The sequence below is a fragment of the Stenella coeruleoalba genome, assembly GCF_951394435.1.
Source record: "Stenella coeruleoalba genome assembly, chromosome: 11".
In the NCBI taxonomy this organism is placed as follows: domain Eukaryota; kingdom Metazoa; phylum Chordata; class Mammalia; order Artiodactyla; family Delphinidae; genus Stenella; species Stenella coeruleoalba.
In genome coordinates this window covers 42704362-42815007 of record NC_137157.1, presented here as the reverse complement: position 1 = coordinate 42815007, position 110646 = coordinate 42704362, and the positions used below count along the sequence as shown (strand labels likewise).

The 110646-nt window shown below is 37.5% G+C and overlaps 2 protein-coding genes across 2 annotated transcripts; one reads left to right on the top strand and one right to left on the bottom strand.

Annotated features, from left to right (window-relative positions):
* Window positions 1–22709: 22709 nt before the first annotated feature.
* On the bottom strand, window positions 22710–54392 carry CAPS2 (calcyphosine 2; the record flags this gene model as incomplete). The annotated part of the gene is given in 8 exon segments (XM_079937484.1): window positions 22710–22924; window positions 31989–31998; window positions 32002–32085; window positions 34047–34123; window positions 34126–34165; window positions 37251–37281; window positions 37454–37583; window positions 54314–54392. Coding segments are annotated over 8 exon segments (627 nt in total). The 3' UTR covers window positions 22710–22748.
* Window positions 54393–54992: 600 nt separating this feature from the next.
* GLIPR1L2 (GLIPR1 like 2) lies at window positions 54993–86243 on the top strand (the record flags this gene model as incomplete). Its single annotated transcript, XM_079937483.1, has 6 exons — window positions 54993–55350; window positions 62648–62893; window positions 64704–64807; window positions 83718–83803; window positions 85713–85739; window positions 85822–86243. The coding sequence occupies exons 1-6, from the start codon at window positions 55117–55119 to the stop codon at window positions 86241–86243; spliced, it is 1119 nt and encodes a 372-aa protein (XP_079793609.1). The 5' UTR covers window positions 54993–55116.
* Between the last annotated feature and the right edge of the window lie 24403 nt (window positions 86244–110646).

Here is a 110646-nt window from a genome sequence, read left to right as displayed (position 1 = left end):
GGCGGTGCTCTGAGTACCCCCCTCCTCACGCACCCCAAAACAATGGTCTCTTCCCTCTTAGGCAGCTCCAGACGTTTTCCTGGACTCCCTCCCGGCTAGCTGTGGCACACTAGCCCCCTTCAGGCTGTGTTCACACAGCCAACCCCAGTCCACTCCCTGGGATCCGGCCTCCGTATTCCGAACCTCAGCTCCCAGCCCCCACCTGTCCCGACGGGTGAGCAGACAAGCCTCTCGGGCTGGTGAGTGCTGGTCAGCACCGGTCCTCCGTGCGGGAATCTCTCCGCTTTGGCTGCACTCTCCTACGTGACTCCGAAGCTTCCCCCAACCCCCACCCCCTGTTTCCACCAGTGAAGGCGCTTCCTAGCATGTGGAAACTCTTCCTCCTTCACAGCTCCCTCCCAGAGGTGCAGGTCCTGTCCCTCTTCTTTTGTCTTTGTTCTTTTTTCTTTTGCCCTATCCAGGTACATGGGTAGTTTCTTGCCTTTTGTGAAGTCTGAGGTCCTCTGCCAGCGTTCAGTAGGTGTTCTGTAGGAGTTGTTCCACATGTAGATGTATTTTTTAATGTATTTGTGGAGAGGAAGGTGATCTCCACATCTTACTCCTCCACCATCTTGAAGGTCCTCCCACTACATGGCCTTTTAAATGAATGAGATAGACTTTTATGTACTTGTACAAACCCTCAGCCCAACTCTATAAAAATGGAAGTTACAAGATACAAACACTAAAGGTCAAAGTATCCATTTCCATCTAATAGAAATCCCAGAAAGAAAAAAATAAATAAGAAAATGGAGAGGAGGGGCTCCCCTGGTGGCGCAGTGGTTAAGAATCCGCCTGCCAATGCAGGGGACCCAGGTTCGAGCCCTGGTCTGGGAAGATCCTGTATGCCGCAGAGCAACTAAGCCTGTGTGCCACAACTACTGAGTCCACGCGCCACAACTACTGAAGCCTGTGCACCTAGAGCCCATGCTCCAAACAAGAGAAGCCACCACAATGAGAACCCCACTCACCGCAGTGAAGAGTAGTCCCCACTCACCACAACTAGAGAAAGCCCACACACAGCAACGAAGACCCAACGCAGCCAAAAATTTAAAAAAGGAAAAGATAATGGAGAGGAAAAACTAAAGATATAATAGTCATGAAATCTTCATAACTAAAGAAAAATACATGCCCTCAGGTGAGAAGCCACAGAGTACAAAGCAGACCAGAAAAGACAAAATAATACATATTTATAAATAGTACAGAAATATTTAAAAACATTAAACACAAAGAGAAATTCTCAACATTTGTAGGGTAAAATGGTAATGTTAAATTTGAATCATTGAGCTGAGGTTCCCAAAGAGCAACATTGGATGTAAAATGATAAAAGACTAAAGTACTATATAGAGGATAAAGTATGGATTATTTTGTGAATGATGTTGAAATAATTGGTTCACTATACTATGTAAAACACAAAGGAATTATGACTCTTCACAGAAAAAAAGCTCCATGGATCGAAGACATATTGTGAAAGAAAAGCAGAATTAGTGGAAAGTGTACTCTAACATCTTTTCTCTCTCTATGGAGAATGACTTTAAAATAAGACCAAAAGGCATTAATGAGGTAAAGAAAAATCATGTATAACATTACATCCAAAAAATAAAGATTTCCTCAGACAAGGGCCCCTCAGATAACGTTAGCAGTAAGAGGGTATTTGCAACATCCAAAAGTGACAAAAGGATTAAGATCTGGAATATCAAGGAAGTCTTAAAAATTATCAAGAAAAAAGGAAACCAGTAATAACTTATAATGTAAAATAATATGAAAAAAATTATATATCTGGATCACTTTGCTGTACTTCTGAGACTCACACAATATTGTAAGTCAACTATACTTCAATTTTTTAAAAAAGACTAAAAAAGAATAAGGAAACCACAAAAAATTGAGAAAGGATAGGAATAGGCAATTTATAGACACAAACACCATTAAATATACAAAAAGAAAACCAACTTCAGTAGTAATCACAGAAGTGCAAGTAAAAGTAACAATGGCTACACTGCATGTTCATCATATTGGCAAAACTTCAAATAATATTAAGTATTGTTGCAGGTTCAGGGAAGCAAAAACCCTGATGCACTATTTTTGGATGTAATCAGTAGCATTCATTTTGGAAATAAAATCTGTTAGTTCAATAAGGGTATGTACATCTCCTAGAATCAAAAACAAGCTCTAGAGAAACTCTTGTTCAGGTACACAAATAGGCATGAATAAAAATGCTCATTGAAGTACAACAGTAGAAAAACATTGGAAGCAATCTAGGTATCAGTCAATAGAAGACTAGATAACCTAGGTGAGTACTAAAAGAGGATAATTCCAATATATTTATTTTTTAATCCAGTTCCATATGGGCTGAATGAAAAAAGTAAGAAATGTAATGCAACACATGTAGTAATATATGAATCTAATATTTATATGAAACTTATGTAATTTATATATAATATATAAGTATATATGCATTATATGAAGCAATACTGTATATTTTACCTTGACACATGTAAAGACATTTATGGAAGTATGAATTGGCAGGACAAAAATTAAGCACAAAAGGAAAGAAAGCATAATGGGATGGGATCGTGCTGGGAGATGAAGGGTATAAAAATACAAAATAAAAATTTGTCATATACTGACTGATAATATACCAAGGAATATACCTCAATTTAGTTGGATGCACTTGAGATCCTCCTTCTCAAATTATAACATTCCACATGGGCAAGGTCATAGTGAAACAAGCACTCACATATACTGCTATTAGATGGTACTTTTCAGGACATAAACTCTAATCTGTGTTTTTTTGGAATGTATAATAAACTAGTCAATTTCTAAGTCTATATTATTTTACAGGAGCAATTTCACCGCTCTTGACTATCAAGGCCACGTTTAACCACCCCAGTCTTAGCCTTTATCTAGTTTGTAAGATATTTCTCTTTTATTCATTCAACAGATGTTTACCAAACTCCAATTACATTCCACAAACTCTCTTAAAACTCATCCCTGTCCTTTATTGGTTCCCCTTCCACTTCTGATTGCTCTATTATTTTATTTTTTATAATTTTGATCTACCTCTAAATCTGAAAATCTCTAAAATTAAACCATATTTTTGCCTAAAATACTCTTTAGACTAATCTTCTATTCTTGTACTTCTCTATATTGTCAATTTCCAAATCCAAATCTATTTTTTCATCTGGATATTTACGCTTTCATAACATTCTACTACCTCAAACTCAACATAAATCAGTTGACTCTCATTATCTTCTACCCCGAAACATCTCCCATTGCCAATTATGGTTGGCTTCTCTGGATGCATTGTTATCCCAATTGACCACTTAAATTTAAAAAAAACAAAAAAAGATTCATATATTTGTTTTTCTCTTTTCCTTCCCTGATCAATCACATCAACTCCCATAAACTCATATCTGTATTGATTTCCTATTGCTGTTGTAACATATTACTACAAACTTAGTGGCTTAAAACAACTTAAAACAGCAATCAATTATCTTACAGCTTTAGAGGACAAAAGTCTGAAATGGGCTAAAATCAATGTGTCAGTGGGACTGCATTCCTTATGAGAGTTCTAGGGAAGAATTCTTTTTTTTTTTTTTTTGCCTTTTCCATCTTCTAGAGGCTACCCACCTTCCTTGGCTCATGGCCTCCTCCCATCTTCAAAGCCTGCAATGACTAGTTGAATCTTTTTTGTGCTGCCATTTCTCTGGTTCTATTTTTTCTGTCTCCTTCTTCCTCGATGACCCTTTGGATTACACTGAACCCACCTGCATAATCCAGAATAATTTCCTGCATTAGCTGATTAGCAATCTTAATTCCAATCTCAACCTTAATTTCCCCCTCACCATGTAACATTCACAGTCTCTGAGGATTAGGATTTGGACATCTTTGTGGAGCCATTATTCTATCTATCACATCATCTAATCCAAATCAGTTGAAATATCACCTCCCCCATCCTTTTTTTTTTTTTTTTTTGCTTTTTTCCCCCTTATTTCATAATTTAGGACAAATCCTATGCAAAATTCTTTTCCTTCCAAGCACTTCTGGGAGTTCCACCAGGTACCTCGCATGTACTTAAACCAAGTCATATTTTTTTAAAGTTTCACCTGTACTGTTATCCCTCTTTTCTTCCTTAGCCTTGTTCATTAAATACAAGCATGTCTTCTGGTTAGTGATGTAGCCTTGGAGGATCACGATCACTGTTCCTAGCCTTGCCCATCATTTCTGCTGATGCTGCAATAGTGGCACTCAAATCCCAGAAGCATCAAATTTTTGAATTGGAGGAAAATGCTTCTTTCCACTTTTTGTGTTATGTTCTACTAACGGGTAACACAGCCAAGTTGCTTGTTCCCATCTTAGAGACTTTTTTAAAAAACTTAGTTTTTACTTTAAAATATAGATCCATAGAGGAGACAAATCTAACTGGCAAAAATGATGTGTACTCAGCATCACTATTCCCCAAGGATGAAAAATGCCTGGTTTTGGTTTGAATATCTACAGATTGAGTCATTGACTCCCTCTTCTCTGAGGTCAAGTTTTCATCCAAGAAGCCTCCTCAGTTAGGCAGGATAGACTCTGGTAGACCTAATCACCATCACACAGACCACATCTATCTTAAACCAATGGTGGAAACAGCTTGCTTAAATGCAATCAGCTACAACCACAGCCTCTCACACCTATTCCTTCTTTACTTTTCCATAATCACTGCTTGCCCTGCAAGGGAGGTTCACGTAGTATTTATGTAATTGCAATAGCCACCACCGTCACCCTATTGTCTATATAATCCTCGCCCATCCAACATGACATCATTGATTAAGATTCCTAAATCAGTGCTACTTTTCTATTTGGGGATGTATAGTATTTTTCTGTGACCATTCGAAAAAAATACAAACAATCTATCATTCAAATAGCTTTCTAATATTTATAATATGACTTCCATTGTTTTGTTTTTAGCTATTGCCTTTCTTCATCCTAGTCCTTATGTCACACACTTTCTTTTTCAAATTATCAAAGTCACATCATCTTTAAACATCCATCACAAATCCCCACTACCTCTCAATACAGTTGGGAAATTTTCTAGGACAATTTTAAGTCTTTTTAAAAATTCAGTAAATCAGTTGATGCTTAAATGACTGAGTAAGTATGGATTTTGTTTAATAGATGTCAGCTGTTGCTTTATTGTACCTAGGTGAGAAGAGTATCTCTTAAAAATAAAAATTAAACAATTTATGCTAGGGTTAGCATTACTTTGTTATTACCCTCTTGGGCTAGCAGACCATTGATAACAGCCCCAGGTGTTACTCTGTTCTTTCTCGCTAGACTTAAACTCAATAATTCCAGGTTAAGTCTCATCCTGATATCCTCAAAAACCCAATTTGGCAATTCTATTATTTCCTGTCTGTACCCAGTACCGTTAGCAAGTCTCCTTTCTTGAGGCCACTGCCTGCCTTTTTAGAAAAATTCCCTTTTATCAGTGGCTCCAAACTCACAATATTTTTCAGCTGACTTGCCTTCACTCCTTCTGGAAATGACTGCCGCTCTTTCAGGCTAGATCAAAAATATACGTCTTTAAATTCCAGAGTTTCTCATAAAAAGTCTAGTTCACCATTCATAGCCATACCAGGTCAAATTACTGCCATATGATATTAATAAATCATGAAATTAGTTTATCTGAAGATAATGTGATCACTTTCACTGACAGGGAAAACAGGGACTATAATTCAATACCCAAAAACATTTGAGGAAGGAAGTATTCTTCACGAAGCTTTCTGGTTGAAAAATGCTGCATAATTTCAAAATAGCAGAATCATTTGGGCAACAGAGGAAAAGAGCTTCAAGGGTTCTGAGGTTATGTCTTTACTCTGATGCATTTTTAGAGATCTCTCATGAGGACAAAATAACCCTTAAGGAGCAAAAAAATACCAGTGTTGCTGTAATTTTTGATAAAAGCAAATAGTTCCAACAAAAGAACCGGGATTTAAGACACTGTGTGAGCAGAAGGCCAAAAGATCAGATACTTGGGCACTTAACAAGTTAAACGTGCTGAGAAACTCATTGTTAGCAGCTTGCATGCATTTATTGTCTCTCCTAAGGAGGTTGAAGAGACAAGCATTATGAAAACCAATTTTTTCAAAAAGTGAAATCGTGTCTTGGGGTCTTCATTGGTTATCTCTGACCTGACAGAAAAGAGTTACTGAGCTAAAGTTAAGTCATCTCATCACCATTTCAATTAATTATAAGATACGTGGAGGGTTATGAGGAAGGAACTTAAACTAATGACTCTCTGCTTCTAACACCATGAAAAACCCTGGGTTTATCAGCACTCTTAACACTGGCTGAAATCTCCTCACATATAGTCCTTACCACATGCCTAAGACAAGCAGGGTACAGTACTTCCCACACAAAAATGACTTGTGCAAAAGTTAGAATGGAAAATATCTGAGAACAATCACCTGTGAACAATCTTCATTCCTGTTTTTCTTAATCACTGAACAATTGCAGCATCCTACACTTTCTCCTCTTTTCTTTCCCTGGGCACCTGCACTCTTACTGTTTTCAAATGTCTCTTCCTGATCTTTCTCTCTATTAAACAACACAACCTCCACCTTATTCGTTGCCATGCAAGAGTCCTTTCTGTGGATAATGAACTGCCTTGTGTCCTTCTCTTTCAGGACCGCTTCCCCTCCCCTTACCTGCTAGATAATTCTAAAGTTTTCCACATACGTGACAGTGAAAAGAGAGTCTTTGGAAGGAACCATAGGACTAGCCCAAAGCAGCATTTCATAAGTGTAAATTTTCTTTGTCATTTGCTGTTTTATCATTAATGTACATAAATTTAGCATCCTACTTCAAAATGCATCTGAGTTTCTATTAATCTGAGATGTATGAAATTGTTTGCCAAGCATGGAAATGGATGCTACAGGAAGACAGACCTTGATTAATTGTGACTTTTAGTACTCCCGTAAGCCTCTCTACTGAAAGCTATTCTTTTTCCGATGTCCACAGGAAAGTGGATATATGGAGAGATAGTGGAGGTGACATTCTCCTGATTCCCTCATTCTTCTTCCTGACTTTTACTCTTCCATCTGCCTGTAAAAGTCCATCCTCATTTAAGGCTATTTATTGTACATCATCCCTGTTAAGCTCATTTCATTGAATGTAGACCTTCAGACCTGGCTCACAGTATTTTTCTGCCATACTTCTGCCGTAATTCTAGGAGATTTTAGCATTCATGTAGACAAAGGATGGCATCCTAGTTTCAAATTCCCTAGACCTCTTTCACCTTACCCTTTCCTCCTCTGCATTACAGCGCTCCTCTAAAGAACACATTTTAATAGCTCACTCAGAAATTTCAAAGTTTCATATTCTATACTTTGTAAACAAATTTTTGTTTTTTCACCTCTCTCCTACTATCCTTCCCACCAAATCTGCACAACAATTTCCACAAACCCTCTAGTCCCTGGATTCCCCATTTTCTTTGGATTTATCGGTTCCATCCTAGGCTAACTTCCTTCCTTACTGAGCTTGGACCTCAGAAGTTCAGCAACTGCAAAACCCAAATCCTGGAGCAGTAACAGTTAACCTTTTTTGTTTCTACGTTTTGATAGTTGAGAATACTGGATAAAAATCTTCCAATTCTTTGATTTTGCACTACTATAAATTCATGATTTTCAGCCCTGGCTAGGACGTCAGCATCAACCTCAGTACTCTTACTTTCCTTGATTAGTTCCCTCCAACCTTCCCCTCAAAACACATTCAGAACTTGCACCACTCCCCTCCCTCAAACCTCATCTTCACTCAGACTCGACTCTTTTATTCTCAGCAGATATCAAAGTCTTCTGCTTTATAGTTCATCATGGGGAAAAAAAAGGTTCTCTCTTTACCTCCCTACATCCTTACCAGCAAAATATATTATCCATATGGAAAAGTAGCTAAAAATTATTTTATTCAAAGAAAAAACTACAGTGCAAAATTTAAATCATTTTCAATCATTTGAGAGGTCCTAACCCATTTGATAGCTTAGAATATGAAAATAAACCAGATCTGATCTGAATAATTATAGACAGCAGGTGTTCCAGTCTTTGTATTCCTACCTAGATAGGGGCTGGACCAAAAACTACCTACTTCCCCATTTATTGCTTATAAACTATATGTATACTTTAAATTCTGACACAATGTAATTAGATTTCTAAAATGGAAAACACAGAGAGTGTGCCACTTTTGAGTCGAAAAAGATAGTGCATCTTTGATCACTGAGATGGCGGGAGAACTGCTGAGACTTCATTCTCTAAAACTCACATCCACAAGGGATTCACTTTCACTTTCATCAAGACAGCAATCTTCTGGTATTGTTGACAACTCAGGAACACCAAAGTTGCTGTCTTGGAGGGTCTGGGCTCTTGCCTATAGACAATCCAAACCAACTTCTTGCAACATTCAAGAGAAAATATCCAGCTAGTCATTTAGAAACTATTTACTTACCTCCAGTAAAAGGACTCAGTATCATTAATCTTTGAATACTTTATAACAAGCTGGAGAAACTGCGATAACTTAATGAATTACGTTTCTACTTCCAGATTGAGAAGACACAAAGTTAATACGGATGGCTTTGCTTTTGCAAAGACTAGTAGAAAATTGCAAGCTTTCAGCTGAGCTTCCAGTTTATCAAGGCTCAATATTTCTTTCCTTTCCGAAATATGAAGAAGTATAATAGTCTTGTGTAAGAAAAAAAAAGTTTAATACAGCAGCATGTTCCATTTCATAGTTCTAATTTTTCTTCCAAAGTTATTTTTTTCCTTCATTTTCTGTCAGAAGCAGTGCATTTACATTGACTAATCCAGACTACTTCATGAGAAGATGAATCATTGCATTCTTCTTCAACTCTTCTGGCAGCCAGCAAAAACAACAGACTCCAGTGCAAGACAAATTTTAGGTTTCACCTTCATAAAAGCCAAGGATCTGTCCAAAATATTGACAACCAGGATAAAAGTTTATGTGCAAGACTGAAAATAAAAAAGTTGGTTAAATCCCTTAAATCTTGACCTGTCTCTGTCTTTAACACACAATGTTATTGTTCTCAGGGGAAGCCTTCGTCAAGCTCAGTCCTTTTTTGTGGTTGGAATTTCTGTTCCTATTCCAAGTAGAGTTTCAGTAGCTCAGAGAGTTGAACTTATTCCAGCCTGCCAAGACCTATGCCCCCAGATCCTTCACTAGGTGGGAGAGGCAGCATCTGGCCTGGGGAGAGCTGAGCACAGAAGAACACGATGGACTCTTCCCTGGGTCAGTGACCCACCAGCTCAACAGTGTCCCCAACAAGCATCCAACCCTCCACTGCCTCTGCCACCTCCTCCGCAGCCTCAGAGCCCAGCTTCACACCGCTGCCCATGCCCACCCTCCTACTGACAGCATCTCCTCCTGCAGACTCTGGTCTCCCAGCAGCTCTCGCGCCATGCCATGCCATCAGCAGAAGCTGAAGCAAACCTGTTCTTGTTCATCATATTCTTAATTTCCAAAGTTAAAAATTGTTCTTCGATTTTCCCTTTTCTATAAGATCCCGTTTTGGCTTCATAAACAGATAATCTTTTCTTCTATCTTTGATTATATTAACTATGAATTTTTTTGGTTCTCTGTTCCATTGATTGTTTTTGTCCAAGTTTTTTTTTGTTTGTTTTTGTCTCTGCCTCTTGAGTTGTCTTTTCTCAAATGTCCAGTGATTATTGGCATTCCCTTTATATGTAAAAATGAGAAGCTGATTGGAATAAGTGCATTGGTGTGTGTTGGTGGAGGGTAGCAACCTGGCTGTCTAGGATTCTAGGAGCAAAGCAGGAGAAGCAGCCTGCTAGTCCAGTATTTCAATACATAGATGTTTACATAATTCCAATATTCTTAGCTCCAACACTCACCCCTATCTTACCCTGTGTCTGTTGTCTCTGAATCCAGAGCTCCTGAGCTTAGTTTCTCCAGACTAAACCTGTTGCTGCATACGATGGAGGTGGGTAGAGTCGTTCTCTGACTGCTCAGGGAAGTGCAGGGGAGCAGGCAAGTTCAACCAGTTGATGTACAGATATTAAACCAATCATGTTGCCAATCACACCTCAGCCCATGTTCTAGGCATTCTTCAAGGCAAATTAGATAAATTCTTATAGGTACCCCACCTCTTGCAGGTATTTGGATTTCTACTTCTTCTAGTCTGGTAAGTTCATTAAATCTCCTCCATCAGTTTGCTGTCTAAACATTTTTTGAAATCTTTCATCCATGGTTTTCCCTTATGTTGAATTTACCCTTGTGGTTAATACTTTTTTGTTTCTTCACTGATATTTTAATGAAGTTTTTGGAGGGAGAGCTGATGGGCAAGGGTGGTCAATCTGCCAAACTTAACGGGAAGGGTTCAGTAGTTAACTGTTGCTATTTCTAAAACATTGGACAACATCATAAGTGTACATATGGGTGGTTTGGGGGGCAACAGGTAATGCCATATACCATTTGCAACATTAGAATATCCTTTTGACTCTATCTTCAAAGTATGATCAGAATTTGAACTCCCCAATAGCTGTCATCCTAGTCCAGTGATATCATTTTATACCAGGACACTACCATCTGTCATGTGGATTGAGATAATGTAGCAAATGAGAAAAGCCAATCTGGATTTATCCTGATGCCTGAAATCTGCCCAATAGCTGACTTCATTCCCATACTATGCCTGCTAGCATTTGGAGGAGAGGTCCTAACTAATGCTTATACTGTTCAATGAGTAGATGCCTAGCAGTCATTTCAAGGAATAGGCTTTCAGTTTCCCCCCAGATTTAAATCTAACCTGACATTCATTTGCCACCTTAATATGTGCTCACCAGCCCCTTAACTCCCATTCATGGCTGCCCTCTGTAGAAGGGGTATAGACCACTGACAACCATGTATTCTATGTCAAGAGAAGGGGGGTGTAGAATATAAAATGGATAAGCCTCTTTAATACAAGAAAAGATCTTTAATACATGAACCTCCAATGACAAGAACAATCTTGGTTGATGTTTTGTAGTTTTGTCAAAATAAGAGTAGTAAACTTTCATTGAGTAATCAGCCTCCTTGTGCTTATTATGTACATGCAGTTCCTATTTTGGCTTTCAGCAAACCCATAAGAAAAATGTGAACCACATGGTCCTGAGAGGAGGTAGCCGATCCAGTACTAAGACTAGGAACTTATCCTTGAACCATAAGCTCAGTTAATGCAGCTGGCAGAATGGTCCTGGGAGCATATGAAATACCACTTTCAAGCCTCCCAGAATAACTTGGGAAAACTTCAAAGTGAGCTTTTTCTGAATAGCCACTGGACACAAGTGAAAATGCACGCCTCCTTATCTCTACCCCAATTTTTCTAACCACAAGAGAGGACTGCCAACAATTAGGTTACACCCATTCTCAACCATCTGCACTATTCTTTCCCAAGAATCTTAAAGTTCATCATGTGTACCCTTGACCCCATCTTGTCCCAAGCTACCTAGTACTCCATCAGTACCTCATATTTTTTAATCTTCCCTTTTATCTTCTTATTATTCTTAAGTAGTGCCCTTGCTTTATTCTCATAAATGCTTTTTGCCTTACATTGTTTTGTCCAATATTAGTTTAGCTAGATCAACTTTCTTTTGGTTTTTTTTTTTTGCGGTACGCGGGCCTCTCACTGTTGTGGCCTCTCCCGTTGCGGAGCACAAGCTCCGGACGCGCAGGCTCAGCGGCCATGGCTTACGGGCCCAGCCGCTTCGCGGCATGTGGGATCTTCCCGGACCGGGGCACGAACCCGTGTCCCCTGCATCGGCAGGCGGACTCTCAACCACTGCGCCGCCAGGGAAGCCCTCTTTTGGTTATTTTTTGAATGGTATATATTTCCTTATCCATTTCTGTGTGGTTTTGATTTAGGTAATTAATTATTTAACTTGGGTGTCCCTTATAAGTAGTATGTGGCTAAAAGTTTTATTCTTTTTATTCAATGTGTTAAAATCTGCCTGGTGAAATTAGCCCAATTGTATTTATTATGGTTACTAGTATATTAGGATTTTATTACAATCCTATTTTGTGGTTTCTGTTTATCCAAAGTTTTTCTTAGATTCCTTCCCTACTTACCTTCCATTTGATAAATATTTTTATGTTTTCTTTTATCTATGATGATTTTAAAACTGTAGATGACATTTTTATTCTTTTTGGTGACTTCTGCTAAAATTTTGATATGAATACTTAACTATAATTTTTAGCAAAATGTAACAGTATTTCTACCTCTACCCCTAGCCAATCATATCATCTTTCACAATCTCTTCCTGCACAATGTTATTGTTGTTTACAGTTTTCGTTTTATTCTTTATTTTAAATGCGCACACAAAATAACATTTTATTGTCAGTTAATTTCATTTAATATTTTGTCATTTGCTTGTATTTGGAGCAGAAGATATGAAGTGTCTTGAGTGCAAGCCCTTTAATCTATGAACATGTGTAAGTCTCCCCCCACTGTTCTGGAGAGGTTCCAGTGCTGTCAACAGATTCTCAAAGGGGAACATTATCCAAAGATTAAGAACCACTCACCTTCAGCATAAAATCCAAGTCCCTTTATAAGGCATACAAGGCTCTCCAGGACCTGCTCTCCAGGACCTACTCTGGGCTTCTGCCACTCCTTGTTGGACTAGTCAAATTCCAGCAAAACTAAACTGTATGGGAGCACGCACACACACACATACACACACACACCTCATGTACTATACTGGTCCTTACTTTTGTGCATTTGCTCATGCCTTTCTCTTCCACACTTCTCCCATCTCCATCCCTGGTATTCACTAAATAACCCCTCCTCGTCCTTTAAGAAGTATCTCTGGTTTCAATTCCTGTAAGAACTTTTCTCTGATTAGCCACCACCATTACATTACTGGGACTTCCTTAGTTCCTGATATTTTATAATTTGGCTTATATTTGTATAACATAGCTGTTTCCCATATGAGACAGTCACACAAGTGTAGTAACTATGTGGTTTGTGTTTGTATACTCTCCGTGCCTGGCACAGTGCCTGACATATATAGTAAGTATTCAGTATATATTTGCTGAAGGAAATAACAAAGGAGAAGTACTATGGGCCTGCTTAAGGGTAAAAAACAATTAGGCTAAATACTTTCAATTAAGATCAGTGTTTATCTATAGCTTCAGAATTAGCCAACAATAAGGAACACCAGTGAGACTCTTAATGAAGAAACTACAATTCAGTGATTTAATTGGAAAATAATACTGAACAGGGATTGTACAAAATAAATGTGTGTGTACACATACACACATGCATACACGTATTTTTGTTTCACTTTTCTAAAAGATAACTTCTTCTTACTGAGTTCTGAGGAAAAGCTGGCTCAGGAGATGCAATTGATAGGTCCTAACTTGGGGATGGGACGGGAGAGCTTGCAAGGTAACAGGAAAACCAGAAAACACTAATCTGACTCCACTGTGAAAGAAAGAACTTTAATACAAGAAAAGGCTATAATGACATATAAACTTGGACCTTTAATACAGAAAAAGGATATAGTGACATATGAACGTGCCGTTTATAAAATAGAAGATAGTCAAGAAAATATGGAAAACAGCAAACATTTAAGAAATATGGATATGGATATTACAACATTGCAATCCAACCTTAAAATATGCAAAGAAAATAATAGAGCAAAATTGATAATCCACATTATAATGTAAAAATTCTGAAAAATAACTAAGGTGAGAAATGGAAAAATTAGAAAATATGTCTGGTGTTAAATGAACAAGCTGAAATCAACACTAGGATATATCCTAATAAAAGCCTTAAATTTCAAGAAAAAAGAATTCACTAAACTTCAAAAGCAGAAGGAGAGTGAACACATTACCACCAGGAAACCAAATTTAAGAGTGCTTCAGACTACCAAAGACAGTGGAGTGACGTCTCCAAAAGCCTGAAAGAGAAAGCAGGTGATCTAAGACTAATCTCAAGTTGTCCCTACTGCATGGCGGCTATAGGAGCCATACTAAGAAAGGCCAATTTCCAACATCTTTTCCACTCATACATCTTTCTTCAGAGGACAATAGAGTATAGCACTTAGAACATCAATAACTAAAAGGTTACAGGAAAACTCAAAAAAAGTCTTTGGATGTTTTATAAACTACTTTATTGATTCATAAATAATAAAAAGAAGATAAAAGTGATCATTTAAAAGGGTAAAATACAAACATTTATAAGAAGTTGGTGTGGAATTTAAATAACTCCAGTAACTTTTGAACATAACTTTCAAAAATATCAGTTCTTCATACAGAAATCATAAAGAATATGACAGGATAGACAAGATAAACAACATAAAATATATGATATAAAAATGATCCAAAAGTAGTGGGATTGTTGAGGTAGATACAATTTTATGTATTATGTCAGTGGACAAATATTTATTTTCTATTTATGTGCCAGACACAAAACCAGGAACTGCACTAGACTATGAGAATACAGTGATGAACAGTTAAAAATGTCAACTGCCCTCTCAAGGAAGGCAGTGATACAACAGATAAAGAGAATGTTGTGGAGGGTATAAAAAAGGAGTCCTAGTATTTCTGGCATTACAGATGAAACCTGAAAGTGGGTTTTAAATTGTTCACAAGAAATTTCAGAAATAGAATAGTTACCTTCTAAGTGATACTGAAATACAAAAGAAAAACATAAGTAGGAAATACATCAAAATCTTACCCTCCCTCTGCCTTCCAGCCTTCATTGCCTTAGGTAGCTCCATTTAAACTTGCTTACATATCATCTTCTTTGTCTCTTCCCCCATTGTCATGACACATATACAAATGCACATGTGCTCACCTAGAGTATTATTTCTATATCTATGTTGTCAATCGCTTGTCACACTTATTATAATCATTGACTTCTGGATCTGCAGTCTCCAGGACCGATAAGCCTTCTTGAGGACAGAAAGCATCTTTTATTCTACTTTGTTATCATGAAGATCTAGCATAGGAAAACCCTTTCCTTCTCTGTCCCAGTAGAAACTCAAATTTTACTCTTCCACTCCAGGTGGACCCATATCCATTATAATCTACTTAAACTCCCTCCAATACACACACACACACACACACACACACACACACACACACACACACTCTCTCTCAAGATAGGTGAGGTTCAGATCCTGATTTGAGTTCTTGGCATTTCTGCTTCAGACCTTGGAACAATAAAAGCAAAAGCTTGCCTGTCTTCTTGGAATAGGACTGGAGGGATCTCTTTTATTCTTTTCTGTATCTTATAGGAATAAAAACCAAACATAAATTATTATCTCTACAAATTATCTTGCCATATTTATTTGAGTCATTGGTGAAACTGTTAGAGGAAATAAGCAAATGTTTTCAGCAAGAAAATTATATGATACTTAATCTAAGACTGGCAAATAAATAAGTAAACTATTTGCCAGAACTAATATAATATAAAGAGTAACTGCTGCAGTGGTAAAGTAACATGTTCTGCAAGGTTTTGATTTTACATTACGATTCAATTTGGTTTCTCTTTCATAAAGTATGACCTTTTGGATTTTGTGTATTACACATTCCATCAGATAACTTTCTACCGTACAACTGAAATCATATAGACTTATCATGTCTATTTTTTCCTTTAGTGTCTCAAAAGAATTTTATAAACTGTTGCCATATAAATTAAATCCCCTGAATATTTGACAAAATGTTTTTAATATCCTTGCTTTATTCAAAGTTTAAGGATTTGTTTAACTATTTTTATATAAAAATTAACTCCAAAACTTAGCAGGTATTTTGCTCACAAGTTTATGGATCAATTATATCTCAATAAATCTGAAATTAAAAATAAAGAATATGGAAGGGCTAAGGGTTCAGCTGGGTGGTTCTCACTTGGGGTCTGTCATGTAACTATAGTGAGATGTTGGCTGGGACTGGAATTAACCCAAAATGACTCACTTACCTGTCAAACAATTGATACTAGTTACTAGCTGTGAGTGCAGATTTGGCTATTGATAGAGCACCTGCATATAACCTCTGCAGTTTGGCAGTCCCACGTGGCTCAAGCATCAACAAATGCGGCAAAAACTAGGTGGATTTTTCTTGCCTAGTCTGAAAAGTAACACAGCATCACTGTAGCCATAATCCATTGTTACAAAGAAGTAACAAGTTATCCACAACCAAGCAAAGGGGAAATAGACCCCATTTCTTGATGTGAAGCCAAATTCACTATGTAAGAACACTACATGGGATGGGATAATGTTGCAGCCATCTTTGGAAAACAATCTCTTACAGAATTCCAGGCAGTCTATTGTCCTACTGTAACACACCAAAGATATTAGAAGTGTCACCTAAAGTCTGTATAGATATAAAATTAGTCTTCCATATGTATCATCTTTCAATTAATTTCAATAACAACAAGTTTTATTACTAATCACTAAAGAATTGATAGCCTTAATACAAGATTTTGAATTTCCTTCATGGGCTCTGTTGAAGGAAGAGAATTGATAATAATGAGAAGTTTATTAGATGCAGGAGTAAATAGTGACATACAAATTATTTCTACCCATAATATATATCCCTTTAAAAGAACAGCTCTACAGCCGCATAGCACAGGGAGATCAGCTCGCTGCTTTGTGCCCACCTAGAGGGGTGGGATAGGGAGAGTGGGAGGGAGACGCAAGAGGGAGGAGATATGGGGATGTATGTATATCTGATTCATTTTGTTATAAAGCAGAAACTAACACACCATTGTAAAGCAATTATACTCCAATAAAGATGTTAAAAAAAAAAAGTAGCTCTTACGATTGCCATTTGGGATTAATCAGAAAAAAATAAGGAAAACGTTGATTATTTTATTTCAAGCAAGAAAACAAAGGAACTAAATGTATACTGAGTTACATCTGTCTACTAGATTGTGCTAAGTACTGTATCTGGATATGTATTTACGCTTAACATCTTTAAGTATATCCATTTTTATATCTATATTCAACCCTCATTTCAACCTTCAGATGCAAAAGTAGAGACTAAGTGATACTAAGTTGCTTTCCAAAGTCATATAGCTGATTTGCAGCAGAGCTCAGGTTTGAAAGCAGTATTCAGTGACTTTAAAGCTTGTGCTCTTTCCACAACATCATTTACATTAAAATATTACTATAAGCACATACTTTTCCTTGATGTGGTGGTCATCTGAATACTTCCCCCAAATTACTTTTCCTTGACAACTTAAAAGTTCTGTAGGGCTTCCCTGGTGGCGCAGTGGTTGAGAGTCCACCTGCCGATGCAGGGAACACGGGTTCGTGCCCCGGTCTGGGAAGATCCCACATGCCGCGGAGCGGCTGGGCCCCGTGAGCCATGGCCGCTGAGCCTGCGCGTCCGGAGCCTGTGCTCCGCAACGGGAGAGGCCGCAAGGGTGAGAGGCCCGCGTACCGCAAAAAAAAAAAAAAAAAGTTCTGTAAGAATCTCTTCAACTACTTTATAAGTGTGCAACTTTGATAAGTGACACACAATGATTTCCTTGAATTACAGTCATTTGTTTCATACTGACTTTCTCATCATCTGAAAATCGCAGAAAACTCAACATACAGTTGCAAAGGTGAGGAATCTTTTCGTTTATATCTAAACTTATTCAGCCATGGCTCCGAAATCCCATTCTAACTTGATAAAAAGAATACTTAAACACAACAGGGACCATGATTGTTTTCTCTTGGCATAAAATTTGTCACCAGAGAGGTAATTTTTATTCAAATCCTTCCAAATAATTTTGCCTTGCTTGGATATCCAAAAACTATACAAATCAGCTTACGCAGGTTATTAAAGAGAGAAATCTGAAAATGTGTATCCACTAATACATTTCTAAAATCTCCATGATCAAATCTCCAAAATCTTCTGTTTCAGCTTATATATATCAATAGAACCTTTTAATTGCCATCTCAATAATACCTTAATAAATCGAATATTTTCAGAATGGTGTGTTATTATTGTTCCCTGGGATGACACAGACAGCCCTTCCATGCTCCACTGTGCCTAGTTTATGCCTGTGTTACAGCAATCATGAATTAGGTTTTGGAATTTTTAACTACCTTAGGCATTGTGCCATGCCATATTTGGGTCCGTGATGCCTACTGTAGTGTCTGACGGAGAACTGCAGCTGTGACCTGACAACTAACTTAGGAGTAGTTAATTTAGTTGTACACAAGTAACACGTTCTTTATGGTAGTTAACTGTGACTTCCCCACCCTCCCTAAAATCTTTGAGGTAGGTGAGAATTAGCTATTCCTCTTATCCTCACTACCCAGTTATAACGAAATAAATTTCAGAGTAAATTCTGCCAGACATACAGACGTTTATTAAACAAGCGCGTCTTAGCAAGGAGACACGGAGAGATTACCAAACCTCTTCTGTAAACTCAGTGAAATCCCAGCAGTCTGTCCTTTTGGGAACTCCAATCAACGCTATGCTGAAATGCTCACCAGAGGAAGAAGCCGTCACACTCCAGGGGAGGGATCTGGTTACTGCATTGTTATAGTTGGTCGGCCAGAAGTCGTTCTAATCCATAGATAGACACAAGACCATTTAGGACTCTAACAAGACACTGTTTTCATGGATAAAACCCATTGCGTTTAGGAGGCTAATTACCTAGGCATCCGATAATGACTGAGTCCCAGCTAACTGAAGTGAATATAGTAGCCCCTGAGCCATGAGGCCTTGTTGATGAAGTGCAGTCTGTGCATTCTTTATTAGGGAAACTTACTGCCCCTGTAGTTGAAGTTTGCACTAAAGTGCACATTCATACTATTTACATGGTCTATGCTAAAATGTTTTAATGCAAAATTGTTCGTATGTAAGAACCATTAACAATCGCTGCTCAGTAAATCACACGTGTATCCTGTCAACAAATTTTGATTTAACACCTACCACAGGTCAGACACAATGCTAGACACCATAACGTTAAATAAGATATGGTTCTTATCCTCAAGAAGCTTACAATCTAGTTGGAGAAACATAAGCAAAATAATCACTATAGTATGAAGTGATAAATGCTGGATTAAGGGCACATCCAAGGTGCCAAGAGGATCCCAAAGAAGGGCAACTACATCAGACTCAAGAGTTTGTCTGATGTAGCTTTCTAAAAGACATGGTTCTTGAAGTAGTATCAGAACACAACTATGAATTAAGTTAGATGCACTAAGTGGAAGAAATAATTTTGGACAAAAGTAGCAGAGCAATTCTGAAGGCAGAGAAGTTTGAAACCTCACAATCCATTTTCAAAATTGTAAGCAGTTCAGAATGGCTGGGGGATCAAGGAGAGTGAGCTGAGTGGAGAGAGAGGAGCTTAGGGAGACCAGATCATTCAGGTTTACAAGTTACGGTAAGCAGTTTGAACTTTTCTAAAAGATATGGTATACCAAGGGAAGATTTTAATCATGGAAGAAGTGTACATTTTAGAAAGATCATTCCAACAGCAATATGTAGGATGGGTTGAAGCAGGACTGGGGAAGAGACAGAGTTGACGAGGGGGTATGTGGTAAAACCTTGAGCAAAGGCATAAGCAATCGAGAATAGTGAAAGAAACAGATTCAAAAGAAAGAAACCAAAGGACTTGAGACTGAGTGGATATACAGAGTGTGAGAAAAATTTAGAATACCTCTGCCTTGGGCAATTGTATGGATAGTGCTACGCAATAGGTGTAAATGACTGAATGAATGAAGTAATGATCAAATGAACAGTGGCTCCAATATGGAGTATTTATTCTTTACTATATGAAGATATCCAATACGTAAGTTGTCCTTAGAAGTTTGTATAACCATAAAACAAAAGTAGGAGGCAATGACACAAGCTTCGTCTCTTATCAGTTTCTAATAATCCCTGTCAACCCATTGGATTCTCTTCTCTTGCTTGGCTTCTGTTATACAGGCTCAGTCCCTTCTACTTCTTTAAGCACTTTCACTGTAGATGTTTTTTTCTTGCTGGTCAACCTAGTAGTGATTACAGTTTATCACAGTACATATTTTATTTTGCAAGCACTATAGCATAAACTGTAATCTCACAAATGCATGTTAATTAATCTGCAGTAAGCACAGCTTACTTTATACAATTCTCTCCTGAAGTAACTGACAACTTAGATTGACTAGAAATCCAAAGTAATTAATAAACTAAGATGTGTTTTACAGCTGCATCTACATTATGAATTATCCTAAGTGACTCTCCCTGTGCAGAATCACTGGCTTATTAAGTACCTATGTTCATATACCATAAAATTTAAAACAGGAACATATACTTTTATCTATACTATAGTTGTTCCATCATACAAATGTATATTCTTTCCTAATTAAAATATAGCTAAAAGTTCCTAAATAATATTCCTTTTCTAATTAAATATAAATTTTCCCTGAAAATCTGTAAAACTTTATTTATAAGAATAGAAACAGTAAAGTCAATATATAGAATTCAATAAACAGTATGGTTAACTGGAAAAGCAATTCTATACCACAAACAAACAACTACCTTTTAGAGATCTAGAGAACAATGAAATACTCTTAACCATAAACTTCATGTAACATCGTTACAACATATAACAATATTTTAAAGCTAATCAAGAGATTTTTAGAATATGAAGACTATATTTTTAATATAATTTCAAAAGTCAATTATTATGTTGTGGATGTTTGAAAATGTAACTTCTATTAAATGCTCTCCTATTAAATTGAATACTAAACAATAGATTTTTACTATACCAAAGAAGAATGCAGACAGTGAGGCAAAAGCAGAATGATTTATTGTGCCACGAATTATAATTTAACAAACTATGCCAAATAACATATTGAACATGGATTATCTAGCTCTACATGGAAATAACAGTGTAAAATAATAAGAAATTAACTACAAGAAGTTACATCTCCTAAACAGAGAAAATTCCTGCAAATAATCACATGAATATTTATATTCAGAGGGTGGAGGTTTATTGAAGAATATGCTGTTATATTAATATGTTAAATCCTGGAAGAATCTCCCCGCCACCCTTTTTTTTTTTCCAATATGACAGCCTATACATTTTCTGATTATATTCACAGGAAAATATGACATAACTATATTAAGAATAGATTTGTTAAGGAGAACTAAATAAAAATTTACCAACGAAAAATATTACATGCATATTGAACACCCAGAGTTATTAGTCATTTTAATGTAAAAACAATTTGTAGGGTTTAAAATGACTATAGTTGGATAAATGTTTCCAAGAAAAAGAATGTGACTCAGAAATACTGTTATAGACTTATTTCTGTCAAAACATCTTCCAGCATATTGTTTTAATTACAATAACCTAATTGAAGAAGGAATAAAGAATTTAGCTAGAGAAAATAGCACTAAAATGTCCATGTATACTTTGTTTCTGATATTTCAGTAGAAAGTTTTAGTACCTCCTCGAATCTTGAAAAAGTACTACTTCAAATTTATGGGGCTCACGCACATCACATTTCTGATAATGTTGTCAAAATATGAAGTTGTATGCCAAAATTCATATTCTACACAGTATGTATTTTCATTTTTGAACCACTTATTTTGCTTGACACTATTTTTTATAGTTTGTTTTATCTTAATACATAAAATTTTAAATCATAAACTTGAAAATAACTCTATAAAGTTTTTTCTTTCTCTCTGCATTTCCAAAGAGATGTGAGGAACATAGAAGAATTTATAAAGAATTATTACATCTAACTGTTAAATAAGATCTATTTTGAAAAAAATGTTTCAGTTGTTTAGTATACCAAAAAGAGGTGTTATTTAGGATAGCATGCGTTCATTTTAGGACACAGATGAACTTTTTACATTTTGGTTAAGAATTACTAAATTATCCCTTAGTCCATACAAGTGATAACATACTTTTTGAGTTCTTTATTTAATATTCTAAGAAAATATTTCTCTTCCCATTTTGTATTGTTTCTAGTTAAATAATAATTCTGTGCAGGTAATAGGAATTGCAGTTAAAAACAGAATAAAATAACAAATAGAACTGGTCACCAGAATAATTACATTGTGCTCTATTGAACAAGCAATAGTACATGATTTGGAAGACAAGAATTCACAAGTCAGTGTTTAAATAAGCATTTGAGGGGTAAGCCTCCACCATTCTAAATATTTATGTACAGAAAACATCTATAATCACACTGCATGGAAAGTTTCTTTTGCATATCCTTTAATTCATTTAACATTTTCAGATGTTTGAAGCAAGCTGAACTATTTCAGTCTCATAGGCTTTGGGTCCAAGTCTAGTTCATCAAATTGGGAATGGTGGCAATTATATTTTGGGGAATGGGTAGCAAAAAAAATCAATGGACAAGAAACGTGGTTACTGTATAGCTGCTCACCTATTGTTTGATACAGATGTTACTTTTCTATGAAGGCTAATAAAATATGACCTACTAAAATAACTTGAATAATTACTTATTCAAGATAAGTAATAAATCAGAAAGACAGATCTTTATAAACTTATAAGCAGGCGAGCACTCGTATATGTGTGTGAGTATACACATACCCTTACATCTATCTTTCTGAATACCTCTCTTTCCAGGTTCAACTTTTTTGAGAAAACAACAAACAAACAGAATAATGAGAGCCCTAGAAAAATACATTCCAGTGTTTGATACTTTAAATTCAATTCATCTCTCCTTTAAAATGCTTAGTACTGATGATATACTCATTTTAAAAAACTAGATCCCCCATGGAGTATGTAAGATATTAAGAAAATCTTCATCATCTACTATCCCTATACTTAGACCTTCATAGTGATCTTCAAATTCACCATATGACACTTCATCAGACTTACTGCAGGCATCTTTCAGTGTTTCTAGAAAAGACGTTTTGATTTCTTCCTCTGTGGAATGTCCTGTAAAATAGTACTGACTATGAAACAATGTCCTTAAAAGTTCAGTGAAATGGCTGATGATAATAAAGAAATACTTAAGTCACCTGATGAAATCTTTCCAACAATTTGAAGTCTTATGTCAAACTACCCTGCAATTTATTTAAACATTTTCTTGCATGAACTAGAATTTAATGGTGAGGACTTCAACACACATTTGAAGCATCTTTTAAAAGCGTCTGACAGGATGTGTCCTTATGTATAGGCAAAATAACAGTTACTACTGTAGATATTCTTGTATTTGTTAATGTTTTAGAGAACTCGGTTTCATTCCCATTAGAAATGAGGAAAGAAGAAAACAAGTAAATAGTTTCATGATTTATAGGCTGATAACACAGTAATGCAATGTGTTAAAGGCATTAGTTACTTTATGAAGCAGTTACTCATAACTGCAGCTAGAAAATATTACTGCAAACACAGGATTCAGAGGCCTATGAAAATCTTTGCTGGAAGAAATTTTACTTGATTAACTCATTCTATTTTTAATCTCTGACATTAAGTAGGCTATTTCCACTGGTCGGTTATACTAAATATGATTAAATTTTACCCATAGGAAGATGCTATTGAGAATCACATATGTAACAAAAAAAGTTGAATAGTTTGTTATTTAAAGTGAGAACATAAAATATCTGATTCATCCTTTTTTAAAAATTCATTTGATTTTTTAATTTAGAAAAAGAACAATAAGCTATTTAAATAATACCTTTGATTATATTATGGCCAGCTAAAGGAAAGAGTGATCTCAGCTTAAATACTTTTTCCTTAGGGAGGAAATATTAGGATATTTTCTGTACCTTCAAATTTTAATAGACATATTTATGTTCATTATATGATAGCTCCATCCCTAGAGAAAGCCATTTCCTTATTCTGCCTTAAATCTTGAAGCATAAGCAGTTACAGTAAAACTAATTCAGAGAACTTGCACATGTAATTATGTATCCTCTAAATCTATTCTGTTCTAACTCAATTTCATCACTATCTCCTCAACAGGAAATAAAAGTTAATCTCAATTATAAACATAAAAGAAAAAAATAAGTACAGATAATAGACCTCAGAACTTTTAAATTAAGCAGCTCTCCAGTTGCTGCTAACGTGTTTAAGAAGAAAGAGCTCCATGGCCGACCACTTACAGGAAAGAACTCATAGGGCTAAATAACTCATCCAGTATCACACAGACAGTAAATGGTTAAGCAGTGAATTACATGGATCTCTCTGATTGGAACTCCCACATTTTTCCCATTAAACTTTGCAGTATCTCAGGAAGGGCCTCAGCCGTTTATAGTAAAAGAACATACTAAAGTTTACTGTTTGCCTTCAAGATGGCGGAAGAGTAAGACGCGGAGCTCACCTTCCTGCCAACAAAAACATCAGAAATACATCTACATGTGGAACAACTCCTACAGAACACCTATTGAACGCTGGCAGAAGACCTCTGACCCCCCCAAAAGGCAAGAAACTCCCCTCGTACCTGGGTAGGGCAAAAGAAAAAACAGAGACAAAGAATAGGAACGGGACCTGCACCAGTGGGAGGGAGCTGTGAAGGAGGAAAGATTTCCACACAGTAGGAAGGCCCTTCGCTGGCGGAGACTGCGGGTGGCAGAGGGGGAAAGCTTAGGAGCCGAGGAGGAGAGCACAGCAACAGGGGTGCGGAGGGCAAAGCGGAGAGATTCCCGCACAGAGGATCAGGGCCGACCGGCACTCACCAGCCGGAGAGGCTTGTCTGCTCACCCGCCGGAGCGGGTGGGGGCCGGGAGCTGAGGCTCGTGCTTCGGTCGTATCGCAGGGAGAGGACTGGGGTTGGCTGCATGAACACACCCTGAAGGGGGCTAGTGCGCCACAGCTAGCCGGGAGGGAGTCCGGGAAAAAGTCTGGAGCTACCGAAGCGGCAAGAGACTTTTTCTTGCCTCTTTTGTTTCCTGGTGCGCGAGGAGAGGGGATTAAGAGCGCCGCTTAAAGGAGCTCCAGAGACGGGCGCGAGCCGCGGCTAAAAGCGCGGACCCCAGAGACGGGCATGAGACGCTAAGGCTGCTACTGCAGCCACCAAGAAGCCTGTGTGTGAGAATAGGTCACTCTCCACACCTGCCCTCCCGAGAGCCTGTGCAGCTCGCCACTGCCAGGGCCCCGTGATCCAGGGAAAACTTCCCCGGGAGAACGCACGGCGCGCCTCAGGCTAGTGCAACGTCACGCCGGCCTCTGCCTCAGCAGGCTCGCACCGCATCCGTACACCTTCCTCCCTCCAGCCTGAGGGAGCCAGAGCCCCCGAAGCAGCTGCTCCTTTAACCCAGTCCTGTCTGAGCGAAGAACAGATGCCCTCAGGCGACCTACACGCAGAGGCGGGGCCAAATCTAAAGCTGAGCCCCGGGAGCTGTGGGAACAAAGAAGAGAAAGGGAAATCTCTCCCAGCAGCCTCAGGAGCAGCAGATTAAACCTCCACAATCAACTTGATGTGCCCTGCATCTGTGGAATACCTGAAGAGACAACGAATCATCGCAAATTGAGGAGGTAGAGTTTGGGAGCAATGATATATATATATATGTTTCCCCTTTTTCTCTTTTTGTGAGTGTGTATGTGTATGCTTCTGTGTGTGATTTTGTCTGTATAGCTTTGCTTTTACCATTTGTCCTAGGGTTCTCTCTGTCCGTTTTTTTTTTTTTTTTTTACTTAAAAAAATTGTTTTGCTTGATATTTATTTTTTATTTTAATAAATTTATTTTATTTTATTTTATCTTCTTCTTTCTTTCTTTTCTCCCTTTTATTCTGAGCCATGTGGAGGACAGGCTCTTAGTGCTCCAGCTAGGCACCAGGGCTGTGCCACTGAGGTGGGAGAGCCAAGTTCAGGACACTGGTCCACAAGAGACCTCCCAGCTCACGTAATATCAAACGGCGAAAATCTCCCAGAGATCTCAATCTCAACGCCAAGACCCACCTCCACTCAACGACCAGCAAGCTACAGTGCAGGATACCCTATGCCAAACAACTAGCAAGACAGGAACACAACCCCATCCATTAGCACAGAGGCTGCCTGAAATCATAATAAGGCCACAGACACCCCAAAACACACCAGCAGACGTGGACCTGCCCACCAGATGGACAAAATCCAGCCTCCTCCACCAGAACACAGGCACCAGTCCCCTCCACCAGGAAGCCTACACGACCCACTGAACCAACCTTAGCCACTGGGAACAGACACCAAAAACAACAGAAACTACGAACCTGCAGCCTGCGAACAGGAGACCCCAAACACAGTAAGTTAAGCAAAATGAGAAGACAGAGATACACACAGCAGATGAAGGAGCAAGTCAAAAACCCACCAGACCTAAAAAATGAAGAGGAAATAGGCAGTCTACCTGAAAAAGAATTCAGAATAATGATAGTAAAGATGATCCACAATCTTGGAATAGAATGGAGAAAATAAAAGAAACGTTTAACAAGGACCTAGAAGAACTAAAGAGCAAACAAACAGAGATGAAAAACACAATAAATGAAATTAAAAATTCTCTAGAAGGGATCAATAGCAGAATAACAGAGGCAGAAGAACGGGTAAGTGACCTGGAAGATAAAATAGTGGAAATAACTACTGCAGAGCAGAATAAAGAAAAAAGAATGAAAAGAATTGAGGACAGTCTCAGAGACCTCTGGGACAACATTAAACGCACCAACATTCGAATTATAGGGGTCCCAGAAGAAGAAGAGAAAAAGAAATGGACTGAGAAAATATTTGAAGAGATTATAGTTGAAAACTTCTCTAATATGGGAAGGGAAATAGTTAATCAAGTCCAGGAAGAACAGAGAATCCCATACAGGATAAATGCAAGGAGAAACACGCCAAGACATATTAATGAAACTATCAAAAATTAAATACAACAAATATTAAAAGCAGCAAGGGAAAAACAGCAAGTAACACATAAAGGAATCCCCATAAGGTTAACAGCTGAAAGGGAAAAACAGCAAATAACACGTAAGGGAATCCCCATAAGGATAACAGCTGATCTTTCAGCAGACACTCTGCAAGCCAGAAGGGAGTGGCAGGACATATTTAAAATGATGAAAGAGAAAAACCTACAACCAAGATTACTCTACCCAGCAAGGATCTCATTCAGATTTGATGGAGAAATTAAATGTTTTACAGAAAAGCAAAAGCTAAGAGAATTCACCACCAAACCAGCTTTACAACAAATGCTAAAGGAAGTTCTCTAGGCAGGAAACAAAAGAGAAGGAAAAGACCTACAATAGCAAACCCAAAACAATTAAGAAAATGGTCATAGGAACATACATATCAATAATTACCTTAAATGTAAATGGATTAAATGCTCCAACCAAAAGGCATAGACTGGCTGAATGGGTACAAAAACAAGACCCGTATATATGCTGTCTACAAGAGAACCACTTCAGACCTAGGGATACATACAGACTGAAAATGAGGGGATGGAAAAAGATATTTCATGCAAATGGAAATCAAAAGAAAGATGGAGTAGCAATTCTCATATCAGACAAAATAGACTTTAAAACAAAGACTATTACAAGAGACAAAGAAGGACACTACATAATGATCAAGAGATCAATCCAAGAAGAAGAAATAGCAATTGTAAATACTTATGCACCCAACATAGGAGCACTTCAACATATAAGAAAAATACTAAGAGCCATAAAAGGGGAAATCGACAGTAACACAATCATGGTAGGGGACTTTAACACCCCAGTTTCACCAATGGACAGATCATCCAAGATGAAAATAAATAAGGAAACACAAGCTTTAAATGACACATTAAACAAGATGGACTTAATTGATATTTATAGGACATTCCATCCCAAAACAACAGAATACACATTCTTCTCAAGTGCTCATGGAACATTCTCCAGGATAGATCATATCTTGGGTCACAAACCAAGCCTTGGTAAGTTGAAGAAAATTGAAATCGTATCAAGTATCTTTTCTGACCACAATGCCATGTGACTAGATATCAATTACAGCAAAAAATCTGTAGGAAATACAAACACATGGAGGCTAAACAACACACTACTTAAGAACCAAGAGATCACTGAAGAAATCACAAGAGTAAATCAAAAAATACCTAGAAACAAATGACAATGAAAACACAATAACCAAAAACCTATGGGATGCAGCAAGAGCAGTTCTAAGAGGGAAGTTCATAGCTATACAAGCCTACCTTGAGAAACAAGAAACATCTCAAATAAATAACCTAATCTTACACCCAAAGCAATTAGAGAAAGAAGAACAAAAAAAGTCCAAAGTTAGCAGAAGGAAAGAAATCATAAAGATCAGATCAGAAATAAATGAAAAAGAAATGAAGGAAATGGTAGCAAAGATCAATAAAACTAAAAGCTGATTCTCTGAGAAGATAAAATCATAAATCATTAGTCAGACTTATCAAGAAAAAAAGGAAGAAGACTCAAATCAATAGAATTAGAAATGAAAAAGGAGAAGTAACAACTGACACTGCAGAAATACAAGGGATCATGAGAGATTACTAAAAGGAACTATATGCCAATAAAATGGACAACCTGGAAGAAATGGACAAATTCTCAGAAATTCACAACCTTCGGAGAATGAACCAAGAAGAAATAGAAAATATGAACAGACCAATCACAAGCACTGAAATTGAAACTGTGATTAAAAATCTTCCAACAAACAAAAGCCCAGGACCAGATGGCTTCACAGGAGCAATCTATCAAACATTTAGAGAAGAGCTAACACCTATCCTTCTCAAACTCTTCCAAAATATAGCAGAGGGAGGAACATGCCCAAACTCATTCTACGAGGCCACCATCACTCTGATATCAAAACCAGAAAAAGATGTCACAAAGAAAGAAAACTACAGGCCAATATCACTTATGAACATAGATGCAGAAATCCTCAACAAAATACTAGTAAACAGAATCCAACAGCACATTAAAAGGATCATACATTATGATCAAGTGGGGTTTATCCCAGGAATGCAAGGATTCTTCAATATTTGCAAATCAATCAACGTGATACACCATATTAACAAGTTGAAGGAGAAAAACCATATTATCATCTCAATAGATGCAGAGAAAGCTTTTCACAAAATTCAACACCCATTTATGATAAAAACCCTCCAGAAAGCAGGCATAGAGGGAACTTTCCTCAACATAATAAAGGCCATATATGACAAACCCACAGCCAACATCATCCTCAATGGTGAAAAACTGAAAGCATTTCCACTAAGATCAGGAATGCCCACTCTCACCACTATTATTCAACATAGTTTTGGAAGTTTTAGTCACAGCAATCAGAGAAGAAAAAGATATAAAAGGAATCCAAATTGGAAAAGAAGAAATAAAGCTGTCACTGTTTGCAGATGACATGATACTATACATAGAGAATCCTAAAGATGCTACTAGAAAACTACTAGAGCTAATCAACGAAGTTGGTACAGTAGCAGGATACAAAAGTAATGCACAGGGCTTCCCTGGTGGCGCAGTGGTTGAGAGTCCACCTGCTGATGCAGGGGACACGGGTTCTTGCCCCAGTCCAGGAAGATCCCACATGCCATGGAACGGCTGGGCCTGTGAGCCATGGCTGCTGAGCCTGCGCATCCAGAGCCTGTGCTCCGCAACGGGAGAGGCCACAACAGTGACAGGCCCGCGTACTGCAAAAGAAAAAAAAAAAGCACAGAAATCTCTTGCATTCCTATACACCAATGGAGGAAAATATAAAAGTGAAAGTAATAAAACACTCCCATTTACCATTGCAACAAAAAGAATAAAATATCTAGGAATAAACCTACCTAAGGAGACAAAAGACCCGTATACAGAAAATTATACAACACAGATGAAAGAAATTAAAGATGATACAAATAGATGGAGAGATATACCATATTCTTGGATTGGAAGAATCAACATTGTGAAAATGACTCTACTACCCAAAGCAATCTACAGGTTCAATGCAATCCCTATCAAACTACCACTGGCATTTTTCACAGAACTAGAAGAGAAAATTTCACACTTTGTATGTTAACACAAAAGACCCCGAATAGACAAAGCAATCTTGAGAAAGAAAAACGCAGGTGGAGGAATCAGGCTCCCTTACTTCCGACTATACTACAAAGCTACAGTAATCAAGACAGTATGGTACTGGCACAAAAACAGAAATATAGATCAATGGAACAGGATGGAAAGCACAGAGATAAACCCATGCACATATGGTCACCTTATCTTTGATAAAGGAGGCAAGAATATACAGTGGAGAAAAGACAGCCTCTTCAATAAGTGATGCTGTGAGAACTGCTCGGACAGCTACATGGAAAATAATGAAATTAGAACACTCCCTAACACCATACACAAAAATAAACTGAAAATGGATTAAAGACCTAAATGTAAGGCCAGACACTATCAAACTCTTAGAGGAAAACATAGGCAGGGGCTTCCCTGGTGGCGCACTGGTTGAGAGTCCGCCTGCCGATGCAGGGGACACAGGTTCGTGCCCCGGTCTGGGAAGATCCCACATGCCGCAGAGCGGTGGGCCCGTGAACCATGGCCACTGAGCCTGCACGTCCGGAGCCTGTGCTCCGCAACGGGAGAGGCCACAACAGTGAGAGGCCCACGTACAAAAAAAAAAAAGTAGAAAAAAACCAAAAACATAGGCAGAACACTCTATGATGTAAATCACAGCGAGATTCTTTTTGACCCACCTCCTGGAGAAATGGAAATAAAAACAAAAATAAACAAATGGGACCTAATGAAACTTAAAAGCTTTTGCACAGCAAAGGAAACCATGAACAAGACCAAAAGACAACCCTCAGAATGGGAGAAAATATTTGCAAATGAAGCAACCGACAAAGGATTTATCTCCAAAATTTGCAAGCAGCTCATATAGCTCAATATCAAAAAAACAACCCAAACCAAAAATGGGCAGAAGACCTAAATAGACATTTCTCCAAAGAAGATATACAGATTGCCAACACACACATGAAAGAATGCTCAACATCATTAATCATTAGAGAAATGCAAATCAAAACTAAAATGAGATATCATCTCACACCCGTCAGAATGGCCATCATCCAAAAATCTAGAAACAATAAATGCTGGAGAGGTTATGGAGAAAAGGGAACCCTCTTGCACTGTTGGTGGGAATGTAAATTGATACAGCCACTATGGAGACCAGTATGGAGGTTCCTTAAAAAACTAAAAATAGAACTACCATACGTCCCAGCAATCCCACTACTGGGCATATACCCTAAGAAAACCATAACTGAAAAAGAGTCATGTACCAAAATGGTCATTGCAGCTCTATTTACAATAGCCAGGACATGGAAACAACCTACGTGTCCACCAACAGATGAATGGATAAAGAAGATGTGACACATATATACAATGGAATAGTACTCAGCCATAAAATGGAACGAAACTGAGTTATTTGTAGTGAGGTGGATGGACCTAGAGTCTGTCATACAGAGTGAAGTAAGTCAGAAAGAGAAAAACAAATACCATATGCTAACACAGATATATGGACTCTAAAAAAAAAAAAGAAAAGAAAATGGTCAGAAGAACCTAGGGGCAAGAGGAGAATAAAGATGCAGACCTACTAGAGAATGGACTTGAGGATACGGGGAGGGGGAAGGGTAAGCTGGGACAAAGTGAGAGAGTGGCATGGACATGTATACACTACCAAATGTAAAGTAGCTAGCTAATGGGAAGCAGCCACATAGCACAGGGAGATCAGCTCGGTGCTTTGTGACCACCTAGAGGGGTGGGATAGGGAGGGTGGGAGGGAGACGCGAGAGGGAAGAGATATGGGGACATATGTTTATGTATAACTGATTCACTTTGTTATAAAGCAGAAACTGACACGCAATTGTAAAGCAATTATACTCTAATAAACATGTTAAAAAAAAAAGAAGCTCTCACATTTCTGGTTTAAAAAATAATTATTTATTTCCTCACTTAATGGCCTCAAGTCCATGCTATGAATTAATATAATTTAAAGATATTACTTTGATTAACTCACATTTTAGAAATCTAATGTATTTTCACTTGTAATGATTACCTGAAATTACTTAAGGATGCTTCTTTGCACAATAACATTTTCTTATGTCTATAACAGACACACTGCCTGTTTTGTTAAAATCCATTTTCATAAAGGCCTAAATAAAGAGAGAAGTGTTATTTTTTTCTGTGAAATCATTAGAACCTAATTTTCTATTCTGCAGTAGGTTATTTTTTACCTCTAAACAAGACAGTTTAAAGTACTAAACTGGTATATGAAGGAAGCATCATGAAAACAGGGAGAAAGATATTGGAGCAAGATATTAGGTAACCTGCACTTAAGGTGCACTACCACTTTCTAGCACCCTGACCTTGGGAAAGTAACTTAACCTCTGTTACCCTGGCTTTCCTCTTCTGCACACTGAGGAGTTGGGTAAAAGACCTCTCCGGTAACTTTCAGCTCTACGAATCACATGAAATTGATAAATGGCCAAGACAAATGACCAGGAGTATTTTGAGTCAAAAAGTAAACCTGCAAATATTCCATTACTAAAATCAATGAGAAAGTTAAATAATTCTTAAATGGGTTTTGTTACTCTATTTCCTGAAATTTAACACTACCTTTTGAAATGCTAGTTGTTTTATCACTCCTCTAATTCAATGCAATTCTGAGGATCATAAAATATATTTTATTGAGAAGAGGAGTGTGTCCATAGAAACATACAACTGACCAAAAGCACCATCCTACATTTGCAGATGAGTCAAAACTAGAATCAAGTTTGTTTATTCACAATAATGTCACAGGTATGTGGTACCTGTTATGGGCTGAATTGCATCCTCCCCAAAATTCATATGTTGAAGCCCTAACCCCCAGTACCTCAGTGTGTGACTACAGAAAAAGATAGAGCCTTTAAAGAGGTGATTAAGGTAAAGTGAAATCATTAGGGTGGGCCCTAATCCAATATGACTGGTATCCTCATAAGAAGAGGAGATTAGGACACAGACAACACAGACTGAGGGATGCCCATGAGAACACAGGGAGAAGACAGCCAGTTAATTACAAGCCAAGGAAAGCAGCCTCAGGAGAAACCAAACCTAATGACACCTTGATCTTGGACTTCTAGCCTCCAGAATTGTGAGACAACAAATTTCTGTCATGTAAGTCACCCAGTCTATGGTATTTGTGATGGTAGCCCTAGCAAACTAAGTCTACTTTTGTCCTCTATTCCCAGGACCAAGACTTATGAAAGAGACAACCCTCCAGTTTCTACTCCTGATACTCACGCCTATCACTAGGACATGTAAGGTAAAAATATATGCAAATTTATAAATATTATGTGGTGAATTTGTTTAACATAAGGTTTTTATTTTGTCTTTTGGCCAGTAAAGATAAAGATTTTGACATTTTCTATTGGAGATTTGTACCCGATGTAATTGTTCATACTACCTTATTCACAATAGCTTTGTTTCAGTATTAGATAAATATACATTTTATATTAGGTACATATACAAAAGAAAAAGGAAACTACATTGCTCAAAAGCATGCTCTAAAAATGGCTGCCAGAACCTAAGTAATATCTTCTCTCCTACATAAGTCAGAGCTCCTGTTTTTAATTTACAATTTAACATGATCATTTTAATTTTCATTTTAACATTTAGCATGCATATTTAAAAAGTAGACAAACGTGTTTTAGTCATCATCCTAAGATAATGTGCATTGAGCCTTGACACTGGGACAGCTATAATGCTCATAATTTTACATGTAATACCTTAGACCAGTTCTGTGAGATAAGAAACTGAGGCTTGGAAATATTTTATAATAGATATAGACATATAGCTATATGGAGCCAGCAATTTATGGAATTAGTAATTTGTGAACTGAAATTTAATTTCAGATTTTATTTTCCTTTTACAATATTTTCCTAAAACATAGGCATAAGTTATGTCGCTTTATACTGGGTAGATTTGTATGTGTATGTGTGTGTTTGTGTTTTACTAAACCCAAAATACATTACAGGGAAAGGAATTTAAAACATTTTCAAAGGTAATTCATTAAAGATTTAAAAGAAAGAACCTAAAAATCTATTGAAAGTAACCGTTTGAAAGATTACTTCGTTTCCTTTTGAACAAATGATTTTCTGTATTCATTCATTTCACCTATAACGGTATGCTTGAATTCTCTGTAATCAACCTTACATTGCCATAACCATTTAGAATTAGCCACAAAGACTCAAAATCCTAGAAATAATCACACAGAGACCACTGTTACACCTTTAAGTTATATATGGCTACAACAATAATCATCATAATAGCATTTTGTTACATCTGTTGTAGCCCTAGACAAGGTAGTGGACTTAATAAGAAAATTCCAAAAAGTTACATATAAATCCAATCAAAGGCACTAAAAAAGCTTATTTAGAGGAACTCTGTAGTGGACAGTTCCATAAAGTTAAGAAATATTTAAGAGTGGCAATAAATCACAAATGTATCTTTTTTTTTTTTTTTTTTTTTTTTGTGGTACGCGGGCCTCTCACTGTTGTGGCCTCTCCCGTTGCGGAGCACAGGCTCCAGACGCGCAGGCTCAGCGACCATGGCTCATGGGCCCAGCCGCTCCGCGGCATGTGGGATCTTCCTGGACCGGGGCACGAACCCGTGTCCCCTGCATCAGCAGGCGGACTCTCAACCACTGCGCCACCAGGGAAGCCCCAAATGTATCTTTTTAAATTTATTTTTTTTCAATAAAAAATGCTTACCATTCACTTGAATTTGACCATTTCATTATCTTTAATGTATTATATCAGTGACAATTAAGAAGTCACTTCACTTACTGGAATGCCTCCAAAAGGCATTAGGATACTGACTGTACTTCTGCTAGTCTTCATACTTGAAAGTATAAGAGATTTGAATGACTCTAACAATTATTCCATGATTTACACTGAAAGGTGCTGTTTTGAGTAGATCCCTTATGCCAATTTATTCATTTCACCATTGCCACTTACTTCTTTGGCAAATGCACTATTTAATAGAATATTCTATTCATAAAGTTCCTAACAACAACAACAAAAATACAGTATGAGATTTTCTTAAACTCAGGTAAATAGATTTTCAATATTTCAGTCAAGTTGTTAGCTTTAAATGAGAATATAAATAAAACGTCTAGCAAGGTGACTGACAAATAATGGTTACCCCCAAAATATTCTCTTCCATTTCCTTCTAATTTTTTCAATTAAAATTTTAATAAGGAAACTTAAGACGCCCTGCCCCACCCCACCCCCCACAGTTCTCAACAACCCATACATTTTTTTTGGTCTGTTGTAATGCCCTGTACATGAAAAGCCTTTAAGGTCTATAAAATGAGCTTTTAAGAGTGAAATTGAGCTTAATCTTTAAAATCATACGTAATATGGATAGAAGATGAATTTGCTCACCCAACTCAAGGGATACTAGAATTAAAAGATAATGCTAGAAGCTTAAAAGAAACATTTTTCAAGAATTGAATAATTTACCAAAAGTTGCAACAAATTTATATAACTCTTTCTAAAATATGGTGCAGGATGGAAAATGATAATTCAGTTGAAACAAAACTAAGGTATATTTATTGATAGTATCTCTATATAAATTAGGCTATTTAGGGGGCATACCAATTTTTTAAAATTTCAAATTAGTAAGAATGACATTGCCTTCCCCCAAACTAGTGCCAGAATTAGACCCAGGTTGGTGATTCTTATGTTCTTGTTTTTGCTTCTCATTGCATGGGCAGTCTCCAGTGATATTATAGAGGAAAAGAAAAAACAGGGTATAAGACACCACATCTTTCTAATTTTCTATTGCTATTTTATTACTATTATTATTATTATTAATGCAAGGAAGAGATGAAGTTAGATAATCCCTAGTGTGTGTCACTAGGTGGGCCATAAGGTTAAACATTGTAAAAAACACAAGACAGGTATGGCACAGCAATGATAAGCAATACCATACTAGCACAGAAGTTTACAATTGATAAAGCATGTAATTTTCTCATTTGAGTTTCAAAGCAACTCTGACTATAATTATTATCTCTGGATTGCTCCAGCAGAGTCTGTCTGTCAGAAAAGTGAAAAGGCCTATTTAAGATCACACATTTCAAATGTTAAGGCTAGAACTTGAACCTTGATCTCATAAATTCAATTTCCAGTGTTCCTCCCACAAAATGTACTATATCTTGTGACAAGACGATTTGAAGCAAAAGAGAACAATGCAAGAGAATGCCTTATCTAAAACCCTTGAGGTAGACATGTTTCAAATTCATATACACTCAGGAGAAAATCCAAACTTCTGAGCATAGCGTGCAAAGCTTTAATGTAATGGACCCTGCTAGGCTTATTTCTCTCCATTCTTCTCCTTTCCTTCCTTCCACCTATCTATCTATTTCAACTCATGCATCGTCTATTTATTCAGCACCTGCCAAACGCCAGGTTCTATTCGAGGTATTAGAAATAGAGCAGGAAACAAGAAGCACCTTGGTCTCTGCCCTGATGGAACTTCCATTCTACTGCAGGCAGAGCCAGAGAATATCTACAAAGTGGTATAAAGAAAACAAAATAGATAAATGGTATGGAGAGGATCAGGGATCAGTTGGGATGCTCCTTTAGATGGAGGTGTCAGTGTAGTGTTCTTAACAGAGAAAACCTGAATGATGAGAAAATTCAGCCATGCAAAGGTCTGGTGGAAGATTACTCACAGCAGAGGGAAAGGTAGGGGTGAAACCTCTGGGGCAATTCCTGGAACCTGCCGCATTCCCTCTCCCCTGGAAGCCTTCACATGAGCTTCTCCCTTTCCTGAAGTAGCTATTGTCGGATCCACGCTCCTCCTACCCTCTTGTCTGCTTCATTCCTCCTCATCCTTCAAAACTCAGCTCTGACACATACCCACCTCCAGGAATCCTATGAACTTCCTTCTCCCAGAAATCCTATGAACTTCCTTCTCCTTAACCTGGCTTGCAATTTATCTCACATGTTCTGAAAGCATTCTCTATTTAACACTTATCATGTTGTTTTGTAATCATTTATATTTTTCTTTCCTTTACTTATGAAGACCTTAAGAGTACAGAATATGTCTTCTCAGAGTTTAGAACAATGCCCACTTATTAGGCTCTTAATAAGTATATGAGGGAGGGATAAATGTTGACATTTAAAAAATCAGCAGGACTTGCCTGATGGCTTAACACTGATAACGAGGCATAAAGAAGGAGACAAATGAACTACTAAAATTTCAGTAGAAAAGTGAGTAAGACCACTGAAGAATATTATGTCATTCACTGCAGAGAATTATCTGTGGTACATACATTTTTGGACACTTCTAAGTGAAATACTTTTTTTGTTTTGTTTTACATCTTTATTGGAGTATAATTGCTTTACAATAGTGTGTTAGTTTCTGCTTTATAACAAAGTGAATCAGTTATACATATACATATGTTCCCATATCTCTTCCCTCTTGCGTCTCCCTCTCGTCCTCCCTATCCCACCCCTCCAGGTGGTCACAAAGCACCGAGCTGATCTCCCTGTGAAATCTGCCTTATCTAAAAGTCCATTTCCTTCCTTGTCCAATTGTTGAAGGTATTTTCTCAATCCAGTCAAAATATGAACACCTCTTTTACATAGCTGTTCTTTTAGCACATCTGTTTAAGAAGAAGAGAGATGGAAACTAATTATTCCTATGCACAAATGTATCAAGTTGCGATTGTCTTTCCGGTAAGAAAATTAAAGTTGATATAACTGACATAAGGGATGTGACTATGCAACCAGATCATAAGTATGACTGACAAAAGGCTTTCAAAAATAGAATGCTCTTAGTAAAGGGGGTTATATACAAAATCACATGTAAAATGTACCAGAACAATAGCACCACTGTGTGGTGAAAGTGTTGCATTTTATACATAGGAAAATAATGGTTCACTTTATCAGCATGAAAATAACCTAAATGTTACAAATAAAATCTTAGTTTTTTAAAATTTCCCAGGTTTCCTCTTTATCTGTCAAGCCCATATCTTTAATCTCCTTCCTCTTTCTTTGTAATTACCAACTGAATTACAAACTTTTGAGTGATCTGCCTGACATCAATTCATCAGTTCAAAATTTCTAAAATAGTTTGAAATCTTCAAACTGTAGGTTATATATTAAATAGCATCAAGGCTTTGGAATGCTATCCTATCCTTATACATTTAAAGTAACCCTTTCCAGGGCTTCCCTGGTGGCGCAGTGGTAGAGAGTCCGCCTGCGGATGCAGGGGACACGGGTTCGTGCCCCTGGTCTGAGAGGATTCCACATGCCGCGGAGCGGCTAGGCCAGTGAGCCATGGCCGCTGAGCCTGTGCGTACAGAGCCTGTGCTCCGCAAGAGGAGAGGCCACAACAGTGAGAGGCCTGCGTACCGCAAAAAAAAAAAAAAAATGTTCTTCCTTATCCCTCATTCTCCTTGGACCAGTCTGAAGGGGGCCTTGGGAAATACGCCATCTTTGAGGGCTACACAGCCTTCTCAGACTGCTTTCTGCCCACAGAAGTTTAAGGTCTAAGAGTCATTAAAATATCTTGCATTCATTGCTTTTTCATAACAGGTTTACAGTATCTTTGGGAATACACCTCTCTCCAAAACTCTGAAGGTCTTTCAGCTATATGCCTCCGGTCAGTTCCAAGTACCAATACCCATGCTTAAAGTATAGTTTGGAGAAATTTTCAAATCTTTATTTCTTTGTTTTCTCACCCTGGCGCTTTTCTTTTTCATCTTAATGCCAGTTACCTTGAAACATGAATTTTGGAGAAATGGGTACAGTCTTAATCTGTTCCATTTGCTGAGGCAATTTTTAATCAATTAAGAGGATTTCCTTGGAATCACATACTTCATCTTCTCTTTGCCCTGAGGCTTTTAATCACATGAAAGTTTTACAACATTGGTCTCTCAAAGCCTTTTATATAGAAGCAGCTCCTTTTCCATTTCTCAAAAGCCCCACATTTCTTGATTCTCTCTTTCTGCTTCCAAACTGGCCAGTGTTTTAAATACTTTTATAATATCTTCTTGAACCCACACTACAACCTACAAATACTATTAATTATCTGTTTTCCAACCTCTGCTTAGAGCTTCAAGTTCAATGGACTCATGATCTGCCTCCTGAGTAATAGATCACATTTTTTCAGATATTTTGGCTCTGAATCACATGGATTGCCATCACTACTCTGACATAAGTTTCCTCACTGCTCGCCAACTAACTGGTAAACTCTACCACATAGCTAAGGCAAGCTTGCCACTAACATTTGTGGGCTAGAAGAAGTAAAAAAAATGGAAGCTCACATATAGTCTCATTGTTGGCTCAGTAGATTTTTATTTAGTAAAGAATATGTGGGGCTTCCCTGGTGGCGCAGTGGTTGGGAGTCCGCCTGCCGATGCAGGGGACACGGGTTCATGCCCTGGTCCAGGAAGATCCCACGTGCCGCAGAGTGGCTAGGCCTGTGAGCCATGGCCGCTGAGCCTGCGCGTCCGGAGCCTGTGCTCCGCAACAGGAGAGGCCACAGCAGTGAGAGGCCCGCGTACTGCAAAAAAGAAAAAAAAAAAAGAATATGTGGTTTCAGGGATTTCATCTAATCTGCTCAGATTTGGATTCGGTCAGGATAATTTTGCTCATTTTCATTGATGTTATTAACTAAATTTCCATTTCTTCTAAAATAATCAAAACTGTCCATTAAAATTATAGCTATAATTTTATAGTTATAACTATAACTACAGGGTTAGGGTTAGGGTTAAAGTTATAATGAATGGTCATCAATTTTAGTATTTTAAATATTTTTTTAAGTTTTTGGAAAATTTAATTGTCTTCTTAAATATTTTTATAAGTATAAGATTATTTGCTATTCTAGTGCTCATATCCATCTACTGGCCAATGTGAAGAACTGATGTCATGCTTCACTTAGGTGACATAAACAACTACATTTATCCCTACTTAACAGTAATAGAAACTTGTTACCATTGCAAAAAGTCTCCTTATCCCTGAAATGGGAATATGAAGAGAGAAGTGAGGAAACAGATCTTCAGTAGTACTTCTAAATAATGTTATATTATGCATGAATCTACTGCTTTCATGCTGAAATGAAAGATTTGACAAGTTGAGCTTTTCTCTTAACCTAAGAGCTTCCATGGTTCAAATCTTTCTTGGACTCTGAAGCAGTGTCTGTCTCCAGTGTCATCAGCAACAATATTCGCAATCCTTTTTACCATTCAGATACAGATGCCTTTTGCTTTAAAAACATGTGGCAAAAGATGCAGACATTCAGTGTTGCGGGTCTCATTGAACCCGTGCTAAGGTTATAATGAGGAGACTCCTTCTCCTCATTTTAAAATAAAGTGTGTGTGTGTGTGTGTGTGTGTGTGTGTGTGTGTTTGTAATATGTGATGTTCTATATAGTCTGGACCCAGAGCAGGGATCCTTCCTACCTAGGTCTCAAGAGGTATGAGCTTGGATTTTTATTATGGCTGCACTGCACTTCCAGCAATAAGTTTTACAAGAGGCTAGGCTGAGCCCTGGTATGAAATAAACCCTGAAATCTCAGTGGCTTAATGAAACAAAGTTTAATTTCATACTTAACACAGGTTGTAGAGAAAATGAGTTAGGATTCAGCCTCTCTGGCTGGGGCAAAGGAGTGCCCCCAAACTCAGCTAGCTCAGTGACAGGCAGTATAACAAGAGCTCCCAAGGTCATTCATTGGATAATTGCTTTACCAATGTGAAGAATAGGAGGGTATCTACTGATCCTCTTGCTATTCTAATGTAAAAGGTTTAGCATCCTTTTGCTTTCTTTTCATCCCCATTTTTTATTAAATTAATGACTCATTCAGATTGTTGTTATTCTTAACTGCAAATGTTTGTTATGCTGGTGGTAACTAATTATAACACAAATAAATTTTAAGGTAAGTTTTGGTGAGGTTGTGGAGAAATTGGAACCATGGTACACTGTTAGTGGGAATGTAAAATTGTGCTGCAGCTATGGAAAAAAGTATGGAGCTTCCTCAAGAAATTAAAAAATAGAACTATGATATGATCCAGAAATCCCACTTCTGGGTATCTATCCAAAAAAAATTGAAAACTCAGGATCTTGAAGAGATATCTGCACTTCCACGTTCATTGCACCACTATTTGCATTAGCCAAGATATAGGAACAACCCAAGGGTCCATCAAAAGAAGACTGGATAAAGAAAATGTTGTATATACATTACAATGGAATATTATTCAGCCTTAAAAAAAGAAGGAAATCCTGCCATTTGTGGCAACATGGAAGAATCTGAAGGACATTATGCTAAGTGAAATAAACCAGTCACAGAATGACAAATACTGTATGATTCCAGCTATTGGATGCATCTAAAATAGTCAAACTCATAGAAGCAAAGAATACAGTAGTGGTTGCCAGGGTCTTGGAGGTGGAAAAATCGGGGAATTGTTATTCAAAGGGTACAAAGTTTCAGTTACATTAGATGAATAAGTTCTAGAGATCTGCCAAATAGCATGGTGCCAATTGTTAACAATAAGATATGGTGCACTTCAAAATTTGTGAAGAAGGTAGATCTCATTTGTTAAGTGTTTTTACCATAAAAACAAACAAAACACAAAGGGAGGGACTTCTCTGGTGGCACAGTGGTTGAGAGTCCTCCTGCCAATGCAGGGGATGTGGGTTCGAGCCCTGGTCTGGGAAGATCCCACATGCCACGGAGCAACTAAGCCAGTGTGCCACAACTACTGAGCCTGGGCTCCAGAGCCTGTGAGCCACAACTACTGAAGCCCGCGTGCCTAGAGCCGTGCTCCGCAAAAAGAGAAGCCACCACAGAGAGAAGCCCATGCACCGCAACAAAGAGTAGCCCCCGCTCACTGCAACTAGAGAAAGCCCACGCGCAGCAACAAAGACCCAAAGCAGCCAAATGGCGCAGTGGTTGAGAGTCCGCCTGCCGATGCAGGGGACACGGGTTCGTGCCCGGGTCCGGGAAGATCCCACATGCCGCGGAACGGCTGGGCCTGTGAGTCATGGCCGCTGAGCCTGCGCGTCCGGAGCCTGTGCTCCGCAACGGGAGAGGCCACAACAGTGACAGGCCCGCGTACTGCAAAAACAAACAAACAAACAAAAACAAATAGAAAATAAATAAATTAATTTAAAAAAAGCACACACACACAAAGGGATACAAGTAAATACTGGGAAGTGTTGATTATGTCTGTTACCTTGATTGTGGTGATGGTATCATGAGTGTTTGCATATGTCCAAACTCATCAAATTGTACACATTTAATATGCACAGTTTTTTTCTATATTAATTATACCTCAATAAATCCATTTTAAAGTATTATTTTTGTCATTTGCATTATTTAGTATATTCCTTTCAGGAATTTTGAATAGTGACTATTATGCTATATATTTTTATTGCTGAACATTTTTTTTATCCTCTCTGTATATAGAATAAATTCTTCAGTAGCATATGATACATCCCAACATCCTCCTGCTCTCAACCCTATGCACAATATAATGTTTCTTGCCACAGCATAAGCAGAAGCATCATGATTATCTGAGCATATCCTTAAAAAGTAGTGTGTGGGGGGCTTCCCTGGTGGCGCAGTGGTTGAGAGTCCACCTGCCGATGCAGGGGACGCGGGTTCGTGCCCCGGTCTGGGAAGATCCCACATGCCGCGGAGCGGCTGGGCCCGTGAGCCATGGTCGCTGAGCCTGTGCGTCCGGAGCCTGTGCTCTGCAACGGGAGAGGCCACAACAGTGCCAGGCCCGCGTACCGCAAAAAAAAAATAAATAAATAAACAAAAGTAGTGTGGGAACTCTCCATCAGATGAAACTATTATAAATATCTTTGTATTTAGTTTCTATTTTGAAGAATTTCTTGGTAGGTTTTTTTCTTCTTCCTTCTGTAGAGAAACTTGTTATATAGATGTCATTCATAATATGAGTGTTTGTGATTACAAGAGCTTCTAGAATGTACTTGAATTATTAGTTACTAGGCATAAGACAAGTGATTAGGCTTTTTAAAGAGATTTATGTCTATAAGTAAGTCAACTTCTTCCATTTACAAGTTAAGCCAGAATACTGCTCAATAAAAATTTTCCCTTAGGGCCAGAGACTTAATAGCAATTACGTTTTAAGTGAAAGCATTGCCAGATCTGAGAGGTCGTTAAATTTTTTTTCTAAAAAAATTTTTAATTACATTGTTCAATCAAAACAAATGAGCTATAATTATAGACTCCTTGGGAATTTTAAAATGCAAATATATGTTTTTAGTTATACATACATCTAGGGAATTATAATTTGTACATCTTGTGTATGTTTGAACTGGCTTGAAATACATGTTTTGAATAAATATAATTCCTTAGCCATCAGATATTAATTCTTACTTTTTCAAGACCATAGTCTTTACCATTTGGATAGTAATAATTCTAGATCTTAATTAGAATGACAGAATAGTTTTCTTTTGTACCATGCTTTGGATAGAGGATGACTTGGTACAAGCTATTTCATGGTAGAACTGTACTTTAATTTATATTTTTTCTTTTAAAATATATACCAGATTAAAGCTAATCATTTTTCCTTTTTAAAGCAGAGAAATCTCCCAATGATCCAGGCAAAAGACTAGGATTCTCACAGGCTTAATGGGAGGTAAAGTTTTCTAGAGACTATAGCTATGCTGAGATACCTTGGAAAAGAAATGAATTGCATAAAAACTATAGCTAGGAATATATTAGGTGAAAAGAACTGGTTGAAAACATTTCTTTGCTGTTGTTGATTTCTTGGTTTGGTTCTGAATTGTATCTGTGAGAAAAAAATGGAGGCTCTGTCTTTCTGGTATTTTACCTGTTTCAAGTTCATATAATTTTTGGTGGAGGTTGGTATATCAGAACTCATCACGCAGTCTATTCATTTTTCAGAAGAGTAAATTATGTACCATCCTCTGAAAACTACTGAAGTCTCTCTTGGATACTGAAAACAAAATTTTTGATACGACAATTTTTGCAGTTTGAAAGAAAATTAGTTATTAAAATGACAAAAAAAGAATATAGGAAATTAACCAATGAGGTTAATAGCATGAATTTAAACCTACAATCCTAAAATGGAAACATAATGGCATTTATTTGTTTTCATTAAATCAACTTCAGTGTAATTTTTAGTCCTCACATTGAAAAGGGAGTTAAAAATGCTATCTTTAACACTTTTGGACTTATCTTCCCCCATTGTTACACACACACACAAAATCTGAAGTCTTTGTTCCAAAAGATAAAGGAAGCATCTTTAGGAATCAAGTCAATGATCATTATTATCCTTCCAAACTAGTGACCACTGGGATGCCAGTGACATTGTCCTTCCAGGTTGGACATGCTACTGCTTCCATGGTAGTCCTATGCCACAGAAATCATGACAAAGGCTGGAAGAACAATATTAGATACACTACCTTCCGAGTCCAATGTCCTACCATTCCCTCTGAGATCTTTTTGTATGCTCAAGGCTACGATTCCGATACTGGTAGCAGCCTTTATTTTTAGCTGCTCAAGCTTTCTGCCAGGCCAAAATTCTTGAGTCAAGGGATTATAGGGAATCTATCTATCTATTAGGAATGCCTTCTTTTAGAGTTGTGGAGATAGGAATGGGAAATACAATGAGCAAAAACTTTAAAAAAATTACCTTCCCAACAAGATGGAGTAGATCCATTTGCCCTACTCCCCCCATTAAGTATAGCTAAAAACCTTGGATATTCTATATAAAACAAATATCAGAAGACTTAAAGTTGGAGAAAAGGAAGCAGACATCCTCTAGAGACTCCAAGACTCAAGGAATGACACAAGGTGAGTTCCCTGGATTTCCTTTTTGACTCTTGTAAATCTTGGACTGGGTACTAAAGAAGCCTGAAATCCAGAAATGTCAATGGATGACGGAAACAAAAGCCTCAAGAAAAGCCTGCCCTCTCTTGCCAGAGAATAAGGAAAGGGACAGCCTAGTAAGGCAGAAATGTTTTTTGTTTGTTTTATTTTTTACAGTAAACATCCTCTTCTGGACAAACAACATGAGGAAAAAACAAGCCTCTTATCCTTTTCAACAAAGGCCAAGTGGAGGACTTAGACCATCATCCTTGCCTGACACTTATGAAGCACCCCTCCCATCACCTCTCCACCAGTGATGTGTCAGAGGAGAGTGAGGAGACTTCCAGCCCCCACCAGGCAGTAATGAGGTGCCCCTCGCCCTCCCAGCCAGGGTGGTGTCAGAGGAGGCCAAGCATGGAGCATACATGTTCACTACCACCCAGCAGTAATGAAGTGCACCTCACAACAACCCCTCCCCCCCAACAGTGTCAATGGAGGCCATATGGGGAAACAGGACTTCCAGCCTCATCTGAGGCAATAGATACCCCTTCCTCACCTGAGGTGTCAGCAGAGGTCAAGTGGGGAGCTTAGACTTTCATTCTCGCCTGGTCATAACAAGGTACCCCTTTCTCTCCCCATAAGATGATGTCAGCAGAAGCAAAGGGGGAGCCTGGATGTCCATCTCCTTCCAGTGGTAACAAGATAACCCTCCCCACAGCAGGGTTAATAAAAGTGAATAGGGATCCTGGACTTTTGCCCACCAACCAGTGATAAGTAGGACTGACCCCCACTGGAGCAATGTCAGTGAAGACCTGCTAAAACTGGAAGATTGACTAAGATCTAGAATCTCATAATATAATATGCAAAATGTCAAGGATACAATTTAAAAAATCAGTCACATACCAAGAACCAGGAAAATCTCGATGTGAATGAGAAAAGGCAACAGATGTCAACACCCAAATGGCACAGATGTTAGGATTATCTGACAAGGATTTTAAAGTAGACATCATAAAAAGAATATATACATACACATATATAACTTTGCTGTACACCTGAAACAGTGTAATCAACTATGCTTCAATTAAAAAAAGATATCAAAAAAATCATAAAAATGCTTCAAGGAGCTATTACAAAAATGCTTAAGAGAAATGAAAAAAAATAAAGTCTCAGCTAGGAAATGGAAGTTACAGATTCAAATGGAAACTTTAGAACTAAAATATAGACAAACCAATATTAAAAATTCACTGGATGAGCAATGAAAATGGGAAAGGAAAAGACCGGTGAACTTGAAAATAGAACAGTAGGAATTACCAAATCTGAACAACAGAGAGAAAATGGACTGAAAAGAAAAATGAACAGAACATCAGGGATCTATGAGACAATAACAAAATATTATATCTAATATTCATGTCATTGGAGTCCCAGAAGGAATTGAGAAAGATGGGGAGGGCCAGAAAAAATATTCTAAGAAATAGTGGCTGAGAACTTCCAAAATTTAGATAAAGATATAAACAATTCTGAGTAAAAGCCGAATATGATAACCCCAAAGAAATTCATGCCAACATACATCATAATCAAACTTCAGAGACCCTAAGACAAAAAAGCTTAAAAGTAACTGGAGAGAAACAATACATTACCTATAGGAGAACAACAATTTCAGTGTCATCAAATTTCTCAACCAAATCCAAGGATGCCAGAGAAAGTGGCACAACATTTTCAACTTTAATTTCAATTTCAAAAAAGAGTCAACTAAGAATACTACATAGAGAAAATATGCTTTAGGAATGAAGATTGAAATTAAGACATTCTCAGATTCAGAAAAACTAAGATGATTTGTCATAATCAGACCCACTCTAAAAGAATAGCTAAACAAAGATCTTAAAATAGTAAGATAATGATAAATCAAGGATTCTTGGAACATCAGGAATGAAGAAAACACAAGGCAAAGAGTAAAACTATGAGTAAACATAAAAAACTATTCCCTTTTCTTTTCTAAATTATGTTTGAGAGTTAAAGCAAAAATTATAACATAGGTTATGGTTATATTGGTTATATTATATTGGTTATGGAACATATATAGGTTCTTGATATAGAAGAAATATTTAAGACAATTGTATTATTGGTGGAGTGAGTGGCAAAGGGACCTAAATGGAAGTAATATTTCTACACTTCATTCAAACTGGTAAAATGCTGACACCAATAGTTTGTAATAAGTTACACTTATATATTATATAATACCTATAGCAACCACTAAAACATCTATATAAAGATATATACTTCGATAGCCTCATCCACCAGAGGGCAGACAGCAGAAGCAAGAAGAACTACAATCCTGCAGCCTGTGGAACAAAAACCACATTCACAGAAAGACAGACAAGATGAAAAGGCAGAGGGCTATGTACCAGATGAAGGAACAAGATAAAACCCCAGAAAAACAACTAAATGAAATGGAGACAGGCAATCTTCCAGAAAAAGAATTCAGAAAAATGATAGTGAAGATGATCCAGGACCTCAGAAAAAGAATGGAGGCAAAGATCAAGAAAATGCAAGAAATGTTTAACAAAGATCTAGAAGAATTGAAGAACAAACAAACAGAGATGAACAATACAATAACTAAAATGAAAAATACACTAGAAGGAATCAATAGCAGAATAACTGAGGCAGAAGAACAGATAAGTGACCTGGAAGACAGAGTGGTGGAATTCACTGCTGCGGAACAGAATACAGAAAAAAGAATGAAAAGAAATGAAGACAGCCTAAGAGACCTCTGGGACAACATTAAGCGCAACAACATTCGCATTACAGGGGTCCCAGAAGGAGAAGAGAGAGAGAAAGGACCCAGAAAATATCTGAAGAGATTATGGTCAAAAACTTCCCTAACATGGGAAAGGAAATAGCCATCCAAGTCCAGGAAGCACAGCAAGTCCCATGCAGGATAAACCCAAGGAGAAACACACTGAGACACATAGTAATCAAATTGGCAAAAATTAAAGACAAAGAAAAATTATTGAAAGCAACAAGGGAAAAATGACAAGTAACACAAGGGAACTCCCATAAGATTAACAGCTGATTTCTCAGCAGAAACTCTACAAGCCAGAAGGGAGTGGCATAATATACTTAAAGTGATGAAAGGGAAGAACCTACAACCAAGGTTACTCTACCCGGCAAGGATCTCATTCAGATTTGATGGAGAAATCAAAAGTTTTACAGACAAACAAAAGCTAAGAGAATTCAGCACCACCAAACCAGCTCTACAACAAATGCTAACGGAACTTCTCTAAGTGGGAAACACAACAGAGAAAAGGACTTACAAAAACAAACCCAAAACAATTAAGAAAATGGTCATAGGAACATACATATCGATAATTACCTTAAATGTGAATGGATTAAATGCTCCAACCAAAAGACACAGGCTTGCTGAATGGATACAAAAACAAGACCCATATATATGCTGTCTACAAGAGACCCACTTCAGACCTAGAGACACATACAGACTGAAAGTGAGGAGATGGAAAAAGATATTCCATGCAAATGGAAATCAAAAGAAAGCTGGAGTAGCAATACTCATATCAGATAAAATAGACTTTAAAATAAAGAATGTTACAAGATACAAGGAAGGACACTACATAATGATAAAGGGATCGATCCAAGAAGAAGATATAACAATTATAAATATATATGCACCCAACATAGGAGCACCTCAATACATAAGGCAACTGCTAACAGCTCTAAAAGAGGAAATTGACAGTAACACAATACTAGTGGGGGACTTTAACACCTCACTTACACCAATGGACAGATCATCCAAACAGAAAATTAATAAGGAAACACACGCTTTAAATGAAACAATAGACCAGATAGATTTAATTGATATTTGTAGGACATTCCATCCAAAAACAGCAGATTACACTTTCTTCTCAAGTGAGCATGGAACATTCTCCAGGATAGATCACATCTTGGGTCACAATTCAAGCCTCAGTAAATATAAGAAAATTGAAATCGTATCAAGCATCTTTTCTGACCACAACGCTATGAGATTAGAAATCAATTACAGGGAAAAGAACGTAAAAAACACAAACACATGGAGGCTAAACAATACGTTACTAAATAACCAAGAGATCACTAAAAAAATCAAAGAGGAAATAAAAAAATACCGAGAGACAAATGACAATGAAAACATGATGATCCAAAACCTATGGGATGCAGCAAAAGCAATTCTAAGAGGGAAGTTTACAGCTATACAAGCCTACCTCAAGAAACAAGAAAAATCTCAAATAAACAATCTAACGTTACACCTAAAGGAACTAGAGAAAGAAGAACAAACAAAACCCAAAGTTAGCAGAAGGAAAGAAATCATAAAGACCAGAGCAGAAATAAATGAAATAGAAAGTAAGAAAACAATAGCAAAGATCAATAAAACTAAAAGATGGTTCTTTGAGAAGATAAACAAAATTGACAAACCATTAGCCAGACTCATCAAGAAAAAGAGGGAGACAACTCAAATCAATAAACTTAGAAAGGAAAAAGGAGAAGTTACAACAGACACCGCAGAGATACAAAGCATCCTAAGAGACTACTACAAGCAACTCTATGCCAATAAAATGGACAACCTGGAAGAAATGGACAAATTCTTAGAAAGAAAGAAACCTTCCAAGATTGAACCAGAAAGAAATAGAAAATATGAACAGACCAGTCACAAGTAATGAAATTGAAACTGTGGTTAAAAGTCTTGCAACAAACAAAAGTCCAGGACCAGATGGCTTCACAGGTGAACTCTATCAAACATTTAGAGAAGAGCTAACACCCATCCCTCTCAAACTCTTCCAAAAAATTGCAGAGGAAGGAACACTCCAAAACTCATTCTACGAGGCCACCATCACCCTGATACCAAAACCAGACAAAGACACTACAAAAAAAAGAAACTTACAGACCAATATCACTGATGAATATAGATGCAAAAATCCTCAACAAAATACTAGCAAACAGACTCCAACAACACATTAAATGGATCATACACCATGATCAAGTGGGGTTTATCCCAGTGATGCAAGGATTCTTCAATATACGCAAATCAATCAATGTGATACACCATACTAACAAATTGAAGACGAAAAACCATATGATCATCTCAATAGATGCAGAAAAAGCTTTTGACAAAATTCAACATTCATTTATGATAAAAACCCTCCATAAATTAGGCATAGAGGGAACTTACCTCAACATAATAAAGGCCATATATGACAAACCCACAGCAAACATCGTTCTCAATGGTGAAAAACTGAAAGCATTTCCTCTAAGATCAGGAACGAGACAAGGATGTCCGCTTTCACCACTATTATTCAACGTAGTTTTAGAAGTTTTAGCCACAGCAATCAGAGAAGAAAAAGAAATAAAAGGAATACAAATTGGGAAAGAAGAAGAAAACTGTCACTGTTTGCCAATGACATGATACTATACATAGAGAACCCTAAAGATGCCACCAGAAAACTACTAGAGCTAATCAATGAATTTGGTAAAGTTTCAGGATACAAAATTAATGCACAGAAATGTCTTTCATTCCTATACACTAATGATGAAAAATCTGAAAGAGAAATTAAGGAAACACTCCCATTTATCATTGCAACAAACAGAATAAAATACCTAGGAATAAACCTACCTAGGGAGACAAAAGACCTGTATGCAGAAAACTATAAGACACTTATGAAAGAAATTAAAGATGATACAAACAGATGGAGAGATGTACCATGTTCTTGAATTGGAAGAATCAATATTATGAAAATGACCTTACTACCCAAAGCAATCTACAGATTGAATCCAATCCCTATCAAATTACCAGTGGCATTTTTTACAGAACTAGAATAAAAAATGTTAAAATTTGTATGGAGACACAAAAGACCCCAAATAGCCAAAGCAGTCTTGAGGGAAAAAAACAGAGCTGGAGGAATCAGACTCCCTGACTTCAGACTATACTACAAAGCTACAGTAATCAAGACAATATGGTACTGGCACAAAAACAGAAATATAGATCAATGGAACAGGATAGAGAGCCCAGAGATAAACCCACGCACATATGGTCAACTAATCTATGACAAAGGAGGCAAGGATATACAATGGAGAAAAGAGAGTCTTTTCAATAAGTGGTGCTGGGAAAACTGGACAGCTACATGTAAAAGAATGAAATTAGAATACTCCCTAACACCATACACAAAATAAACTCAAAACATTTTAAAGACCTAAATATAAGGCCAGACACTATAAAACTCAAGGAGGAACACTCTTTGACATAAATCACAGCAAGATCCTTTTTGGCCCATCTCCTAGAGAAATGGAAATAAAAACAAAAATAAACAAATGGGACCTAATGAAACTTAAAAGCTTTTGCATAGTAAAGGAAACCATAAACCAGATGAAAAGACAACCCTCAGAACAGGAGAAAATAGTTGCAAATGAAGCAACTGACAAAAGTTTAATCTCCAAAATATACAAGCAGCTCCTGCAGGTCAATGTCAATAAAACAGCCCAATCCAAAAATGGGCAGAAGACCTAAATAGACATTTCTCCAAAGAAGATATACAGACTGCCAACAAACACATGAAAGAATGCTCAACATCAGTAATCATTACAGAAATGCAAATCAAAACTACAATAGGGTATCACCTCACACTAGTCAGAATGGCTTTCATTAAAAAAATCTAGAAACAATAAATACTGGAGAGGGTGTGGAGAAAAGGGAAGCCTCTTGCACTGTTGGTGGGAATGTACATTGATACAGCCACTATGGAGAACAGTATGGAGGTTCCTTAAAAAACTACAAATAGAACTACCATATGACCCAGCAATCCCACTACTGGGCATACACACTGCGTAAACCGTAATTCCAAAAGAGTCATGTACCACAATGTTTATTACAGCCCTATTTACAGTAGCCAGGTTATGGAAGCAACCTTAGTGTCCATCAACAGATGAATGGATAAAGAAGATGTGGCGCATATATACAATGGAATATTACTCATCCAAAAAAGAAATGAAATTGAGTTATTTGTAGTGAGGTGGATGGACCTAGAGTCTGTCATACAGAGTGAAGTAAGTCAGAAAGAGAGAGACAAATACCGTATGCTAACACCTATATATGGAATTTAAGAAAAAAAAAAACTGTCATGAAGAACCTAGCCCTATTTTTTGTATGAAGTACATGATGTCAGCCAACTAATTCACTGACAGATCTGAAAGGTTGAACGTTTTCAAAACATCTTCAGCAAGCTTGGCCTCTTTCTACACAAACCAAACTAGACGTCTTCATCTCCTGTTCCTGTGTACTCCTGTATTAGTCACCTGAGTTTGAAAACCAGCTCTAACACCTACTGGCTGGGTGACTTTAGACAAATTACTTTACTTTGCTTTTTCTTAGCTTTTCCATCTGTATAATGGAGATAATAATAATATCTGTTTCTTAACAATGAGGTACCATCTCACACCAGTCAGAATGGCCATCATTATAATAATAATTGTCTACAAATAATAAATGCTAGAGAGGGTGTGGAGAAAGGGAACCTTCTTACACTGTTGGTGGTAATGTATATTGGTGCAGCCACTATGGAAAACAGTATGGAGATTCCTCAAAAACTAAAAATAGAGTAGCCATATTATCCAGCAGTCCCACTCCTGGACATATATCCAGATAAAACTCTAATTTGAAAAGATACATGCACCCTATGTTTATAGCAGCACTATTTACAAGAGCCAGGACATGGAAACAACCTAATTGTCCATCAACAGATGAATGGATAAAGAAGATGTGGTATATATATACAATGGAATATAACTCAGCCATTAGAAAGAATGAAATAAAGCCATTTGCAGCAACATGGATGGACCTAGAGATTATCATACTAAGCAAAGTAAGTCAGAAAGAGAAAGACAAATACCATATGATATTACTTATATGTGGAATGTGAAATACGACGCAAATGAACATATCTATGAAACAGAAACAGACTCACAGATATAGAGAACAGACTTGTGGTTGCCAAGGGGATGGAGAGGTGTGGGAGAAGAGGATTGGGAGTTTGGGATTAGCAGAGGCAAACATATATAGGATGGATAAACAACAAGGTCCTACTGTATAGCACAGAGAATTATATTTAATATCCTGTAATAAACCATGATGGAAAAGAACATGAAAAAGAATATTTATATATAAATATAACTGAGTCACTTTGCTGAACAGCAGAAATTAAACACAACATTGTAAATCAACTATACTTCAATAAAAATTTTAAACATAATATCTGTTTCTTAAGGGTTTTATGATTTAAATGAGTTGATATTTTCCAAACATTTAAAATCTCACCTGATAGTTCTGGAAACAACACAGTGAATGTAATTGACACTGAATTTTCCACTAAAAATGGTTAAAATGGTAAATTTTATGTATATTTTACCACAATAGAAAACAAACAAAATAGCTCCTGACACACAGCAAGAATTTTTTAAATTTTAAAATAGCACTTATTACTCTGTATTATAGTTATTTGATGATTTGTATCACCTTTAACTAAAAGCTTCATGTGGATAGACTACGAATCTAATTTGCTGAAAATCTGTAGCTCTAACACCTAGCATGGGTCTGACACATAGAGGTCCTAAAGAAATACTTATTAAATTAATGAGTAAGATGTCCAGCAATGGAATGGGCTGCCTAAGAGATAGTGACTTCCCTGCTAACATAATTATTTAAGCAGAGGATATGGTGATCACCTGTCAGTGATGTGTCAGATATGTCTAATACAGTGGGATGAATAAAAGGCTAAAATTTCTTCCTAATCTAAGTCTGGATTATTGTATTTATCTTGTGCTTTAATATAGCAGTTTTCATAGTCTAACAACAGTACCAACATAATAAAGGAATTCCATCTTTCAGCACTTGCCACCTTGACCCCCCGCAATACGCTCTGGTCATACTAAAGCACTTTTAGCCTTTTTTGATCTCCTAGCATACTACATGCTTTTTTCTTTGTTTAGAATGCACTCTTTAACTTGTGTGCTTCACTTTCTCGATGTCACACTCCCCAAACAGGCCTACGTGGTCCTCAGAAAGGGTGTTAGTTGCCCCACACATTATGCCATAACACTTTGGCTTTATATTTATCCATGGTATAAAGTCACCGATTTGCTAGTTCTCTAGACTGTAAGCTACTTGGAAGCAGGGTTTGTGTCTTGTCCACTGGCCTTTCTCATCCACCTAACACACTACCTGGTAATACATATTTATTAAAAGAATTAAGGCATGAATGAAACCATCTTATGAGGTCTACTGCTTTCAATTGTGTACACCATAGATAATCTTTAAAAGCACATTTATTTTTAGATTTTTTTTGGTCAAGCAGTTGCAATGCTCTCTTTGTGGCAAAATTCTGTTCCTGTGTCAATGATTCTGAATATCTCCTTAATGCTATCCAGCACAATATGTGATATGCAAATATGTACCCCAAAACGAATATGTGTTTTTATTTTGTGCCTACAGCTTACATTCTTCAAAGCAAGTTTTCTTGAGCCAAATACTTGAAGCTAAAGAAACCAGGCCAAAATCTTCTAGGATACTAGCCATTTTTGTCTGAAAGAAATGAAAACCAAAAAAAAAAAAATGAGTTCTTACCTACTGTTAACATGACAATTTGTCAGAGAAGATGAATATTGATATTCCAGACATGCTGGTGAAAGAAAAAAATGAAAATATTTTAACTTTATGAGAATTTGATGATCCCTAGTCTACCCCCTACCTGCTGAGCTTTCCACTTTTCCCATTTATCCTGCGGTTTCCCACAAATGATCATTAAAACATTGAGAAAATCTCAGTGAGGAAGTTGGCCTAAAAGAGGATATTCTTCTGTCCAGGAGGAAAATAAAAGGAAGATCTTGCATTAAACTCCCAACTTAACAAGTAAGGATTTTTTTTTTGGTTGAATTTTCATCGGTGTCACAGAAGAATTAGAAGGTTCCTCAGACATGTTACTTATTCAGCAATTGGCATTTACTGGGCAGTTGACACATTAATAAACGATGACACATCATCTGGTGTCAGAAATCGACTCTGGATATTTAACTACATTAGTTTAGTGAAAAGCTTGCACTCATTTAACTCAAGCCTCTGTTGTGGTTTGTTCTGCAGACAGCTTTCACGAGCCTTCCCTCACTCTGGTTTCCCTTCATCCTTTTCTCTCCGTTCGCGGGGAGGCGGGGCCAGACGTGCCTGCACCGCCCCTCCCCGTTGATTGGCAGTTCGCTGGGGCGGGCCGGCGCGTGCGCACTGGCCTGGCCACGGCCAGTGAACGATGGAGACCCCGAGGCGCTTCGCCCGGGAGTGGTGCGCCCAAAGGCTTCGTCTGGCGCAGACGGTTGTTTGGGAGGTGTGGCTTTGTGAGTTCTGGCTACTACTGCTGGGTTCCGGTTTAAACGCGCATTCTTTGCCACACGAAGAGGACGTAACGTTTATCAATGAGTACGTGAACCTCCACAATGAGCTCCGGGGCAGCGTCATCCCCCGAGGGGCTAACTTGCGCTTCATGGTGAGGCCCTAAGGCGGTTGCCCAAACCTCCAACAGCCCCTGTCAGGACCTCCCCCTCGGCCGCGGAGAGTCTGGGTCTCTGAGCCTTAAGGATCGCGGACAACCGCGCTTAGAGTTTGGGTTTTAAAATACACGTGAAGTTTATACGTTCAAGAAATAAAAACCACTGTCACTCAAACGCATAGTTATTACCAAGGGTTTGCACAGGGCTTGGACTAGGGTGAGTAGAGGTACTCACCAGAGGTGCAAAATTTAAGGGAGCTTTAATTCGAGAAAATGATAGTTTAATGTAATTTTTTAAATTTAAAAATCAATGCAAAAGTATTATTGATGAAACAAAATCACTTTAAACAAAGACAGGATCTTTGAGCTTGAATTTGGGAGAGGCAAGTGAGGCACTCTCAGGATAATGCAAATAAAAGGTCAGATTCTGTTCTTATTTAAAATTTTGAATTTTTATCATGGATGTTTTCACACTAATTTTGCCTTTTTAAAATATTTTTTATCTTGATTATTGAGTTTTTTGGTATCCAGCCTAAATTTTGCTCCCTAGAGGGTGTTTCATTCACCTCGTCCTAGACCCGGCCCTGATTTTGCATTCCCTTACAAAATAGTTCTTGCTTCTTTCCCATTTTTTCCCCCGTATTTCTTTGTAATGTCTCGTTAGCTGTTCCCCTGGTGCTATAGAGTCTTCATGATTGTCATTAAAAATGAATGCAAAATGTATCGGGCAATTAGGACCTTCCAATTTATGTTGTAAATATTGCAAGGACTGTCTCCCTAGATATGTCTTTTCTTCCTTCTGGATTAGTTCCTTAGGAAAAATTCCAGAAATGTGACAAATAAAGTATGTGATTTTTTTATTTATACGATACGTAGCAATTGCTATACTGAAGGACTGTGCCAAATTAAGCAAATATCAGCAGTGTAGAAGTACAGTAAGTCCCCTACATACGAACGAGTTCAGTTCCTAGAGTGCGTTCTTAAGTCCAATTTGTTCCAAAGTCCAACAAAGTTAGCCTAGGTACCCGACTAACACAAGCGGCTATATAGTACTATACTGTAATAGGTTTATAATACTTTTCACACAAATAATACATAAAACACAAAAAATAAAACTTTTTTTTTAAGATGTTGGGGGTAGGAGTTTATTAATTAATTTATTTTTGCTCTGTTGGGTCTTTGTTTCTGCACAAGGGCTTTCTCTAGTTGTGGCAAGCGGGGGCCACTCTTCTTCGCGGTGCGCAGGCCTCTCATTATCGCGGCCTCTCTTGTTGCGGAGCACAGGCTCCAGATGCGCAGGCTCAGTAGTTATGTCTCACGGGCCTAGTTGCTCCACGGCATGTGGGATCATCCCAGACCAGAGCTCGAACCCGTGTCCCCTGCATTAGCAGGCAGATTCTCAACCACTGCACCACCAGGGAAGCCCCCAAATAAAACATTTTTAACCTTACTGTATAGTACCTTGAAAAGCACAGTAGTACGGTACAATAGCTGGCATACAGGGGCTGGCATCCAGTGAACAGGCAAGAAGAGTTACTGACTGGAGGGGGGAGAGGAGGTGGGAGATGACAGAGCTGAAGGATTGTCAGCAATAGGAGATGGAGGGCAAGCTGCAATTTCACTAACACCTGTAGTTGATGGCACAGGTTCTGGTTCCTTGCTGGATTCAATTCTATCTACCCTCTTGAAAAAGCAATCCAGTGATGTCTGGGTAGTAGCTCTTTTTTTCTTGTCATAGATGACATGGTAGCACTGGATTGCATTCTGAATGGCTGCTGCAACCTTTGTGTACCATACTACGTTCAGGTCCTGTGCCTTAGAAACGAACAGTGCCTCCTCAAATAAAGAAAATCCCCTTGCCATTTCCTGCGTCTTGAATCTCTTCTGTTCTTCAGTTACTTCTTCTTCCTCTAGTCTCTCTTTGTCCATTCTCTGGGCCTCAATTCCATCAGGTCTTCATTAGTAAGCTACACAAAGCACAACCACTTGTAGAGGATGCATGCACATGACAATGTACGCCAGACACGTGAACTAATTTACTGGACTGCACATGTGACATACCATACATACATGTGACTGGACATACCACATCTGACTGGCTTGGGTATTTTCAGTCACTTGCTAAACTAATAAATTATAAAAGGGAACTTTGCTTTAATGTTAATTTTAAAATGTTATTTTGATTGGACATATTTTGTACGTATTTTGTTCATTTTCTTTACCTTTTGAATTCTCAGTAAGTTTCCTCTTCTGTTTATATATTTTCTTATAGAAATATACCAATACTAGCATTGTATTTGCTGAAGATAGTTTTATCCAAGCCAATTTTAATCTTTTGAGTTTAATTAGAATTTGAGGATATTTGAGAGTTATATCTATGTATTTCCCACCCTTTGTGATTAATTCTATTTCTTCCAAGTTTGAAGATTAGCGTTCCTCCTGATAATGAGTAAACACAAAATATTTTTAATTCAACTTTTTATAGGTTTTGTATTCCTAATGTCTAAAATTTTTATTTCAAACATAAAGCGTAGAGAATAATATAAAGCATAATATTGTGTCCCCTCAATATATATCTTAATATGTGAACATTTTTGAAGGAATAATGTTTTGGGTACAGTTTAAAGCTGCACTCTAACTTTTATCCTTCTCTTCTTTCTAAAAATTTGTATATATTTTTCCCATGGATTTTACTAAGATGTAAATAATAACTGTAAATAGTATAGTCTATCATAATAGTATGGTCTACTTAGAACTTTTCCTTGACAGGTTTGGAAATCATTTTATCTTTATTATTTACTGGTTATGCTTAACATTTTAATGTATATACTTTACAAAGTCCAAAGTTAATCAACATCTATAACCTCCTTCTAAATATTAAAAAGATATTACAACACATAAATTGTTTGTCTTCTGCCCATGTCCATGCTGTTGTTGTCGTCACCTAGTATTTTTGTTCTACCTTGTTTTTAAACTCAAAACAATTTTTAAACTAAAAAATTTATTGGGTTTTTTTATTGTAAAATAAACATAACATAAAATTTACCATTTTAACCATCTTTAAGTGTACAGTTCTATGACATTAAATACATTCACATTGTTGTGCAATCATCACCACCATTCATCTCCAGAACATTTTCATCCTACCCAATAGAAACTCTGCACCCATTAAACACTAACTCCCCATTCCCTTCTTTCTGCTGGCTACTACCATTCTACTTTCGGTCTCATAAATTTGACTACTCCAGGTACATCATATAAGAATCATAAGTGTTTCTCTTTGTGACTGGATTGTTTCACTTAGCATGATGTCTTCAAGGTTTCATTCTGGGACTTCCTTGATGGTGCAGTGGTTAAGAATCCACCTGCCAACACAGGGAATATGGGTTCGAGCCCTGGTCCAGGAAGATCCCACATGCCATGGAGCAACTAAGCCCATGTGCCACAACTACTGAGCCTGCACGCCTAGAGCCTGTGCTCCGCAACAAGAGAAGCCACTGCGATGAGAAGCCTGTGTACTGCATGAAGAGTAGCCCCTGCTCTCCACAACTAGAGAAAGCCCGCACAGCAAAAAAGACGCAGTACAGCCAAAAAAAAATTAATTTTAAAAAATGTTTTAAAAAAGAATTTCCATCCTCTTAAAGGCTGAATAATATTCCACTTTATGTATATACCACATTTTGTTTATCCATTTATCTCTCCATGGATGGTTGAGTTTCTTCCACATTTTGGTTATCGTGAATAATGCTGCTGTGGACATAGGTACGTGAATAAATATCTGTTCGATTCCCTGCTTTCACCTTTACTAGGTATATACCCAGAAATGGAATTGCAAAAACATGTACAAATTCTATGCTTAATTTTTTGAAGAACTGACATTCTGTTTCCCATAGTGGCTGCACATTTCGCATTCCTACCAGCAATGCACAGGGTTTCAATTTCTCCACATCCTTGCCAACACTTGTTTTAATGGGTGTGAAGTGGTATGTCATTATGGTTTTGATTTTCATTTCCCTAATGATTAGTTATGTTGAGCATATTTTCAGGTGTTTATTGGCCATTTGTATGTCTTCTTTGTAGAAATGTTTGCACAAGTTCTTTGGTCATTTTTTGGTCAGGTGGTTAGGGTCTTTTGGTTAGCTGAGTTGAAGGAATTCTTTATATATTCTGGGTAAAATCCCTTGTCAAATATATGATCTTCAGATGTTTTCTCCCCTCCATAGGTTGCCTTTCATTCTGTTAATAGTGTCCTTTGATACACAAAAGTTTTTAATTGTAATTAAGTCTAATTATCTATTTTTTTATCTTGTTGCCTGTGCTTTTGGTGACATATCTAAGAAATTATCACCAAATCCAATGTCATGAAGCTTTTCCCCTTTGTTTCTTGTAAGAATTTTATAGCTTTAGCCAACAGGTACATAAAAAGGTGCTCAACATGACTAATCATCTGGGAAATGCAAATTAAAACCACAATAAGGTATCACTTCACACCCATTAGAATGTCTATCACCAAAAAAGACAGGAGAAAACAAACATTGGTGAAGATATAGAGAAAAGGGAAGATTTGTGCATTGTTGTTGGGAATGTATATTCGTACAACCACTATGGAAATCAGTGTGGAGGATTCCTTAAAAAATTTAAAAAAGAACTACCATATGATCCAGCAATTCCACTCTTAGGTATAAAAACAAAGGAAATGACAACAGGATATCACAGAGATGTCTGCACTCCTGTGTTCACTGCAGCATTATTCACAATAGCCAAGATATGGAAGCAACCTAAGTGCCCATCGATGGACGAATGGACAAAGAGGAAGTGGTGTGTATATATACAATGGAATATTGTTCAGCCATGAGAAAAGAAGGAAATCCTGCTATTTGCAACAACTGGGATGGAACTTGAAGGCATTGTGCTAAGTGAAATAATCCAGACAAAGATAAATATTGCATGGTATCACTTACATGTGGAATCTGAAAAAAAAAGTCAAACTCATAGAAACAAGGGAGTATACATTCCAGTGGCAGCAATTCCACTTCTGGGTATTTTTCCAAAAGAAAAAAAACAAAAAAAACACTAATTCAAAAAGGTATCTGCACTATATATACAATGGGTTATTACTCAGCCATAAAAAGGAATGAAATCTTGCTATTTGCAACAACATGGATGGACCTAGAAGGTATTATGCTAAGTGAAATAAGTCAGACAGAGAAAGACAAATACCATATGATTTCACTTATATATGGAGTCCAGAAAACAACAAACATAATCAAACAGAAACAGAGTCATAGATAAAGAGAACAAACAGGTGATTGCCAGAGGGGAGTGGGAGGGGGGATGAGTGAAATAGGTGAGGGAAATTAAGAGGTACAAACTTCCAGTTACAAAATAAGTGAGCCAGGGGAATGAAATTTGGGAAGTACAGTCAACAATAATGTAATATCTTTGTATGGAGACAAATGGTAACTAAACCTGTTGTGCTGATTATTTTGTAATGTATGGAAATATTGAATCACTATGTTGTTCATCAGGAACTAACATAGTAGTGTTGTAGGTCAATTAGACTTCAAAAAACCGAAAACAAAAATACTCATAGAAAAAGAGATCAGATTTGTGGTTATGAGGGTGGGGGCAGGGGGGGATTGGATGAAGGTGGTTAAAAGGTACAAACTTCCAGTTATAAGATAAGTACTAGGGATGATGTCCAAATGATTAATATTACACTACTGCTGTATGTTATATCTGAAATTGTTAAGAGAGTAAATCTTGAGTTCTTATCACAAGGGAAAAATTTTGTTTTTATATCTATATGAGATAATGGATGTTCACTAAACTAATTGTGTTAATCATTTCATGATGTATTATGCTGTACACCTGAAACTTACACAGTGCTGTGTGTCAATTATATCTCAATAAAAATGGAAGGAAAAAAACCCACTTAGAATAGTGACATGGTGCATTGTAAGCATGTGGTGTGTAAACAATATGCAAAATTAGGCAGTAGAAAGATGGTCCATGGAGCATAGTTTGCAAATGGCAAAGAATCTGAAGGGCCATTAATAGTGGAACGGTAACCTTTATTACATGCTGCTAGCCATACTATGGAATACTATAAAAAGTTTGCAAAAAATTAGGTAGATCTAGTTGTGCTAATATGGAACAATCTCTCTAAGTGAAAACTGCAAGTTACGGGCCAATAATATTGTGTATGGTATGATTAAAACCGTGCAAAGACAAAAATCACAAAATACTCATCTAAAACACCCTAACATATCTTATATATGAATGTGTGTATATGGAGCTAGAGAAATTTATACATAAACAATTTTTTAAAAAATGATTACCTCTGGGGAGGGAAATAGTGTGAGGAGGGAGGGGATATGCTGAAGTTTTCTATAATATATTTTCTGTATTGTACTTCTTTATAATCTATGAAATTAACCAAGAAAACTCTAAGGAAATCTTAGTATTGTTTTTCAGAAATGTTTATTTTCAGATTTACTGTAACGTATATATATTTAGCATGTTGGTTTTACAAATATTTTGTTGATTTTTCTATTTGTGTTATTTTTGTTCTTGTCCTTAACTAAACAATGAATTTATGAGGCTCTAAATATGTCAGAAGTACACATTTCTGGATATTTCCATAAATGGAGGGGAGCAGCATCTTGTGATATTTTCTTACATTTCTGGGAACATCCATAAAACTTTACATGTGCCTCTTTTATAACATTTACCAACTACCACTATGTGTTAAAATATATATATATAAATATATATATATATGTATTTGTATATATATGTATATGTATGTATATATTATCCCAGGTTTTTCTCCTAACAACAGTAAGCAACTAGAGGACAAAATTTATGTTGACTTCATATTTTATTCCTCACAGTACAATAATTTGCATATAATCAGTGCTCAATAAATAGTTCTTAAATATTTTAAATTATTGTATTATTACATATAAAAGGCATGAGATTAAAAATACACATTTTCTGAATAGACTACATGTAAGAGTATTATAACCATTTGCATCATCTAACAATCTGATTTTTTACTTAAAAATATATGCATAAGCCTTCATCTCAGGAAATAGTTGTTTCATTTATAATTGTCTCAAAACACTTTTTCTCCTACGTAAATTCCATAAACCAGACTCATAAGCACAAAATAACAATTGTTTTCCTTACATATAATTATGAAAACTCAAGGAAAATAATTTAGAGCACAAAAAAAAATAACTCATTGTTGTTATTTTTTCTTCTTTACTTTTTGCATTTTTTTTTTCAGACTTGGGATGTAGCTTTGTCACGGACTGCTAGAGCATGGGGGAAAAAATGTGTGTTTGAACGTAATATTCATTTAGAAAAACGAAAAATGGCCCATCCTAGATTTAATGGTATTGGTGAAAATATGTGGGTCGGCCCTGAAAATGAATTTACTGCAAGTATCGCTATCAGAAGTTGGTTCGCACAGAGGAAAAAGTACAATTTTGAAAAGAACAGTTGCTCTGATAACTGTTCTAATTATCTACAGGTATCTAATTTTATATTATTAATTCAATAGACTCCTTAATTGCTTTACTACTACGTTGTTATTGTGTTTCAATTTTATAAATAAACTCAAATGGCAAAATTATTACCTCTAATAGAATCAAAATTCTAATCAGTCCTAGATCTTCTGAATGTTCATAATTTCTTCTATTATTTGAACCATGCAATTAAAACATTCCTTTAAATATAGTAAGTCTAATCTCCATAGCCAAAGATGAAAGGTACCTTTCTAAAATAATGTACACTGGAAAAGAAAGAAACTAGCAAATAAAAATTAGTTTTAGTTTATTGACTATAAACATAAGTAAAAGATGATTTTTTTTGCACAGATCAGCACACATACTACTATATAACTGATTAAAATGTTTTAAATGCAAATACATATAATTATTTTCCTACCTCATGTCTAACAATTCACTCTTACACTTTGTACTCCAAGAACACTGAACCACTTTTTATTTCCTGTACAAACATTTATTTTTTCACATATTACATTGTTTTATAATCATCTGTTTATATATCTAATACTACACTAAGGGCAGGGACCTTGTCTTCTTATCCATGTATTCTCAGCACAGCAACATGACATTATTTAGGTCTTCAATAAATATTTGTATCAAGTATCAAGAAACTATTGAATTAACTTCCAAGCTCATTTAAAAGATTATTTTTCAGTCAATAAACTCTAATGTAGAACTTAAAATCTTGGAATTTTTTCATGTTGAACTCATGTCTTCCTGTTCCATCAAATGATTTATGTTTCAAAAAATGTTTAATCAATTTTTTCTCCTAGAAAGTTAGAGTGGTTCTCTACTGTCTTACTCATGTCAAAGCTAGACTCCTTAATATGACTTCAATACTCTGAGTAAAAGTCTACTCCCTGACCTACTCCTCTGTATTTTTTCCTCCTTAAGTCTAGTTTCCTAGACATTTTCATTTCCTGCATTTGACCTGTTTAACTTCAACTGTTACAGACATTCTATTCTCTATTCTTTTAATGCATCACTCTATTTCTTTTGGAATCACTAAGACTTCAGCTATAGAGAAAAGGAAAACAAATTGTTTCTCCCTCTCCCACAGAGGTTAACAAAACAATTTTTTGTTGTCATTCACTTGTAAGTATTAGGAATATTAAAGCCATTCAGGAATTTCTGGAATATCTTTAATTATTCTCATATTTTCACTCCAAGACCTATTTTGCAAGAAATTATTTTATAGGAACCAGCTCTTTTACTCATTTTTTAAATGAAAGGTCCAGACTTCATTTTATTTTGTAATGGAATTTCCTCAATAAAAGAAAAGAAAAATGCTGATAACATTCAATTACTTTCCACTCTTGTATTTCTTTTCCTTCCCTTCTATAATCTTCCTGTCCCCTCTTTTTTTCCTTTTTATTCACAACTTCCATTCTGCCAAAACTTTGTGTCTTCACATTTCCCTCTTCCTCTTTGCCAATAACCTAGAACTCTCAGAGTCAACAAGAGGTCGAAAATTGATTCAGCAGGTGTCTTCCTTTCGCTCTAATACATTACTCTGGATCAGTTTTTCTCAGACTCTTTATCCTAAGAATACAGTATTGGTAGAACCTATTAAAGTGTTTCTCTAAATACAGTTTTGGAAATGCTTCCCTAAATCCATGATAATTCTCTACCTGCATCCAAATGAAGAATTGTTCATATTCCTGAATTGCTTTGTTAAAGGTCCTATGTGTATTGAATATACTATTGTTTATACTATGGCAGAGTAAATGTTTAGAATTAAATTTTATGTTTTCTTTGAAAATTTTATTTTAGCTTGTTTGGGACCAGTCTTACAAAGTTGGTTGTGCTGTTACTCCATGTTCAAGAATTGGACATATTAAACATGCAGCACTTTTCATATGCAACTATGCACCAGGGTAAGTTCCTTTAAATTTTTTAAATAATATAAAAATAAATTGGGGATTTTTCAAGGTTAAGTTTTCCTAACTTTCAACATATTCTTCTAAATGTCTTTGCAAGCTATAAAAGAATTAAGTATGAGATAGCAATTAAAGACTTTATATTGAAATATTTTAAATTTAATAATAAAATAAGTCAATTTAGGCATACTGATTTTATGTATAGACTAGCCAAATATTACTTCCTGAGAGAATTTTAACTTTAGTATTATTTCATAGTACCTAGCCTTATTAACATAGGATTTAAATTATTTTCCAAAATTGTTTATCTCCATATTTATTTTTAAAAAGTCAAAAGAAAATAAGGTTAAGTGTGTTGAAATGTATGTTGTAAGAATTGTTTCAAGAGTACATCAGTTTTATAACATGAAGGACACTTTTAGTTGACTATCCTCTGGAGAGTGTATTATTAATTGGGGCTAGTCTCATACATATAAGGAATCATAATAACTCAGAGGTGCAAAAGTACCTCACAAGTCTTCTAGTTATGCTATGCATATGAAACTTGAATTCTTAACACTTACTTATCATGTGGTTACTTACCTGTACCTAAAAACTTTCCAATGATGGGAAAAAACTACCTTCCAAAATAGCCTCCATCTCTGGAGAGCTTTGTTGGAAAATCTCAAGTTTTCTTACAGGTCGATATGATACTATAAGTAATACTGTTAAAACGTCTAACTGAAGTGAGAAAATATCCTAATCAACATGCCAAGAAAAATTGACTACATGCTAGGATTGAGAAGGAATTTCTTAAAAATAAAATGCTTCTGGGGCTAAACCAAAAAGAGAAAGAAAAAAAAACACATTGATTACTAATTAATGATTGTATTCCCCTAGATAGGGAAAACAACAGAACTATGATGTAAGTTGAATTAGATTCAGAAACCCCTTCTTAAATGGAAGCTTTGCTGACTTTGAACATAGGCATGCAAAACAAGTTTGGAATGTAGAGTAATTGCAAAACTTTTTTGGCCTCTTTCAGTCCTACAGACTAGAAGTACTGGGGTGATATCTATTACATGGAGAAACTTTTGAAAGTTAACTACTGATTGGTATTGAAAATTCAAACAGACCACTGGGCATGGGTGGTGGGGAAGGAAGAGGTTCCTCTGGGGTACTAGTCTTCATTTTACATGCTCAGCAATTACATACAAGGCTCTGATCTGTCTACTGACAAACCAATAAAGACTGACCATACTTAGTTTGTAGTCTTGGAAGAGAGACAAACAATAAATAAGTGAACATAGAAATAAATGATATTTAATTAAATAATAAAATATGCCATAGAAACAAAGCACAGTAAGCAAATAGGGAGTAACTAGCATAGAATATGGATAGGATAGCTGCAAAAGGAGGTGGCATTTAAACCGAAAGCCAAAAGATGAGGAGACGGCTAAAGAATATTTCAGGTAGAAGTGAGAGCACATGTAAAATCTCTGAGCTTGGAATAAGTTTAGCATGTTTGAAAAATGAATAACTGTGGTTAGAGGTAGGAGACGAGGTAGAGAGTTAGGTGACAACTAAATCAAATAGAATACCATAGGCCAGGTTAAGGATTTGGGGGTTTATTCTACATAATAGCAAAGTCATTGGAAAGTAATAAGCAAGTAAGTGGCATGATCTCATCTATGTTTTTTTTTCTCCCTGTTCTTTGTTTTTTAAAAAAATTTATTTATTTGTTTGTTTTTGGCTGCATTGAGTCTGTGTTGCTGCACGTGGGCTTTCTGTAGTTGCGGCGAGCAGGGGCTACTCTTCGTTGTGGTGCACAAGCTTCTCATTGCAGTGGCTTCTCTTGTTGTGGAGCATGAGCTCTAGGCACGTGGGCTTCAGCAGTTCTGGCGCTCGGGCTCAGTAGTTGTGGCTCACGGGCTCCAGAGCACAGGCTCAGTAGTTGTGGCGCACGGGCTTAGTTGCTCCACGGCATGTGGGATCTTCCCGGACAAGGGATCGAACCCACGTCCCCTGCACTGGCAGGAGGATTATTAACTACTGCGCCACCAGGGAAGTCCCTCATCTATGTTTTGAAAAGAAAACTTAGCAATAAAAGATTGCTCTTGCTGTTGTGTCAATAATGGAGTATAGGAAAACAAGGGTACAAAGAGAAACAAGCACAATTAGGAGATTGTTTCTGTAGTGCAGGCTATAGACTGGTATCTTGGATTAGGATTTTAGCACGTGGATTGGTTTTCTATTGCTGCATAATAAACCACAAACTTAGTGACTTAAAACAGCAGCCATTTATTATTAAACAGTTCTGTAAGTTATAAGTCCAGGCACAGTATAGCTGGATTCTCTGCTCAGGGTCTCAAAGGCCAAAATCAAGGTGTTGACTGAGTTCTTATCTGGAGGCTCTGGGGAAGAGTCTGCTTTTAAGCTCCTTCAGGTTGTTAGCAGAATTCAATGCCTTGTGGTTATAGGACTTGGGTCCCCATTTTCTTGCTGGTTCTAAGCCAGTGGTTGCTCTCGTCTTCTAGAGGTTGCCCACATTCCTTGATGCGTGGCTCCCACCATCTTTACGTCCACAAAGGCACATCAGGTCCTTCCCACGATCCAAATCTCTGACTTCTTTTCTGTGACCAGCCAGAGAAAACTCTCTGCTTTTAAAGTGCCCAAGTGATTGGGTCAGGATATTTTCCTGGATAATTTCCCTATTTGATGGTCAGCTGTGCCAAATAACATAATTTAATCATGGAAGTAAATTCCATTACATTCACTTTCCTCAGAATTATGCAAGGCATGTGTAGCAGGGGTAGGGGAGCTTGTGCTCCATTTTAGAATTCTGCTTACTATACCATGGAAATTGTGAAAAAAGGTCAGTTTCTGGATATATTATGAAGGTAGAGCTAAAAATACCAGTTGATGGATTTAACTTTAGGGATAAGAGGTATAGAATAAACTGTGGCGATACCCATGCTTTTAGTCTGAACAACTGGATAAGTGATGATACCATTAACTAAGACAAGGAAGAACATCAGATGTGTTTTATGTTTGGACACATTAGGTAGAAATGTAAATGTGGAAAATGTAAATGAATCATGAGAAGGAACTAGCTGTATGAGGGTCTGGGATAGGTTTTGAAGTAAAGGAAACTGCTACTATAAAGGCCCTGACGTAGAAATGAGTCACAGTCCTGAACAAGACCCCCTTATGAAAGAGTGAGTATGGAGACTTAATTCAAGGATTAAGTCCTAGATCACTACAGTATTTCAACTTCAGGCAAAAGAGATAACAAAGGAGAGTGAAGAGGCTAACAAGATAAGAAGGAAACCCAAACAATGCTGGTAGGGTACTTGGAAATCAAGTGAAGAACGTGAGTCATGATGCCCAAAGTGGTTAACTGTATGAGATGCTCCTGAAAGAATGAAAAAAAAAAAAATGAGGAAGGAAAGATGACATTTCCGTTTGATAAGATGAAGGTATTTGGTGACCTTAATAGCAGTAGTGACTGCAGGGGTATCCCATGACTATAGTGATAAGATGAACCTACTAGTCGTTAGGATTACTCTTCTTTCCACTCACCTGTCCCATAGGCTTCTTTGTCTTGAAATTTCTATCAACCATTATTTCCTTGATACAAACTTTGGAAAGTCCATTTGTGAAGGATCTAGGTTGGCACATATATTATGTGAGTCAACTCAATTATGAGTTGACTGAGTCAACTCAGTCCAAGTTATTTGCTATGTACTCAAAATAGGCAGTCATAGGTATCTTTCTTAAGAATCATTGTAGAAAAATTAATTCATCACAGTCTTATAAACTACTTCATAGAAATGAAAATAAGAAAGCCAGATTGGGGACTTCCCTGGTGGTGCAGTGATTAAGAATCCACCTGCCAATGCAGGGAACATGGGTTGGAGCCCTGGTCTGGGAAGATCCCACAAGCCACAGAGCAACTAAGCCCGTGCGCCACAACTACTGAAGCCTGCGTGCTCCAGGGCCCACGTGCTGCAACTACTGAAGCCTGTGTGCCTAGAGCCCATGCTCTGCAATGAGAAGCCACTGCAATGAGAAGCTCATGCACCGCAGCAAAGAGTAGCCCCCGGCTCGCCACAGCAACTAGAGAAAGCCCACGCGCAGCAACAAAGACCCAACACAGCAAAAAAAAAAAAAAAGAAAACCAAATTGAAAAGTAGAATGTGTAATGGACTGAATGGTGGCCCCCATCAAAGGATGTATCTAGTTCCTAATTCACAGAACCTGTGAATATTAAGTTACATGTCAAGAGTAAATATTGCCTTATATGGCAAAAGACACGTTTAAGATAAGGATCTTCAGAGGAAGCGCTTATTTTAGATTATTCAGGTGGGACCTAAATGTAATTACTTGTGTCCTCATAAGAGAGAGGGAGGAGATTTCAGCACTAGACACACAGAAGAGAAGGAGGCAATGTGACTGTGGAGGGAGAGGTTGGAGTGATATATTCACAAACCAAGGAACTTCTGGAGCCACCAGAAGCTGGAAGAGTCAAGGAATTCCCTCTCTGAGCCTTTGGAGGGAGCATAGCCCTGCCAACACCTTGATTTTGGAGTTCAGGCCTCCAGAACTGAGAAAATAAATTTCTGTTTTTATAAACCACCAAGTTTGTGGCATTGTTAAAGTAGCCACAGCAAGCTAGTACAGAATGGAAGAATAAAACAGATTTGGCAATAGGGAAAATATGAGTCAACCACAATCTTGAAAAATTTCAGAACACGAAGATGTACAATAGAAGTAAAAATATATATGGAAAAAGAAAGGAACCCTGTAGGGTGATAAATCTATAAATTATTGCTCCTAAAGAACAGAGAATAAATGGAACAGAAATAATAATCAAAGAAAAGAAAAGAATAAGCAAAAGAAAAGAATCTGTATAGATACCTATATAAAGGTTAAGATAGCTTATAATGTATCAGGAAAAGTGAACTGCAACAATATTTACATATGTCATTTTCTAGTGGTTATTTTTCAATTTCAAAGATAAAAACTTATACATTCCTGGGAATTCCCTTGCAGTCTAGTGGTTGGACTCCGTGCCTTCACTGCCGAGGGCATGGGTTCAATCTGGTCGAGGAACTAAGATCCCACAAGCTACGTGGTACAGTCAAAAATAATAATAATAATAAAATAAAATAAAATAAAAAACATACATTTCTACGAAAAATAAGACAAAGTAAAATAAAACAGTATTAATTAGATTAGCCTTGAATTTCGGTATTGAAGGGGGTACAATCAAAGATGAGCATTAGAATTTAAGCTTAAATGATAAATAATTTTATTAACTGAGTTAGGAAAAGATGTAGGGTGGAAGAAAAAAGGATTTGTTTATTTTTAGACATGTTGCATCTGCAGGTTCCTGCAGGATCTTTTACTTATTTAAATATGTTTATAGTAGGTACATTTAAACAATAACTAAGCAATAGAACTCCACATTTTTTACATGGTATTCATCCTGAAAACACTTATAGACTGTTGGGAAAGAAATTTAAAAAAAAAAACACAACGTTAACCAAATACATACAACATCTGTATTTTAAATAGAAAAGATCTGTTGTAAAAGCAGGTATGAAATCATAGAAGCAGTTAGCCAGGATACAGATTCAGAAGTAGTTAAGTTTGATGCATAGAGGTGTATTAGAAGGGAAACGAGGCCAGTGGAGGAGGTAAGAGTTCTGAGATTGAAGAAAATGACTTGAATCTAAAGCTGGACCTTTAAAAGAAGTAAATTATAGTGTCCAAAGGTATTTAGTAAAGAACATTTTCTTTATTTAAAAATTAAGGACCGCGGAGCAACTAAGCCCGTGCACCACAACTACTGAGCCTGCGCTCTAGAGCCCGCAAGCCACAAAAAAAATAAATAAATAAATAAGGAAATGCAATCTGGCAGGTGGTGCCATTTTCTTTACGTCATGAACAGACAGCTAGAATATGTTTCCCAGCCTCCCTAGAATTTCGGTTGGGCCATGTGGCTAAGCTTTGGCCAGTGGAATTTAGGCCACTTCCAGGCCTGGCCTTTGAAAACTTCCTACATGATCCTTCACACTCTTGGTCTTCCCTCATCTACTGGTTGGATACAGAGGATCTGGTGGAGGATTAAGATGTCCTAAAGAGTGGCAGAGCCACAAGATGAAATGAGCCAGTGCCCCAGAATCACTGCATGGAGGAAAGCTCCTCTACACTGCCAAAACCCATACTGTACCATGACATGGATTCTGCCTACAGAACATGCAAATAGTGAGGAAAGGTCAGATTCGGGATATAATTTGAAGATGGAGCTTAACAACACCTGCTGACAGATTTAACTTTAGGGGTGAATGGAATAGAATAATCAAGAATGACACCTATGCCTTTAGTCTCAGCAACTGGATGAACATTGGTGCCATTAGACAGATAGGGAAGACTTGTGGAGGAGCAGAGCTTGAGAGAAGATCAAGTGTTTTGGTTCACATACATTTGGTGGAGTAATAAATGTGAGAAATGTGAATGAATCAAATGAGGGAGCTAGTCAGATGAAGGTCTAGGATGGGTTTTTAAGTAGTGGGAACTGCAGATATAAAGGCCCTGAGGCAGAAACGAGTCACAGTCCTGAAAGAAATCACCTTGTGAGAAAATAGGTGTGGAAAACGGGACAGAAGAGACTAAGGACTAAACCCTACATCACTACAGTATTTCAACTTCAGGCAAAGGAGCTAGCAAAGGAGTATAGAAAGAGACTAGTAAGGTAAGAGGGAAACTAGAACTGTACTGGTAGATTTTTAAAATAACATTTAGACTTATTTTCTCATCAGTCTCTATTATATATGAGGTGGCTCTCTTTCCATGATTTTCTGCATGCATAATAATTTATGATTCAATGATATATTATTGTGATCATTTTAGACATTTTGAATAGCAATTTAAATACGTAAAATGCAAACAATGCATATAACCCATTTCAAGTATGACAGTATGAAAAGCTATGACAAGTTCGCAATGTGCAGTGACAACCATATCATGTTCACTGCCTGGTCAACTGTGATTTTAAGATGCCATCAATGTTAAGATGCATCTCAATTTCAGAGGTGCTAAAATAAGAAAAGATGTACATCTTAGAATTATGAGGCACAGTACATTACTGAAAGAAAAGATTTACAGAACAATGTGTATCCTTACTATGAATGATAAAATAAGAACATGTTATCAATATATGAAATAGTATATTATTCACAGTTAAGTACAGCTTTCTAGTCTGTCTCATATTTTAAAATATTGGATGTGAACTGTGAAGCACTAAATTTGATTTCATGACCTAGTAATAGCTCATAACTTGCAGTTTGAAAAATAGTAATGCCAATTTAGAATATTCTATATAGATATTTGGCAACAAAGAAAAGGAAGGTGTGTAGGTGTGTAGAGTTGAGTGAAAGTTTTTGTTTTATGACTTTGGTTTCTAATGTATTTTTATAAGCTAAAGAAAGCCATCATAAATAGAGAGTGATAGAATATATTAGAACATATAAGAGATGGGGGAAGAATTGAAAAAGAAAGTTCTATCTGGAAAAAAAACAGGAGGAGAGAAGTATAAGAAGAGAAAATTAGAGAAATTCTTAATAGTAAATATTTTTCTTTCTTGCTCATGAGGGTTTAATCTATTTTATTGATCTCTCGAAAGAAAAGATTTAAGGGGTTATTTATCCTTTCTCATTCCTTTGTTTTGAGATATTTAATCTTCCAGGTACTTTTTAGGGAGAGGGGCTGTTATATGTTGCTGTTTTTATCAAAATATACTACATTCATTTATCTTTAATCCTACTTAATAGTGAAGATATTTACAGTTATATATTTTCCTTTGATTACAATTTTTACTAGACCTTAGGATCTCGTATGACATAGTCTCTTTCTCATTGCTTTCTATGTATTGTAATTTTAGGTCATTTAATAAATCATGTTTAGTACTTGATACATATTCATGATGGAAAAATCTATCCAAGGAGAAAATAATGTTCCCATCCTTGCCTTTCAGTTACTCTCTCCAAAATTTTATCCTAAAAGATATATTCTGTGCATACAGAAAAGTATATCTATCTTTGTGTATGTGTGTCTGGGTGCACAAATGTGTGCATTTCCATAATTCAAACAGGAGCGCACTACATTTCTTGTGATGTTCTTTAATTTTTTTACTTGATATGGACTGGAAGTCTTTCCATTTGAGTACGTGAAGAGTTTCCAAATTCTTTTTAAGAATTTCACAGTTTTTTTTTTTTAGTGGATGGACAAAAATTAATTTGAATAATCCTCTCCTTCTGATGGACGTTTAGGCTATTTTATTAATTTTATTTCAAGCAGTAATTATTCAGTTAGACATGTAATTCTGACATGAGTTAGTAGCTATAATATAAACGTATAGTCATGGAAACCCTAGGCCAAAGAGAATGTGTACTTTTAATTTGCATATATATTACTAAATATCTATTCATCATAGTCACGCCATTTTTTCTATTACAACTTTTTTTTATGTCGGCATATAAGAGGGGCTATATTTAAACTCCCTTGCTAAGATAATATATTTTCAAATATTTTTCTATTTACTACTATGAGTTATGTATATGTTTAATTTTCATCTTCTATTTTTCATGAGTTTAAGTATATTTTTTTATATTTTAGAATATGTGGATTTCATTTACTGGGACCTGAGGGTTCCTATACATTTACTGTTTTTCTCTTAAGTTGTTGGACTTTTTTTGTTTTTTAACTTGGAGGAGTGTCTTATGTACAAGAAAATTAGCTCTTTTATGTAATATAATTTACAAATATTTTCTAGTTTTATGTTTAACTTTTGACTTTATTTATAATGCAATTTATTTTTGCCAATAGAATTATTTTGTTTCATTGTAGAAAAAAATGTATCAGTACTTTTTTCATGGGTTTTGAGGTTTGTATCATACTTAGACAAGCCTTCCCCAAATATTATTATCTCACATTTTCTTCTAATGGTTCTTTATTTTTTTTTAACTTTTAAATTAATTTGATCCACTTTGATTCTGGACATTATGTAAGCTGGTATAAGAATTAGCCTCCTGCTTAAAGTAACTATAAAGACTGGGCAAAACATATAAAATAACTGTTTTTAGTCATTAGAAAACAACCAGTACAGTGCTATGATCCTTGCAAATAGAAAAGAGTACAGTGGGAACCCTATATGTGCCTTGGTTTTCTCTCTGTGAGCATCCTATTGTACAAACCATAGCCAAAGCAAGCAAAGATTGTGTATTTTCTGGGCAAAGGAGATATCAGTGTTGATTGATGTTAAGTAGTCTAGGATTTAGGACAGGATCCCAAAGAGGAGGGGGCTGCAGAGAAGGACCCCCAAACATCTGTGTACAATTTCTCTGCAAGTCCTTGGGCAGCTCCTAAGCTGCACTCCTCAAAGCGAGATTCTGGAAGGATTAGATAGGAACAGTTACTTGCAGGCTGAAGACCTGCACAGAGATTTCAGAAGCTGCACAGTGCTGAGAAGACAAAGCTGCAGTTTGGGCCTAGCCAAAATGGAGAGGTATTGACGAAAAGTCTGACCGAGCAGAACATTAAAATCCAAAAAATATGTACCTAATTTTATAAAAATTTCAAACTAATTAATGACTAAAGAAATACTATAGATAATAGCCAAAGAAAAATTGATATACTGGAAAATGTATGTGTGGAATATATGGCAGAGACAGTCCCCTTAATTTACAAAGAATTCATACAAATCAAAAAGAAAAAGAGAAACAACCCAAGAGAATAACGTGCAGAAGATATGAAGAAGTCATTTACCAAAAAGAAAAGAAAATGGTCATGAATCATATGAAAATGTATTCAGTCTCACTCATAATTGAAGCAATTCAGGTAAAAACAAAAATAAATGTTCACTTTCCACTCATCCATTTGAGAATATAGAAAAGCTTAACTGATACTCTGCGTTTGCAATAGGGCAATAAATTGATACAGTCTTTCTGGGTTCGGCAGTGTAACAAAATTTAAAATTATACTTACCATTTGATCTTGTAATCTCCTTATCAGGATTTTATCTTAGTAATATCTTCATGAAAGTTGGCCAAGATATACATACAAGGATACACATTGGAGCATGTTTTAATAGCATGAAACTGAAATTTAAAAAACCAACGACTCCAGTAATAGGGGACTAAGCAATTAATTTACTGCACATTATTGTGTAACCATTGGAAAAACTGGTGTACTTTTCTATGTACCAGTATGGAAAGGTCTCACTCGTTAGGTGAAAAAGTAAGATAAAAAACAATAATAAGTAAGAACAGGTCTTTTTGTTATAACAGTTACTATTACCAAAAAATGTAGTGATTCAAGATAAAAGTGGGAAATTTCAGTTTGGTGGGTACTGTGCTCCATTAGTCATTCAAAGACCCAGGTTTCTCCTATTTTGTTTCTTCACCATCCCCTGGGGCAGTGTCTTTGTCCACATGATCAAATCCAGGCCACAGACATAAGCTAGCTCAAGCTCATAGTAAGGGAAAAGAAACATGCTGGCAGCATGAGTACCAGGTGGGGAGTGGTGCACATCACTGCTACTGCCATTCCATTGGATATAAAATTAATCTCATGGCCACATCTAAGTTGCAGGAGAGGTTGGGAAATGTACTGAGACTAGCCATTAATATGCCAAGCTAAAATACTGTTATTTCAGTATTTCAAGAGATATTTAGATTGACAGCTAGCAGTCTCTATCACAAGCATGTAAGTACTGAGAATTTTTATGAAAAACTTTCTTCTGGAAGGAATCATAAGAAGTTGTTAACAGATGTTATCTCTGGAGAGACAGATGGAAAGTGGAAGATGGAGACATTTTTTCCCCTTTAAAGGTGCCCTTTTCTGCTTCCTCCTTTCTGTCATATACTTATAAATAATATATATGTATTACTTTTGTTTATCTTTTACATCAACAAGGGATGTCTGGATTGATATTGGAGACATATTTAAGACATTTCCAGAAGGTATAAATAACAAGATTTGCAGGTCATTGTATTAAGTAATCAGAGAGAGGAAGTAGTCAAGGAAGATTTTCAAATTTATGATCAGGCATGAATGGTATTGGCATTAACTGCAAAGGGGAACACTGAACATTTTGGGAGGGAAGATAATGAGTTCCACTTTGTACATAATGAATTGGAGTTGGCTGCGAAATACTCACTTCGAGATGTTTAGTAAGCAGGTTGTTATTTAGGTCAGAAGCTCATGAGTGAGGAATGACATAGAAGAAACATTTGGAGTGCCAGGAAACATAGGGTAATTTAAATCATGGGAATAGATGAGATTGCTTAGCAAGAGAGTATGGAATGAGAAGAGAATAGGACCTGTGGAATGTCATGCCAACATTTAAGGGCAGTTAGTGGAAGATAAGTGGGAGACCTAAGAAGAGTGGCCAGACAGGTAGAAGAAAAAGCAGAAGAGTATGGTATCAGGGAAGGTGTGGGGAAAGAATATTTTTAAAAGGAAAAACTCGTCCAAACTTTCAAATTCCAAGACGTCAAGCAAAGTCAGGACTTAAAAATATCAGATCTAAAGAGAAGTTCATTAATAAACATAGGAAAACTGCTTCTATGGAGTAGAGGAAACTGATGCCAGGTTGGAATGAATTGAGAACTGTTTTGTTGTTGTTTTTATTTTGTTTTGTTTTTAAAATGGGGAAGATGTGAGCATATTTAAATATTGACATGAAGAATCTAATACAAAATAAAAGTAATTCTTTATAAAGTATAAAGGCAGGGTATATGTAAAGATACAAGTCCCTGAGAAAACAGAAGGCTTTAAAAGAGAAAAAGGAAGGGTTTAAAAGAGATTAGGGCTAAAAAAAACTATACTTAAAAAAAAAAGCAGACAGAACCATAGGACAAATGGTAAAAGCAAAGCTATACAGACAAAATCACACAAAGAAGCATACACATACACACTCACAAATAGAGAAAAAGGAAAAAAAATATATAGATATATATATATATCATTGCTCCCAAAGTCCACCTCCTCAATTTGGGATAATTCGTTTTCTATTCATGTATTCCACAGATGCAGGGCACATCAAGTTGATTGTGGAGCTTTAATCCGCTGCTCCTGAGGCTACTGGGAGAGATTTCCCTTTCTCTTTGTTCGCACAGCTCCTGGGGCTCAGCTTTGGATTTGGCCCCGCCTCTGCCTGTAGGTCGCCTGAGGGCGTCTGTTCTTCGCTCAGACAGGACAGGGTTAAAGGAGCAGCTGATTCGGGGGCTCTGGCTCACTCAGGCCCGGGGGAGGGAGGGGCACGGAGTGCGGGGCGGGCCTGCGGCGGCAGAGGCCGACGTGACTTTGCACCAGCCTGAGGCGCGCCGTGCGTTCTTCCGGGGAAGTGGTCACTGAATCATGGGGTCCTGGCTGCACAGGCTCCCGGGAGGGGAGGTGTGGAGAGTGACCTGTGCTTGCACACAGGCTTCTTGGTGGCGGCAGCAGCAGCCTTAGCGTCTCATGCCCGTCTCTGGGGTCCGCGCTGATAACCGCGCCTCGCGCCCGTCTCTGGAGCTTGTTTAGGCGGTGCTCTTAATCCCCTCTCCTCGCGCACCAGGAAACAATGGTCTCTTGCCTCTTCGGCAGGTGCAGACTTTTCCCCGGACTCCCTCCCGGCTAGCTGTGGCGCACTAGACCCCTTCAGGCTGTGTTCACGCAGCCAACCCCAGTCCTCTCCCTGGGATCCGACCTCCGAAGTCCGAGCCTCAGCTCCCAGCCCGCCCGCCCCGGCGGGTGAACAGACAAGCCGCTCAGGCTGGTGGGTGCTGGTCGGCACCGATCCTCTGTGCGGGAATCTCACCGCTTTGCCCTCTGCACCTCTGTTGCTGCGCTCTTCTCCGTGGCTCCGAAGCTCCGCCGCTGCCTACCCCCCTCCCCACCCCGCCACCGTCTCCTCCAGTGAAGGGTCTTCCTAGTGTGTGGAAACCTTTCCTCCTTCTCAGCTCCCTCCCAGTGGTGCAGGGCCCATCCCTATTTTGTCTGTTTTTTCTTTTTTTCTTTTGCCCTACCCAGGTACGTGGGGAGTTTCTTGCCTTTTGGGAGGTCTGAGGTCTTCTTCCAGCGTTCAGCAGGTGTTCTGTAGGAGTTGTTCCACATGTAGATGTATTTCTGATGTATTTGTGGGGAGGAAGGGGAGCTCTACGGCTTACTCCTCTGCCATCTTGAAGGTCCCCCCAATGGAACAGGATAGAGAGCTCAGAGATAAACCCACGCACATATGGTCACCTTTCTTTGATAAAGGAGGCAAAAATATACAATGGAGAAAAGACAGCCTCTTCTATAAGTGGTGCTGGGAAAACTGGACAGCTACATGTAAATGAATGAAACTAGAACATTCCCTAACACCATACACAAAAATAAACTCAAAATGGATTAAAGACCTAAATGTAAGGCCAGACACTATAAAACTCTTGGAGGAAAACATAGGCAGAACACTCTATGACATAAATCACAGCAAGATCCTTTTTGACCCACCTTCTAGAGAAATGGAAACAAAAGCAAAAATAAACAAATGGAACCTAATCAAATTTAAAATCTTTTGAACAGAAAAGGAAACCATAAACAAGATGAAAAGACAACCCTCAGAATGGGAGAAAATATTTGCAAACAAAGCAACTGAGAAAGGATTAATCTCCAAAATATACAAATGGTTCATGCAGCTCAATATCAAAAAAACAAACAACCCAATCCAAAAATGGGCAGAAGACCTAAATAGACATTTCTCCAAAGAAGATATACAGATTGCCAACAAATACATGAAAGGATGCTCAACATCACGAATCATTAGAGAAATGCAAATCAAAACTACAGTGAGGTATCACCTCACACCAGTCAGAATGGCCATCATCAAAAAATCTACAAAGAATAAATGCTGGAGAGGGTGTGGAGAAAAGGGAACCCTCTTGCACTGTTGGTGGGAATGTAAATTGATACAGCCACTATGGAGACCAGTATGGAGGTTCCTTAAAAAACTAAAAATAGAACTACCATACGACCCAGCAATCCCACTACTGGGCATATACCATGAGAAAACCATAACTCAAAAAGACTCATGTACCACAGTATTCATTGCAGCTCTATTTACAATAGCCAGGACATGGAAGCAACCTAAGTGCCCATTGACATATGAATAGATAAAGAAGATGTGGCACATATATACAATGGAATATTACTCAGCCATAAAAAGAAATGAAATTGAGTTATTTGTAGTGAGGTGGATGGACCTAGACTCTGTCATACAGAGTGAAGTGAGTCAGAAAGAGAAAAAAAATACAATATGCTAACACATATATATGGAATCCAAAAAAAAAGAAAAAATGGTTCTCAAGAACCTAGGGGCAGGACAGGAATAAAGACTCAGATGGAGAGAATGGACTTGAGGATGCGGGGAGGGGGAAGGGTAAGCTGGGACGAAGTGAGAGTGGCATGGACATATATACACTACCAAATGTAAAATAGATAGCTAGTGGGAAGCAGCCGCATAGCACAGGGAGATCAGTTCGGTGCTTTGTGACCACCCAGAGTGGTGGGATAGGGAGGGTGGGAGGGAGACATAAGAGGGAGGAGATATGGGGATATATGTATACGTAGAGCTGATTCACTTTGTTATACAGCAGAAACTAATACAACACTGTAAAGCCATTATACTCCAATAAAGATGCTAAAAGAAAATGTAGGACCAACAACAACAACAAAAAAGTGCAAACAATTAATTATATGACTTTTGAACTTAAAAAAAAAGAGAGAGATTAGCCTTAGAAAGAATGAGGAGCAGTTCTTCAGTTGTATTAGAAAGGAAAGCGTAGGTATATTTGTCATATTTAGTGACAGAAAATTTCTCGAGTTCCAGTCTAATAGCTGTTATGATTCTCTGTGAAGTAGAATAGATCATGTCCTGAGAATAAAGGGAGAGACAGTGAAGCTGGAAGTTTGAGGACTGGGAAGATATGAAATAGTTATTATGGAACATGAGAGCGGAAGCTGAATAGAGAGAATGATAGAGATATTCTCTACCTAGTTTAATGATTTTCCTCCAGCAGCACCCAGCAGCCCTGAAGCAGGCATGGGACATGCAGACAGTAAGATTCCTTCACTTTTTCCTACACAGCGGTTTTGTCAGGTGGATGTAAAGGAAAATAGTGCAAGCGAGTTTCAAGGTTTTAGGTAGAGAACATGCAAAGTGATGGACCTAAGCTAGATTGAGAAAAGACAACACGATGGATAGGGAGAAAAATAGGAGAGAAAGTACACTGTGGAAACAGTGAAATTAATGGACAAGTGTGATGGGAGTGAATGAGTTAGGAACCTGGAAGGACAGGAGGTTGCAGTCAATGAGTGGAATGTGTGATTTGTGAGTTCAGAAGTAGAGCAGATTTAGGAGATAATAAGATGCAGAATGTGGCTACAAAAGTGACAGTTATGTAGCATTAGGAAGTTTTATGATGGTGAAGACATCCAATAACATAGAGACCAAGTTATTGGATGAATTATCCATTAGCATATTGTAATCCTCTAGGTCCCAAATTTGTAGACAATCGCACAATTTTGACTAAAAAGCAAAATGGTGAGCCAGATACCAAAGTGAATAAGGAGGCATAATCAGAAGGTAGATGGTATCTTGGGGAGGATTAGAGGATGGTACAACTACATAATATCAGCCTCAAGGAGCTTTATAGGTGTTTAACTGTGTTCCCTGGTCCTTTAGGTGCAAGATGTGGAAGTGAAGGGAGGAGATATGACCAACTGATTTTCACAGAAAGTGATATAAAGTGAGGTAGCTTTGCATATACAGGGATAATTTGAGGCAGAAAACAACAGGATCCATACCTTCCTTGACCTTGAATAGGTCCAAGAAGTAGTCATGGAGTTTTGGGCAAAGACAAATATATTAGATGAATCAGAAGAAGAGCCAGATAGAATCTCTAAAAGATAATCTTTGCTGCTTATTGCATGTATTTTTCTCTAGCTTATTGGGATAGATTCTTTAAGTCTACTTGGGAAATCTATAGATGTTTGGATATGAACCAGAAGCCAGCACTGTGATATTTCTCAGTGCCATATGGATGTAGTAAAAGTGAAAAGAGTTACTGTAGGTGGCCTAGTTATTCTGGTTGTATAATATGGAAAAATCAATATCTATTTGATGTACTCTGGCCATTGTTCCATGGACAATATACAGATTATATGAGTCTGCACATGGAGAATTTTGAAGAGAAGAATCTATCTACAAATTGTAATTCCTAGATTGTCAATCCATGGAGCTGGATTATCTCCTTCATGAACAAAGTGGCAGGCAATAAAAGTTTCCATCACCACCAGAATTGTGTTCTCATTCTGGAACAATGTAGATCTATTATAAAATTTGAATAATGGTTTTCTAATGGACTTTGGGTTGGGCATGGGAGTAGTTTACCCATTGGGCTACCCAGGTGACATGTCCTTATCTAGGGCCTGGACACATATCCTATAGGTGGCAATATAATGAAGATATGGCCAGATGCAAGTCTAAGAAAAGTTCCCGAGGACTATGTTCAGAGTCAGGACTTGGTCTCAGCGAACCCTTGGGCTGCTTCTCGGAAAAGGCAAATGCCTAAAGACAGAGAATATCATTTATTTCTTCAGGCACCACCAGGGCAGCTATGAAATTTCAAAGGACTTTGCTAGTTGTAGATACTTATCTGTTGTTTTCTCCTAATCCAGCCCAATAATTTCCAATTGCAGTTGTGGACTTGTACTGTAGATTCAGACTCAAGTTGCTTTAGGTTAAACTTTTTAGAAACTCAGAACAACAGGAAGATTAACATGGGAGAGTATTAGCTTGCCATTTCTGGCTACCTAATATAAACAGTTTTATAATGTTCATATCTTTGAAAAGGAGGGCCTGTTGTATTCTAGCACAATGTGAATTTATTTATTTTGATTAATTAATTCATGTATTTATTTATATATTTATTTGCCTTTCCAGAGTTATTCCAGGCCATGGTTATCAGACATTATGGTCATGGGATGATTAGCCTATGCTCCAGGTTTTTTTTTTCACATCTTTATTGGAGTATAAATGCTTTACAATGTTGTGTTAGTTTCTGCTGTACAGCAAAGTGAATCAGCTATATGTATACATATATCCTCATATCCCCTCCCTCTTGAGCCTCGCTCCCACCCTCCCTATCCCATCCCTCTAGGTTGTCACAAAGTACCAAGCCGATCTCCCCATGCTATGCAGCAGCTTCCCAGTAGCCATCCATTTTACATTTGGTAGTGTATATACGTCAATGCTACTCTCTCACTTCATCCCAGCTTCCCCTTCACCCCTGTGCCCTCAGGTCTGTTCTCTATGTCTGCGCCTTTATTCCTGCCCTGCCACTAGGTTCATCAGTACTGCATTTTAAAATTCCATATATATGCGTTAACATATGGTATTTGTTTTTCTCTTTCTGACTTACTTCATTCTGTATGACAGATTCTAGGTCCATCCACCTCACTGCAAATAACTCAATTTTGTTCCTTTCTATGGCTGAGTAATATTCCATTGTATATATGTGCCACATCTTCTTTATACAGTCATCTGTTGATGGACATTTAGGTTGCTTGCTCCAGGTTTTAAAGGCAGTCTGTATAGTGAGTAGCTTTCTGCATAGGTACAAGAACAGAGGTCCCCCACCCCAGGGATTTTAGAACAGTATAAGCTCTGCTTTTGAGTTGGAGGCATCTGTTTCAGTGATAAAGAATTAAGGCAGTAAAAGTAGACTACGGTATTAGGTAAAGGTGACTGGTTCAATTCTTGGATTTCTTGACGGCTAGTATTCTGGCTGGGATCCAAACAAAATTCATTTCCTTCTTGAAATGGTTTGATTGTGGAACAGTGAAATTAGAGAACGATATATGATCTGCAAATAACAATAGGTATCTGTATATCCTTGATGTACTTGAAAGCTTGCCATTTGAGGGTATCAGATACCTTATTGGGTATCATCAGAAACTTCTCATAAGATACAACTCAGAAATTTGATATTCACATTTTTGAATATGTATTTCTAAGGTTTGGCCATTCTTCTAGATGGCCCAGAGTGGCCTAACCAGGGACCTAAATGCCTAATGTTTGTTTTTATAGCTTGCAACTATACACTGAGTAAATAAGCAATCATGTTTAAATAACCACAATTAATGACCCTCTTCTCACTCAAAAATATATTTTCCCTATCTATCTTCTCTATCTTTCTTATTCAGATATTTTAAAATACGCTTCCCAATTCATATCTATTTTTGGGCCTCTTTTCCTAACTTACCTCTGGGCAATTGATGTAACAATTTTTAACTTCTCCCCTGTGCTCTGTACGATAGATTAAAACAACTTTGTAAAATCCCATTTACATTTATTTGCTTGTTTATATACTTATGTGTTTTTCATGTAGACCTCAAAATAATCCATGCAGCTGGGTATTTGTGCCAATAGGCATTTCAGGATTTTGCAAATGTTTCAGAAAACTAATATATCATTTATATATAGCTTTTTATATGTATGTGCCAATCAGGAAGCAATTAGTTGTAAAACATTCTATAACATCCATTTTTAAAGGAAATTTTTTATACAAAGTAAAATGAAAGAAGCTTTAAAACTCCCTCATATTTAAATTACAATACTTTAAAATTAATGGGAATTAGTTTCAGAAGAGAGTATTTCTGGGGGGAAAAAAGAGGGGGAAGATTACATCTGCAATTTAAGTACTTTTAAGTACTCCCTTAAGTCCATTTTTTAAATTAAATCGCCGTTATAAATTAATTAAAAATTGGTTAACCATATTATTTAAATAACATAAAATTTGAGACTTTTTCTAACAAAATGTTTTCTGCTTTTTTGTAGAGGATCTCTGTCAAGAAGTCCTTATCAACGAGGATTAATGTGTTCCCGATGTAGCATCTATGACAGATGCACAGATTTTCTATGCAGTAAGATAAAGAAAATAACTGAAACATGAAAAAAAATCCATAATGCATTGGATGACAAGAAAAAGAAGTGGTGAACACTAGTCTTTCATTGTCATGTTAATATTGTTCCTTTGTTCAGGATGGTATTGTTATATTATCAAAGGTGGTATCAAACAGTATCATCTTTAGATTTTTTTAAACTACACAACCTCTTCTGCCCTCTCTTACTATTATTCCTGCCCCTTAGTACATACTAGAATCTGAAAGAAGGAAAGAGAACTAACAATTATGCCCTGAAAAAGCTTCTCAGTTAATTCCTGAAATAGCGGCCTGTTTGAGAGTGGCTACTCGAAAGGATAGGATATTCCAAAACATTCAGAAAGAGGAAAGAAGTAAAGTAGCAAATATTTAATAGCCTTTTATTTTCATTTTTCCCCTAAACATCCAAAAGATAAAAGTAGAAAATATGTTTTATTAAATTTTTCTTTTAGTTTTTCTAAACATGAGAGCATATAATCCAAAAGTATAACTATGGCTGGAATATATGATGCTTAGAGGAATGTGGTAGGGGATAAAGTCAGACAGTGAGTAAGGGGCATATTAGGCTTTTATGTTAAAGAAACTAGTGAATAATTTCATTATAATGCCACTGCTGGAGTGACTCCACCGTAACATTTCTTCCCTTGCTTCATTTGAATCAAGATGCAAAACCTTGCTCTTCCTCTTCGCCTTTTCTTTCTCTTCCTGAAAATATCCAGACCTAAAGCCATTGGGTAGGTCAGAAAGAGGTAGGCATCCACACAGAGGGCATCCAGATGTGCCATGTTAGAACCTAAGCAAGAAGACAAGGGATTCATACATGATGTGGTAGGCATGGGGAAAGAGCCTAAGTAGGGTGAGAACAGTGTCCACATGGTATGGCCTTGTATGGGAAGTTAGAGCTCTCATGGAATGAGGTGAGTGTACCCGCATGAGGTCAGGCTTGGGGTATAAGATCAGGGTAAAGGGATGTCCATGCGGGAGTGGCTCACTATTTGGTGTCAGAGTCCAAGCAAAGTGAGGATAGAATCCACATGGGGTGGGAAGGAGAAGCCTGACATAGCGTAACACTTAAAATAATGTCAAAGATCCACCAGAAGTTCAGTTCATCTCCAAGGTGCCTGAGGAGTGATTTCTAAATTTTCCTCTAAGTGTACCATCATTGCAAGACAAAGCCCTGGTTGACATTGGGCTCTCTGTGGGTGAGACTGCATTTATTCTCCCACTCTCCTTTCTAGTGGAATCTGGGAATGATTGTTTGACCTTCTCTGCCCAGGTGAGCAGAGGAAGGGAAATTTATTTCCTGAAAAGTATTATGATAGCATTGGGCTAGATAGCAAAAACGAGGAATAGCAGGCTCTGTAGTCAACCTTGCCATCTAGGAAATGAAGAGCAACTGAAAGCTTCTGAAAATAAGAATTAAATGAATAAAGTGAGTAGATTCAGAAAATTAATTTTGAATGATCTTGGGGGGAAGTGGGGAGAAGAGAGATAAAAATAAGAGATGTTCTAACAGGACATTGCAAATTAACTATACTTCAATTTTTTAAAAAGAGAGATGTAGAATTCTAGAATGTCGAAGATGGAACAATCTTTGAAAGGCAGGAGTGGAGTGGCTTATATAAGTTGTCAGGATTTAGAGACAGAATTAGTACTAGAATCCACACCTCTTCCTCCTGTACTTCTGTGCTCTCTCTGGTAGACCAGGAGGACTTTTACTAAAAGAAAATATGTTGTACTTTACAATTGGCTACTGGTTGAAGGGGAGACATCAAAGATGAGAGCATGGTGCCTGAAAACTAGGAGAATGATATTATTATTGTTGAGAAACATATATTCTAGAAAAAGAAGAAATTCTATGTAACTTTATGAACTTTCTTTTTCTTTCTAGGTAATGCAGGTCGTGACCAAGCCATATGTATGTATTTTTGTCCTTTATTTCTTGAATGATTTTACTACTTTATGTGAAATCCAGCTTTCAATTACTTCTTTATTTACAGATTACCGATTTTGGTATCCAAGATGGGAAGTACCCCGGCCAATTGTGTGTGATCCACTGTGCATGCTTATTTTATTTCTCAGAATGCTGTGTTTTTCACTAAGTGCCGCAATTGTTTTGATAATACAGTCTTATTTTCCAAATATATTATTGGAAGAAGAGATAGTTTTTATCCCTGAGGTAACTGGGCCAGCAAAGGAGGAGGAAAACATAGAGAAAGAGGAAGAGGAGGAGGAGGAGGAGGAGGAGGAGGAGGAGGAGGAGGGGGAAGGGGAGGAGAAGGAGGAGGAGGAGGGGGAGGAGGAGGAGGGGGAGGAGGAGGATGAGAAGGAGGAGGAGGAGGAGGAGGAGGAGGAGGAGGAGGGGGAGGAGGAGGAGGGGGAGGAGGAGGAGGGGGAGGAGGAGAAGGAGGAGGAGGAGTAGGAGGGGGAGGAGGAGGGGAAGGAGGAGGGGAAGGAGGAGGGGAAGGAGGAGGGGGAGGGGGAGGAGGAGAAGAAGGACAGGAAAAAAGAGGAAGAGGAAGAGGAAGAGGAAAAGGTGGAAGAGGAGGTGAAGGGGTGAGATTTACCACTATCATAGGACAAAAATGTAATACAAAAAAGGCAAAAAAAATAAAATAATAAACACTGAAAAAAAACCCCACTGAGCTTTAACAAAAAAGAATATGCACAAACCACAACTGCAACACCTTTTATTTCCTTCTCTTCCCCATATTTATTCAACAAATTTAAATTTGAAAAACAAAGAAACAAACAAAAAGCATGTATTTTATAGTAAGTACTGTAAGGCAAGTTCTTGGACACTAAGAACAAATAAAGATGCGATGACAGAAATACTAAAAAAAGATTTGACCAGTCTAATTAATCTTAAGATTTCACTGTTATTCTGATAAAGAATGAAATTTCCACTTTCTAAACATGTTTCTATCTCTATGTTTTAAGTATTTTTAAATGGGTTAAAAAAACTCTTGAGTATTAAATAAGATTATACATGTAAGGTGCTTAGGACCATTCCAAGTTCAGGACAACCATTTGATAACTTTTGATTTTGTTGTTTTTATCATTCCTATCACAGTTGTTATTGGTGGTGATGATGGTGGTGATATTTTCCATGTGTTATCAAGGCTTCTAATACCATTATTTATCTTTGTAGTATATGTGTTTTGGAATGGCTTAAGTGGTATTTGTACATGCTGTTAGGAGACAAATTTATTATTTCTACTTCATGTTCAATATTTCATTAAAGCCTTGCTGTAATTCTTTACTAGGCTATACAATTTGTTGACACCAAGGGCTAATAAATGTCAAAAGTTTAATTATTTGTGATTGAGCAATATGGCTGCTTCCAAATTTATGTTATAAAATAAAATAAAAATTTTTAAATAGTTATTTACTTATAGTTATTCAATATCTATAGTAAAAGTTCATAAATTAGTAATATAAATTAACTACTTACCACTTGTAGTACTAATAAATGAACTGAGTAAAAATGAGTAACATAAGCAAAATACATCAAATGGTATAAACTTGATGTTTATTAACTGTATTATATCAAAAGTCTGTTCTTAAATGGGACAACATGATAATTATATAAAAAAGCAATGAACTATCCTCTTGTATTTGATAGTTTCTGGTTTTTTGTTTGTTTGTTTTCATTTGCTTTGTTTTGTTTTTCAAGAGCTCTGAGATAGATAGATATAGATATAGATATATAAAATTTCCATGAAGTCGGCCTCTTTTCTACCCAGCCTCCTGAGAAACAGCCTGAGGTAGAGAAAAGGGCTGGTGATTTTATTTATTATTATTATCTTATATTTGTGTGTCATTTCATAGCTTCTGAAGTGCTTTCACATAATTATTTAATACTCAAAGCCACTCTGTGGAGTTGGTATTGCTTCCACTTTTAAACTGAGAAAACTGATTTTGCATTTGCAAAGTGGTTCAATCTAGGACTGAGAACAAATTACTTTCTGAACATTCTGATGCATTTATAAGCATAAATTCCTCACCATACCATGTTCTATTCCCACTGCGACAAACCTTGCTCTGTATCTATAATCTGATTCCTACTCCTCTACATCTACTCTTCGCCATGTTCTCTGGTGATTTCATGGAATATGATTGCTACAGGCCAGTGGTTCTTAACTGGGGGCAATTTTGCCACCTCTCCACCAATGACATATGGCAGTGTTTGGGAACATTTTTGATTGCCACAACCAGGAAGGTGCTGCTGTTGTCTAGTGGGTAGAGGTCAGAAATGCTGCTAAACATCCTGAAGTACACAGGACAGCCCTCACAACAAAGAATGATCTGGTCCAAAATGCCAATAGTGTCACTTTGTTTTTGTGATTCTGTCTCCCTAGTTTGGGTGATGGTCCACTGACCACAGCTGGGCCCAGTCATGGTGTTTGGTTTGGGGATCCAGACAGACATTCGAGGCATGTCCTCCTTGGTGGCTAAAATTTTAATATGTGAAGCTCTGAGGCTATGTAGCATACCACATGGAAAGAAAGAATGAAGTCCAAACACAGAGAGAAGCAGTGAAAGACTGTTTGTTGTCTCTGATACCTAGTTTCATCCCAACGTTTCACATGAACTGTTTTGTTTTGTTTTTTCAGAATATATCCTAATTCTATCCAGTAAGTTTACCTCTTTTCTTATGTTATTTTGAATTCAATTCCTCTGATTCAACTGAAGGACATTCGTACTACAAATTTATTTTAATTAAAATTTTCATTATTCGAAACAGCATGAACAAAAACTCAATTTATAGATGTTCTTCATATCATCATGTGGTCAAAGGAACAGTTTCTTCTTAAGTTTTATTTCCCAAATCTTTGTTTTTGGTATCATCTCTAGCTCTCCTAGAACCACACACCCTATGTGCTTAGAATACTTGTTTTTATCCTTATTACACGAGTCACAGGTGGACTCCTTCAGCTAGATCAAGGGATTATTTGTATGAATCCCAGAGGTGTCTGGGAAAGTTTTTCCATGGCTCTGAGTTCAGGAATGTACTTTAACCAGGATATGCTAGCATAGATAGGCTGGGGTGATAGATGAGCATTTGCTTGATTCCTTAAAGTACTGTGTATTCTATTCTGCATTATATAACTGAGAATATAGAAATGCTCCTAGCCCTGGTAAGGTAATCTCCAGAAAGTGTCTATACTACATTATGTGCAGGTTCGCCCCAGTATATGACTAGGCCAGAAGAAGACAGTTATGCTTCTAGGCCTTCAGTCATTTACATCTTAACCTCTGCAACCATACATCTGCTGATGAGGTATAGTACTAGGAAGTTTGCACTCTTTGGTGCTGGAGAATGTTGCTACTCTCTGCTATATATCCTGACATCCTTTTGTGTCCTTTACATGAGTAAAAACTGTTTGATGTTCTCAAGTGTTTGTGCCTTGTTTATCCATCAATACTTTTACATTGTTATTGTAGCAGTTGTGCAGAATGGAAATGACACAAAGACTCCATATCCGGGCTTCCCTGGTGGTGCAGTGGTTGAGAGTCCATCTGCCGATGCAGGGAACACGGGTTCGTGCCCCGGTCCAGGAAGATCCCACATGCCGCGGAGCGGCTGGGCCCGTGAGCCATGGCTGCCGAGCCTGCGCGTCCGGAGCCTGTGCTCCACGTTGGGAGAGGCCACAACAGTGAGAGGCCCGCGTACCGCAAAAAAAAAAAAAGACTCCATATCCAATATGGATAAATCTCTGTAGGGAAAACTTTCGGATAATAAAGGGGACAGAGATGATACCATGTGGTACCATGTTGGTTTTCTATTTGCCTTTGATTTAGCTAAGGGCTGGAAAAAATAGTGTGAAAGAATCAGTATACTTTGTCAATAAATTTTGACAAAATGTTAGTGATCCAATGCTATCTTGAGTCCTCCATTTAAATGGTCAAAGATCATGTTTGTTATTCCTTAAAACCAGATAAAAGTGAAGATAGTTGGTTTTGCTATAGGTTCCTCAGTTTCCCTTAGCAATGGACTACAGTGCTGTGTGGTAATAGACACTACACAAAGGGAGTCTGGGAAAGAGCAGAACGTTTACAAGGAACAGCACACAGCAATGGGGGGAGGAACTACAGTCACAGGGCTTGATGAATCTAGAGGTGGTAGGACCCGCAATTATTTATTATAACCATGAACTCTCTTCTAGATCATTCAACACAATGTTGCCGGGAAACCAGGTTAGTCAGCTGCAGGGGACTGGGATGGAGTGAGGGGGCACTGGACAGTAAGTACCTTTCTTTGCCTTCCTTAGCAGAAATTCAACAGTTTTGTCCTGAAAGAGGAAATTGCCAAAAGCACATGCCCACTTAAATTCAAAGTACCACCTGAGTGAAGGAAATATGATTATGGGCACCTAAAAATATCTAAAATCTAGGACTTCCCTGGTGGTCCAGTGGTTAAGATGCTACACTCCCAATGCAGGGGGCATGGGTTCAATCGCTGGTCAGGGAACTAAGATCCCGCATGCCGCACAACACAGCCAAAATGATAATAATAAAATAAAAATATTTAAAATCTGAGGAGTACTAATGATATTCCCCTCATTAAACAGACTTTATAGACCTTATCATTAGCGAAAACTATAATCACTAACCTTCTGACTCACTCAAGTTGGGACAGCGTAGTGTGGTGACAAACCTGTACAATGAAAACAAACAAACAAAAAAAACTAGCCAGCTATAACTTATAGTTTAAAGGAGCCCAAAGCCTGAAGAGCACAAAGTCACCCAATGGGTCCTTGGGAGTGAGGGTAACAGGGCCGCTCTAGCTTCCACCCCCTGATTCCTGGTCCCACGTAGTCTTCCTATTGGCAGCATATCCTTGCAGAATATTGCCTCTAACCTGGCATGTTAGCTGCACCTTCAAAAGACCATCCCAATGCTTTATCAGGCCAGAAGTTTTTGCATGGAGTGATATGTCAAATAATCAGTGGATTCCATAGTCAGTGTCCCCCTCCTGAAAATCCTCCATTGTGAAGTGAGACCTCTGATGGGATGCTAGCTTGTGTGGTATTCTCTTCCTGTGGATCAGGCACTCTGGAAGTCCACACATGGTGGTACTGGCTAAGACTCTGAGAGCAGGAAAGTCAAACCCATACCCAGAAAAAATGTCAGAATGGGTGTCTGTTCCAATGAGAATGAACCACTGGCTTTTCCAGAATGGAAGGAATCCAGTGTAGTCAACTTGCCACCAAGTGCCAATTGGTCTCCTCAAACAATAGTGCCATGATGGGGACACAACATTCCTCTCCACTGTTGGTAGATCGTACGTAGAGAGATACCTAGGTCAGCATTGATAAGTGAAAGTCCGTGCATTTGAACCAATGTGTGGCATACATGCCTTTTATTTGTCCATCGTGCTAATTCTGGGTGCACAAAAAACAAAGCCTGGCTAATGTCAACTGATTGAGCCAATTTGTCTACTTGGTTATTCAATGCCTCTGGTGGGCATTAACCTGTAAAAAGTCTCACACACCATTCCCACTCCACTCCCATATCTCCATTCACATTCCTTTGCCCCAGACCCTCTTATTTCTGATCTTTCAACCCTTTTTCTTCTAAACCCCTAACCTCTGGTCAGGCCTTTTCTACTGTCCATGTATCCATATTAATTCCCATCTCAGGCCACTCATGTTTCCATACAAAGTGGTGACCAGGTAAACCACTCAGAACTCCACCTTCAAGATCTTCCCTTACCACTGTCTTTCAAGGCCACCCCTGAGTATGGCTGTAATGTAGCCATTGTACATTTTCAGCTTGCACTCACGTGCCAAGTCAACCAATTGATAAGCTAAGATTTGGCTTTTTTCCTTACCTTTACCTAGAGATACAAGACCCCCCACTCAATATAGTCATAGGTGTGAGTTGAGAGAGGGGTTTTGGTGTAACTGTGGTGAGTGAAATGGACGTCTAAGTTGCCCGCTCATGTAGCTTATTCATGTCCTCTGGTCCTGCTTGGATCAGTAACAGAGCTTTCATGGATTTCTGGATACAGTACTTGTCTCAGTGTACAATATAACACAGATCCTAGGGCAAGGACCATACATCAATAGTGAGGAGAGAGAAGGATGCAGTGGTGAAAGAGTAAAAGGTGTTAGACTAACAAATCAGTAACAAATTCTATCATGAGGAATACCAGAGTCTATGGATGGTATGAGTGAGTAGGTAACTCTGCTGCTGCATTAGGAGAGAGTAAGGAAGGGTTCATTGAATGGAAACCTTGGAGTAGTCAAAGCTGAAAGACACAGGAAAGTTTTAACAATACAGACTTCCTTGGGGCACAATAGGAAATTGTACTTCTGGCTGAAAGCAGGGAGAGTGCTACAGGAAAGAACATTGGACTTTGAGACCAAACCATCCTTGATCCAGCTACTCACCGTTTTCCCTTTGAAGTACAATCATAGACATTCTACAGAGCACACTCAAGACTACAGTTGACCCGTGTATAACACAGGTTTGAACTGCCCTGGTCCACGTATCTGTGGATATTTTTCAGTAATAAATAATACAGTACTACATGGTCCATGTTTGGTTGAATCCGCTGATGCAGAGCCATGGATACACATGGCTGACTATAAATTATACACGGATTAACCCCCATGTTGTCATGTAAGCTACTAATGAGGGACTCCAATAATTTTAAGATCAAAGATTCCAAGAAGAACCTGGGCATTGTCAGAAAAGCATTTAAACAACAACAACAAAAAAACACAAGCAGCTCATCAAAGCGAATTGATTAAATGGAAATGATAGATTCAGAAACCTGTCTACAAATAAGAGGAAGTCACTTTCCAGGGGCCAAGACTGTCCTTGTGAGAGGATTTACTTCTGACATTGAAGGCTTATACTACACCGTGTGAGTTTCTGTATTCAGAAAAAAAAAAAAAAAGTGAGGGAACTTAGTTTATGGATGACAATGCTTGGTTAATGGAGAGGATTTGTGTCTGAAAGAATACCAGCTAACTGAAAATTTCTAGTAAAAGAAAAAAAGATGGGGTATATCAGCAAAATGGACAGAGATATATGCTGTGTGGCTAGCATAAACCCCTTCTGAGATAGCTAGATGAGATGGATAGATAGATAGATAGTGATAGACAGATATATTTATGTATACATATAATGACTCAGTCAATGACCAGTGGTCTAACTACTTGTTTTGGCAAGTGGGATACAGGGAACCAGACTTTAAAATAACCTCATTTGGATGCTGGACTTAAAAAGAAAAAGCCATGAGCTTTACCTAAAAATACAGGTTAGTCATGTTGATGCCCATCAGTCACATTCAGAGGAGAAATCTGCTCGTGATTGAGATAAGATATATATGTTCATGTAAGCTTTGGCAGTGTTAGTTTCCTGAGATGGGTGTGCTCAGGGCTGTAAGCTATGTTTCAGTGGACACATCTCCAGAAATTGCTCTTCTTCCTTGGGATTGTCCAGCTTCTAAACAGCCAAAGACATGTTTATATTTCAGTCAGTAAACAGGTCCCAAGGTTACGTGGTTTATCACCCATGGGAGCAACAAGTTATAAATAGGTTTTCTCTGGTATTGACAATATTTTTGGTTTTGACTTTGTGACTGAGGCCTTGACAAAGACAAAAAAGGCTAAAAGACAAGACTATCCACAAATACAGACCCAAACTTAGATATCATCAGATCAGGAAGTAGCATTTTATAGCACAAACAGTATAAGAAAGGAAGGACAGGGAGTTTCCTGGTGGCCTAGTGGCTAGGATTTGGCACTTTCACTGCAGAGGCCCAGGTTTGATCCCTGGTCAGAAAACTATCTGACATGCTGCATGACATGGCCAAAAATATAAAAAGAAAAAAAAAAAGAGGAAGGAAGGACAAGGAAATACAATGGTGAAGTAATCCTCTCAACAATTCATATCAAACACAAAGCGGAGGAATAAGTAAAAATTTAAATGGGCACTTTAAGCAATTACTAGCCAAAATAGGAGGAGTGATAGAGCATTAAGTAATGTTCCAGATTAAAAGAATGTGTTTCAATTCACGTTGAAGGATGATAAAGGTAGATCACCAGTTGAATTGTTTCTAAGAGTTGGAGTTGACAACGAGGGGACAGAGATGAAAGATGTAACTCATAATTACCCAGGTAAGTTTTTAGACAATTGTTATTCCAGTCATTATATTAAGAGCAGAGATTCAGTTATATGTCTCCAAGATAGAAACATTAGAATTCCAGTAATCTGTGACTTGTTATACAAATGTGACTACTAGGATTTCATTAATAAGAGTAATAGGCTGGATCAGCCCTGTCTCTTGTAACTAAGGTAGATATCATGCTCACAGAGTCTCCCTACCTAGGGGAAGGGAAACTCCATGGAGTTTGGAACGTAGGTTGGAATGAAGAGAGGAGAGAGTTTGGTCATACCATATTTGCTGTTCACCATTTGGAGTATTTCTCAAATATATCTCCTCCAATAGGGCAAAGGAAAGATGCAGATAGAGAATCAGGCAACAGTAAATTGGCATTTTAAAGAAGTAGAGAAGAAGAGAATGTGCCCTAAGCATTCTTACTCTGTATGTCCACAACCCTTAAGGAAGGATCTTGAGAGAAGCCTCCAGCACTGATTCAATAACTCTGAGTCTATTGCTATGGACTTGGACAAAAGGCAATCCCTGTATGGGCAATAATGAGTGAACATTGTGAATGTGTCAATTCCTAGTGCAATAGTGTAATTTGGAAATAGAAGTGGGAATAATAGGTTATTTAATCAGTGTTGAGATTTTTCCCCTAAGAACCCAGGGGGAAAATTCCCTGACAAAATAGCCAGCCAGGCCATGAACAGAAATGCAAAGCAGATACCATGTTTTAGAATCCATCAAGGTATTGAAATGTATGCCAAGTTCCTAGATACAATGGCAAGGATTAGAAAGTGGCTTACATTATATAAATGACTACATTTTGTGCATAAAGCAAAATAACATTGCTTTTGTAGATGGTTTCTAAATCCTATATAAAAAGTATAGTCTTGGCATAACACGGTGCAATCATAATTGGTTTAGAGGCCATGAATCAGAATAAAAAAGAAAACTGATTTTTTATGAATCAGAGATATAATAAAGAAGAAAAACAGTAAAATGGGGGCCCATGAAGAGTTTCTGTTTCTGGATCTTGGTCAAGAGTTAGAGCTGCAGAAGCTTTGTGAACATGGACAATCTAAACTTAGAAAGTTTTCAGACAGTAGGGTTATGGACAGCTAACCCCTTTAGATAGTCGGAAGAACTATTGATAATACCAGGAGATCAAATGTCCATAGCTGGGGACAATGGCTGGGGATTCTGGGATCACAATTTAAGGGAGAACAAATCCTGACTCACTTTGGGTCAACAGTGACATAGCAGGCCATTAGTGGACCTTGTAAAGTGAGATATACCCCAAGAGAACGGTTCTCAGGCCCATCCTATTTTCCCACTGGTGAGACTAGGCTTACTGCCTGATAATGCCCCTATTGGGAGACAAGTCTCAATGTACCACGTGTTCTTGTCTCATATTAATAAGATATATCTAAATACTTTTTAATGGCTACAAAAATGTCTACTATGTGAATGCTCTCTACATCACCTGCCTCCTTTTATTGCATGTTTGTGTTCTTTCTAACACATTACACGAACAACAGAGGCTATTGATTTTCCTGCTCCAAAGGAGATTCCCTACTACTTGAGTTCAGTTCTATCTTGATGGGGACATGGGAGAAATTTCTTCCTTTATGCCCCATCTCCACATAAGTCCTGTAAAGAGGGGATAACAAAGTCCAGGACTGTCAACTGTAAGTTTTCTACAAGTGACCAGTTGATAGGAAAAGAGAGCAGGGACAACGGGTCCTAAGTCCCTTCTGCTTTGCTCACTGATCTCCTCCAGATCTTCCCTCAACTCTGTTTTGTTTTGAGTTGGCACCCTGGCTATTCCCCTCTCTAACCCAGGGCTTATATCTAGGGCTGACTTAGCCAGTAGGCACAGTAGGCAAGGGCCTAGGGCCAATTACACTTTCAGGGACCCATGAAAATATTTTAATTTATTTTAAAATCAGAAGAAAATTGATATGATAAAAATAATAAACATAATGACACATCCAGCCTAGATTATATTCACCTTTATACCAACACAGTTATAAAATATAATTTTCAATATTTTTTATGATGGAGGGCCTATGAAAGTAAAAGAGCCTAGGGACCAGCCCTGCTTAGATCTAGCACTGAGGCTGGTAATTTCTTTGAGTCTTTGGTGTGAGTTTGGGACATAAAATTATCCCTTGAGATAAATGTGAGAGAAAGTAGGGAGAAACAATTAGATGAATATTTTGAGATCAAGCCCTGCCACAAACACACATATCTGAGCACTTGTCCAATTATTTCCTTGGGATAAATTAACTGGGATATCGAGAAATACAAATGCTGAAGATATTTGATTTGTTTTACCACAGTAACGGTTCACAAAATGTTAACAATTTATACTCCTATAATTAATGGCTGAGATTACCTGTTTTCCACCTCTCGTCCAATGTAGAATGCTATCATTGTTTTTACTGTCTGTAAATCTGATTGATTACAAATGCTATCTTCATATTTTAATTTATTTTTTTAATACTACTGAGGTAGTACTTTTTTTTCCCTTAGGCTTATTGACCATTTCAGTTTTTCTATTGTTTGTCTGGATTTCTTACCCATTCCTCAGTTGGAGCTTTTATTGTTTTCTCATTGATAAATAAGACCATATTTAAGGATGATAACCATGCTATATCACATGGGTAGCAATATCTGTCCACAGTTTGTTACTTGTCTTTATATTTGTCTATGGTGCTGTTTTAAATCTCACTGTCAATAACCCCAGGCCTATATTCTTATATCTCACAAAGAAAGAGGGGCAATCTGCCTTACCAGCTCCAGCCCAAAACTCAAGAAGTACTGATTGGCTTAGCTTGGACCATGTTCTCATTCCTGAACCAATCACCATACCCAGAGAATGCAGAGAGAGACCAAGCAAGACTCTGATTGGCCCAATCTAGGCTCTGTGCATATTCCAGTACATGGAGATGGAGGAACAGGGCATCATGATAGACAGCCAAACCCTGGCTACACAGAGGTAATAGATGGGAGGGTTCTGTATACAGAAACCAGAAACACCATAGTTACTACAGTTAATTGCAGCAATGTGCCACTGCAGTTTTTGCCAAATTGATTGTTGCCTTGAAATCACTTCTTGAATAGTCAGTTAATCCCCAGATATGTTAGGCACATACCAAGACCAAAACAAATTTGCACTGCAATTCTGGCCAAATACAATGTTGAATTCGAAATTTCTGCAGTTGAAAATGCTGTATTTAAAAAGTTAAACAGACTTCTTTACTAGATACTACACGAATTCTCAGAGACTTTGATAGGCTAAATGTGAATTAGGAATCTCTAAAGTGTGTGTAGAAGTAGAAAATAACACAACATTGTAAAGCAACTATACTCCAATAAAAATTCTTTAAAAATAACACATCATTTAAAAAATAAATAAATAAAGTGTGTTTAGAATATGAAGAGCTTTTCACCCTTCTTATCGTTAAGTACTTTCTCACATATCTGCTCTGTTTTCAAGAGAATATAGTTTGATAAAATGCTACCATATATTAAATTCTTATAAACACTTGCATTTGTTTTTGAACTTTTTTATTTTATTCTACTGATCTGTCTAGTTAGGTTGATGATAAGAAATGGATTATACTGAGGTGATGGTCTCCCGCCCTCAGACATCAGCACTCCAGGTGCTTAGGCCTTCAGACTCAGATTCGGACTTAACACCATTGGCTCCCCTAGTTCTCAGGCCTTCAGGTTTGAACTAAGACTGTACTGCCAGCTTTCCTGGGTCTCCAGCTTGCAGATGGCAAATCATGAGACTTCTCAACCTCTTTAATCATATGAGCCTATCCCTCATAATGGATCCCTTTCTACATATCTATATATGTCCTGTTGGTTGTGTTTCTCTGGAGAAGCATAATACAACTGAGATGCTGTTAACCAAGAGACCTAGTAGTATCATGGCTATCTCACTTCCCTCCATTCCTCAACACACACTCTCTAGCTGAGTGAGAATTATGCAAGGCAATGTAACTCTTTACTGTTAGCAAAGATTTTGTCCCCAAGCTCCCACTAAAGAACCATAGTGAGCTTGATTAAGCTATGTCCAACTATGGCCTGTGCACTCTCTCTCCCCAATACCTATCCCTGGATCTCAGGATTTAGCATTGAGTAGAACTGAAAGCCATACCAGAGGAAACAGAGCAAATGAATTTAGCACATGTATATCCCAGACATATCTTAAGTGAGTAAAGACAGAAGTACTACAGACTCCAGAAGGAGATGTCCCCAAGCATGGAAGAAAAATAGTGAAGAGATCACACCCATGTTTTTTATTACTTTTTTTTCCTTTGAATGCTCCATTCCAAATAACATGGCCCAGCCAGTGCAATGACACATGACTAATGAAGTTTATTTTTTTCTGATTTTTATTGGAGTATAGTTGCTTTACAATGTTGTATTAATTTCTGCTGTACAGCAAAGTGAATCAGCTATACATATACATATATCCCCTCTTTTTTGGATTTCCTTCCCATTTAGATCACCACAGAGCATTGAGTAGAGTTCCCTGTGCTATATAGTAGGTTCTCATTGGTTATCTATTTTATACATTGTATCAATAGTGTGTATATGTGAATCCCAATCTCCCAATTTATCCCATCCCCCTTTCCCCCTTGGTATTCATATGTTTGTTCTCTATGTCAGTGTCTCTATTTCTGCTTTGTAAATAAGATCATCTATACCAATTTTTTCAGATTCCACATATATGCATTAATATACAATATTTGTTTTCCTCTTCCTACTTACTCCAGTATGACAATATTACTCAGTATGACAATCTCTAGGTCCATCCATGTCTCTACAAATGACCCACTTTCATTCCTTTTTATGGCTGAGTAATATTCCATTGTATATATGTACCACATCTTCTTTATCCATTCTTCTGTTAATGGACATTTAGGTTGTTTCCATGTCCTGGCTATTGTAAATAGTGCTGCAATGAACATTGGGGTGCATGTGTCTTTTTGAATTATGGTTTTCTTTGGGTATATGCCCAGTAGTGGTATTGCTGGGTCACATGTTAGTTCTATTTTTAGTTTTTTAAGTCACCTCCATACTGTTCTCCATAGTGGCTGTATCAATTGACATTCCCACCAACAGTGTAAGAGGGTTCCCTTTTCTCCAACATTTATTGTTTGTAGGTTTTTTGATGATGGCCATTCTGACCGGTGTGAGGTGATACTTCATTGTAGTCTGGATTTACATTTCTCTGATAATTAGTGATGTTGAGCATCTTTTTCATGTTGTTTGTTGGCCATCTGTATGTCTTCTTTGGAGAAATGTCTGTTTAGGTCTTCTGCCCATTTTTTGATGGGGTTTTTTGTTTTTTAAATTTTTTTAACACCTTTATTGGAGTATAATTGCTTTACAATGGTGTGTTAGTTTCTGCTTTATAACAAAGTGAATCAGATATACATATACATATATCCCCATATCTCCTCCCTCTTGCATCTCCCTCCCACCCTCCTTCTCTCACCCCTCTAAGTGGTCACAAGGCACTGAGCTGATCACCCTGTGCCATGCAGCTGCTTCCCACTAGCTATCTATTTTACATTTGGTAGTGTATATAAGTCCATGCCACTCTCTCACTTCGTCCCAGCTTACCCTTCCCCCTCCCCATGTCCTCAAGTCCATTCTCTATGTCTACGTCTTTATTCCTGTCCTGGCCCTAGGTTCTTCATAAACTTTTTTTTTTTTTAGATTCCATATATGTGTGTTAGCATATGGTATTTGTTTTTCTCTTTCTGACTTACTTCACTCTGTATGACAGACTCTAGGTCCATCCACCTCACTACAAATAACTCAATTTTGTTTCTTTTTATGGCTGAGTAATATTCCATTGTATATATGTGCCACATCTTCTTTATCCATTCATCTGTCGATGGACACTTAGGTTGCTTCCATGTCCTGGCTATTGTAAATAGATCTGCAATGAACATTGTGGTACATGACTCTTTTTGAATTATGGTTTCTCATGGTATATGCCCAGTAGTGGGAGTGCTGGGTCATATGGTATTTCTTTTTTTAGTTTTTTAAGGAACCTCCATACTGTTCTCCATAGTGGCTGTATCAATTTACATTCCCACCAACAGTGCAAGAGGGTTGCCTTTTCTCCTCACCCTCTCCAGCATTTATTGTTTGTAGATTTTTTGATGATGGCCATTCTGACCGGTGTGAGGTGATAGCTCATTGTAGTTTTGACTTGCATTTCTCTAATGATTAGTGATGTTGAGCATTCTTTCATGTGTTTGTTGGCCATCTGTATGTCTTCTTTGGAGAAATGTCTATTTAGGTCTTCTGCCCATTTTTGGATTGGGTTGTTTGTTTTTTTGATATTGAGCTGCATGAGCTGTTTGTATATTTTGGAAATTAGTCCTTTGTCAGTTGCTTCATTTGCAAACAGTTGGAGAGATATACTATGTTCTTGGATTGGAAGAATCAATATTGTGAAAATGACTATACTACCCAAAGCAATCTACAGATTCAATGCAATCGCTATCAAATTACCAATGGTATTTCTCACAGAACTAGAACAAAAAGTTTTACAATTTGTATGGAAACACAAAAGACCTCGAATGGCAAAAGCAATCTTGAGAAAAAAAAAAAAAACAGAGCTGGAGGAATCAGGCTTCCTGACTTCAGACTATACTACAAAGGTACAGTAGTCAAGATAGTATGGTACTGGCACAAAAACAGAAATATAACCAGTGGTACAGGATAGAAAGCCCAGAGATAAACCCACATACCTATGGTCACCTAATCTATGACAAAGGAGGCCAGAATATATGATAGAGCAAAGACAGCCTCTTCAATAAGTGGTGCTGGGAAAACTGGACAGCTACATGTAAAAGAATGAAATTAGAACACTCCCTAAAACCATACACAAAAATAAACTCAAAATGAATTAAAGACCTAAATGTAAGGCCAGACACTATAAAACTCTTAGAGGAAAACTTAGGCAGAACACTGACATAAATAGCAGCAAGATCTTTTTTGACCCACCTCCTAGAGTAATGAGAATAAAAATGAAAATAAACAAATGAGACCTAATTAAACTTAAAAGCTATTGCACAGTAAAGGAAACCATAAACAAGATGAAAAGACAGCCCTCAGAATGGGAGAAAATATTTGCAAATGATTAATGAAGTTTAATAGTCCTGCTTGGGGTGGAGTAAAAGGACTAGAATGAATTTGAGAAGTTTGAGGCCAATTTGTTCATTCTTACACTAGTAAGATTCTTCTTATTATTATTATAGTAATCTAGTACATTTTCTCATCTTTCTCAGAGGAATCTCTCCTTATCCTTTCCTTTTTCAAAATTTTTTTGCTATTCCCAGTCTTCTGAATTGGGATTATTTTGTCAAATCATTAGTATCTTTCATTGGGATTATTATAATTGTGATTGTATTCAATTTATATTATACATTAGTGAAACTGACACTTCTCAATGTAGTTTTCCAATTCAAGGTATTAGTGCCATATTTATTTAATGTATTTCTGTACTGTCACTCATTTCTTAGTTGCTTTCCTCTAAGGGACACTATTTTTGTTCTGTCTCTTGGCTCCTCTTCTTCCACTCTTTTTTCTATTTCTTCCCTGAGGCCTTCTTTCCCACATTCCTTGCTTTTTCCTCAACTCCTGCTGTCATGATACATTATTGTATTATAACCAGGTAATATGTGTATGTATATATTTGAGTCCAGCTTAATAGTTTTATAATTTATGCATAATTATTAGGACTTAAATAAAGGTTAATGGTCTCATTTAATTGTTCATTTAATGTCAAAGGGACTTTTGCATAAACATTATTCTGTACCTATTTTAATGCTAAATTTATTATTTATATTCTAATAAAATTATGAACATTAATTTTATTAAACAAGTATTAAATATTTACCTCTCCTTAAAAAATAGATTATAATTGCAGCTTTAGAATGAGGTGTTCTATTGAACTATTTATATAACTTAAAAGCAAGACAAAAATAGTATTTTTATAAATACAATAACTTAAAAACTTTGTCCTATTCTAAAATCTCAGTACTCTGTGTTTATTTATTTCTTTACTATTTCTACTTCTGATTCCCTTAGAGGGGTATAATCATGTTTATGTTGCTACCCTCCCAGGACGACACCCAAGAAAACTTTCCTCTAAGCAGGTTCTATCTTATTATTGTCCTCTGAAGTTCTGGAACTCAAGAATTAACATCCGGTCTTCCCTGGTGGCACAGTGGTTAAGAATCCGACTGCCAATGCAAGGGACACAGGTTTGAGCCCTGGTCCGGGAAGATCCCACATGCCATGGAGCAACTAAGCCCGTGCACCACAACTACTGAGCCTTCACTCTAGAGCCTGTGAGCCACAAATACTGAGCCTGCGTGCCACAACTACTGAAGCCCGCGTGCCTAGAGCCCATGCTCCACAACAAGAGGAGCCACCGCAATGAGAAGCCCGTGCACCACAAAGAAGAGTAACCCCTGCTCGCTGCAACTAGAGAAAAGCCTGAGCACAGCAACGAAGACCCAATGCAGCCAAAAATAAAGAAATAAATTTTTTAAAAAATAAAAAGGAAATAAAAAGAATTAACATCCCTCAAATCTGGGTTGAATGCTATGTTAGTTTCCTAGGGCTAGGGTAACAAACTACCACAAATTGGGTGGCTTAAAACAAGAGAAATTTATTCTCTCACATTTTTGGAGGTCAGAAGTTCAAAATTAAGGTGTAGGTTGGGCTGTCCTCCTGTTGAAGCCTCAAAGAGATTAAGCTTCCTTCCCTCTCCCAGCTGCTAGTAGCCCAAGGCATTCCTTACCTTGTGACAGCATGATTCCAGTCTCTGCCTCCGTCTTCACATGGTCTTCTCTCTCTTTGCCTCTGTGTCTTCAAATGGAATTCTCTTCTCTGTATCTCTTACTCCACTTCTTATAAGGACATTAGTCATATTGGATTACAGTCCATCCTAACAACCTCATCTTAACTTGATTACATCTGTAAGGACCCCATTTCTAAATGTCATTCTGAGGTTCATGGGGTTAGGGCTTCCACATATCTTCTGAAGGGGCTCAATGCAATCCATAATAGGTGCCTTGACTGGGGATGCTGATATCTCTCTGAATAACTTCTGTTAAAGTAGTTTTATCCTTCAGCCTCCTACACAAAGCAGAAACTAGCTATCTCCATCGTATCCCTGGTCTGATATAGGCACCATCCCTTCCTTTCTTTTTCTTCTTCATACTTAGAATGTGGATGTGAAGCTGTAGATGGAGCACCTGTCTTGTGACCATGAGATAAGAAGCATGAGTGGAAAAGCCACATGCTAAAGATGATTAAGCAGAAAAATAGGAAGAGATAGAAACATTGACATCATGTTGCCACTGCACCAGCCCTGGACTCCCCACCTTTGGACTTAACTATTATTTTAGAAAAAGTATAGCCCATTGTAGTTAAGCCACGGTAGATGAGCTTTTGTGCAACCCTCCCCCACTTCAAAAACAACCTCAAAACAAAACCGCTGTGTTAATGGCCTGCTTCCCCTGGCCTAATTGCTCATGCAAGCTTAATGAAGTCAGTCATGTTTATCAGTGATTTAGTACTGGCACATCTTAGCAGCTCAACACAAGCAGCTGGCATCTTACTTTAAATAACAAATAGTATATGTTTTAGTTCTGTTTTTTGTTTTCTTTCTGTTTTAAATCAAAGTGTGACCTTCTCCATTTCCACACCTATTTGCAAAGTTGTCAGTTACAGTCTCATCGGTGACAGCTGTGTGCCTCACAAAAGGACTATCATCAAATGACCTTAGACCCTGCCCACTGACAAATTTCCTGTCTTGGTTTCTGATTTGACCGGCTAAATTTCGCAATCCTTTCTTTCGGCCTGGTTCCGCTCTCCTAGCACTGACTTTGGCAGAAGCTTTTAACTCTCCTTACAACTGTCAGCCTCATGGCATCCTGGCTGAGCCTACCTACAATGAGAAAGGCTGACTGAGGAAAAAAAAAAAAGAGACAGAAAACAAAAATCACCAGTATCAGGAATAAACAAGGGACACTACTAGAGGTCTAGAGAAATTAAAAGAATGATAAGTGAACATAATGAATAACTTTTTGTCAATAGACTCAACAATTTAGATGGAATGAGCAAATTCTTGAATGAGTCCACTTCCAAAACCAACATAAGAATAAAGAAAAATATTTGAAATGGCCTCCTGTCAAAAACTGTGAAAGGTCTGAGACTGTATCCTGCCAGCAAGTTAACAAGTTAGTCAAGGATACTTAGAGAAAATGCAAGACTTCTGGGTCAGAGACAAAGGACAGTATTTTACTCACAACAATGATAATAAAGCTTTTAAAAACATTTTTGTTTCTTAAATTTTATTTATATTAAAGATATACATATGCATACTTTAAGAAATCAAATAATCCTATAAGGCTTGTAATAAAAACAGAGCGTAGTCACCCAGAACCACACCTGACAAAACATGCTTTAGAAGATTTTAGTAATGAAACTGAAAAAAATAAAAGTTCAAAGGAAACAGCTAACTTGCTGTTGAAACCACCATTTCCTTAGGGTAGAGCAAGTTCAAAATAATTTCCTTCTCAGAAGTGAGAAGTTAACTAGACTAAAATGTGTAGCTAGTTGAATAGTGTTAACATTGGATAAGTCTCAATGCTACAAGATTATATTGGCTACATTATCTCTTTGACCATTTATATCTTGTATTCCTACCTGTAAACACTCAGTTTATATTTAGAATGCCTAACAAGTTTAATTCAGGAATGACTATATCTAGCAGTGTTATTCAGTATAATGTAAGCACTTCATAAACACAAGCATTGATCTATTAATATTTATTCATTTCTGGATATTTATTGATTTGGAAAGTACATTTATATCGTGTTTGAATTTATAATGATTTTGAAAACGTGGCCATCATAATTATCTTATGATAACTGGTACTGTATCAGAAAAAGACTGTTTAAAGAAAACATACATTAAATGAGGATCAAAAATTCAAAATAAAATGTGAGAGAAAATTATTTAAATGGGGTTTTCTTTTAAAAAATGGAAGTGCAAAGATTAGGTGTTAATGATAAGGGAATAGGAATGTTTGAATTGGAAGTAATTGTATATAAGTTTATTAACAAATTTGTGTGTGTCTTTTTTTTTTAACATCTTTATTGGAGTATAATTGCTTTACAATGGTGTGTTAGTTTCTGCTTTATAACAAAGTGAATCAGTTATACATATACATATGTTCCCATATCTCTTCCCTCTTACGTCTCCCTCCTTCCCACCCTCCCTACCCCACCCCTCTAGGTGGTGACAAAGCACCGAGCTGATCTGCCTGTGCTATTCGGCTGCTTCCCACTAGCTATCTATTTTACGTTTGGTAGTGTATATATATCCATGCCTCTCTAGACCTGTGCCACCTTGTAACTGTGGTGACTTGAATATGAATACTTGGATAATGATGATGCTATATTTTAATTGTTATGCAAGAATATGTTAGGACAGAATCTATAAAACCTTCTGATAATGAGGTGGACTAGGCTTGTCACTAAGTTCTTTCTAATTTTAATCTCATATTGATAAGAAACTAGAATTTACTATATAGTTTGGAGAATTATAAAAAATGAAATATTCTTATAAGTACAGTTTTATACACAAAGTTCCTAGTTCCTGATATTCCTTAACTCTATCAGTCCATACTTTTGTGTCAGTCAGTATATTCATACTGATCGTCATGGGTTATTTACTTAAAACATCACTGTCTAAAGAAATATAATGCAAGCCACACATGTTATTTTAAATTTTCTTGTAGCCACTTAAAAAAGTAAAAAGAAGCAGGTGAAATTAATTTTAATACTAGATCTTATCTAGTCCAACAAATTCAAAATATTATCATTTCAGCACATAACCAATATTAAAAGTATTAAGGTGATGTTTTATACCCTTTGTTTCATACAAATTCTTTAAAATCCGATGTATATTTTACATTTCAAATACCTCTCAATTTAGACTAGCCACATTTCAAGTGCTCATTAGCCCATGTGGCTAGTGGTTATAACATTAGACAGCACAGATTTAAAGACTGAGCTCTTGAAAGTGTTTTAGCCCTAGAGCACATCTTATCCAATATCCAAGTAAGCTTCTGTTTACTTTCTATGATTTGAGGTGGGGATTCCAAATTAGAGGGTGTGTTGACTGAATGTTTGTGTCACCTCCAAATTCATATGTTGAAGCCCTAACCCCCCAGTGTGATGGTATTAGGAGGTGGGGCTTTTGGGAAGATGAGGTCATGAAAGTGGAGCGCCCATGATGGGATCAGTGTCTTTTCTCTCTCTCTTCCCCTTTTCCTCTCCCTCTCCCTCTTCACCATGTGAGGACAGAGTGAGAAGGTGACCTTCTGCAAGCCAGGAAGAGGGCCTCACCAAGAGCCGAACCAGCTGGCACACAGATGGTGGGACGTCTCAGTCTCCAGAAATGTAAGAAATAAAATTCTGTTGATTAAAACATTGGGAAGAGCTGATTAAAAGCAGTGATGGGTTGTTACAGTGTGGACATTCTAATGCACACCAAGGTGTGTGAGTCATTGGTGTAAAGAAGAGAGATAACCTTAAGTTTAATTCACTTCTTTCATTTACTAACTGTGTGAACGTGAGCAACTTACTTAATGTTGGCCCCCAGATGTAGCTGTATAATACATACTTTCCAGGACCATAATGAAGTAAACATTAACTGAGAACAGGCTGGGTCATGCTATGCCATGTCATGGATCTCTGTCTTGTGAATGGACCATAGCGAACTGGCAGAAGAGACCTGCCTCTTGGAGTAAGTGGAGTAGTCCAGCATGCGATTAGTAGGCTTCTCCAGTCTTGGGCAGGGCAGAAGCTAAAGGCAGAAAGCGAAGGCGCAGTGCTAAGGTAACTGCATGCTAGCCCCCTCAGCCTCTCCACGTGGCAACTGATTTTCTTGCACACAATTTGCAGTTTGTACAGAGATCTTAGCTCAGCTGCTGAGGCCAGTAGTATAAACACTGAAGTATATGAGTCATTCTCTGAGGTCACCCCAGCAGAGAGGCCCCGAAGGAACTTGACGGAGTACACGGTAAAAACTTCTCTCTTGCCTTACGAAATCAGAACAGCGTTACTCCATAGTGAAATGGAAAAGGAAGCACCAGGCAGACTTTTATGCTGAAATTGAGTTAACTCAAATTTGGACTCTTATGAAATTAAGAAATGCAACAAGAGGAGGTGAACCCTCAGTAAATGTTTTCCTCTGAAACATATCTATGCTAAAGAAAGTGTTTAGAAATATTTATAGAAATACAAGTGCAGCTATGTTTAAGAGTTTAGAAATCTTACGTTACTCAATTCTCATGTTAACATTATCTTTGAATTCACACTTTTAAAAGTGACCACTCTGTTTAAGTATGAGCAGAATAGATCCCAGTGCTTATAACGTTGTTTGGGTGCTGTTTCTTTTGCCATATCGTACAACAAATCAAAGGCAAAATTTAGAAATTCCACTGTGGCCTCCTCTTTGGACAAAATATGCCTCAAAGTCAGCTAAAGTTAGGAGATGATAATCTAAAATCCGGCATAGAAAGGGAGAGAAAACGGGAAGCACTCAAATACGCATATTGACAAGACACTCTCCCTGACCAAACTCTTTAGTCAGACCTCTCTAAGCCCTGTTCCTGACTAGGCTTTGACTTTGCATTCTTATCCCCATCCTTGCCAAATGTGCATAGCCCAGTTTTAGCAAGAATCCTGCCAAATCAGTTTAGAGAAAATCTCCCCCACTCTTCAGATCTGATCACTCTAAATAGCTCATCAAATATCTCCTCCCCCACCCTTGCCACCTGATTACTCTGGCCTGCTACTAGTAATTTTCCATCCACCAAATCTTTCCTCCCCAACCCTGTTCCTTGGCTATCAATCTTGGCTGCCTTGTATTCTGAATTGAGCTCAGTTCTAAACTGAAGTCTCTTCAGGGAAGCAACCTAAATGTCCATCAACAGATGAACGGATAAAGAAGATGTGGTACATATATACAATGGAATATTACTCAGCCATTAAAAAGAATGAAATAATGCCATTTGCAGCAACATGGATGGATCTAGAGATTGTCATACTGAGTGAAATGTCAGGAAGAGAAAGACAAATACTGTATGATATCACTTATATGGAGAATCTTAAAATGATGCAAATGAACTTATTTACAAAACAGAAACAGACTCACAGGCTTAGAGAATGAACTTATGGTTACCAGGGGGGAAGGGTGGGGGGAAGGGATAGTTAGGGAGTTTGGGATTGACAAGTACACACTGCTATATTTAAAATGGATAACCAACAAGGACCTACAGTATAGCACAGGGAACTCTGCTCAGTGTTATGTAACAACCTAAATGGGAAAAGATTTTGAAAAAGAAAAGATACAAGTATATGTTAAAAAAAAAATTGTTCCACTTCCAATAATAAAGGGTAAATTAAAACAAAAGGAAAAAAAGAATTTCCCCTATTGCAATAGTTTCTGAATTAAATCTATCTTTACTGCTTTAACTAGTGTCTGGCTCTGGTTCTCTTTGACAATATGCACGAACAGGTACATATATACACATAGTTCTGATGTTAAAGATAATATATGGTCTCAATGTCCATATGATGATGATGGAAGTATAAATTAGTACAAGTTCTGTGAGGGTAATTGGACATTCTGTATCTGAAATCTTTATAACACTCATACCTTGTTACTCAGTAATTTTATTTCTAGGAATCAATCCTACGATATATGCCTTATATATACAGATATCCACAGCAGCATTGTTTATAATAAAGAAAAATTGGAAAGAATCTGAATATCCAACAATAATTTGCTATGTAAGTTATGAGGCACTCATAGCGGTTTGAGGAAACATTGTGCAGCCCTCAAAATGTTTGTGAAAAGTCATAATAACAAAAAACATACTTATGAAATGGTGGTAAGTAGAGAAAAAAGCAAGATACTAAATTGCGTAAAATTATGCCCTCATTTAACAAATTTCTGCATGTGTATTATATAGATATTGAAAACATACATATGTATGTGAATGTATATATATAAACGTACAACACTGAAAGAAGTACACCAAAATGTTAAAAGGTGGGGAGGGTCTCCTGAGGTGGACTGATAGATTTGTTTTTTCCTCCTCAAAAAGTCAGGATTCTTGGGACTTCCCTGGTGGTCCAGTGGTTAGGACTGCACTTTCACTGCCAAGGGCCCAGGTTCAATCCCTGGTTGGGGAACTAAGATCCCGCAAGCCACTGGGTGTGACAAAAAATAAAGAAGTCAGGATTCTTAGCTGCAAACAAAAGAAGCCACTCTGGCAAAATTAAGCAGAAAAATCATTTATTAAAACAAATAAGGTAGCTGACAGAATGATTGAGGGGGCTGGAGAAACAATCCCCAGACTCAGCTTCCTAAAGCAATGCCCAGGTCTGGTTGATAAGAAAACCATCATCACCGCTGATGCTATGTAAGAAATGCCAGCAACAGGACGTTTCTACAACTGGCTGTCAGCAATTCTAGAAAGCTACTCTTAAACTGCAAACCCCAGAAGCTGTACGTGTCTGATGCCACCCCTCCAGCAAAAATGGAAAAAACACTGAGGCTATTTCCTCATGTTGCCCATCTCCAAGTGATCAGAGGATTGACATAACTGACTTATACTGTAAAAGGATAATTCTGACTGCTGGGAGGAGAATATAACGTAGGGGACAGGGGAGGAAGCGAGAAGACTGCTTAGGAGGTCATTGTGATAATCCAGGTGACAGGTGAAGATAGATTGGTAAAAGGGGAATGGTGAGGAGTGGTTGAATTCTGGACATATTTCAAGGGTGACTCCTAGATGTTGGCCTGAGAATTTGGAAGACTGGGCTGTAATGTACTGAGATGGGGAAGATCATAGGTGGAGATTGTAACCAAGCAATAGGCTGGTGTGCCCGCAGCGCAGAAAGCCAAACTCTGACAGCAGATGTTTGGAGCAAAGTAAGGGTTTATTGCAGGGCGATTTTGCAAAGCTTTGTGGTCTTATTTTAGGCAGTTGTGAGCAAGAGACAGTGAGGTGTGTGTTACTAATCTAACTTGATATGGTTGGCTCTGCTTGAGAAGAAAAACTCCGTTGTCTCGAGAGGAAGCAGTCTACACTGATATCAGCTACTTCTCCTCCTCATCAATGTGATCTGAACGTCTTCAGCATTTGTACCAGAGCAGATGTCAGGTGTAGACTTCTTTAGCTGTGACATGTGTACCCAAGGCTCAAGCCACCAGGCAAGCCCTCCTCTTAATCATAGATCCTAATCAGTATATGCCTAGATACTTGTCCCAGACCCCAGCTACTGATTGTTCTAAAGATTAGGGATAGCTTATCAAAGGGACAGACAGGGCTTCCCTGGTGGCGCAGTGGTTGAGAGTCCACCTGCCGAGGCAGGGGACACGGGTTCGTTCACCGGTCCGGGAAGATCCCACATGCCGCGGAGCGGCTGGGCCCGTGAGCCATGGCCGCTGAGCCTGCGCGTCCGGGGCCTGTGCTCCGCAATGGGAGAGGCCACAACAGTGAGAGGCCCGCGTACCGCAAAAAACCCAAAACAACACAAAGGGACAGACAGTTAAGGGCACGCTC